At 37.6% G+C, this 131815-nt stretch overlaps 10 protein-coding genes across 12 annotated transcripts; 5 read left to right on the top strand and 5 right to left on the bottom strand.

Moving 5' to 3' along the window:
• Positions 1-2442: 2442 nt before the first annotated feature.
• LOC143892462 (proteasome subunit beta type-5-like) lies at positions 2443-11187 on the bottom strand. The gene is made up of 8 exons (XM_077397087.1): positions 11031-11187; positions 10350-10473; positions 9952-10081; positions 4563-4669; positions 3900-4034; positions 3713-3816; positions 3537-3637; positions 2443-2867 (listed from the first exon to the last, which is right to left on the bottom strand). Exons 2-8 carry the CDS (start codon positions 10461-10463, stop codon positions 2734-2736), a joined length of 825 nt encoding a protein of 274 aa, XP_077253202.1. The 5' UTR covers positions 10464-10473; positions 11031-11187; the 3' UTR covers positions 2443-2733.
• A 2429-nt stretch (positions 11188-13616) lies between these two features.
• Positions 13617-23614, bottom strand: LOC143892461 (senescence-associated family protein). 2 transcript variants are annotated; one of them, XM_077397085.1, is made up of 13 exons: positions 23430-23614; positions 22038-22358; positions 21633-21815; positions 21315-21388; positions 21083-21159; positions 20918-20989; positions 18009-18077; positions 17594-17640; positions 17360-17483; positions 17168-17236; positions 16960-17063; positions 14050-14125; positions 13617-13964 (listed from the first exon to the last, which is right to left on the bottom strand). In XM_077397085.1, exons 2-13 carry the CDS (start codon positions 22337-22339, stop codon positions 13785-13787), a joined length of 1377 nt encoding a protein of 458 aa, XP_077253200.1. In that variant the 5' UTR covers positions 22340-22358; positions 23430-23614; the 3' UTR covers positions 13617-13784. The 2 variants fall into 2 exon arrangements, with proteins under 2 accessions (XP_077253200.1, XP_077253201.1); XM_077397086.1 differs by having other exon boundaries at positions 22038-22354.
• Positions 23615-24926: 1312 nt separating this feature from the next.
• Positions 24927-39634, top strand: LOC143892458 (Vacuolar protein sorting-associated protein 26). The gene is made up of 11 exons (XM_077397081.1): positions 24927-25111; positions 25175-25267; positions 25351-25415; positions 27286-27340; positions 32949-33038; positions 33182-33266; positions 33360-33455; positions 36398-36582; positions 36662-36750; positions 39153-39252; positions 39329-39634. Exons 1-11 carry the CDS (start codon positions 25061-25063, stop codon positions 39371-39373), a joined length of 954 nt encoding a protein of 317 aa, XP_077253196.1. The 5' UTR covers positions 24927-25060; the 3' UTR covers positions 39374-39634.
• Positions 39635-40474: 840 nt separating this feature from the next.
• Positions 40475-43289, top strand: CRR3 (chlororespiratory reduction 3). The gene is made up of 3 exons (XM_077397084.1): positions 40475-40772; positions 40864-40997; positions 42714-43289. The coding sequence occupies exons 1-3, from the start codon at positions 40546-40548 to the stop codon at positions 42836-42838; spliced, it is 486 nt and encodes a 161-aa protein (XP_077253199.1). The 5' UTR covers positions 40475-40545; the 3' UTR covers positions 42839-43289.
• Positions 43290-43322: 33 nt separating this feature from the next.
• LOC143892459 (Peptidyl-tRNA hydrolase family protein) lies at positions 43323-55060 on the top strand. Of its 2 annotated transcripts, none has more exons than XM_077397083.1 (8): positions 43323-43451; positions 48516-48600; positions 52167-52234; positions 52325-52375; positions 52470-52543; positions 54436-54494; positions 54591-54667; positions 54792-55060. In XM_077397083.1, the coding sequence occupies exons 1-8, from the start codon at positions 43413-43415 to the stop codon at positions 54903-54905; spliced, it is 567 nt and encodes a 188-aa protein (XP_077253198.1). In that variant the 5' UTR covers positions 43323-43412; the 3' UTR covers positions 54906-55060. The 2 variants fall into 2 exon arrangements, with proteins under 2 accessions (XP_077253198.1, XP_077253197.1); XM_077397082.1 differs by lacking the exon at positions 43323-43451 and adding an exon at positions 45969-46238.
• Positions 55061-57864: 2804 nt separating this feature from the next.
• Positions 57865-62752, bottom strand: LOC143892457 (putative pectate lyase 5). The gene is made up of 4 exons (XM_077397080.1): positions 62410-62752; positions 61432-62332; positions 61127-61332; positions 57865-58102 (listed from the first exon to the last, which is right to left on the bottom strand). The coding sequence occupies exons 1-4, from the start codon at positions 62538-62540 to the stop codon at positions 57922-57924; spliced, it is 1419 nt and encodes a 472-aa protein (XP_077253195.1). The 5' UTR covers positions 62541-62752; the 3' UTR covers positions 57865-57921.
• Positions 62753-73024: 10272 nt separating this feature from the next.
• On the top strand, positions 73025-86956 carry LOC143846063 (actin protein 2/3 complex subunit-like protein). Its single transcript, XM_077354473.1, has 12 exons — positions 73025-73306; positions 73822-73996; positions 74102-74164; positions 74277-74382; positions 77992-78096; positions 78187-78263; positions 78440-78569; positions 82315-82387; positions 82617-82808; positions 83983-84103; positions 86182-86406; positions 86495-86956. The coding sequence occupies exons 1-12, from the start codon at positions 73218-73220 to the stop codon at positions 86549-86551; spliced, it is 1413 nt and encodes a 470-aa protein (XP_077210588.1). The 5' UTR covers positions 73025-73217; the 3' UTR covers positions 86552-86956.
• Positions 86957-92298: 5342 nt separating this feature from the next.
• On the top strand, positions 92299-96879 carry LOC143892456 (uncharacterized). The gene is made up of 10 exons (XM_077397079.1): positions 92299-92583; positions 93455-93639; positions 94006-94043; positions 94293-94401; positions 94496-94519; positions 95074-95142; positions 95235-95273; positions 95426-95558; positions 95675-95738; positions 96238-96879. Exons 1-10 carry the CDS (start codon positions 92541-92543, stop codon positions 96653-96655), a joined length of 1122 nt encoding a protein of 373 aa, XP_077253194.1. The 5' UTR covers positions 92299-92540; the 3' UTR covers positions 96656-96879.
• Positions 96880-101611: 4732 nt separating this feature from the next.
• Positions 101612-109818, bottom strand: LOC143892092 (monocopper oxidase-like protein SKU5). Its single transcript, XM_077396560.1, has 10 exons — positions 109672-109818; positions 108545-108654; positions 106423-106693; positions 105944-106061; positions 105011-105371; positions 103854-104222; positions 103605-103683; positions 102743-102920; positions 102555-102633; positions 101612-102078 (listed from the first exon to the last, which is right to left on the bottom strand). Exons 1-10 carry the CDS (start codon positions 109816-109818, stop codon positions 101943-101945), a joined length of 1848 nt encoding a protein of 615 aa, XP_077252675.1. The 3' UTR covers positions 101612-101942.
• A 1570-nt stretch (positions 109819-111388) lies between these two features.
• LOC143892455 (ras-related protein RABC2a-like) lies at positions 111389-130008 on the bottom strand. Its single transcript, XM_077397078.1, has 6 exons — positions 129675-130008; positions 126975-127043; positions 123320-123385; positions 120024-120145; positions 114248-114376; positions 111389-111776 (listed from the first exon to the last, which is right to left on the bottom strand). The coding sequence occupies exons 1-6, from the start codon at positions 129811-129813 to the stop codon at positions 111666-111668; spliced, it is 636 nt and encodes a 211-aa protein (XP_077253193.1). The 5' UTR covers positions 129814-130008; the 3' UTR covers positions 111389-111665.
• Between the last annotated feature and the right edge of the window lie 1807 nt (positions 130009-131815).

Raw genomic sequence — 131815 nt, 5'->3', positions numbered from 1 at the left:
TTGTAGTGTAAAATGTTTGCATTGAGAACAACACATGAACACTGTCCCAATCTCCAAATTCAGCGGACAAATACTTAGCCCGTTGCTATGACCCTGCCTTGATCGAATGATCTTAGCCCCTTGATCCATGATACCTCGTTTAAAGTTCCGCCGACAAAGCTAAACCATTGATTTTGTAGGGTTTTACCTTACGAATGGATATCTTCCTACCATGATGGGTCCAAGATCATGTGAGTAGCCCCTGATGATCTAGATTTTAAAGATTGGTAATACATGCATGAAGCCATGTGGGACCTAGTCCATGGCATAGGCTACCAAATTAATGGCCCAGAACAATGTACATGTCCGCCATGTATACGGTTGGATTGGCTGACACATAAGTATTGTTTATAGTTATTTCCTTCGGAACAAATATCAACTTGACAGTATAAATAGGGCAGTGATAAATCGACTCCCATGTGTCTATCTCTCCCCTCTTTCTCTCTCTAACCCAGAGGAGAGAGAAAGACAAATGGGAGTCGATTTATCACTCCCCTATAAATAAAAGTAAAGAGGTGCTACAATACAAGGATCAAGATGGGCATACGCCGTTTCCCTGGTTGGATGTGTAGTTCCTTCCAATCCAACCCATCTTCTCCAAGAAAATTTTGAGACTCCCGGGTGTTTGTGTCCCTACCTTAATCCCTAAACCCCTAATGCTCTGTATGGTTGCCGGGTTTTTTTGTTCCTGGGAGTTATGTGGGAGAAAAAAATACCCTGGGAGATAGGTGGGAAAAAAAAAGTCCTAGAAGTATCCTGGTAAAATAAAAATCCCATGTTTGGTTATGTGGGAGAAAAAAATACCCTGGGAGATATGGTGGGAAAAAAAAAACCTTTGTTTGGTTGCTTGAACTGTCGGGTAGAAAAAAATTCTTCTCAAGCTTATTTTTGGTTCCTGAGTTTATTTTTGTTCCTGGGGTTATCTTGGGATGGGATGAAAAGGCAATGATTACAAAAGTGGGATTAAAAAATTCACCCCACAAGTAATCATTACAAGAGTGGGATTAAAATAAACCTAGTGTTAAAAGGCAACCAAACATGGGATGGGACCAAAATTTAACTTACTCTCCCACAAAACTCCCAGGAACAAAAAAAACCCGGCAACCAAACAGAGCATAAGGGGCCATTTGGATACGTGGATTTTAGAATCCATGTTTTTAGTTTGAAAACAGTATAAAAGAGGATTCATGTACTGTCCTGACAGTGTTTCTTGGATTTTAAGTGAGAAATTCAGATTTTAAAAATCTCTCATGCATCCTAAGATTTTCAAAACTTAGAAATATGGAAAGATCTGCTACTCTCTTGCTGACGGGAAGAAGGGTAAAAAACGACGGTTGGTCTGCTTCTTCTCTTGTCTTTTAGCTACAATTTTGAAGAAATCCCGGATTCTAAAATCCACGTATCCAAACAGCCCCTAAATCTTTTCAATCCAAACATCATTTGATGCCCTCTACCTAAAAATCACATCTATGAAACGCATAGATGTGATTAGTCATAATAACCACCAGAAAAATTCTTGTGCCAGGGATTATATGGCAGATTTTTTCCAAATGAAGCAAAAGCGCAAAGGCTGCTTCTGCTTGTTCAATGATCCAAATCATCTGCCTACTGCTATGAATGGGGCATGCCCTAAATATCTCACCAGTCAAAAAATCCTAATCTACTGATGTCTGAAGATTCCTACTGAGTGACAACCATTGCCTTTTTTATAGCCCAGAAAGCCCAACAAGTAACAAATCAAAGGGCTAAGGTCACTGCCTTTCAATAAAAAAATGGCTACGGTCACCCAGTGGGGAAGATCCTGCAGCCTGGCCCACAGATAATAGGAATTGATTATTGTTCGCAACTTGTAAATATATGTTTTGGCCAACACACACTTCATAACAACTTATCTTCCGCAACCTCGGGTGTTCTTTAAATGATTTCCGTGAGTGTTTAAAAACGCACATGCGGCGCAAAACGCGGCCGAAGAAAGACGTGGTCAAGTGGTCGGTTGACACAACTGAGTACTCGGTTGGCGCCGTCATCATTCGGGAGAGTCGGGGGAGTTTTAATTGACTTTGTAGGGCAAAACACAGAATGCGGCAGAGGTAAAAGGGAGTCAACTCGAGGGAGTCCACAATGACACGGGGGAGTTTTAAAACTATGGTTTCAGTACCAATAGGATTTATTGACAGTACCTTTTTGGAGAAGGTTAATAAATTCCAAAAATCCATTTTCATCATCCAGCTGGGGGGAAAAAGCAAACCTAAATGACTGTAGATTGAATAGGCAACATTTCAACATACTACACAACCTGTAGATGCTGATAAAACCCATCATGTTATGCTTTTTGAAGGAAATATGTTAAGTTTAGCATATTTCTCATTTTCAAAAAAAAAAAAAAAGGGCAAAAATGTCATATAGGTAAAAAGAAATATAAAGCCTTGATAATAATGAGGTTCAGGGTGTGATGCCAATGAGAGAAGAACAAAAGGGTTCTCATGGCATCTACAAAATATGCAGTAAAAGCAAGGATTGCATGTGTAGTGTAGACCCACTGTAATAATTGCACTCGCATGTGTTCACCAGAAAGACATGTATTTTGGATATTCTTACATGCAGATGAGATTAGGAATAGTTGTCACTTGTTTGAAAATGTCCAATGGGAAAACATACTACTAGAATAGAACCAGGACTTGGTAAGACCAAACCTCATGCTGAATCTGATGACTCCTCAACCATCTCTTGTTCAACGACGCTGGGAGCAACTGGGTAGTATTTGTAGTGGAGTTCGCCCACATCATCGCCAGAAAGCTTTTTCCAGCCCTCGGGTCCAACATAATACACTGAAACACAAGGCCGTAATGGGTTTTAACTGCTGAATACAACATGCAGATTTCAATGCATATGGACATTTTCGTGCTTCCATGTTAGAACTCTGCAAGCATGTACCCTATAATAGCAGACTACCAGGCACATGGTTTGCTCAGAAGAGATAAAAGGCAGCATTAATAATGCAACGTGAAACGCAGATGGTATGGATGGAAAAGTAGCAAAATAAAAGCTAGAAGAGGACTAACAGCGAGGAAGTCATCGAAAATAAATAGGTGATATTGGCTACTTAATAGACTGCGATATTTTGGATTTAATAGGAGATTTTATATGGTGCTAGCCAGTAAAGTCGAGTAGTGGAACTGCATATTATCGAAACCACTATAGATTGGAGGGTTGGGATCATCCTATGAAAATTATTTTTGGGGCACCACCTATTTATGTTGTGAGCTGTGGCCCATAAAATGGATGATTTGGATCATAAAATGGATGGTTTGGATCATCCTGTGTTGTAAGCCGCACAGTACTTTTTGAAAAAGACTGGATTTTACAGGCTTACACCATATAAAATCTCATTTAATAGACTGGTATTTTAAGGAAAGAAGCACAGATCTTTATGCTTATGGAGTCAAATATCATATGAGAGAGAGAGAGAGAGTGAGAGAGAGAAAGAGAGAGCAGACCGCTAGCAACTCCGCCACTAGCTCCATCACGAAATGTAGCATGATAGATAGATCGGCGGGCCAGTTCTGCAGCTTCTTCAATCGACATGTCATACCGATACCTGATACAGACAGAAAGTTATCAGAAAATACTGTTCAACTTCTCAACATTAAAAATAGAAAAAGGCCTAACCTACCCATTATCCAGCACCCCATAAGCGTATGGAGAACCAGATCCAACTGAGAATCGTGTTCCCTTGAGCCTTCCTCCTTCACTGTCGACATAATACAAACCAGGCCCCTAAATTGCAAATGAAAGAATTATTAGTTTAAATGTCAAATTTATATGGAGTAAATTTATATAATAAATAAACAAGAATATACCGTTTCATCCCATCCTGCAATCATGGTTCCAACTGAAAGGCCCATTCCACGGTACGAGTACAGAATATTGGCCAGTAGCTTTGAAGCACCAGTGACCGAAATCCTACGTTTGTTTGCCAGCTCATGCAGACGACACTGAAAAACAGAAGCAGTGTAGGGATATATTAATTTTGTTTATTTTTTTGGGTTTATATCCGGAAAATAACGATAAAAATAAAATTATTTAAATATATATATATATATATATATATAATTTATGAAAAAATATAAAATAAAAATATCGTAAAAATATCGGTATAATATCATGATATTATCGTGATATTTCTGATAAAAATGAAAATATCGCTACATTTTTTAAAATCTCGGGATTTCGGGATTTTGTCGTTTTATCAAAATGTCGTGATAAAAACACGATATTTTGAAAATATCGGAGATATTTGTGACATGATATGAATAGTTTTAGATTCGCAACAAACTAGTGGTCAAAGAGCAATATCTTATATAAGGCTGTTGTATATTTTTTAATGTAAATTTTATTCACATAAACAACAACATCAGGGCTACTGTAATAGAAGAAACAATTGGGAACTCGAGAACTTAGATCCAAATCAAAATATTGAGATCGAAAAGAATAGGAAGAGAATAGAAAATTAGTTGAGTCACCTTGATTCCCAAATTTCTATGCCAAAATTGGCAATCGGCGGCCCCTCCGGCCATTGTCCCAAGCATGTAAGGATTGATTTCAATTATTTTCTTCACGGTCTGCGATGCTGCAAAACATACGATGAAAAAGATGTTCACCAAGCATTTATCTCACAACCATGTCAGGTGAGATTAAATGAAGCCCATATGAGGAAACATTTTAAGGGTACAGCTGAACTTCGTGGAATGCCAAAATGACCAAATTGGTTAGCATGTGTGTTAGGTCACAAAAGGACTCAAGTTCAAGGAGAGATATTACTCTCTTCATGATGAGATGAAATGTGAAGAGCATGCAAATCTACGCCAAAACCGTAAGAAATCAGGATCCAGAAGAAAGTAAAGATGATTTACAGTTTATATAACATTCTTTTGTCCGGGTTGAGCCTGTAGGTCAATTAAATGAGGACTTGTGCCTCAACCTTGAGGTTGCGGCAAGGTTCTAGGTGTCGAATTTGTTATGCGTTTCAGTAGTGATGAAAATAGAAATCATGTCAGTTTCAGATAGAAATTTAGAGTGGAAATGATGTAAAATCATGGAAACAAATGCAAATGATTGGCATGTAAGACGAAATTTCATGAAGTTCTATAATAAGCACAAATATATACTAAAACATTCATCACATATGCAAGAAAACCACCCACCTAGTGACATGAGCTGTCGCACATGTCTGATAACTCAGTACATACCAGATTTCACATGTAATTCATATAAATATTTGTAATACATGAACCACATTTGACATTCAATTCATATAAATATAATTATTATTTTTTGAAAAACACATAAATATAATTATGAAATGCATATTGGTACAGTAAACCACTAATGTTGGACGTTCAATCCCAGCTTACCTAACAAAAAAAAAAAATTCTTCTGTACAAATTTATCTTTTGCTTCATTGCACAGCAGTAAATTGGCTAAAGACCATATCTTTTTGTTGTTCTGCAATACTCTTAAGTATTCTAGAACTTAAAGCATTATAAGCCAAACATTCATCGGTAGCAACAAAAAAAATGACCAATTAATAGAATTGCTATACTGCTGCATTCACATTTATTGAGCAGCTCGAACTCATCACCATTGTTCAATGTTTGGCACATCTTAAAAAATAGGTAATTTCAGCATGCCTCATGCAACAGTGCAACCAAAATTTCTGGATCAAAACAAAGGAGTGACTTGAGAACCACTTGGTTTTCGATCCTTTGACTTCTCATTTGCTAGGTACAAAAAATCCAATTAAAAAGTGAAACTACGTAGCAATATTCACCATGCACATCCGCGACTCACGGTAGTAATTTAGACCCAAACATTTACATGTAGACCAAACACAAAAGAACTTGTGGGCCTACACCTGAGCTCTGCAATGCTGTCAGGAACCTCCATAGAGCCTAACAGATTATTTTGCAACGATAGTGGATAGGAACACTGCCTATTCCAATGGCATTGTCAGTGCCACGAGAAGTGTGAACAATATCCATTCATTAGTGATGAACGAGCTGAAAATTGAGGATAAGAATAGTAAGATCGAGGAGATCATCTCCTTTTATCAGAAGCTTTATTCTTCGGACCATGGACACCTTACATCTCTCCCTGAGATTGATTTTTTCCATTTGTATGTGGCGGCTTCTTGAGATATGGAGAGACCATTTAATAAGGAGGAACTTAGGGTGGCTCCCTTCTGACTCAAAGGCAAGGTTTTATTTCGATTTCGGTCATCAACGAAGCGAAAACATTTCAGTTTTGGTACAAAATTTCGGCCAAAATCTTGTAAAATCACGGAAACATTTATGTACGAAATCACGGTCAAAATCTAGGTAAGATTCTTGATCACTATTTTTTTTTTGTCATTTCTTAGAAATATCTTAAAGGAATCTCATTGTTCTTCTCTTTACTAGGAGTTGATTTTTGTCAGGGTTTCTGTTGAAATGTTTGACTGAAACTTTGCTTCTTCGTATGAAAAGTTGCATGTTTCACATATTTCGACTGAAACATTAACGAAATACCGAAATTTCGGGTGAAATCTTGTAATTTTCCAAATCCATGTGGATTTTTTGAGATGGCAGTCAAAATCGAAATATTTCGGTCATTTCGTTTCTTTTTGGCCGAAATTTAACCAAGTCCTGATGGCTTTTGTTTGACATTCTTCCATAGATCCTAGGAGTTGATTAAAGGTAATATTATGTCTTTTTCTTAAAAGAATTCTTTGAGGGCTTACAACTAGACAGGGGCACTGGGGCTACTTTCATTTCACTTATCCCCAATAAGCAATGTTTAAAAATGCTGATGTGGAGCACAATGCGGCCAAAGAAAATCCCAACCGACTTGGCAATACACAAATAAATCCCACGACACCATCCTACACAAGTGAATTTGTGACCTCGGTCACTTCTTTATAAATATAACAAAATGAAACTCTCTATTGCATCAAATCACATATTCCTACAACGATTAAGCTATCCTCCATGGGAATGGACCATCATATGTCCATTACTCCCCACGGGATCGCATTGAATAAGTTTACCTTCGACAACCGCGAATCAAGCAAATGGACTAAGAAAAAGTATAATAACTTCCAAAATAGCACACCCTGTAAAGAGCAGATCCATGACAAAATCAAGAGAATAAACTACGAAAAGAATCTCAACTTCTAAAAAAGAACACCCTTCAAAGAGTATATCCATGACCTTATTTTTATGTAGATATCTTCCAACTCTTGTAAAAAACATCACTTAGCAGAAACAATTTTAATTCTCATAACAACAATAACGCCGTGCAAACAAAAAAGTTTTTACTTCCTATAAACAGAAATTGGCTCACTAAAATGAAAAGCCGATGCATACAACTACATTTATGCGACGGAACACGCTGCAGACACAACCTATGCGTCAATAAAAGATCATTAACTGCATCAAATAGCTAACAATGGGAACCTCAATGCCTTGAGCATGGGGAAGTCAACACCAATCTATCATTGCTACACATTCTCCTCCATTCTGCGTATACTCTCAAATAGGCCATGGAAATAAAACAAAAGTGCAAAAGTACCAAAAATGGCATTCGGGAGGTTTAGGCGAGAGAGAGAGAGAGAGAGAGAGAGAGAGAGAGAGAGAGAGAGAGAGATTTTAAAAGATAAAACCCTTCCACAGGCATATTTTGCATGACTAAATGAGAAGCAATCTAAACATACAAGTCATCTTACACATAGTTTGGGTTTAAAACGTGTGCCTTCACTATCTGTATAAAAGCATGGGACTCCCAACAGTACAGTTTCCACTTTGAATTGGTCATTTGATTTAAAATCAAATCAAGGTGTTTGTCCATATATATATATATATATATATATGGGAAAGGTGTGCGTACTCGGTCGAGTAGATAAGCTTATCTACTCGGTCGGGTTAAAAACAGTGGGGGCCCACATTTTTGGGGTGATCCAAACCATTCATTTGAAAGGCCCTTACCTAGAAGGGTGTCCACAAAAAATCAGCCCCATAGGATCATCCTAACCCATGCAACAGTGGAGGGAAAAATGGGGAAAAATGGACAAACACAGCTTGTCCACAAATCTGCCCATTTTTCCCTCCACTGTTGGATGGGTTAGGATGATCCTATGGGGCTGATTTTTTGTGGACATTTTATCTAGGTAAGGGCCTTTCAAATGAATGGTTTGGATCACCCCAAAAATGTGGGCCCCCACTGTTTTTAACCCGACCGAGTAGATAAGCTTATCTACTCGACCGAGTACGCACACCTTTCCCTATATATATATATATATATATATATATATATATATATATATGTGTGTGTGTGTGTGTGTGTGTGTGTGTGTGTGTGTGTGTGTGTGTGTGCAAGACAGACAGATAGGGGGGAGAGACAGGCATTAGAAGAATCTTGAACTATGCATGATCATTTGTATTCATTCACTGAGAAGGGGCAGCACTTATTTGGTCTAATGCCTTTGGCTGGTTCAATGTTGCTTGGGTTCAGCCAGCCTTGGTTCAAAGCCATTAAGAGAGTTGACATTGTGGTCGCCTTGGACCCTAGGTAGATTGCTGTGGGCTGTGACACATTTTGTTGTTTTGTGGGGCATTTGGATTTTGGACAGAGAGACACTAATATGTCCAAACCATCGGAGCATCCAAAGGCCTACATTGGATATGTCCAAACCATCTTAAGCGGTGCTCTCTCATCTTCTCCTCAATTGGTGCCACCCCACCTTTTTACGAATGTCTTCATTTTAAATTCTATCTAATCTTGTGTGGCCGCACATCCATCTAAGACTAAGCATTCGCATCTCCGTTACACTCATCTTATGCACATGCTGGTTCTTGGTGGCCCAACATTCTGAGCCGTACAGAATGGTTGGCCTTACTGTCTTATAAAACTTTCCCTTCAACTTTGTAGGGATTTTACGGTCACACAGAACTCATGAGGCCTTATTGAGTTGAGTTGAGAACTGAGACACTAATATGACCGAGGATCATAGATTTAAATTTCGGTTTCGGTTACAGTTTCGGCCTTGGCTAAAACCGAAATTCAGAGGTCGAAATTTGGAGGAAAAAAAAATTCAATTTCATTTTTAATCCGAAATTTCGGGCTAAATTACTGAATTTTCGGTAATTTTGGATTAAAAGTAACATATAAAAAAATCATTTTTCAGAAAATTTCGGGTTTTGTGCATTCTGGTTTCCGTCCCAACGGAAATCTGAAATTTCGGCCAAAATTTCGGTATTTCGGCCAAAATTTAAAACCATGCCAAGGATAGATCTTCTTCGATGGTTTGGGTTTTTGGGCATATCAAGCTCTCCGTCATAAGTTGGAGGGTGCCTAAGGAGGAGTTTCGGGGCTACTCGTTGCATGTTTTCAGGGTTTTCTTTTTCCTCACAATGAATAACACTATCTTTCAAAAAAAATCCTCAGATGTTATCCTACAGAATTGGCATGACATCATGATGGAAAGAGTTCCCAAATCGAAGTCTACAGCAAGATGGGTGCAAATTTTTTAATTTAAATCGTTCGTAACATGTTTAGAACCACATGCAATTTCTGTCCCAGTCGGAAATTAGAAAGCATCAAGCACTGTCAGTTTTTCGAATTAATGTAATACATTTGAGAAGAAAGACTGCTATGACAATATAGTCAGTTTCAGTTCAACACCATCTTTTTTTAACAGGACAGCATGAAGATTTTCGACATGAAACTAACATTTAAACATGGATCATCAATCTTTGCTCAATTCACTGGTTTCAACGTCAAGTTAAATTGTTCAAACAAGTATACGGCATGATCAATTAAACATAATGCAACATAAACAAATGCACTGAGCAAAAGTGTTTAGAATGTAATGCATACAGATATATCCTCCCATGCTAGCTCGAGAGTCCGCAGCAACCATAACTCCCTCCTTAAAAATGAAAGCAAGTGTCGTCGTCCCTTTCGCTGGCTTTACCATCTGCACTGCTTTCTTCTGAAAACCATCAAACTGGAAAGAGAAACAAAAATCAGAATCTCCCACTCACACATTTAGGGAACGTTTGCCTACCATGAATTTTTTTTTCATGATAAACTAGTGATAAGTGGCTAAAAATCAGGAAACAAAAAACTCTACTTAAAATAGGATCGACTTTTTCCTGATTTTTAGCCACTTCTCACCCCTCATCTCTCACACTTGGAGACACTAAATTATGATGAAAAAAAATCCTCATGGCATTAACTAAATGCCCAAGAAAAACCAACATGTTAGGACTCACATCATCACTTGTAGGAAGCTCGAATGACGGGACAGATGCAAAACCTCCACAGAGATCATCACTTCCTTGACGGAAAGTCGCAAATGATTCAAGGCCACTTGTATCGAGCTTCATGATTATAGACCTAGAAATGATAAAAACTAGTTTAAACATTAATCAATAGATATTGTATGCCACTAAACGATCTTTTCTTTTTATTAAAACGAACGATCTTTTCTTTTTAAACATTAAAACTAGTTTAAACATTATTACACACCACTAAATGATCTTTTCTTTTTACTTCTTTCTATGATTATTGTGGCCTTACTGGTCGAGAAAAGGAATAAACAGGCAACTGATTTTAGGGATTTTCAAAAGGTAATAAAAACATATTAAGTTACAAGAATTCTTATTTAGGGATTTTCAAAGGTAATGAAAACATACAAAGAATCAAATGATAATAACAAAGGAGGAATATGATCTCTCTTCACACAAAACCCTAGAAATTTTACAAGCGTACAGATATGATACAGGGAATAAATGAATTGAAAAGAGAAATAAAAAATTGAAATTAGGGCATGAGTGGATTGTTTTTACTATACATTGAAGATTTGAAAAGGGTTGCTCGCAAATGAAAATCGAAATTGAGAAATCGGTGATCCAACTTTGTAAAGGAGCAGAAGGGAAAAGCAGTTAACGTACCTTGGAACGAGGAGAAAAAGAAAATAGAAGGATACTATGAATCTCGAGGCAAAACCAAAGCAACAAGCTTGCAAACCAAGAAAGAGGGGTACAAAGAAGGGGGTTTAGGAACTGCAGCCTTTATGCTGAAGAGTGGAGACTTATGTTTTCAGTAGGGCGCGGGCGCGGCTTCACTGTAATACGGTGTAGCGCGCCGCTATGATCAGAGTAGGTCCCACTCTTGACTGATCTGAACCGTCATAATTTTTTGGCCATAAGAGAACCAAAGCAAAGGCCTATCAAACGAACGGTTCAGATGAGACTGACTGTGATGTATAAGGCACACAGGCGATATTGGGCCTTAAGCAGTAGGTGTTCTCTTATTTTTGGAAAATGATTTCAGCACAACTACGTTTTTATACATGCACTCATGTATCTTGTCTTCTAGCATTTAAGTGTCACGTAAGTGCTTTTTGGGACCGTAAAAACCTTTTAACAGCTCTTTAAATATAAAAGACAAGAAACATGAGCGCAATGTATCAAAACATGTTTGTGTTGCCCTTTTTTTTGTGTGTTGGTTTTGGGTTTAAAGCAGGGTTGGCTTAGGGGTTTTGCTTGGCATTTGGGTGTCACTTCAGCAAAATTCCTTGTTTTCAAAATCCCTGGATGGCTTGATGTCATTTGACATGATTAAAATTTCTTGGTAATTCCCCTGTTAGACTTGGGTCCCTGACATTTCCTTTTCCCTAATCAGATCTTGCATCCAGCTTAAGGTGGTAGATGGGTTAACTCCGAATTATCAACATTCCTTTCCTGGTGAAAGAACTATTTCATATATTTCCATCGGGGCTTGCTTGGCAATTTCGCATAGAGTCATTTCACGGCTCCTTGTTGCAGATTTTGTCTTATTCATTTAATTCACCGTTGTTCTCTCCTGAAAAAGTAAGCCACAAAATGGCTTTCAGCAAATTTGCCTGGCAAATCCAATTGCCTAATAGCAGCATTGGCCCTCTATCAGCTGGTTCAGATGGGGTTGCTCGAGTTCTCCTTGGGAGATAAATAATGGCTGACATTAGTAGCAATAGGTAGATTATCATCCTCACTTTTTTACTAATTACTCTAGATGGAGCATTGGCATACTTTGCTTCCGTTGCAACCTTATCTTCTGTAAAGAAAAACCACCGGGCAAATCTATTCCGATCGTAGACAAATATGTTGGAGAATCGTTTGTGGAGAATGGTAGGTAACAGAGAAGAAAAAGATACTCCGAGGCGTGTTGTCACTTTCCTTAATACAATATTCGTGTGCAAGGGGTACTGAAGCCCAATGTCTGCACCAATTGTTCGTTAACGCTTTGCGCCAAGCGGGACAAACCCCGAATCACCTTTAGATGGACAAGTATGTGAGATCCCTAGTTATTGTTTATGGATTTTGAAATAAGGAACGTAAACAGTAAGTTGGAAAGGCTTTTCAAGAGAGTTCTTTTGCTTTGGAAATTGTCAAACTTAAGTCACACAAGTGGATTTTCGAATTCTAATTGAAATGGCACATTTCCATTCTATTTATAGAGATACTGACATCCTTTATGTTCAATTTGCACCCTTACAGAGCACCTATTCAGTGCGGGTTTGATTCTAGCCACTAGGTCACACCGATCCGCGATTCTACAGTCTAGATCGATCCTTGAGTGCAGATCGCACCCTTTGGGCTTTTGACCGATGGATAGACGGGACACAATCCAACAGTCCTCATCACACCTGATCACCCACTAGCCACCACACCACGATCCGACACTTGTGCACTTACTAAAACTCAGCAATGCTAACGTCAAAAGAGAAGTGCAAGGAAGAGCACTAATGTTTTGATAGTTGCAGTAGACTCATCTTGTCTCCTACCACTAAAGAGCTATCAAAGTTTATTACAATTTCCTAAAAAGATACTCAAGGGAGAACTGATGCAGTGGTATTGGTAAGGACTCAATGGAAGAAAACAAGTGTATTAGTTTCAAGTGACGAAGGGGCCTGTGGAAAGGGACAGTACTGAAAATGTCGCAATATTGAGAATCTTTGAATCCACTTGATGTTTTTATGATGCTATCCAAAGGCAAGCTTTGCTTTGGTGTTTAGATTTGAGCAAAAGGAACCAAAAGGAACCTCAGATGCTAAGGATCTAATAATAGTAGTGAATCATTCAACAACAAATGTATGTAGACAGACAATTAAGAATACAACTCACTTCAACTTGGAGACAGATTCAATAATGGCAGATTTTGAAATTAACAAACTCTTGTCAAAACCGAGTGCTACTATAGGAATTTGGCCCAAATTATATCAAAACTTTAGATCACCTACTCAAAAAACCGTTCAGTGATGCTAGGGTCCATTGCATCAAGAACCAATCAGTAAAGGAAAGACAAGCTGATTTAGTGTAATAACAGACGTACAAGGCCCAGTTTTTTTTTTTTTTTTGGATTCTGGGAACTGATTATTGGACTCTAAATTAACCATAATTTTGAGTCCAATAATCAGTTTTGGACTCACTATCAGTTCTCAAGCTCTAAAATAAACTGGGCCTAAATAATATTCTAAATAGAGTGACTCTGAAACATAATAAAATACTGAAGAAAAAAAAGACTTTCTTCACATGATGCATTTCTTTATACCATTTGTAATGGGGTGGTTCACTTGGAATAGAATGTTTATCATCAGAACAACCATTCTATTTCATGTATCATATAACTGGATGGACTAAAAAACATGGAGTCTTCTTGTTCCTCTATCTATTATCACCCTCATGGGCATCATTGATATCATCTTCTGTCTCTTCCATTGGCACCTGATTACTCACTGTAAATCTCCAACTGTCCCCCTCTTCTATTTCCCATTGCCTTTTCAACTCATCGATTGCTTTGGACGCTGCAGCCGCAACAGCCGGGTTGCTGTCTTCTGCTAATCTCTGTGAAAAGAACCAACAAATGAAGTTTCCCATGTTGAAAAGGAAGAAGAGCAATGATAATTTTTACCTTGTTTGAAGAAATTACCTGTAATGCCCCCATGCCAGCATTCCCAAGAGTCCACATAGATGGAGCTACTGCCAAGGCATTCGCTAGGGCTTGCCTACAAAGGGAATGCAGCAATGTCAGTCCTGAAAAGTTCAAAATCACTGACAACAACCACCATACTCAAAGTTGGTAACAATTGATCCATGACAATGAATAGTGAAATATTTTGATCTGAAATACCAAGGGAAAATCTCATACAATCTGTTACAATTGGACTTATTTCAGGTTTGGGCACCTCAAAGGATGCCTTAGGCTTTCCGTTTATGCTATCAAGTTGGTTCCAAATTAGATGAAATCAAATTCCTTTCCAAAATTGATAAACGGCGATACCCTTCTCGAGGTGTGCGCAGTATGTACAAGTTCAGTGATGAAGATATGTTAGGAGTCAACACTACTTGACTTTTGTATTTGGAACCTGTTAACTTACCAACTTCTCCAAATGCTTAAGCTGTTGGAGAAAGGCGTTATTTATCTTTCATACTTTAACACTCCCCCGCACATGTGGCCCACTTGGCAAAGACGTGGTACATGTGGTCCCACTTTGGGCCGACCATCGCATGTGGACTATTGCTATCCGGGAGGTTTGAACTCGAGACCTTTGGCTCTGATACCATGTTAACTTACCAACTTCTCCAATAGCTTAAGCTATTGGAGAAAGGCGTTATTTATCTTTTATACTTTAACAGAACCTAATAGGGTTCGATTAGGTAACCCACTACGTAGACTTCAGTTTTCCCCCTTTTGTAAAAACCACACCATCGTGGGTTCTTCCTTCAAAAGTGCTCATGTAACTTATGTGGGTGTTTTTTGTTGTTTGTGGGGTTTGCTCCTAAAGGACGTTGAATCTACTGCCATTATAAAAGATTAAGAGAGATTCCATGCCCCATGGAAGTAGGTCAGAGACCCAACCACATAAATGTACGCCACTTAATTTCATGCCCCGTGAATGGAGGTCAGAGACTGAACCACATAAATCTTTGCCACTTGAGTTGCCAGTTAATTTCTTTTATTTGTGTGTCTTTATTTGCATCATGTTTGTTGCTAACATCAGGTATCAAAGCTTTGAATATATAATCGATGAAGAGATGGTGTTTATTTTCTTTTGAATACTTCTCTATAGTGGCTGGGAAGGGAAGACTACGACCAAGTTTGAGATTCCAAAGTTTGACAGAAAATTTTCCATTGTAGAAATTGAAGAAGAATACAATGTTGGTGAATGATGGTTTTAGTGTTCCAATTGCGGGAAAAGAAAATAAGTCAGTAGAGATGAATGATGAAGAGTTCAAGAAGAAAAATCAATTGGAGATGGAAGATCCGCTTCGTTGGATGATTACGTACATTCAGTGTTTCTTTTGAGACAATTGTGAAAGGGTGGTAGGATAAATTTAAAAATATACGCAGAGAAATTGTTGATCGACAACTCTACAATGGGACATCTTTGCAAAAACACCAAAACGAGTTCAACACTCTAATCAGCAAGTAGATGGAAGTTTATGCTAAAATCAAAGGAAAGGAGAAAGCCATCAGTTTACTGTGATCAATGCTTGAGTAGTCGGACACTTTCTTCATGAAATTAATCCACAAAAAAATCTCTTGACATGGATCCATTCATCACTTTTTATTGAAGAAACTAGGAGTAAATCAACCAAGGCTCTTCAGGTGATTCAATATTTGTCAGAGGTAGATCCAGTGGGAGGGAACACAATGAGAGAGGCATGAGCAAATCAAATTCAAGAGAGCGGAGGAGTTGGGGCTGCGGTAAGTCAAGCCATATGAAGGATTGCAGATTGCAAAGGGCTGGTGTTCAAAAGCCTAATCCAGATTCTATTGATTCTCAAGGGAATTTGGAATAGGGTAAGAACATTAAGTCCTCTAAAAATTGATAAGTATCGTTTGTGTAGGGACACGACATCCAAAATATTTTTAAACAGAAGCAGGTAAAAGAACCGTACTGTGCTAAAAAAGTTCGAAAACTCCCAAGACACTTGGTCGCCTTGAAATATGAAAGGACAGTATATAGAACAGAATACAGCAGCTTGTTCTGCTTTAGGGTCTTGATTTCACTATGATTAACCTGATATAAAGGTTGATGTGAAGGCAGCATCTATTATTAGACAATTATCTTACATGGAAGATGACGCTTGCCATTCATTCCTTAGGTTTGATAGGAAGATACACACTGAAAAAAGCCATAACGTCGTTGAAGTAGCTACCTAAAACAAGGTTGCGCCCTATAAAAACTTGTGGTTCCTTTTTTGCCATTTTGTTAAATTTATGTTTGACACATATCATTATCTATGATACAAATATAGGAGTAACCATATGAACAGGGATATGATAACATTTTTTGGAATCCAAGACATAGATAGCGATATGGGTATCCCATACAAGGAGATAAGACAAAGCTGATGTAAATTAAAAAAGGGGGAAAAACTTAACTAGATTTAACATAGAAAAGAAATTAATATTCGATGATTATAAATCTGCAACTATAAGATTAGCAACATGCATCTGGGTGAATAGTAATTCGACGCAAATAACAAATTCTGGCATAAGTATAACGGGATTATGAATTAATTAAAAATTACTCTGTTCAACAAGACTACAAGACTAACTTAGAAGTTTACCTGCACTCATTAAAAAAATGACATACCATCAAAAGCAATTAGAATGAGGGGAAATTAAATAAGGTAAAATAAAATACTAATTATGGAAAAAAAGAGTCTTACTAGGTAACAATATTACTTATGGACAAAAGAAGCTTTGCAAGGTAATTAATATGATTATTGTAGCTTATGCAATGAGAGATCAAGAAGACTATCCATCTGGTTTTAATGACATGCTTGAAGGAGAAATGGTTTGGTAAACATGAAACGGAAAAGGCATTACCTAGTGCTAACATCGGGAGAGCTTGAACACTCAGCCAATAATGAGACGCTACTTTTACCATCCATTGCATCAAGATCTATAAGAGTTGCTACTAACAATTCAAGCTGCTCCCATGGAAACCCAAATGGAGAAGTGGTAAGAAAAAAGATTATGAAGAAAAAATATGTACCAATGTTCCAATCAGGAAATTATTTCACAGGATTCAAACCTCATCAGGGTCAGTGTAGTCAATGCCATCAGCTTCCGAGAGGGCAGACGCCATACCTAAGTATGCATCCTGTAAAATATTCAACCAAAGAAGCATATGCCTAAATGTGAGGAAGCGATACATAAAAAATTGGAAGATAATGTAAAAATTAGAACCGAGATTTTAATTTAGATATGACCATGAAAAAAGGACCTGTATAGCAGTAATACGATCAGTAGAGATTTCTCCGGGAAAGAAATCAAGTGCCTTCCCATTCTTTTCAAGTGTTATAAGGCCCATCATTTCATTCATTGATGACGACCCTTGTTTTCTAGGCCTACAAAATGGAGTGCATGTGTTTACTAATTTCAAAAAACATAATTTCAAAGTGTCGTGGAAATAAAACAAAGATAATTGAGTTATATGCCTCAGTCATAAGGAACGTACAGGTGGTACATCTTGCTCACCATCATGTCATGGATGTTCCTGACAAACTGTAAGACCACAACAAAGGGATTTTCTTTTTCATCAATGTAAATAAGAGAAAATTTTAAATAAAAAAAATTCTTAATTAGATATGAAATGATTCCACGCAGTCATAGCTGACAGAGTAAGCGGCCATTGTTTAGTAATAATCGGGCAGGGAGATCGTATGGACTTTGTAAATTTTAAATTCATTTAGCATAAATATTCCCAAAAGGTTGAAGAATAGAGCAAAAGTTTTCCCAAAAGCTCGCAAAAGATAGTTGTTGGAATCCATGATTAACTGTCTAATGAATAAGAGTGACTCCATCTAAGTGATAAACATCAATTATTCCAGTCTTACATACATTAAAACATCTCTCATGAATAATCACTTTACCTTCAAAGCCATGAAGGCATCCTCCATGGCACGCCGCCTAACCATAAAGTCTGCTCGCCGCAAGTCAGCCTGCACTAAATGTAAAGGCAGCTTCAAGGTACACAACCCATAAAAAAAAGCTTCAAGGTGCAGAATTCCATTGATACTTCAAGAGTGCAAAAATAGATAATTAATTATCAATAATTACAAAGACTAGGAGGCTCTATATATGGCCAGATTTTAAAATGAAATTGGGAATGAAGTTTTTTAAGTGTACAAGCTAAGGTAACATGTATCATCCAACTGAAGAGCATGGAAAGTTCAATTTGTAATGATGCAAGGAAACAAATTAGGTAACATGTATCATCCAACAGAAAAGCATGGAAAATTCAATTTGTACTGATGCAAGGAAACTAATTTATGACACAGTCGCAGGGCTCTGAGTGCCCGTACAGGCAATAGTTGGGCTCACTGCCATTAGGGGGTCCTTAAAATACACTAATCAAGAATAAATCAAGCAGCGGTAGAGGTTCCCATCCTGAATTTAGTTTCTTTTCCATATGTATCTATCTTTGCTATACACTATTTTCAAACAAATTAAGTTATTTCCATATAAATGAAATAATCTGAACTTGATTTAGTCCCTTCCCTAATTTAGAATAAAGAGGATGAAATTTCAATACATGAGAACATTGGATATTGTGTACGTAATGCATGGCATTAACGACTTAGCCAATTGATGATTTTTTGTTATCCTGTATGAAAAAAAGAATCAATTCTCGATCATATATTTTCCTGTCTGAAAAATACAATACCAAGGTAGGGAACATGCCCCCAAGACCTGTCCATGCAAAGAAAAGATACTCTTGACTGCAGTCTGCATGGCATACACTATACGGATGGCTACTAGTTTTGTATGCCTAGTCCAATAAGAAAACTCATGTTTTTTAAGAACACCATATGGGCAATAGTTATTATGCAATGAGTAACAGTGAGTAACTACACAGGCACATAGCACAAATGTATACTCAATTTTTTTTATTAAGAATAAATATTTTCATAGACATGATATTGCCAGTCTATTACTTGCGCCAAGACATCACAAAACTTTGCTGGAGAAGATGTTCAATTTGGTGTGGGTGGGTGGGTGCGTTGCACGGGGGGGGCGTAGTTTGACCATTGCCGACCGATGCTCCAACTATTGAAAACCTAAACAGACAAACTGATTAACGGGGAATTCTTAATCGGGCAAAGAGTTCGATGTCTAAGGACTCTCTTCCTTCTCAACTTAATTTATAATTATATATGTGGTGAGGCTAGACAGAGCAATACCACTAGTGTACCATGACCTCACATTATTGTTCTAGAAAGCTCATGATGTGATTCAGTCATCTTAGCAGTCGTTAAATTTATTTTTTCCTATTAGACTATTGGACGTGTGTTATTTTCTTTTATGAGCATTTTATTTGGATTGTTAGCATTTTTTAGCCTAGACGTGCAGGATGTTCTGATACAGACAGTAGGCCAATAAGTGGCATATTTTCATAGTACATCACCTATGGCCTACCATACCTTTTTTCTCATTCCCGCCTTCCTCACCTTTTCCTAAGGCCTACTATCACTCCACACACCACGCACTAAAAATACAGACTTAAGATTTGTAGCAAGTGCATACTTACTATTTTTAGTAAGTGTGGACTTATTACTTTTAGGAAATCCGCTAAAGACCCCTCAACCCTCCATATAAAATCTGTGAAGGAGGAAGCCCTATGAAGTCATAGAAATATTGGAAAAAATGTAAGAATAAGCACCTCTTGAGTCAAGGTGTGTCCCTCCACCCCCCTCCCTTCCCCCCCTCTTTCTTCCCTTCTTTTTTCTTATTTCTTCCCCTCTTCTACTATTTCATCCCATTCTCCTCCCTTCTTACATCATCTATTCATTGTCTTTCTCCGTTAGTACATCCTACATTCATCTCCCACCTTTTTCCCTATTCACCATTCCTGGTTGGGTTTATAAACCATTCCCTCTTTTCTCTCTTTTCACCATTCCCGGTTGGGTTTATAAACCGCTCCCCCATTTTCCCCATTTTCACCCTTCCCAGTTGGGTTTAAAAACCGATTCCCCTCATCTTTTCTTCCCTTCGATCTCCATTCCACTTTTCTTGAACTTGATCCTTCTTTAGGTGGTGGGTCTTTTTCGGTACCAAGGTTGACTTGCTTGAGCTCGTCCACGGTGGCCTGGCCCCCTTCTTCAAAGGTAGGCGGAGCATCTTCAAGCAATTCTGTCCGCTAAGATTCTTGCAAATGTGCTTGCTGCACTTCTTGAGAAAGAAGCCGTCTTGGTATTGGATCCGCTCTTCAATTAGCATGAATCCCTTCTTGTCTTTTCTTGGCTGAGATCAGACCCCTCCTCATGTCTGTAGCTATATCACTTTTTACTCTTGGAGGCTACCAACATCTAGACGACCAAGGCCAGGGCCCTGTACATTACCCAGGTTACAACTTACAACACATTTACACGGAATTTCATTCTTCTCCTCTTATTTTCTCTTTCTTCTATATGCAAGAACCTTGGAACAAACTGTATAAGGAGAAAACCTATAAACAGATGCAAGGTTTTCTGCTTCAAACAAATTTAAATGCATATAACAAAAGGTTAGTTTTCCATACTTATCAATTTATCATCCACTTAAACACAACTTACACAGGAAAAGATTTCGAGGTTGAAGGATAATAAGTATTGCATGCAGCAAGATTGTTAAATCAATCAAATAATACAACCAAAACTGGTACATCTAAGGCAATCAAACAATACAACCAAAACCAGTACCTCTAAGGCCTCATCAGAGCATTGGTGGGATGCTATAGTTTAGAACAAATTATTGCATGCATAAAGAGTTAAATCAAATAATAATGTAACGAAAAAGGTACCTCCAAGGCCCCATCACTCCAGTGCTTGTCTGCTACTCTTTTCAATTTTGACTCAGCTTTGTCTTTCAGGACCTGATATGAAACATAGGAATGTATTCATATGTTACTTAATGATAGTAACTTCGCAACCGACAACCAAGAACATGATATGCAAGAAAGACATACCATGGCTATGTGATGTAGCCGTTCAGCTTTTTTCTTCACACTGTGGTCAATCTTCTCAGTATCCTCTCTCGCACGAGCTTTAAGCATCATTTATATTAAAAATGAAGGTGAGGACAAAAAACAAAAATAATTTAAACCACGAGTCAGAGCATGAACTAAGACAATTAAATAGTAGATCTATAGTTTTTCCAAGTAGAATGTAAATACTTAAGAAACAAGTTATAGACTTTACCATCAAGCTTAAGAAACTCCAAACCAAGAATTGTGACATCTTGGCGGGCACGGTCATTCAGCCTCGTTATACCACTAAATCATGATTGGGAAACAAAGATAATTCAGGAGTACTCACATTTAAGGCAAAATGAACTACAGTGCTTGCAATTATAAGAAATGGATATCAGAAAGGAACCTCGGAAGTACTACAGAAATCATTGATACTGCTGAAAGCTAATCCATTTAAGAAGATGGGCATGCTGAGAATTAGAAAATAAAATATGTTCTTTGACTAAATCTATACATATCAAATGAGATATTGAGGAAGTAAAATTACCGTGAAAGCAATACAATGTCATTACGAGCCCTTTCATTCACATATTTTGCATCATTGTGCACATATTTACAAGCTTCACATAAGCCTTGAATAGAATAAGTAGAAGTGCTTTCAGGAGTAACTGGAAGGTCAGTCAAGACTGAATCATATAATTCTCCAATTTCCCCATCTCCAATTTGGCCTCTGTCATCGAAAATAGGGAGAGTCATGAATGATAAGTGATTATATCGTCAAACTAGAATTGTAACAATATACTATATCATAAACAAGGGTTCATTTCATTTCCGGCTTAACAATAGCGGAGAATAAACTTGATTATAGCTTAATATATATTGATCCAATTTATGAGGTAACAAAGAAACAGCATAGAGAAGAGTGATATTGATATATCATTACCATACATACCTAGAAATTTCTGAACAATCTTCAGAATGCCTAACACATTCTTTAGCCTCACTATTATGTGTTCCAGCAGCAAGGCATAAAACAGCACGTTCCCTCGAGACGACGTGACTGTAGGGCTTTCCATATATGCACCAAGACCCGTCAGTGGAGAACCTCATGTTTGCACCTAGGTGATGCACATTATTTTTCTTCCTAAACTCAACCCTTTGGATCATAGGATGTAATCCAATATGCTGTATGGATTTAGTGAAGGAATAAATAATTCCGCAAGGATCAATCAAGTTGACCGCATCAGTTGCCATTGGACCACCAGAAACCTTGCTGGTTGTGACCAGAATAAAGAAAAGAGTATCAAGCTAAGATGAAAATAAATAGAACTGGAAATTGATACTTTTGAGCATAAAAGAATTTAAAAGGCCAAGTTTCCAGATTTTTTCTCTCCGTATTTCATCCCTGAAATAAATAGAGAAAAAATTGCATCAGGTAGGCAAGTATCTAACTAAAATTTTAAGTATAAAACCATTGTATACAATTCAAATAGTCCCATCACCAAATATAGCATACTAAGTCAAGCTCATTAGAAATGAGTTGTTATACAAAGAAGGAGAAAAGTTTGAGACCTAGCTTGAACTCCTCATTTCCTCAAACAGTTCATGTGGTTTTCATACTTCTCTCATCTTCTCTCTTTCCCTTCTTCTCTAATCTCTTCAATTCATGTTTGACATAGTGTATGTGGTTTTAAGGACACTTTACAGGCACCCAACCAATAGCAAGTAAGGACTCTAATCATTCCTATAAATAGAGCCACGATCTCCAAGATATAGGACTTGAATCACTTTTGCATTCAGTCAATTCCAGAGTTCTCATCAGAGAGCTTATATTACTATTGCCGGTTTTGACTTAAGCATCGGAGAACCTCTCAAGAGTTTGGACTCCGGGTGGTTTTCTGACCGTTTGCTCATGAACCAGGTCATCTCGTAAAGAGTGCTGCCAACTGGGACCCACTCAAACTTAGGTCAGATTTCCACGGCAACACATAAAATTTCCAATTTTAAATGCAACAAATGGTTATGAATAGTTTTATAAATATCTTAATTAACACCTTCCAAATAAGATTAACTTAAAATAATCTTATTTGCAAATAATCCGATTTTGGTGGTATCCAAAGAGGCCCAACTGCTTGAACATGATGAATTTTCTATGAACTATGAATTTCTGATACTCCGAAGCAGAAAACACAAAGTAGGAAAAATAAGACGCCGGGAAAGACTCATAAGAACACAAAATATATACAAAAATCAACAAATTTAGGAATTGAATGATGAAAGAAATAAATGGAGAGAGAGAGAGAGAGAGAGAGAGAGAGAGAGAGAGAGAGAGAGAGAGACTAACTTGGAGAAGCTGCTGCTATTTCGTTCAACGTTGGAGATTGAGAAAGAGAGAAGAGAGACAAACAACACAATGGGGCTTTTATAATATGCGAACCTTAAAAATGCAAGAAAATACTAGGGCACTAGATAAAGTTTTTCGTGAGAGAGAGAGAGAGAGAGAGAAAGAGAGAGAGGGAGGGAGGAAATTAGAGCCAGAGAGAGAGAGAGAGATATGGCCCGGCGCTTGCCAACAAAACTCGCGGTAAATTGAGGTGCACTTTCTGTAATTTCCACTCTCGCTCGCACCATAGCCACTCGTACCACAGTTAGCACTATTCTATTTTAGGGCAATAATAAATTCGCACCAACTCTAGGATAATGCGCACCATGTGGCAGACTTTTATGCTTTTTGACGTCAATTATCCTGCCAGCGGAGCGAATTATCCTAAGGCGGTGCGAATTTATCATTGCCCGCTATTTTATCGTTTTTTTTGTTGTCAGGGTCTTTACTAACAGCTATTTTTTTCTGCCACATATGCCATGTGGATGTGATCGAGTCCGTTGATCTTACCGATTTCGAACCCCATTTCTGTCGACCCTAGTTTCATCCGATGATCTTATTTCCGTTTCAAATATCACTTTACTTCATTCTATAAAAATCTATATTAGCCTTGAATCTTATCATTGAGATGTCCGACTAAGGCCATTTGGACACAGATCACAAACGAACACCCCTCAGGCCATGTTCTTTCGAATTGTGACAATCGATGGTGAGGCCCCCGACCGATTATTGGGTTGAGACCCTCAGCCCCTCACCATCAGGTGTCACAACCTGAAACAAACAGGGCAAAAACAAGCAGGGCCTATGTATATGTAACTGATCATTGGGAAAGTTCCCATCTCCGATGGACGGTTGAAATGGAAAATGGCCAAAGGTTTGGTGTAGAAATGTATGTATGGCTACTATTGTTCGATGAGTTTGCTAGGGACCATCTAGCAAATCCCTTGCTCGGTTGTTCTGATCAATCTTTAATGCTTGATCTGGTAGGCAACCCACATGGTCCCTGTCCCATGCCAACCCACATCCTATTCATAAGATTAATGCCTACAAAAATCAACGGTGCACCTTTTCTTCATGGAACACTAATCTTATTTGATGGATCAAGATACTGAGATCATCTGATCAAGACAGGATTGACACAAATTGGCTACATCTGTATTTCCCAGCCAGATTAACAGACCCCGTCACATGCACCTGCCAAAGGTAAGCTTAGGCATTTTGGTCTTTTTACATAATAGTTGCTGCTGAGTGGAACCAAACATATCATAGGAGGGGTAGTTTTGTCATTTAAAAAACAAAATGAAATTTGCAGCGGTAAATAGAAGACTGGTTTTGCAAATGGGAGATGATGTTTTCACCCCACTGTAGGATTATACGCCCCACTGGGAACGTGATTTTGACGCGAAGAAGCGTTAAAGACGAGTCTGCCTGCTGTTCCGTTAACAAGGGGATGCATAATCCTACAGGGGGAGTAAAAAATCATCTCCCTTTGCAAATAAAGCGAAGTATAAGACTTCATTTGCAAAAAACCCTAATAATTTTCTGCAAGCAAAGTCTCTCTCTCTCTCTCTCTTTCTCACTCTCTCTTGGAAATGTCGATAGAGCTGAAACTATCCCGAGCAAGCCGTGTTTATCGCCCAAGTGTAAGCCTGATTATAACCCTATTTTTCTTTTTCTTTGGATTTTCCTCATTCTCCATATTTCAGGAGCCCCTCCAAGGCAAAATCATAGCAGACCTTGCTGCCCCCATTTCTCACCAAGCAATTCGCGTTACCGCCACCGGAACAGTCAATTTACAGGTAAATTTTCTATATATTTTTCTCACTTTTGTTCTTTTCTCAATTGTTTCCCGTCGTGAATTTTTACTGTTCTGTTCATGTAGGTTCGTGGAGGAATGACGGGAGTAATTGAATCCTTGTACAATGTGGCAAAACCTATCTCCATCATGTAACCCTCTTTGCTTACTGTATTTTAAATTGAATGATGCCATCATCTCTGTCCTTTTATGTATCATCTTCTTCCTCTCTCTTTATAAATGTTTTCTCTCCAATGTCTCCAAACAATAGCGATCCTGCTAGTGCTAGATATCATCATCAGGTTGAAAAGCTTATCTACCTCACCATCGCATTTTCATATATTTCCTTCCCTTTAAGTGTCGTGAGCTAGTTCATGCAAAGTCCTTTCTATCATTGGGAACTTGTTCAATGTATTTTAAGGTACTCGGAGGGAGTTCAAGGGAAAGGTCTTGTTTTCAGGAAAAACGATCATCTAAGATTGGATTTTTTTTCAAACTGATTAGGCAGGATCACCTTCACGACATGGGTTCAAGTATTGATTATTGCACCTTATTTGAAGAGAATCCAATTACTTGACACAACGAAAAAAATGTGGTTGCACGGTCCATTACAAAACAGAGTACTGTGTGATGGCTTACTCAACCGCTGAATTGATATAGTCTAAAACTCCGATGAATGAACTTGGATTCAAAGTTTCTCAAACTTATGAAGATGTATTATGACAAGCAAGCTGCTACTACATTGCTAACAATCTTGTGTTTAGAGGACTAAACACATTAAAGTGGATTGCCATTTTGTTTGTGTAATGGTCATCGGTAAAATGATGTCTACACTGCATGTTTGGCCAATTTTTCTGAGTTTTCCTTTACTCATATTCACCGTGAATGAAATTCCAGGGAAGATTTACTTTCTAACCGTGGGATGCTATTTATGGATGCCATCTTTGTAGTTTGTGCTCTTGTCATTGCCCTGATTTGGGACCCCAATGGTAATGATTCTGTCCGTTATTTAAATATATATTTTCGAAAAAAAATATCTACACTACATGTTAAATCCAAAGATCAGTTGAACATATTTACAAAAGCTCTTGCTTAGAGAGAATTTGACAGCATTTGTTCCGAGTTGGGCATAAATGACATCTATTCACTAGCTTGAGGGGCGGTGTTGAAGAACTTAAGTCAGATGGGGCCCACTATACAAATGACATGCATTCATTAGTAGTATTTTTGTGTTTATTTGATAGAACCCATCATTGGATGGTCCTAACGGCATACTGTGATGAATTCGTGCGGTGGGAGCTTAACCCATACAAATTTTTTTATCTCCATATTTTCCTTCTTTCTCTTATTCTCTTCTCTTGCTTCTCTTTCTGCCTGTGTATGTTCAATCAAGGATGATGATCTTCTAATGTTAACAAGAACTTTCACGAAGACCAATTCATGACCTCAGTAGATATTGATGAAACTCTGGATTATACAAATATAAAGAAGATTGAAATAATTGATTATGTAAATACTACTATTGATTATTGTAGATATTGGTTAACCTAGTCATTAGCCTTGATTAGTATAGACGAACGGACATAATATTTAAGGAATTTACAACATAGCCCTCACAATACATGATTGCAATAGGTTGTAATATAAACACTATGCTACAATGCATCTCCATGAACTTTTTTCACTTGTGACAAACTTGGAGATGAGTGCAAGACTATAGAACCTAAACCAATATTAATACATTGATAGTTGTTATTCTGCATGTATTTTATTATCACGTGAGTATTATGGATGTAATTATGTTTCTGTCACTACAAGTCTTAAATTTAAATATGCAGTGGAAAGCCTCTTCTAGATTGGGTATCCTCTGCCATCTATATGTGCTTGTTCCTGTCCTCGTTTTTGGATACCATAGTTTGATCAGTTAAAGTTATGTGACAAACTTCCTTTAAATTTGGTTCTTTTTTATGCTATGTTGTTGATTCTCTTCATATGATTTGTTTTTTCACCATTCAAAAACAGGAGTGAGAGCACTGAAATTATGTCTTCTGGAAGGTTAGGTGCAGGAAGAACAGAGGTATTTTATTTTAACAATGTTACTGTTAGTTCAACTTCAGATGACATTTAGTGATATTTATTCATATATGGGTATGGGAAAGCCTTTTTTGTGTGTTAAGAGACAGGTTAGTTATAGTTTTACATTGTTATTCATGCGTAATGATACAGGTTAGGATAGGCCCCATTATAAGTAATGACATACTTGTAATTTTTATTTGATTCATAATATACAAGGTTTGTGGGAGTCTTGGGGTTTGACTTTTACACATCATGAATTCTCTGTTTCATTTGCTTTCTTTCTTCTTCCCTCATTTTTTTGAATGGTGAAATACAAAGAGAGACCTCGATCGGGTGGTCAAGGAAGACAATTAAAAACAACAAAATGTATAAACCCTCAGGGAGGATGATGAATAAAAACCCTCAAAATTGCTTTGTTATCACTTGATGCAGAACAACCGAAGGAAGGACTAATACTTCGCTCTAATACCAAATTGATGTAGGATGATCGACCTCTTATACCAGATGTACGGTGGATCTAAAGAAGGAACTTTAGGGGTGAAAAGGATGGGTAAAGATTAGGGTTTTGGGTCCTATAATTTATGATCAAATTGGAAAAAAATCTTTCTACTAGGTTTCGGGTAGGTTTAGTAGGGTGTAGAGTATTCCGGGAAAGTGCAGGCATATGTCGGGAAAGATTAAGAGATACAGTGTTTAGGCTGAGTTGGGATAGGTAAAACAAGAAGAAGAAAAATAGGATTTTGATGTTTTAAGCAAAGCAAAGGAATATTTTTGGTTCCGAGCATATTCTTTGTGGGGAAGAAACCAAGAAAAGAAGAGAAAAATAAATTGCAAGTAAGGAAAACAAGATACTTATCTCAAGGCATCCCACCAAGAGTATTCCTTTGCATCTTACCATAGAAGATTTGGCATCTCACCCAAGACGGAGAAGCACACTAGCAATCATGTGGCTTCGCACCTTATGAAAGATCAAGGCATTGCATATTTGCAAAGAGTCAATCCACACAAGAGATATATTTTTTTTGGTAGATAAACTGGGGTCGAACCTGCTGCCTCAAGGTTGAGAAACAAAGCTTCAACCATTGAGCTACATGCCCAACCCCTATCACAAGAGAAATCTTTATTCCTTCATCATTTCATAGCATAGCATGGCATCATCCATCCATGGTTTTAAATTTCCTCGAAAATTTCCCGAAATGACTGGAATGTTTCTCGTTTTCATCCCCACCGAAATGGAATCTACATGAATTCCTTCCATGTCATTATTTCTGTCAAAATTCCCAAAATTTTGATTCAAATTTCTGAAATTCGATCAAAATGGTCGGAGCGACAAAAAAAATTGAAAGATGTTATGATTTTTATTTCATTAATGTAGAGAATGATATATGGTAGGCAACATTATTGAACTACACAGCAAAGTAACCGTATCTTATGTTTGGGATGTCAGATTGGCATGGAACCAATGATGTCACTAGGTGTTTAATGTGATTAAGCCATATAGGATGGCTTTCTTATGTGTTGTTTTTTTAAGTATGTATTTGTGCTTATTCAAACATTACCCAAAGTTTCATCTTAGTACTCCATCACTTGCACATTTTTTCCAAATGTTTCCATGATTTTACAAGATTTCCACCGAAACCAAAAATTTTCCATTTTTGTGCTGACAGAAATCGAAATTTAAAACCTTGCTTCCATCATCATTAATATTCCATCATAGCATAGCATAAAAGAAAAGTGCCCTAAGGTTTACAATCTATAAGAAAAAGAAAAGAGCACGAGAAAGTTCTAAAACTCTAAATAAAAACAAAACACTTTTGGAACAAAACATCCTCTTATGAGAGGCCATCTTTCGACCAAAAACCAGAATTTATATACAATATTTGCATAATTTGAGAGGCTAGACTCTTTTAATACAGTGGGTGTATGATCAAAGCTGGGTTTGGGAATAGGGAAAGCTCTGCCCTTATTGTAATTTTCTTAACAAGCTTTTTATTGCCAATAAAAAAAATCCGCTTCTTATCTCTTCCAATCAAATTCTAAAGAAATACTGAAACTAGGACCAAGAAATCAGCTTCTTATGTCTTCCCTATCATATTCTATGGAACTACTGAAACTAGGACTGCTGTTTATGTCCCTAGTCCAAAAAGTTCCAATTTGGAGCCATCTTGAAAACTTCTATTCAAAAGTCGATACAGCCAACATTTTATAATTGGGTTTGGAAATAAAAAAAACCCTTAGGCGGGAACCTTGTTGATTGAAGGGCATTTCAATAAGTTGATATCTTTGTGTGAGGAGCTGACATATTACACCCCTCATGCGTATTTGTTCTTGCATTTGTGGGTTTTGGAAGGCAAGTTTTGAGTAGTCCAATAAAAAAGCAAAAGTGAATCTTTCAACTTCTTTCTTGCCTGTGAAAAGTTGTTTGAGGTTCTAAAGGTTTAATTGATAGGTAATGAGAATATTAAATTTGCTAATCGTGTATGTCCTATCTTGTCAATGATGATTGGTCCTCTGCAATTTCTTAAACCCATTATTTATTCTTCTGATAGATTTGCACTTGTTCTCTAAACTGGGTGGGATTGGTGGTCAAGGTTGGGGTGTTGGTAGTTGCAGTGCCCTAAAATGTTTGCACCACAAGGTCCACAACTAGACTAGGCACCTCAGGAAGTCCTCTTGGAAGCTTCCTTATCAGATATAAGTTCTAAAGATCACTTCAACCATTTAATGAAGTGCAATGCTCTACATCCGAGTCTTCTACAAGACCATGCATTACAGCTAGCCTGTGTTTCATGCTACTTATCCTTATGGTGTCTGTCCTTCTATAATTGATATAGGTGATCATATGAAAAGTCATCATAATGTTTTCTCAGCTTTTATCCCATTAGTTACTTCTGTGGCTGTTCAAATCCTGCCCCTAGTTCGGTGATATGGAATGTTACTTTTCCCCTCAATTTTCCTTGTCTTCAATCCTTGTAGTCCCTACCATGGTTTTAAATCTCGGTTTCGGTTCCAGACTCAGCCGAAACCGAAATTTCGGTCGAAATACCGAAATTTGGTTAAAAGATATGAAATGTCAGTTTTTTGGGGAGAATTCAGTAAAAAAAAAGCATTTATTGAAATTTTGGCTGAAATTTCCGAAACTTATGATCTTTTGGCCGAAATTTCCAAACTTTGAACTGAAATTTGGTTCTGTTTCGGTACATTTTGGTTTCGGTCTTGACCTCAACTCAACTCGACTCAATAAAGCCTTTAGATAAAAAATTCATGAAGAAGGTGAAAGGAATCTACCCGGCTCTAATACTGGTTCTAGTTGGGTTCTTCTACGTGGACCATTTTCTTCCATTCTATCCTATCCAAGGTCATGCTCTCTGTTATGTTCCTAGCTATCAAGTTTTTCCTCACTGTTTCTACCCAAGTTGTTTTCGGTCTGCCCCTACCTCTTTTTACTCCCTCAATTTGGCACGAGTCACCTCTTCTCACCGGAGCATCCAAGGGCCTACGTTAGATATGTCCAAACCATCTTAAGTGGTGCCCTCTCATCTTCTCCTCAATTGGAGCCACCCCCACCTTTTTACGAATGTCTTCATTTTTAATTCTATCTAACCTTGTGTGGCCGCGCATCCATCTAAGCATTCGCATCTCCGTTACACTCATCTTATGCACACTCATCTTGGTGGCCCAACATTTTGAGCCGTACAGCATGGCTGGCCTCACAGCTGTCTTATAAAACTTTCCCTTCAACTTAGTAGGGATTTTACGGTCGCACAGAACTCCTGAGGCAAGCTTCCACTTCAACCAACCTGCTCTTATTCTATGGTTAACATCCTCTTCAATATCTCCTTCCTTATGTAGAATTGAACCAAGATAGCGAAAGATATCCCTTTTAGGTACCTCCTGTCCAGTCATATTTACTACATCCTCGTCCCGCCTCCTTACATTACTAAAGTTGCATTCCATGTATTCTGTCATAGTCCTACTCAGTCTAAAACCTTTAGATTCCAAAGTAGTTCTCCATAACTCTAATTTAGCGTTTACTCCTGCTTTGGTTTCGTCGATTAATACTATGTCATCTGCAAATAACATACACCACGGCACCTCATCCTGGATACCCTCCGTAAGCTCATCCATAACTAGTGTAAAAAGATAAGGGCTTAGAGCTGATCCTTGGTGCAGTCCTATTGTAATTGGAAACTCATTAGACGTGCCATCCGTGGTTCTGACACTAGGTACTGCTCCATCGTACATATCCTTAATCGCATCAACATATTTAGTAGGCATTTTTTTCATTTCAAGGATCCACCACATAACATTCTTGAGAACCTTATCATACGCTTTCTCCAAATCAATGAAAATCATATGAAGGTCCTTTTTATTTTCTCTAAATCTCTCCATTAACCGCTTAATTAAGAAGATAGCTTTCATAGTCGATCGTTCGGGCAGGAAGCCAAACTGATTCTCTGACACCTTAGTCTCTTTTCTTAGTCTATACTCAATTAATTACCCTCTCCCAAATCTTCATGGTGTGACTCATTAGCTTAATTCCCCGGTAATTGGTGCAACTCTGAATATCCTCTTTATTCTTATAAATAGGTACTAATGTACACTTCCTTCACTCATCAGTTATCTTCTTAGTCTTCAAAATATTGTTAAATAATCTAGTTAATCGAAATCCGAAATCCGAAATTTCGGTCCAAATTTAAAACCATGGTCCCTACTTCTCCTAATTTTTTACCTGCTTAGTAGTCTATCTAACAACTAACCTCAACTATAGGATGACTTTTTGGCCCCTTATTGTGTTCACGACTGGAGGACCAGGATGATGGTTGGTATGGATTGTAAGGCTTATGAGTTCTACCTCTTCTCTAATCTAACAATCTCAATGAGGTGTTTCTGATCATTGTTGAATACCCCTCTTTCTGTTCTCCATACTTTTTTCTTCCTCTTTTTTTTGGAATGGTTAGTTTTTGCTTCCTTTTGGTTTATGCTTTTGTTTGTTTGAAATAATTGAAGCCTTAATCATGTTAATTTTTTTGTAAATGCTAATTATCTTAGCATGTAACACGACTGATTGGCTATGTGTATCAGGCTACCCGTTAAATCTATAACTGTCTATTTTTGTTTACTTTTTACTTTTTACTCTATGGCCAGAAATATTTCAAGTTTTATGAATTTAAGATGTTATCATGCATTATGTTTCTATGATGTAACTTAAGATTGATTAGGATGTACAAAGTCGTAAAGTGCAACTGGACAAAGTTGCAAACAGAATAATAGAAGAGCAAGGGAGATGAAGGAAAAGATAAATAATGACTCAGCATTCATTTCAAAGTTCAAACTTCAAAGTAGGAATTATAAACTACTAACCATAATGCGCTAGAAAGTATAGCATACAAACTATAAAGTGAATGTAGAGTTCATTCCTGGAGGAAGTTTTATATACAAAATTGAGCAAGTTTTGCATAGGTAATACGAATTAGGTTTATCAGGGAGCATGAATTAGATAATGGTATACACGTTTAATGAAAGGTCTGTTTTCAAAATTTTAAAATTCACTATAGAAAATAGTTTTTCCGTTGAGACTGTTTTTAGGTGATTTATGTTCATGGCAGATACCATTTTCCATGATTATTGGAACACATGGACATGATGGTGGCAAACTATTTTATGAGACCTTCCATGGAGCAAATATCAGCATCCAGGTAGAACGTTTTTCTTTCATTTTTTCCATCATTTTTTATGTTTGGATCATTGGTTGCTATTTTTTTAGTTATCTTTTTCAAAACTTTTATGTAGTAGCTCAATGTTTTATCAGATGTTTGATGTCTAATTCTTTCTATAATAGTATCTAATAACTGCAGAGATAACGAGAGGATACCTTCATAAATCTCTATCCGCTACTATGGAGTTCATCGTAGAAAGTGCTAAGGGTAAGGGTGTACTGTCTTGTTTGTTTCTAATTCCTTCTATGCATCTTAATTATTTGATTTGTAAATGGCTCCTTTTTTTCTCCATGTTTACAGCCAATCTTATGGAGGCACCGGTTTCTCCTGAAATGGTTAACTTCCATATTACCCCGGATACCCAAAGACATCCATTACTTCCTGAACTGATATCAGGTTTGCTCCTGATTAGTTTCTTTCTAGATAGCATCATAACATAGTTAAGCTTAAGTATGGAAGGGAATTAGATTTGTTAGATTTCTGTTTTTCTTTGGAATTTCAATTGATTAATGGTTTAGCTGATAACTCAGTTGTTACTTATTCGTGATTAATATTGTTGTGAAGCAGAGGGTGTTTGGTACCAATCCCCGTGGGAATTGAACACGAGACCTTAGACAAGGTTCATGGCCCCTTACCACAAACGCAACAGTGCGGGATTGGTATTCGTGATTAATATTGTTATTGCTTAGTTGTGTGCTTGTAGCTAATAATATTGGATGATTGATTTTAAGTTCAGTACCCCTCATATCATTGATCGGCCATTTGTCAAGGTGTGTTCAATCTATCTGGAAAATTGAAAATATAAGATAGGAAACCAGAAAATTTCTAAATTTATTGGAAACTTGAAATCTTTATTTAAAAATTTGGAACGGAGAAAAGAAATCTACTGGATTGCCCGAGTCAAATATTGAATCTGCAGATTCAGAAGAACTTTTAATGAGCCCTAAAAATGTTGAATAAGTTAATAGAAGAGCAGCAGGTAACTCTAGTGGAATCATTCGTATGTTAGCTTGGAAAAAGCTTACGATAGAATTGAGTGGCCTTTGCTTATGTGGATGAACTAAAAATGGGTTTTCATTTAAAATGGAAAAAGTGAATTTATGGTGTATTTCAGAGGCTCACTTCTCAATTATTAGCAATGGTGTGTCTATTTTCACTTCCTCTTAAGGCCTTAGGTAAGGGCATACCATATCTCCTGCCCTCTTTACTCTTGCAGTGGAGGCCATTGGTGTTATCTCTTTGGAATGGAGTCTGAGTCCAGCTTCTTTCATGATATTAGCAGTGCTGAAGGTGGTCCCGTTCTATCTCATCTTTAATAGGTTCATGATACTATTGTCCTTGAGTCTTATGAAGTTCAAGCTATTCACTTTTTTTTGAATGATAGCCAATGTTATTTAAAGAGACTGAGATGGTCAAGGTACAGAAGGATAAAAAAAACATAGCAAAGGCAAAATACAGAGAAAACCAAATTAAAATCATGGTGCAAGAGAGTCAAATAAGGCTAAAGACTAAAGATCTCTGGGCACCCCTAATCTAGCCATGCTATCGGCCATCTTGTTTGCTGAACGCCGCACATGCCTAAAGGTAACTGACATGGATCTCGTGAATCTCATCAAAGAATCTATCAAATCTCCAAGGATGTTTTTGGGCCTCTTTCAGCCACTTAATGACATTTAAGGAATCCCATTCAACCACCACGCATGCCAAAATTTAATGCTTTGATGAGATGCTCGAACCTCAACTTCCGATGCTTGCCACCCCAATCGGACCCGCAAAGGCCCAAACTATTTCCCCTTGGTCTTTTCATAATACCCCGCCAATTCCTTGGCAAAATAGGTTCAGATCCATCTCCCACTCCCATCATTTCTTTTCCGTCAACAAAGATACTGAATTAGAATTCCCATAGGTAATAATTAGTTCCATCAAACTTAACAGAGATGGAATCTGATCTATTGCCTGTGGCAGCCATGATAGATTCTCAAACACCAATTAAAATAATTTCTTTGATGTCATGGAAACGGATAAATCTGACAGGCCAAACCGAATTTCTTGGAAATATAATGTCCAATACCTCAAAAAAAATTAGAAATTGCTCAATGGGTCATAAGCCGTATAAATTTCAGTCACATACATCAGTTTCAAATATGCATCTCAGAAGTCCAAAGGAACTGAACTACAAGCAGAAAGTTCAGATCTAAATCTGATGATAGACAACCTAAGGATGAGTTTTATCATCATCCAAATATCTCTTCAACTAGATTCCAAATTCCACATAGTCAATGTATTGTATGTTAGTCTCCTCAACAAAACGTCTCCAAGAGGTGGATGAACAGCCCACAAAGTGCAAACTGATTGCACATTTACTGTAATCAGGGTTTCCTCAACCCAAGATCACAAGAGATGGAGTAAATACCTTTTAGCTACACAAAGGGATGCATACGCCTACAAAAGGCAGATCTGGGCTCCAAATCCCAGATCACAGGCTCACATACGAGATCTGATAAGAGTCATCACTGTTTGGTGGTTGAATTCATTCTTTCTCACAAAAAATTTCTGAGATGCCTTTCTCCATTTCACGAACCTACTCTTCTTATCTTTCCTAGCTCTGATACCATGTCAAGATTGGTTCAAGATGAGAAAAGAAGAAGAGAATAAAAGAAGGGAGGAAACCAAACAAACAAACTGTTTGAAGGATGCAGGAGTTCAAGGCAAAACTCACGATTTCTCTCCTCTAATGTATATACTTAATATGCAAGTATATTACATCAGGTGACCTTGGACTGTACACAAAACTAGAGGGCAAAAAAGTAATCTAACCTAATGGCTTAGATATTCAGTCTATTATGATATTCCTCTCTTTGGAAAATATTCAGTCTTTGGAAAATATTCAGTCTCTAATGCTGTTTCAATTTTACCATTATCTAAAAAGCCAGCAAACACTTTGACAGTTATGCACTATTAGTTGGACTTGATGGCTGAATTTGTTATTTTTAATCAATTTTAGTCTTTTTCTTACAATTGGCATCGTTTTCCTCACTTTGTTACTTTATATTTTCTTATAATATCAGTTTTTTAAATTTAAAACTAATATTTTCAAGTCAAGTGATGCATAATTTTCTACTTTCTACCCATTTACATTCCATGAAAACTCAACTCAACTCCACTCAACTCAGCTAAGCCATTTACACTCCATGAAAAGTTTAAATATTTTTTGCTCTGACCATCATTCCTTCTTGGTGCTTTGCTGAAATATCCACAATTTTCAGTGCCTTCTTTTAACACAAGCAACCCATATTTTTATATTTTTGACTTATGTACCTTATATTGGATTTATACAGGTGGATTCCAAGTTACCGGAAACATTTGCACCCGGTGTTCTTTGTCTGATCCTGTTTGTGGTGATCTAACTGTAGAAGCATCTGCAATACCTATACACTCTATTGATCTTCAGTTACTTCGTGTAGAGTCCATTATTGTTGGAGAGAGAATTGTAACTGAAACCTCTGTGGTTCAGACTACACAGGCAAGCGGCATTTCATCTCTTTAAAAACTCTCCTGACATAACCACATTTGTATAACAAGCTATTTGTTCCATCTATTAGATTGCTGATGGAGATGTTTGTCGATCCATGACTCTACCAGTATATGTGATAATTCCCCGTCTTTTGACATGTCCTACTGTATTAGCTGGGTAAGTTTTCTATAATCTTATCATTCAAAAAAGAAAAGAAAAAAAGATGTCGATAATCTTTATGAATGCATCTTTTCTATTTTATTTTTCCAAGAGCGCTTCCATTATAATGTGTTATTTCAGTGCTAGAAAACCCATATTTTATTGTATAGTACTTTGTTTAGATGCCATTGAACTTGTTGATTTGCATGTATGATGCAAAAACACTGTTTTCCATGTGACAATTAAAAATGAATGGTGGCAAGCTGGTCTGTAAGGTAAAATCTAAAACCCTGGATCCAATGGCTCTGTAGGGTCTGCGAATTTTCTTTTGTAATTGAAGAAAGGAAAAAGTGAAGAAAGACTGTATAATGATTCATTTGGAAGAATAAGCAACTTTGTGTATTGAAAGGAGTGACATTCATAAACATAAACGAAAAGGATTTGAAACGGAAGGAAAACTTTTAGGTCAGGTTCAATCTAAGCTCAAATTCTACTCTGATACTATGTTAAAAATATGAAAGGAAAATATAGAAACGAAGCGAGAAAAGTACTTGTACTAATGAAAAAGTCAAAATTTCTTATCATAGAAAAGAGAAGTTGAATTACCTATTTAGAATCTATACATGTCATATGAAAAGGACTGAAATGCCACTCCATATACAAATATTTAGATTCTAAAATTAATAATATGGATAGATTCTTTGAATGCATATGGAGGTTAATGAAGAAAAGAAGGGCAAAGTTGGAATCAAACTATGTCGGCCAAAACTGACATGTATAGACTGACATTTGAAACCCTGGCTGATTGATCTTATTGAAACTACTCTACCGCTAGCTTAAAAGTCTATTCTATTCTACATGCCCTAAAATAATAAAATATTGGAGATACTGTCACATTTAGAGGGATTTTATTCTAACCGTGAAGCAATTTGCTACATCAATCAAACGGCACAAGTCATACAAGCTAAATCGTCTGCATACTGAATGTGTGATGTATCTTCTTCTTCTTGGTTTTTTTTTTGACCAAGTGATTAAATAACAAAAAAAGATACGATAAAGGCTCTTGGAATGCCCAACATGAGGAAAAAACAAAGGACAACACCTAACCTACAGACAAAATAAATTACTAGCATTTGTTGCACAATACGCCAAAATTACCTAATGAACTAGCCTGGCAAACCCATTCTCTATGAATGTGAGAAATAACTAGATCAGAAAAACCATCAAATAATATCCTCCATCCCTCTAAATATGTAGGAAAAGTGGCACGGAGGAAAGAACTTTTCCTATGCCAGTTGATGACCATCAACGAATTTATCCAGATCCTCTCATATCCAAACTTTGGTAATTAGCTTTAAACCCCTTCCAGTGCATGGTGTACCTTCAAGAGTCTCTTTTGACATTTGTAGCAAAGTTAAGAAGTCAAAATAAGGTGGCAGATGTGCTTGGCGAGCTTGCTTCCTCATTGGATAGGTGATAATTAAAGTGGTGCATTTTGTCTGAATTAAGGATCGTGTGCTTGGTATCTTTAGGAATTGTGCAGTAATCATTAAGGATCATGTGCTTGGTGTATCTTTATGCACAAAATGCTTGGAGATCCTCTGTATTGAAGGAGTTTATTGGATATTATTTCCTAGGTATCTTTAGGAATTGGAAAGTGATCATTAAGGGCACATTTGGCTACCATGAATTTTTTTCATGATACATCTGTGTTTCTAAGTGCTGAGAAAGGGGTAGGGCGGGTGAAGTGGCTGAAAATCGCAAAACAAAAATCAGGAAACTAGCGTCTCCAAGTGATGAGAAGTGGCTAAAAATCAGGAAGCAAAAAACTCTACTTAACTTTGATGCATCGTCATTGGGAAATCCGGGTCTGGGAGTGAGGGTGTTCTATGAAATAATTTGAGGGAGATTATGTTGTCATTTTTCGGACCGATGGGTGTGATGGATTCAAACTAGGAGGAGGTGTGGACTCTTATTACTGGGCTACACATCTTTCTTGAGGGTTGGGAGGTTCTTTCTAGGTGGAAGGGGATTCATCTAACATTATCTATTGGGCAAACAGGAAAAGCCTCGTCTCGTGGAGATTATTAGCACGGTCTATCTACAATTTTATTACCTTTGTAAGCAGTTTTTTTTTTTTTTTCTCATTCCTAGGAGTACTAACAATTTAGCGGACTAACTTGCAAGAATCCAAGTGGGGTCAATAAGAATGCATTATTTGCGATGCAACCTCTGCCCCGCTTGCAATTTCTGTTTTTCCTTACCATTTCAAAAGGAAAAAAAATTAAAATAAAAAGTTCTTATGGAGCTTCTTCATCTCATGCTTTTAATGTGGTTTGTATCATATGATTCTTGCTCATTTTTTACCATTACTAAAAATCTTTACATCATTATGATTCTCATCTAAATTCCTTGTCCAGACCCTTCTCAATTGAATTTCAGGTGTCCATAATCATTACCTTCCAGTCAGAGTTATCAAAACTGTATCCCAAATCTGATCTCAGAACACCAAGGCTATGGGTAAGCACTAAACATTGAGATGCATTTTTTAGGAAAAATGTGTTATTTGTAATATGGTTCTCTCTCCATCTTTCAGTTGGCAATGGAGACCCTACCGCTGAGATTATTCCGTACGAAATGAGGTAATTAATACCTCTAGCTAATCACAGCAGTACCAAAGTCTTGAGTCTAAAATCTAAATATTTTCTGTAATCAATGTTGGGGATGCATTGAATGTGTCATGTCAATGATGGATATACCCTTCTATTGTACACATTTTGGTAGCTGTTTCAGTTCCTCGGGCTTTGTAACTAACAGCCCATGTAAGAATATAAAAAGATGGATATGCACATATCAAAACAAGCTTTGGAAATAGAGACCTCAGCCACATCCAAATTCAGCATGAGCATTTGTTGACAGCTTCATGTGGTTAAAATCCGGGTGCATGATCATGCATAAATCTCGGATCTCTGATATTATGTTGGCCAATTCCATGGACCAGGGGCCCTGTTTGTAGCTCATGCTAATGCATTAGGTGAGACCCTTTAAATAATTAAGGCCCCGTATGGATCACACTATTTCAAACCCCAAAGAAGAGCTCTGGCATCCGCCTCATTAGAACTTTTATAGTCATTCGATGACAATGTCATTTTGAATCACATCCTATTGCTGCAAAAGGGGTTCGTCTCATCTCCATGGCTGCTTCCTTTGTCGACAGATCAAGGGTCTTGAAGATCTTAGAGTCCAGCTAGGAAGACCCTCTGTCTGGTGCAGTGATTAGGAAAGCTGAGAGAGACTGGTGGGCTATGTTTTTCCACCAGATGTTTTATTTTAATCTGGCCATGTTTAGATTGCAAGAAAAACATTTCTGATGGAAATTCTTTTTTTGGAAAATATTTTTTCTTTATGGGTTGCAAGAATTTTCTGGAAAAGTTTAGACAGGAAAAATATTTCTAAAAGCTCCTAAATTTTTTGCAATTGAACCAACCCTATTCAATTTTTACTTAAGAGGTTCCTTAAATTCATGATAATATCACTTTAAATTAATTATAATCATATAATTTTCCTCTAAATCGTGTCAAGAAAAAAAAATTCTGTCAGAAATGTTTTTCTTGCAAACCAAACATGGAAATATTTTTCTTACAATCCAAACAGGCCCTCGATGGAATTTATTTTCCATGGAATAATCCATTCCATATGTTTTTTCGAGCGGATAGGATGAAGTATAGAAATCAGAGGTCTATCCGAGAGAGAGAGAGAGAGAGAGAGAGAGAGAGAGAGAGAGAGAGAGAGTTGTAGAGAAATTAAGGAGGCATGGCGTGCACAGCTCGATTCTCAGCCACCATTACCATCCTCTCAAATCTTACCAGAAACAACATAAAAAACAATAACGGTTCATCTCTTCCTTCTTCTCCTAAAATAAAGCGTAGAAGCCGAAGTAGTGATGCTGGGTTACGTAGAAAACCCACGCAAAAGAAGCCCTCAGTAGCGCAGGTCGAAAGGGCAATAGGAGCCGGTATTTTCCGAGACCGTAATCCCAGGCCAGTATTTTCCCTTCCCTTTTCAGATAAATTATCTAAGCTGTTTTATAAAAGACATTCATTCGATTTGAATAGTAATGTATAAATGTAGTGGCGATGAAATCCCAACTGGGTTCGACTTTCTGGCATCCACACCCATCGGACAGCCCGAAGGATCCCCCGAGAAAAAGCTCCGTGAGGCTGGTGAATGGATCCTTAACCGCACTGAGGGTGGTTCTCGCTCTGGTATATCTCTTTATCTCTCTCACACACACTTCTATCTATCCTTGTTAAGTTTCCTTTGCCTAGAGGATGATGCCCTTGCTTATTTTGATTTATGTTACCATTTCTTCTTGCAATTACATGCTAAATAGACTTTCATATGTATTACTGATCAGTTTGGTCTGCAACCCAATTGCATCTTGGGTGCAATTTGTACCCAAAATGCACTTTTAGATTTTGCAACTTTACCCACAAATTGCACCCAAAACACTTCCAACCCAACCCGGGTTTGTTGAAATACCATCATTGTGGACTGTGTAGACAATATGATTAAACCTCATTTTGCCTGTGTGTGTGTTTAAAAGCAGAACGTTTGTGCTGGGATTGCCCCATCCTGGAGACAAATTCGTGTAGGGACCCTTTTTACAAACTTTGAGAAGTCTGCATAGGGGGGAAATATTGTCTTAAATATTGCAGCAGCTTGATCTGACTCAAATTGTCCACGTTGTCCCTCCATTTCTCTCCTACTCTTCTTTACCATTTTCATTTTTACCCCTCTTTTTATAGTAGGAAGATCAGAACACTGTCTCTCTGCTGTTTGTCATTTGAAGCTGCAATGATGAATTGACAGCTCAAAGAAACATGCTTTATTTACTTCATTTTTCTTGGCACTAGGGCAATTCCTTGCAGTTATTAGGCCCTACCTACACTTTACTCTTTATGTCGTTGCTTCTTCTGAAAAAGAAAACCTCTTTTTGTTTATGCTCTTATCACAACCCTTGTGTCCGTTGTAAGATCCTTTTCTATCCATTTGCATTCTGATTGATAATTCTTCTTTTCATGGACATCTTTTCCATGGTTTTCTTTATTCTATGAGCATCTTTTTTTCTTTAATGTTTGATATATGAGAGTCATTTCCATATCTTTCATCAGGCAATACATGATGATCTCTCACCCTTGCCTTTCTTTCCTTATTTCTTGCTAAGTTGCTCCTTTGTGGAAGAAAACTACATATACATCAAACTTAGCAGAGAAAAAAACAGCAACCACAAATAAAGTGGGTACTAACAAATAGAAGTTTTTTTCTATAAGGAATTGTGAGATTGTACTTATCAGCATGCTGCTATCATACAAGGAATGCTTCTTTTTGCTGAATTGAAGTTTTCTTTAGTTATTAAGGGGTTTTCAGTTCATTTGGTCCCCTCCCTCCTCTCCAATGTAGCAACTTAGGGCAATAAAGCTTTTATCAATTGTCTTATCGGTGCTTCGACTTGCGGTCCATGTTCTTTTAGTCCATTGAACTCTCTAACAACCTTTTCTTCCCCATGTTACTTCATCTCCATATGGTATCCTCCAATTGAAACCTAAAACCAGTTATCAAATTATTTTCACTGGATCCTGACACTTTGGCAATCATCTGGTCCTTCTAGGAGCTAAGGCAGATTGTTTGAAGTAGATATTCAATCCCTGTCTAAAGCCTCCACTGCACCCTAAGCACATTTAGTTCTTCACAATTTACATTGGAGGGAAAAGGAAAAAAAAATAACAGCTTACATTTGAAGTGATAAATCTTTACTCAACAACCATGACTAATCTCATTTTCAAAATTTGTAGCTTATTATCTATGTAGCACAATTTACCTTGTTCTTTTCTTCTTGTTATGGATGCAATTTGTGTGCTAGCACATCCTCTTTCCACTAACTAAAGCTATATTATATCGATCATGTTGTGACTCTGCAGGGCAGGAAATTCTTATGGTAGTATGTCTAAATATTCTACCATTGTGGCTGTTCTTCCTCTTGGTTGCATCTGGGATTATAAAGCTACCATTCTCTCTCCCTTATCTGGATGACCTCCTTATGTAAATATCCATCTCAAAGTTGAGTTCCACCTAGTAATGTGATAGTACTATAATTGGTTTGACCAACCCCATCACCATCCTAGCAGTTGGTATCACGTGACCTGAAAATAATCTCAATAGTTCAAAAGAAGCTAAACCACCAAGATCGACATGATACATTTGTTGTGTTCTCTGGCTCCACAATGACTGAGAATAAGCTTTTTATCACCCTGGATACTGGAGGAGCATGCCATGCAAAAGCAGACATCGAGAGATCTCCACCACCCATGTAGTTAATGAAGTAAATGTGGTAAAGTATATTAATTCCAGTTATTTTTCTTATGGATGTTGCGAGTTTTGGCAAATATTGGTTTTAGGCTTGTGTCGCTTGCTACACAACCAGCAGCAAAAGATTTGGAAATTGAAATGTTAAGGATTCCAATTGTATTCAATTGATCTGAACTATTTTCTGTCGATCTTATATTGCATGCAAGCAGGGATCTATGTATAAGCTTTCTACTTTTCATTCATTCCGAGTAACCACATTTGCTTGCTCTTGCTCAGACTGAATCAGTATAAAAAAAATTTATGAAGAGTAGATGCTGGCATCAATTTCCCTTGTTGTGCACCGTGGTCAAGTAAGATATCTGGATTGTTGGGGAAACAACTTCTTATTTTCTATGAAACCAAGTTGTTATTACATCTCCCGTGACCTTCATGCACCGGGGTGTTTTCTGACAAATTTCTCATACACCATAAAATTGTAAAGTGTCATCGTTTGAAACTTCAGGATAAATTTTTTTCTTATTTTTTGGATAGGTGAGATGTTAGAAGTGAATATATGATAGTGAATGCATATTATACTCTATGGCTTCTTAAAATTGAGGTGCATCATGAGCTGGCATGATTTATGAATAAGTGGTTGGACTGTTTTCATTTGCATAATAGTAACAATATGATCCAAAAGACTTTATCGCTTGCTTGTTTCACGTGTTCCATGTCGTCTATCTCTTAAGGGTTCTTTTATTGGTTGAAGATGATGCTGCATCAACTTCTATTTCTTTTTCAATTCTAAAGATAGTAACTTTAAAAAAAATTGCATCCTCAACTTTCAAAGTAACATGTAGATGAGGAGTTTCTAGATTTAGGAATTTGTAGGCCGTGAGTATTCAATGAAAGCACAATTGGTTCTCCGATGCCCTACTTCAGAATTATTGTTATCTGGTACCCTTATATGTCCTAGGAATAAGTGTTAGGTTATAATTCACACGAAATAATCTTAATTTTCTTGTGAGAAATTCAATTAAGAATACAACATTCCAAGAACAATGCCTCTCTCAAATCACTCTTAGATAATCGTAAACCAGTGGGAATGTAGTAAACCATCTCAACTAGTGTATATAAAGTAGAAGTTGAAAACTTTCTTGGTCATATGCTCCAAAACAAACAGCACCTTAGAGATAACGGTTCCAATGTGGAAGGTCTCGTCGACGATGATTCCACTCGTGATCTAGTTTCCCATTACTTGGAACTTCATAACCCAAGGTGCAATCAAGTTGCCATTCACAAACTTAAATTCATCTAATTGTGTAAACAGAAGTTGTTTCATTACTTCTATTTCAGTGTAGATGGTCTTTATAGGCGCCCCCCGCACCGCCCACACACACACACGACTACCCGTTTTGAATTTATGTCACATTTGCTTTCACAGCATCAACAATAGAATTATTGTTTGAAGTGAATGTCCCAATGCATTGTTGACAAGCCATGGTGAGTATACAACAGACCTTGAGTTGCTTGAGAAGATGCATCATCTTTTGTTTTCGTTTTTGAAAGCTTGTTATATAAAAGCTTTCAACCATTACTTGGCTTGGACTCGCAGGGATGCTGGAATTTATGAGTCCGTTGATTTTTTATCTTCGACTTGTTAGTTTATGTGTACAAGGAACGTGATAGGGGGTATCATCAGAGCAGGAAATTTCAAGCTAAAATTGTTGCCTCTGATATGGTTGGTTTCAGAAGAAATGCTAGAGCCAGTGTGCCGAGATGGGTACGTCTAATAGTTGTGTCAATGCCGGTTGGCAGCATTTGGTTGCCTCCACTCCTTAAGGCCCTGTTCGATTGTGACTCCAAAAACCAATTATTGGACTCAATTTTACATAAAATTTTGAGTCCAATGATTTGTTTTGGACTCACAATCGGTTGACATAATCTCAAACGAACAGGGCCTAAGGGATTGGCTTCCCATGACATGCTTCAACCCCATAGATTCAGAATGCTGTGGGCCGAAACCTTGGTGGTGGCTGAGGAGTTGTGCAAAACTTGCAGTGGGAAATCATTTAAGTGGTTTAAGAGTGGTGTGGTGATTTTTGAAAACCATGCAAAACAAAGGGATTTAAAAAAAAATACATTTCAGATTCTTTAATTTATAAGACTTCCAACAAGAAGGCAATATCATCATCTCCCCACTCTGGCCTTGAGATATAATAAGGAAACAGTCATTGTTATCTCTAACATCGTCCCTGTCATCGTGACTAGTGAGGCGTTAACTGGGGTGTTTCAGAAGATAAAAGTAGTTTTTATTGGTTTTGAACAGTATGAGACCAAAGGCTTTGTTTGGATTGTGCCCTTTAAATTCGAGTGGGGTTCTGATTGATGGGCTCCGAATGGATGCACCATGTTGTAGAAATCTCCACCGTTGGACGGACATATAATCCTTTGATGAATGGATGGTTAAGATACTCCACATCCAATGAGAACATCTCCACATATTGGAGGGCAAGGTTTGTCCAATGGGAAAGACCACAGGGGACGTGTCATGATTTGTACAAGATCAACGGTCTCGATTCCACACACACAAAATGTTTTGATTTTGATCCCCTCTGGGGCCCAAAATTGCCGTCCCCATTGATCTTGAAAGTGGCATTCTGCTGAGACCATTGTTTAGAATTTTTCATAAACATCACCCGAGGGGCTATGTTATGACACAAGTCTAGCCCATTATCGTTGACCCAATGTCCATTTGGCATGGGACCATGATCATGTGGATCCTGAGGGATGGTCCACAGATCAACGATGTGGATTACACATACCTGTCTCGTGTGGGACCCAACATTGATGAATCCTAGTGAAACACAGATTAAAAAGATTTTCTTCCCTCTTTCCAAGTCTCTTCTTCGTAGTAGAGACGAATTGCGGAATTGGGTTACCTTTCTCACCAAGCAATGTTCTCTTCTATTTCATCCCCACTTCGGATCCCCTGTTTTTCTTATTCCTCTTCAACCAAAACCAGAATAATGGTGGCTCGGTTATCATCTCCCAATCCCACTTTTTCTTCTACAACAGAGCTTCAATCAAAACCCAAACCATGGCTCCTTGTAGGGCTCGGAAACCCTGGCAAAAAGTACTGTGGAACTCGACACAACGTATGCATTTCTTTTTCTTCTCTTTTTCATCTCCATCTCTTAATTTATCACTTGAAACCTCATGCTCTCTTTCTTATTTATTTCAATTGGCTTGCCTTCATCTTATTCAATTCTGTCTTTCTCTCTCCCTTTTGTTATGCTTCTGACTCGAAATTTTGAAAATCTGACTCTATAGAAATTCGGAAGAACACATGGGTTTTTTTTAGATACCCTCCAAATTCAGAACAACACTTGGGTTTTTCGTTTTTTTATGTCCTTCTCATTAATACGAGTGTGGTTTATAATTACAGTGTAGTTTCGATTCACCACAATGGGTATAATTATGTGAAGCCCAATTTTATGTACGGAAATTAGTTAACAATTGTCCAGTTTTTTTTTTTAATGGTTAAGCTGGGGTTAGACCCCTATGGTATATTAAATAAAGAAAGATGATACAATAGGAATAAGACCACTGCCCAATTCTTAGAACAATGTCTAAGGAAGAGGACCCTTAAAGGCAAACTCAAAACAAGCAAGAGAAAAGAAAATACATGAGCAGGATTTGAGCTGTTGGTGAGGCTTGAGAGGCACGTGATCCCTAGAGCCGGTCCCCATACTCAGGTGAAGCCATGTTTACTGTGAATTGTCCTGAGTTATCTGACCATTAACTTTTAAAAAATTGCTTATTGTGGCATCCCTTCATTGGGCTTGGATCCTAGTGTCCTGTTTCTTTCTAATTATGCCCTAGTGATGTAGGAAAAATTATTATTGTTACATCCCTTCATTGGGCTTGGACCCTAGGGTCCTGTTTCTTACTAATTATGCCCTAGTGATATAGGAAAAATCCTACTATGGATGCATTGAGACCAACTGATGTAACTAGATCCAAAAGAAAAACCCTTAACAACCAAGAACCCTCCAAAATCAAGAAATGACAACAGCTGTATTTATTCTATAATCAAAACTAAATTTTCAGCAGAAACAGTATTCCAAAATGAATTTTTGGATTCTAACTGAATTACAAAAGATAAATTTTCCAGAATTTTAAGATTGGTAGATGATAGATCACTCCAATCTTCATTATTCACAGCTGAAGTAACTTTCTTGAAATAGCTTTCAAAAAGGAAAAAAAATCTTGAAATAGAATGTCCTAAGAACAAACTGTCTACAAGATGAAAACCACTAATCTTGTTGGAAAGAAAAAATCAATGAAAAATAATAAAGATTATGGCAAGAAGAAACAAGGGGTTGATTTATCGGTGCAGTCACATAATCTGGTCTAACTTCAGATAGCCTTGGACCCCACTTTGGAGCTTATGATTTGAAACTTGGTGTGGATGATCATCACCAAGTCAACTACCTATGGTTTAAATTTGGTGTAAAACAGTTCACGCTTGTTATGGTGGTTAGAAGAGGACTGGTTTATTAATTACTGAAATAAGGTCAGATTTAAGTAATGCGGGGCACCTAAGGAATTTTAGTTATAAATTTGGACGGCCAAGTCACTTTTCTTGGGATGCTATTGTTTGCTTGAAGCTAGAAAACTCACATTGAGAGGCATGAAACCTCGGGTTCATGTATGAGAAAAAAGAAAGAGAGATAACATGCGACTTTCGTTGCTATTGTCTTGTTTTGTTTTGTGACCTTTTAGGGTTTACCCTATTTATATTCCTCTTCAACTTGATCTTCTTCTTGGACCCATTGTTTTGCTGCGTTTTTTCTCCTTTTATACTATTTTGAATTAGAAGCAAGCAAACATGAAACATGTAAACTCCACTGAAATGTATGTTTTCTTTCTCTATATTGAAATATTTGGCACGATTTTCTCAACTTTATGTCCTTAGTAGGTCCAATACTTGTAATACTATTTACACAGTGAGGTTTAAAATCAATATTAATCAATATTGCCAATCATTGGCACTAGTCTGCATACTATCATTTCATGGAATGACATATTTTTCATATCAGCCGCTGAAGAAAACTCATATTCAGGATTTGCTGTCCAGTTAGGTGAAACAAACCTTGATGAATGAGAGTAATTGCTTTCTTTCCCTTTATAAAATGCATTCTACATAAGGTCGAAGAGATGGAAGTCGATTTAATTTGGCATCAAATATTACATTTCCACTTGCTATGTCAGTCCTTGCAGTTATGCCGATTCTCACTGCTTGATGCTGTATTTGATATAACTAAAGTCCAATTTGATGCATCAATGGCAACCAAATTGCATGGTATTTTGCTCTAAGTACATGTTTGCTTTTATTTTGATAAACTGTTGTTTTGTGAACTTCCTTTCAGGTGGGTTTTGAGATGATTGACACTATAGCTCAAGCAGAAGGGATATCAGTTAGCAGCATTCAGTTCAGATCTTTATTTGGAAAAGGTTAGCGCATGAAAAAGTTGCATCTTTTTTCTTGAAGCAACCACCCCGTGAGCGAGTGTATGGTTTTGGTGTTGCATTTGTTTTTTCTTTTGAAAAATAGTCATGTATGTTCCTGTCCGTATCAGCCAATTTCCCTCCGAATAACCTTTACTGTGGTTAAGGTTTCCATAATTACTTTCATTGGGACCATCTTAGTATAAGGCTAGGATGGCAGTCTGCTGCAAGTAACACTTTTCCAAGGTTGTTTGATATGGTTACTAACTAGAAAGTTCTCCATGCGTTCGGTATTGCTTCAATTTTCCATTTCAAGGTGTAGATTTAACAATTGATAATAGGAGCAAGAAAAACCATTCAAGCTTGCTCAAAGATCTGATATTTTTGCTAGCAGTTTTAAACATCCAGTCTAGATCCACTGATGTCCAAGATGAATTAAGAACTGCATGGTTGCTAAGTCTAGTAATGGGGGTGAAGACCAATTCAGTTGCCCTAATTCTAATTTTGCATTGGAAAACTAAATAAAAGCATGTGGAATCCCATAGTGGCACGATTTGAGTGTAAGCTTTCATCATGAAAGAGGGGGCTTTGTACGGAAACATAGCAATGACGGTAGGATTTTCTACCCAAACAGAAAATAGAGATTTTTTTTAGTCAAATCCATGTACTTATCTGACAGGGATCAATTCACAAAGGAAGAGATAACGTCTTCTTTGTTCGTCAAAACAACAAGAGTTATGCACTTCAACCTTTAGTGGACAAGGACCCCAAAGCTTCTCAAGTGGAGGGGCAATAATGTATGGCAGTAAAGGGATCATTTGTTAAATCCAAGAAGAAAGTGATGTGTGATGGTGTCAAAAAGAAGCAAAAGAAGCCCACACAAGAGTTATTCACTTCAACCTTTAGTGGACGAGAAGGACAAGGACACCAAAGCTTCTCAAGTGGAGGGGCAATCATGTATGGCAAAAAGGGATCATTTGTTAAATCCAAGAAAGTGATGTGTGATGGTGTCAAAAAGAAGCAAAAGAAGCCTGCTCCGCCTAAAGCTAAGGCCACATCCCCATGTAGTACACGTCTCTTGGATAGGATAAGTGATTTGAAAATTCCAAAAGCTAAACATCCCTAAATTTTAGCATGCTTTTATATTTTTTTATCAGTTTTGCTTCATTAAAAGAGTCCTGATATATTTTAGTAATTTACTTGTTAGGAGTTTGGTAGGATTAGGAGTTCGAATCCTAATTGGAAATAAGTAGCGAGATTTTTTTTCTATATAAAGCCTAACGTGCTGGGTTGTTGCACGATTTACGGTTGTTTTGAAAATTAAGAAAATTTCTTCTTCTTTAGAAAGTAGTGGTTTTGTTCTTGTTCTTTGTGGATTCAAAGAACGGGACATCGTGGATTCGACGGCACCCTTCGTGGATTCGAAGGCTTTATTCGAACGGAGGTCGAAGCGTTCAACCCCCGTCTTGTTCTCCGCACTTCCGGCTACGCCATTATCGCTCGTTTGGGGAAGAGGAAAGGGTAAAGATTCCCAATTTTGGTCCATACTAGTAGGAGTGCGCATTAATTGGTTATAACCGAATTAACCGCCCGAACCGAATTCGGTCGGTCAATTCGGTTCGGTTTCGGGGTGCTTCGGTTCGGTTTCGGTTATAAAAAATCCAAATTTCGGTTAGCGGTTAGCGGAGGAAAAAAATTCGGTTTAACCTAAAACCGAAATTAATGAGTTGCCTAACTTGATATCCACTACCCCCATTTTCACTTGGGACAGCCCCTGTTTATGATACAGTACATATCATTCAATGCAAGGAGGTTCTCCCTTGTAAAAATAACGATCCTAATTTTTAGTCTTTCAAAAATCAAAACCTAATTTCAATTTTCCCTTTTATCATGGTAGTGCAAAAGAGTTAAAAGACCAAACCCAAAAGCAACTAGGGTTTTTTCTCCTCTCTAACTCTCCTCTCTACCGCCGGACGGCCTCATCTTCGACTCCGGCGGACTGACGTCTCCACCAGTTCATCCATTTGACAGCCATCGGCAAGAAAAAGAAGAAGAAGAAGAGGAAAAAGAAGAAGTGTGGATCAACATCCCTCGACTCTCCCTCTCGCCTCTCTGTCTCTCTCTCATAGGTTCGTAGTGTTCATCTATTTTTCATCTGTTTAGGGTTTCATCTATTTGTGAAGCTATTTTTTCGTTTTATGGTTTATAGGTTTAGGGGTTTAGGGTTTAGGGGCATGCATCTCATCTATTTTGGTTTAGGCTTTCAATCTATTATGGATTTCATCTATTAGAGGTTAGGGCTTTCATATATTTTCTTTGAAACCTCTGGCAAATGTTAATAACCATGCTTTAGGGTTTTATGTTTTTTTTTCATCTAGTTTTTTGCTTTTAATCGGTTATTCGGTTAAAACCGAAAACCGATTTCGGTTTTCAGTTTCGGTTCGGTTCGGTTCTCACAAATTCGGTTTCGGTTTCGGTTCCAAAATCCGAGTAACCGAAATATGTTCGGTTCCACCTTCTCGGTTATTTCGGTTCGGTTTTAACCGAATAACCACCCCTACATACTAGCATCACCGAGAGTTCTGGAAGCAGGTCTAGACAGAATCGTCACCATTGACCACCTGATCAATAGAAATTGAGAGCTTCACAATACCAACAATATGTGTTTTAAGCATAGTTTCAAAACTCTCCCGCTTCATCATCGACTCGCATGAGTCGACTTCCTTTTACCTTGGCCGAGTTCTTTTCCAAGTTTGCATTTTCCCCTACAAAGTTAATCAAAACTCTTTTTGACTCTTTCGAGTTATGACTACGTCAACTGAATACTTGGTCACGTCAAATGAGTATGCATTCAATCCACGCCAAGTGGACTAGGATTTGCTTTGGTCTCATCTTGGCCCGCATTCGTGTTTTGAAACACTGTTTTTTAAGTCAGAAGAATCAGTTAGTCACCTTCTAATTCATTGCCCTATAGCCGCAGAAATATAAAACTTTATTTTCTCCATGTTAGACAATTGATCATTCAATATTGCATGGAAGGTGCTGACATGGTTAGCAAGAAGATTGCTGCGTGGTTTGGGTCTTTAAATAACTCTCTGGACAGAAAAGAATGAGAGGATATTCAGAATAAAAATACCAAGTACGGAATCATTGAAGAAGAAGGTGATGGGTAGATCGTTGGAGTGGGCATGCACAACCATTGATGATTAGGAGGAAATGTGTGTGTGTGTGTGTGTGTGTGTGTGTGTGTGTGTGTGTGCGTGCGTGCCAAGGTATAGAGACATTTTGTGTTTTGGTTGACAATTGGGTATACAACTAAACAATCTTATTTGTTTATTGTCTTTCTTGAGGGATAGTCCTCATACATGTAATTTTCTTTTGTATACATTAATTGAAATATTGTGTGTCAAATAAGAGAGGAAAAGTTGGTTTGTCGTGCTTGTTTTATGTATCACTGTTGATATGCTCTTAAAATCCACAGCATACTCTATAAGGAAAGCGCTCATTATTTTTTTAATTTGTTTTTTTCTACAATCTCTTGATCCTGATTACTTCTATCTGTTTGTATGTAGGCTCCATAGGAAATGTTCCGGTTATGCTTGCCAAACCACAAACTTTCATGAATGCAAGTGGTGAGTCTGTAAGTATGCTCATCTTAAATGACTCTATGTTGGTACAAATAGTCATTACTTTGTCTTATGATAGTATACATTTGAACTCATTTGTGTAGGTTGGATCCCTGGTTTCATATTTCAAGATACCACATAATCAAGTGCTCGTGGTAAAGTATTTATCATTTTCCAACATGTCAAACAATGACATTTCCTTTTCTTTCCTCCTTCCAATCCTTGAAAGTGTGATTCTTTTTTCTTCAGTTGTATGATGACTTAGATTTGCCTTTTGCGTCATTGCGGTTACTTCCAAAAGGTGGACACGGGGGGCACAATGGGTAATTTATTCATTTGCATTATTTCAGTTTAGTCAATTTATACAGTATGGTTCCTAATGCTTTTTCTCTATATCTGTAAGTTAGTGTATGTCTTACTCATAAAGAAATTAATCTGTTTCACTTGTCATAGTTTTCCAAACACCTCTGATTTGTTCTCTGTGTTGAAAGACACATAAAAATTTAGAGACTGCATAATTATTCAAAAAACAAAGTATAGGTTTCTTACCCATTTTGCTTTTGAAATCGATCAAGTGACACCAAACTAAAAATAGTAGGTGTGAATGACGATTGCAGAACATCTCAAACCACAACCATTTCCATATCTTCTGGGTTTATTTATTTGGCGAGGCAGCTTAAGTATTCTCTTACTTGGTCTCTTTTAGGCCAAACATCTCTTCTTGGAATGAAAATGCAAGATAAAAAGCATTCACACCAAATGAGATTTAAGTCAAGAAAAAAAGTCAGTCACAGGGTAAAATCACACGGATTGTAACTGAGTTGGGCTACACCTTGTTTCCCGCTCCAATCTTGTACTTATTGTTGGGATTAATGAAGTTACTGTTTCTCAAAAAAAAAAGGCCTCTTTGACACACATTTCTTCAATACTAGCCTGCAAATCTTTACTGTGGACTGGTAGGAAGATCGTAATCTGCTCATATTGCTTATGACATATATCTTTTCTTTTCAGGATGGCAAAGTTTCTTCACATCTAAGAATATAATTTGCAACTGTATCTTTTTAGACCTTTAGTTTATTTTCCATGTTTGTTTCCTTCACTCTGTATATCATACAGGATGATTAAGAACGTGCTCTGTTTGGATGCAGACAGTTATGAAGTAGATTAGTGGTATAAGTAGTCAATAGGGAGGAGACAAACTTTTGTAATGTTTGATCTACCAAGGATTTACCTCGTAGAATAGTGATAAGTAGTGTTTGGTTGCCAATCTCGGAAGTAATGGGAGAGGGTGTCATTACCAATATATATATATGAGGAAACTGTTGGTGAGCTTAAGCTCACCAAACTTATGGTGAGCTAGCTTGCCCAATCACTTGGGTCCCACATTTTGGGGAGTGATCCAAACCATTCATTTGCAAGGCCTTATCATAGATAGGGGGTGTACCAAAAATCAGCTCCGTAGGATCATCCGAACCCCTCCATTTGTGGAGGACAAAAATGGGGCAGATTTGCATCTATGTAAGGGACTTTCAAATGAATGGTTTGGATCATCCTAACAAAGTGGGCCCCCATGTGATTGGGCAAGCTAGCTCACCATAAGTTTGCAGTTTCCTCTATATATATATATATATATATATATATATATATATATATATATATATATATATATATATATATATAGAGAGAGAGAGAGAGAGAGAGAAAACGGTTCCTACACATATGTGTAGATAAGTTATCTACACACTAGCTTAAAATACGGTTCTCTATATATATATATATATATATATATATATATATATATATAGAGAGAGAGAGAGAGAGAGAGAGCAAAATTCTACTTGAAGAATTTTTCCATTTTGGAGCAATGAGGCATGGGGGGGGGGGGGGGGGGGGGGAGGAGAGCTCATTGGTGCCACATCACCAGACACAAGCAATAATTAGCTATGATTCTTGTCTGGTAGTCTCCATGGATTGTGATGCTAAATTGGCAAACAAACACCAAAAAGTGCATTATTTTTGCTTGGGGATTGCTTAAGGCTCCCTTGCAATTGGCATCCAAACAGAGCCTTAATTATTTTGCTTGGGTATTGCTGAAGGCTCCCTTGCAATTGGCATCCAACAGAGCCTTAAATGTTTGTTTGATATGTTGTAATTGGTGTACCTATGCATGAGGTTAAATCATTATTGATTGTTTGTGAATTTTGTTTCCTTGCAGGATGAGAAATATTATTGACCACTTGAAAGGAAGCCGTGAATTTCCACGACTAAGGATAGGTAAGGGCAGCTATCATAAGCCGCCTTGTTCTTGCTTATTCTCACCCTTCATCTCTAGTTACAAAGCTTTAATTTGGTTTATGAAATTTGTTTTAGGCATTGGACGGCCGCCTGGGAAAATGGATCCAGTCAACTTTGTTCTTCGACCATTTAATAAACAGGAACGCCAAGAGGTACGTCCCCCAACTTGTTACAGAAATTTTACGCAATTGTTGCTATTTTTGTTTATTTTTTTATATCAACTGTAAAAAGAGGCCAAATTATTCAATTCCAAATGTTCTTTGCTGTTTGTTTCAGCTCGACTTTACCTTTCAGAATGGATTGGAAGCAGTGAGGATTCTTCTTCTCGAAGGATTTGATAAGAGTGCAACCTTTGTTAACAGCTCGAAATCAATGAAATTGAACAATTAAGAGCTTCGGTGGCTTTGATTACTGTAACGATTCAATTCTTTAGGTTGATGCGAAAATTTCGCACACCAAAATTTTGTATTGGTGATCATGGCTGATAACCATGTAATAAGTAATTGATCACCATGAAATGGAAATATAATATGCTTTGTAGAAAATATTTTGCCAGGATTTTTTTTTTAAAATTTCTTGATTTAGAGAGAGGATAAATTTAAGGAATATTGAAATGATAAATTAAAGGTCCCAGTAAATAAAACTTGGAAGTGTGGTAATTCAAGTCACTTTTTTCATGTGTAAACAATGAAGATGCAGGAAATTCTGGAAAAAAAAAAAAAAAAATTCTTTTCCAAACTTTTGCAGATAATTCCTGCAGTCAAAACAAGGCCTAAGGCTGTGCGTTTTGGTTCGTGTGGCTGACAAACTTTTGGCAGTATCAGGTGAACCCAAGAAGACTTTTCCAAGATACAGGTCTCGTGTGAACACGATCATCCTATCAATGAACGATCAATGTACAGGATCATCTTATCAAGGAACACAATCACCATTAAACATGCCACGTGTAAATGTATAGGGTGGGCCATGATCGGCCAGGGGAACTAAGACAATTCTATTGTTTTTTAGTATTTTTTTTTCAACAAAATACCATCAACATGTCTGGTTGAGTATGAACAAGAAGAGGGGCATGGCCCCCTAATGACTAGTACATAATGGATTTTACGTAAGCGGCCTCCCCAAGTCCTATCAAGGCAAAGTGTAATTTAGTCCGGCCCCCCAGTGTAAATTCGTGGGTCCGCCTCTGTGAAGAGGGGAGATCAATTTGGTCCACATGACATGTTGAAACGAATCCAACAAGATAAAAAAAAGCTCTTGGAAAGGAGAAAGCGAGAGGTTTGAAAGGGGACAAGAGAACGAGGAGGAGCATATCCCTCCTTGGGAAGAATACAAAGAGTATTTGAGTATCTGAAGAATAGAGGACAAGCGTGACCCACGTGGGCACCGACAATGTGACCCGCCCCAATCTCCACTGTAAAACGAGGACCATATTCGTAAAATCAGACCGTTGATCTGTGTGGGCCATTGGGATAAAAAACCATGGTACCAAATTCAATTCGATAACATGAAATAAAGTAGGGAAATGATATATTTGCCCCCATCATTGTTTTTAGCAAAAGCACCACCCGACCCCACCCAAATTTCACCCCCTACTTGCTAGTCTCTCACTTTTTGTACGGAGACATATTACGCGTTTCATCTCTCCACAACCACGTGCTTTACCACTCAAAGTATCCTATGTAGAATTTGTTGGATCTCACAACCACATAATCATTCATTCACATGATGTCAAGAATTTGACTAATGCAGAGGGCGATGATTTTTTTTCACCCCCCTTTAGGATTATGCGCTCCCCTTTTAACGTGATTTGACGTCAAAAGCGTGCAACAATTCACGTGAAAAGGCGCATAATCCTTAAGGGGGGGTGAAAAAATCATCTCCCCGAAGCAATTGTAAACTATTTTGAAAATATAATTGTCTAATTACTTGATGTAATTATATGTGTACAAGATTCCATGCGTAAAAGCTCTGTTTGGGTTGCCTGCCTCTCCTCGATGGGAATGGAAGTGAAAAAAGACTGATCCCTCTCTCTTTCAATTTGTTTCCATAAAATTTATCGGGGAGTGATAAATTGACTCTCATATATCTTAAATCGACTCCCCATGTGTCTTTCTCTCTCCTCTGCGACACATGGGGGTCGATTTAAGATATTTGGGAGTCGATTTATCAATGCCTAATTTATTTTGTACAACGCTTTTTTATAGAAGTCTTTGTACATAAAACAACAAACGGTTCTCTTTTACTTTTCTTCCCATCCATAGGTGTGTTTAGATTGCCGGAATCAGAATCGGCCCAAATTAGAACCGAGGCGGAATTAGAGGGAGAAATGTGGCATTCCAAGGGAGGAGATGACCACACAGAAGGTCTGAGATAAGGGGAGACTACAGACTTCGACTGTTCCTGAGCTCCATCATTTTCTCAAAATTTAAGAGGATTGATATAATATTTTGAATGGGTACACCCACATGAGATCACCATGACGGGGAGCCTTCATCTAGTGGGCAAACATCAGTGGCCATCCGATGTAAACCGCTGCTCAACTTCATCATAACCGCCCATCTACATACCCACTTGCAAACTAGTTGGTTACGTTGATAATGTTCGGAGGGTGACTTTCGGACTTTAAGCACATGCAATTTATGTACAAGGGTAGCCCACGTAAGAAATAACAAGATTGTTTGACTATTTCAGATCAAGTCCGGGCCCACCACGTGTTTTCTTCATGTATGGTTGTCCAATAACGAGAGAGAGAGAGAGAGAGAGAGAGAGAGAGAGAGAGAGGTGGGTCACCCTTGCCTCTAGAATAAGGAAAATTCTATTTCTATTGTTGGAATTGATATTTTTCACATCATTTTCTTCCCTGGGCCACTTCCTCTAGGCCTCTATCTTATTTATGAATACTAAATATGGACGGCCATGCATGCACATGCAGTCCCAAAAACCAGGGGGACCCAGCTTTTTTGGGTGATCCCAACCGATCATTTGTTGGGCCCTTATGTAGATAGGTTGTGCCCGGAGCATCTTCTATGTAGGATGTTCCTAACCCTTCAATTTGTGGAGGTTTAAAATGGATGGCAGTGTCAAAATCTCCACAGAACGGAGGGTAATGATCATCCTGTAGAGAAGATTTTCCGGGTACACCTATCTGCATCAGGACCCAACCAATGAACGGTTTGGATCATCCAAAAAATGTAGGCCCCTTATTTTTTTCAGGCCGAACATGCATGCCCGGCCGGCCACCATATAATTTTCCATGTTTTTTTAGAGGGGTGGCCCGGGGAAGAAAAGGGGCGAATATATCATTCACCTCTATTATTTGTGAAAATGACTCTCTTCCTAATCGTTCTACTAATATTAATGGCATTTTTTTCTTTCAAATTTCTATTTCCAAGTTGTGGTAGTGATGTTACAAAGTGATTAGAGAAGACATAATAACAATAATGAGAAGAGACAAAAACAAGGGGGGTGACGGTGGTGCGCCGTTCCCGTATATCATTCCAAGGTATCCACCACCGTCGGTGACCCCAGAGCCGGCTCCGGTCCCACCATTGTTGAAACCCGGATTCGTTATGCTCATTCCGTTGTCCCTGTTCCACCAAACAAAAACATCCTAATCATCAATCATTCAATCACATGCAAACCAATTATTTATTATCACTATTGCTATTGATATTACAATTTGAAACTTTACGAGCAACATACTAGATAGTAATTTGTCGACTTCTATAGGAAAGTTAATAGCTAAAAATTTGAGAATTTACCAACATAAAATAATTTAAAAGTTGATAATTCGATGGCAATATATCACGATAAAGGTAAAAAAAACTTTGTATAGTGATAAATAGGTGATAGCAGATGCAAACTCTCATTGTCCTATATGCTTAACCAGCTGTTACAATAGACAAAGGCTGGTGATATTGGCACTGCCATGTTTTTATAATTGCACTAGCTCACCTTATCTTTTATTTTTGAACCGGCTTGGAAGAGCTTTTTGGGATTGAAATAGCCTTGGAGAGTTGGTTAAATATTAAAATACAAGTAGAATTAGTGTGAATATCAGTAACCTCGCAAAAAAGCTCATGCCACAAGGTGACTTTGTACTTATTTTCAAAAACATGGTGCTGCCTATATCATTTTCCTAAAAATTAGCCTTTTTATGGAATTACGGTCACATAAGGTATACTGCAGCATATTAAAATCATATGTATAGAATTTTGATTAATTTTTAGGAAACTGATATGAAGACCGAGAGCACCAAAGAGCATGAGACCTGAACTGAGAATATGCCATGTGTACAAAAACAAAATTACTTTTTGTTGATTTTCCCAAATCTAAGGGGTTGCTCAAGTCATTAAGGCAGGACAACCAAACCGAAAAAAGAATTGGTTCCCTACTCCCTAGCATTACTCTAATTTTTAATGTTATTATATACTTATGCTTCGTTTGGTTGCATAAAAGCTGGGCAGCTGTCTGAATTTGGTTTGGATTTGCCATCTCATTCCATGTTTGGTCGTCAAAATAGCATTGGGACTCCCTTGGATTTCACCCATGTAATAATTACTTGTGTGATGATGTCGATTCCTTGTCCCTCCTAAAAGCAAATCATTTAAAGACTAAAAAAATTTTGGTTGAATTTTCTAGGGAATGATGCTCTCTCTTTCTCTCTCTTGCCTCTGTTCCTATATTGGTAATGACACCCCTACTTTTTCTCCTCTTTCTTTCCGAGGATATGCCGTGCAACCAAACACTGGTTCATTATTCTCCAAGGTAATTCTAGACAAATTAAAATGCTTCTCTCATCCCGCTTGACTTCATATTCCACTACTTTCCGAGCCCATCCCTAGCAACCAAACGGAGTTAGGGTCACATTCTGAAAATGATACTCCCACCCCCTTTTTTTGGTTTCCTAAACAGGCAATTTTCAGAAAAAAACAGACAAGAGAGTGGAAATGTTGTCATTTAGGGATATGAGAAAACGGTGGAAAAGGGAGCGAAAACATCATTTCCCATTAACTGTATCGTGATTAATGGCAAACCTTGTGACTATGCTATTCAAAGACCCCACACCATATCCTCAGTACTAAGTCTCAAAAGTATAAAGCAACTGATGAGGGACTTGAGAGGATATCCAGTGTATTTAGATACTGAAAGATTTAGCTCCTGATTCTTCACCCTCATCTGTATTAAACTATTTTCGACAGCCAAATCGAGATATTTTTTCACCCCCCCCCCCCCTTTTAACGTCAATTGCGGGCGTATTTTAACGTTTTTGGACGTCAAATCACGTTAACAGTGGGGCGCATTATCCTACAGGGGATGAAAAAATCATCGCCCTTGTCTAAATTGTAAAGAACCAATTATTTAAAATAATCAAAAGAGGATATTAGAATTCTAAAACCATCTCAAAAGTCCCTTGAATCCATTATTAGGTGAAAGCACAATCCGAACCGTTCATTGGGTGGGCCCACAGTAAATTTTTAGAGTTCATGCAATGCATAGGTGGCGTTACTTACCAAAAGGATGGGGGCCAACTACAACATCACAGTCACATGCACACCAAAAACACATTCAATAACAAGCGTCATTCGTTCTCAGCTTTCGGCGATCTCTGTTTTTATTATACTCTTTACAAGGGGTGGCCCGGGCAAGAGAAGGGGGCGACTATATAATTTCAGGATAAATATAGTAAATGTGGGCCCTACGCCCCTACACCTTAGCTGGCAAGCATCGGTTAGGAATAAACGAGCATTGGGTGCGAATAAAGTGACGCACACTCCATACAAAATAGAGTCTCCAACCGAGGATTTTCTCAATTTGAAATAGAATAAAAAATAAATATATTTTATTAAATTAAATAAAAAGAGACCTGAACGTGGGCCCACATGGTTCTAAAAGAGCGCGAATAGGGGCACATGCATCGATGGAAACTTGGACCAAGTGAGAAAAGGCCATTTTGAGAGCGGGCTGAATCATAGCGGCCAATGAGGGAGAAGAAGTTTAAATTAATGGAGGAGTGGCAGTATCGGAATAGAGGGGGTGCGGTTATCATTGTTTTTAATAAAAATGTCCTTCGGAAGTGGGGTTTCCAAAAACAGGGCCGACGAACAGAGGTGAGACTACTCGTTTCAGAGACCGAGAACAGGGGGTGTCAGAAGAAGTGAATAAAGGGTGGCTGACAATAAAAAAATAGGGTATTTTAGTCCTTTCGCAGGGTTGGAAAAAAATATTTAATTTATCATGGCGGATAAAATAAAGTAAAAAGGACGCGCTTAGACAGTTAGACCTCATTATAGTACAAAAAAGTTGTCCGTTCTTACTAATGGGCCCCACCTTTATACCGATCCGGACCGTCTATCTGTAGAGGGCAAAGTACATTGTCAAATTGGCAAGATTTTTAACCAGTAGAGATCCAATGTAGGGTTAAACAGATGGATGGTCTAGATCAACGCGTTAGATCTTTTTATTAAGTGGGAGATTTTTTTTCATTTTGCGCAACACCCATCTACAAGTGGGTCCATAAATGAACGGTTCGGATGGTCAAGTTGTGGGTTCCACTACAGTTTTTTTAACACTAATCAATGGAAGAGGAGAAAGAAATAGGAATCAAATACCTGGGCCCACCCAATACACCTGCGTTCGTGGTTAGCTGATCAATGAGAGCCGCTGATTTGGGATCCACACTCGAAGCCTTTGCATATTTCGCACCCAAGCCTGCCCCGGAAGAAGTAAAAAAAGCTCCGTTCACCATTATATCCCCCTCCGTTCTCCAATTCCACCCCATCCATACATTCTCCTCTGTTTCAACTCTCTTCGTAACCTACACACCCCCAGCGCACATTAGCCCACACCCCCATACAAAAAACAGAGTAAAACAGAGCAAAACAGAGACTAAAAAAATGAAAAAAAAAATCAGTACCTCCTTGGCATTTTGATCAAACGGTGCCGTGTACCGATTCCCCTGACTATTGACGGTCGGATTAGCACTACCCCCAATAGCATACATCTCCCACTGCGTAAAATCATTATTCACAACATGAAAATAACCCCTTCTACACCTAGGCATTCTCTGAACCAAGGCCTCCCCAAAATGGTTAAAAGCAATCGTAACCTGCATGCCGGAATCCGGCAAGAAATCATCTCTAGCACCCAAAAGCATAACCTCATCGTGATGTGAAAAATAATTATTCGATATAGTAATCCCAGTCGACCCCATTATAGCATCAATAAGCCCATCTCTACAGTAAGACAAAGAACAATGATCCACCCAAAGATCCCTAGCCCCAAAAATCGATATCCCATCACCGTCCGATTCAGTCCTCCATCCATAATGGGTCGGACTGGATCTTACATTCGCCTTGCCGGACGGAACACAGTGATGAACATGAATGTTGTGAATGATTACATTGCTAATATATTGTAATGTAATGCAACCTCCACCGGTGATGTGTACATTCGCACCTCGGCCATCTATGGTTTTGTAGCTGTTCATGATCAGTTCTTGGTTTAATTTTATCATCATATCGGCTGCGAATATGATCCATAGGGGTTGCTCTTGGATAACGGCGTACCGGAGGGTCCCCGGTGTTGGGTTCACGGCATCCCGGTCTGATGAGTCTGTGACCACGTAGATCTGACCGTCCCTTCCTCCAATCGCGTCTTTACCGAACCCTATTCCGCAGTTTGCTAACCGCTGACGGTTTTGTTGCCAGTTTGGGTCACACCTCCAACAGTCATCTATTGGGTTTCCGGTCATACACTGAGACCCAACTTTGTTAGTCCCTAATAATGCCCTTCTGGAAACGGATTCGTTCAATCTCCTGCAAAACAGAACACAAAAATGAAACCCTAACCCTAACTCAACTACATTGGATTTTGAGTATCTTTAACCTCTTACCTTTGAACATCTTGGACTATGGATTCTGGATCTGGGTGTGGGAAAGAGAAGTTGAATGTGGCTAAGACTAAAATAGTGGGTGAGAGTGATTTCAGAAGCCAGATTAGGAGAATGCATGTGGTAGAGAGCATCTTTTCTCTGCAGCTTTCTTTCTTCTTCAATGAACTGGGTTTTTTTGTTCTTCAGTGAGCTTTGATTAAGTGGGGAAGGGATTGGATTTTTTTTGGGAAATGGGTTGTCTTATTTATAGCATTAGAAAAAAGGGATTGAAAACTTCTTTGTTAGGTTTTAGGAGAGACCTGGCTATCTGTCTGTCTCTCCCAATCCTACCTGGCTTGTTAACCAGACATTTCAATGTTAAGGTTTTAAGGTTAAAATAATAAATATTAATGAGTCCTTCCGAAAGGAGAGAAGTACGGAATGTGGGCTAATGTTTAGTGAAAATACGGATTGTGGGCACTTTCTAAAACAAAAACAAAAAATGGGCTAATCTTCAAAATCGGGTTGGAAAAAAAACCTCGATACCCTTCTGACATCAATAGAAACATCATTCAGCCTCTTTTTTCATTATTAGCGTTCTTTTGGTTCGTCTGGCATTTGAACTGACAGAAGTCACAGAACCTTGGGTTCGTTTCTATCTTGACCGTCGGAAATACCTAGAGACAGATGGATGCCTGACATGTGTTGAAAAACTTTTTGGAATGCTAGCGGCTATATATAGTCGGTTTAGTTTTGATTGAAATCTTTCTATGAACCCAGAGTCCTTGGGTTCCTTTAAATCTTGGTCGTCGCCAATATAAATAGACGGTCGGATCCACGACACGTGGACATCAATATGAAACGGTGGAGTCTTGTAATAATACCCCTCTCTGTAACCATACTCCTTTCTCTGTAACCATTATTTCCATCGGCGTACCCATTATTCATATTCCCCTCTGTAACCATTATTTCCATCGGCGTACCAATTATTTCAGCCGGCGTACCCATTACTCCCCTCTTAGTAACCATTATTTCCATCGACGTACCCATTATTTCCGCCGGCGTACCCATTACTCTCCTCTCTTTAACCATTATTTCCATCGGCGTACCCATTATTTCCGCCGGGACACCCATTATTCCCCTCTTTGTAACCATTATTTCCGCCGGCGTACCCATTATTGCCCTCTCTGTAACCATTATTTCCATTGGCGTACCCATTATTTTCCTCTCTGTAACCATTATTTCCATCGGCGTACCCATTATTTCCCTCTTTGTAACCATTATTTCCATCGACGTACACATTATTTCCGCTGGCGTACCCATTATTTTCCTCTCTGTAACCATTATTTCCATCGGCGTCCCATTATTTTCCTCCAGCGTACCTATTATTTCTATCTTGGCCGTCGAAAAATACCTAGAGACGGATGGATGAATGACACATGTTGAAAAGATAAGTGAGAAAAAATAACGTCTACCGTTCTAAGCCAAAAGATAACGTCAGTGTTCCAAAAAGTACAATAACGTTGGGGTTCTAAAAAGTTTTCCAACACGTGTCAAGATCCATCCGTCTCTAGTTATTTGCAACGGCCAAGATAGAAACGAACCCAAGGTTCTCTCGGTTCAAATACGCATTTAAATGAACTAAAAGAAGCCTCGTAAATCGGGCAAATTTAAGAGGTAGTAATAAAAAAGGAGGACTCTGTCGATGTCATAATGGTGTCATAAGGGTATCAGGGTCTTTTGACCACCCGATTTTGAAGTTTAGCCTAAGAAAAGTTTTGAAGTTTAGCCCTTTTTTTTCTTGTTTTCAAAGGTACCCTCAATCCGTATTTTCACTAAACATAGGCCCTCATCCGTACTTTTCTCTTCCGGAAGATTAAAAAAACAGAGTAAAGTGGGGAAACGATTTAAAGACCTTTCGAAGGTTATTACAGTTCCCAAAAAGGTCTGAGAAGAAAAGACAAGCTGTTTAGTGCAATTATTAAAATGCTGATATCATTTACCAGTCTAAAAGTAGACTTATTAAAACATGGTTGTACAAAAAGTGGACTGATCTGTACAAAAAGTGAACCGATCTCTCTCTCTCTCCATGGAGCCCACTTCACTTCAGGTTAGAATTACATAGTCCATTCCTCAAAGTAGTTTAACCTCCATGGAGAAAAGGAAATGATATTGGCAGTCCTTAGACGGGGCATTGCAGACCCGTTTGGTTGCCAGTAAACTTTTTGTCCTAGGAAGTTTTAGTAAAATTTTCATCTCAACCCATGTTTGGTTGCTTTTTAGCACTAGAATTTTTTTAATCCCACTCTTGCAATGATTGCTTGTGTGGTGAATTTTTTTAAGCTCACTCTTGTAATAATTGCCTTTTCATCCCATCCCAAAATAATCCGAGGAACCAAAAATAAGCTTGAGAAGATTTTTTTTTCTTCCCAACAGTTCAAGCAACCAAACAAAGTTTTTTTTTTTTTCCCACCATAGTCCGGTCAACCAAACATGTGGTTTTTCATTTACCAGGATACTTCTAGGACATTTTTTCCCCACCAATATCCTTGGATTTTTTTCTCCAACATAAATCCTAGGAACAAAAAAAATCCCGGCAACCAAACAGAAATAACAAATTCGTTCCCTTTTCTTCTTCCCCGCGCCACACCTTGTGGGCTTGTGGTGTAAAAAAAAAGTAGTACAATCACACTTTGGGGTGTGGGGATGAATATATCACTTTCCAAAATCAAATGACCGTTCACCCGCTGTGGTTACTTTCCTTTGTTGGTTACTTTCCTTCTCGGAGTTTGTTCCTTTAATTACGTTCGTGTGCATTACCGATCCCGGACGTTCAAATAGTGAGACCAAAATATGCTGATCAAGTGATATTATCATTCGATCAATGTGGCAACAAAAAAAAAGTGATATTATCATTCGATCAATGTGGCAATCAAATAAGAGATAAGCACCTGATCCGATGACCATAGACCCTTGATCCATCATGTTCCTTTTAGTGTTTTGCTAAGGAAAGCTGAAATGTTGATTTTCGTAGTTCTTTATCTCACACATGGAAAGGACCGTGACCATATGGATTGCCTCATGATGATCTACAAGATCATCTGTCTTGATTTTACTTGCATGCCTGCCCATTTTACAATTCAAAACTTACCCTTTCTCACCATTGCTAGGTAAATGTGACTGTTCGTTTTGACTTTTTCTTTTCATAAAAGGAGAAAGTCTAATTATAATTCAAATTATAATATTTACTCAATTTTGTCTTAATGTGTCTTTGATCTTTATGCTTGTGCACTCTATGCCTTTGTAGTCTTTTAGAAGCAAATTTGATTTTCCCCTCTTTCCCCTTGTGCTTTTGGGAGACATTTAGTCTCACATTGGAAAGTGGAGGAAAGGATCAGGACTATATATTGGTTTTCACTTCTCTTATCTTATATATGAGGAAAGGAAAAAGGGGCTTACACGCATGAGTGGCCAAGTGGACCTAGTGGGCTTTCGGTTATATTACGTGCGTGCGCCGTCCGACTCGGCCATCCGTGGGTGTGCTCGAAATTATTGGCGAATTTTCACTTGGAGAAAAAGTGATTGTTCGTTGCACTATTTCTCATTTTTATTTTTTATTTTGTTACTGGACATGTATATTCTCCCGTAACTTCAAAGTTATTGGCGAATAACTTTGCCGTTCTTGGTATTCAACTTCGAAGTTATCAGCGATGTTATTTTCTGCTTTGGTTTTGTAACTATGGATGGCACGTCTGGTGAGTTTCCGATTACAATAGGACTGCACCAAGGACCAGCTCTAAGCCCTTATCTTTTTACTCTAGTTATGAATGAACTTACATAGGATATCCAGGACGAGGTGTCGTGGTGTATATTATTTGCAGATGACATAGTATTAATTGATGTAATGAGGTGGGGCGGCGATATAGTAAATATGGCCGGACAGGAGGTACCGAAGAGTGATATCTTTCGCTATCTTGGTTCAATCCTACACAAGGAATGAGAGATTGAAAATGATGTTAATCACATAATAAGAGCAGGTTGGTTGAAGTGGAAGCATGCTTTAGGTGTTCTATGCTATCGTAGAATACATACCAAGTTGAAGGGAAAGTTTTATAAGATAGTTGTGAGGCCAGTCATGCTGTACGGCTCAGAATGTTGAGCCACCAAAAACCAGCATGCGCATAAGATGAGTGCAGCGGAGATGTGAATGCTTAGATGGATGTGTGGCCACACACAAGGTTAGATTGAATTAAAAATGAAAATATCCGTAAAAAGGTGGGGGTGGCACCGATTGAGAAGAAGATGAGAGAGCACCGCTTAAGATGGTTTAGGCATATCCAACATAGGCCTTTGGATGCTTCAGTGAGAAGAAGTAACTCGTGCCAAGTTGATGCAGTAAAAAGATGTATGGGCAGACCGAAAATAACTTGGGTAGAAACAGTGAGGAAAGACTTGTGGGCTAGGAACATAACAGAGAACATGACCTTGGACATGATAGAATGGAAGAAAATGATCCATGTAGATGAACCCAACTAGTGTCAGGAGTAGACTGAGTTGGGTTGAGTTGTTTTTTAACCACCCATTACGTGCTGCTTTTTAAGGAGACGTTTGGCGAGTGAGAAAAGACACGAATAGAAAGTTTTCTCTATGTATTTTTCTCTTTTTCTTCTACCTTTTGTTTTTTTACTCTGAAAAGTTTTGGGGCCATTTTCCTTCTTTAATAAATGCTGCATAAGTGTATTCTTTAGGTATCCGGGTAGCGTGAGTGCACCCCTATGTAACGAAGTTTTGCTAACTATGGTTGGGAATGATGATTTTGTATGCCTTAATGAGGTGGCCCACATGGTCTTGGTCCCATGCCTAATGGACATCCAGTGCTTAAAATGAAAGCACAAAATAAAAATCAACGGCTTAGCTTCTCTTGGAATAAATCTAGATAGTTTAATGGTTCTCTAATCAAGGCCGATGAACGGCAATGGGCTGGAGATCTGGGCACCAATCAAACCAACGGATCATATCGTATCTATGTGACCGGAATTGGGGACTAAAATTGACCGTTAGAAATGAGACCAACTGCCTCACGTGATCACTTTTCTTACTTTCTGTTGGTTTTCTTTAGCCTTGCCTTAAATACTAATTAATCAAGTGTTTTATAGTTTAATGAAGAAGGGAGTGTCATTACTAAAACAAGGACTGTCGATATCATTTCCACGACAACACAGCCGTATCTTAAATAGCGGGATATGTGCTTTCCGTGGATTGTAGAAAGAGGAGTCTCTCTCAACTTTACCGCATTTTGCAGTATGACCTCATTCTAAATCAACTGGACCCACTTGCATTGAATAGTTGGGCTTCATTTTTCATTTTTGTGAGCAATCCACTTTATGAGATATGCTTTCATACGGGATAGACTTTCGTAGTAAAAAAATACAATGTGGGCCACATTATTGGATGATCTAAACCATTCATTTGTTCGACTCGATGTAGATTTGCCCTGCTTGAATTTCTTTTCTGCAGCATCAGATTATGGAGAAGAATTTTGGGGCAGAGCCCTATCTACGGGGGATAACAAATGAAAGGTTTGCAATTCTCCTCCCAAAAAGTTGTACAATAATTCAATCATCCTAGTGTAGTTGCAACATCCAGACTAACATTCTAGGAATAGGGTTTTATTGCCCAAACTCCCTTTAGCCCCAACCTTTTATTACCAACTAAAATCCATGTTATTTTCATGAAATTTGACAATTTTCATGAAAATTGATCTCAAACTTTGATTTTGCTGCTAAGCTTGGTTTTAGAATGTTTTATACTCCAAATTTTGGTCTCACATTGTTTTGCAGACATTTTCCCAACTACCTTATTACTATATCAAGTGCAAAGACACACCACAATACTCTTGGAACAGCTTTGAGACATTAGAGTTCTCGATGAAGTAGTTCTCGAAGCGGAAAAAGAAACTGGGGAGCGTTGAAGATTTCATGACTTCAACAAATGCAAATCAGATTCAGAACCCCAAGAATGTGGCTCGACTAATTCTTTTTTGAAATGGTTGCTACGGGGAAGGAACCCGTGTTTTAACAGGCAAAAGTCCCCGGGAATTGGAAAGTGTTAGGCACCAAACTCATTTCATCAAAATTGGACTTTACTCATGTACATTATCATTTCTTAAATATGAAAAAATTACTGTGACATGAATTATGAAGTGCAGTAAGTAAAGGTTACAGAGACATATAACGCAAAAGGGAAAATTGGTCTTTCAATTTCATTCAACCCGAATTCCCAAAAATCAACTGGAGTTGCACCCTAAAATGATTCGAGATTCTGCCACAAAAATGTGGTAAAAAGCTAAAGTGAAAACCCACCAACCTCGCTCGGTAAATGAAATGAAAAGAAAATAATCACAGGGGGTAAGGTTGGGTCCTACATATCTCGAGAACATCTAAAGGGTAAGTATCTTTGGCGTGGCGGGACCCACAATAATGGTTTACTCGTAGGGAGAGGCAAGAATGTCAAAAGTTGTTCAAATGTAGAAGGACCAAATGCCGGACTTTTGCAGGAAATGCACTTCATTTTCAATGGATAATTGACGTGAGAAGAGGCTATTTGTCTTCTTGGGGTGTGCAAATTATGTGGAATAAACCGAATTTATGGTGGGCCCATCTCACATGTTTTTAACCTATGACCTTTGGGGCTGTGGGGAATTTTTTTAGAAACTTTTTACATTGAAAATGACGTTAACCCTTTCGCCTTATGGGTTATATCAATGTGACCTTTAGCCATAAAAATAAAAAATCATGAGTGCATCTGTAAAGATGTATATTTAATTCCAGATGTGGACGAGCATAATCGAACCATTGGATTGTATGCATGGCTAATCTCCGAGAAATCTAGTACATTCATTGCTCTAGATGCCATATCAGACTGTTTCTATGGATTATTAATTGGATGTAGGACACAACTAACGCATTGATTGTATGATCGAACATTTTTTACGGCTAACTCGACATGGTTTGCAGTTGTTTGGCATGCATCACTTTTATCCTCTTGGAAGTATGTATGTGGGCCTCGGATGACTCTGATTGCACCAAATTCTCTAATTCTATCGTGGTCTTTCCTGCTCTACTCTCAATTATATGCTACTTGATTCATTTTGTGTGATGATATATTTGCCCCTGTAGGATGATCCACACCCCTTATAACGTGATTTGACGTCAAAAAACGTTAAAAGTCTGCCGTAAATCACTTTATAAGCGGTGCGAATTTAACGTCTCCCTTCATTTTTTATGTTTTTACATGCCTCTCAAGTCTCAATGGGGTGGTGCTAATATTCTTGCGCGGGCCAATATAATTCTTCATTGTGTATGGGCTCTTCAATGGTCGCAGTCTTCCTCGCGGCGGAGCTTGCTCCTCTCAGGCCCTGTTTGTTTTGGATTTTGAGAACCGACTGTCATTCCATAACTGATTATTGGACTCAAAATTAAGCGAACTCGGATCTATTGCTTTCACCTCCTTAAAAGACAAAAATCAATTGCAGAGATAAAATAAGGGGGTCTACACTCTGTTCTTAGAAATATATGTCACTTTGGAATGCAATTCACTTTACCGAATTCAATTTCCAAAAGGGTCTGTTCCAGTTGGGGTGAATAGGGGTGACATATTTTCGGATTTCCTCGGCCAAATTGTAAATCAATAGATTTTTTTCGTTTTTCCATTCATCCTTATATTTTTGGATTTCCTCAATTTAAGGTGTTCCTCAACTTGATCGGCCAAATTGTAAATCATTTTTCAAATTCCCGCCACATAATTATTTGAGAAAATAAATATTTAATAATATATTAATTTTACAAAAATTACGTTGCTAATTTTCTTCAAATTTTTTTTTGATAAATTTTCGGTTTGTCTTGACCAATTGTCAAGTATAGTCAGGGTAATAAATATATTCAATTTTCATGTATCTGTTGAGGCCTTTAAATACACTCAAATTAAATATAACTTAATCAAGAATTCCACAGCTAATTCCTCAACTTTGATCGGCACATTGAAATGAGGCCCGACATGGGCATTCGTAACTGTCCTATGTAGTGCCCTATGTCCCATACCAAAGAGTTCACCACAAGGGTTTCTCTAGTTCAGTGTGCTGCATACACATTATCGTAATACAACGCACGTAATCATACGTATTCCGGAAAAAAAACGTACATTGGCCCCCAATTTCATCGAAAGACTTTCCGATCCCTCGCACATGTGATATATTTCCATGTATTGTGAAAGAGTACTTTCCAGTGTGAGACACACCAACACACAATCCAAGTGTTTCCTCAAACACATAGGGCCACTAGCCTTGAGGAGCCGATCCCTTCAAACAGACACTAAAGGAACATCTCAAGTACCATATTTCAGAGCTTAATTCCATTGGTAGGTCCCACAATCCCATCACCAATGCCTGATGGTTTCCGTGGTATTGTCCCGGTACCAATTTGGTCAGTTTACATTCTTGACACCCTGCTCATCGTGGAACTGCCGGTCCAAAGCGGCTAAGAGGAGTTTCCAAAATTCCATCAATCACATGATGTGCATTAGAGTGCAACAGGAGGAAATTAAATCAGTGGCAATGGAATGGTCTTGCAAGGCCACACAAAATACCATAAATCCCAACACATAAAACTTGAAATTGTACAATGCAAGTAAATATAACAAAGACGGCAACAAAAGAATTTTGGTATATGTGGCATTCAAAGTGTATACGACACACTACGGGTGCAACTTGGGTTGGATCGGGTTGAGCTTTTGCTAAAAAATGAATTGGGATCAACCCAAACACGACCCGATTTTGCCAAAGCTCAGCCCAAAGTCTGAAAAATCGACCTGAGTTGCACCCTTATATGACACTAAATCATTCAAATCTGAACTTTCTAAATCATTCAAATCTGAACTTTCAAAACTGCATATTTGTATAACTAGAGAATAAAATGCTATGGGTAAAAATAAATTTGCAGTAATGAAGACATCAACATTCCTACAGGCAGCAAACACTAACCAAAAATACCATTTTTTTTTTGAATGGGTCCTTAACTACCAATTAATCGTAGTAGTTCTGGAACCATTCAAAAAAAAAAAGAAGGTGTATCACTTTGTACAACTACTTGAGGAGGGAATGTAGCAGTTCACCCCATGAGTCAGAGGTAGTGACACTTCGTCATATTCTAGATTTTGATAAGTCATTGCAAACTCAAGCCGAGTAGCTTGATTAGCTATTTCAATGCAAGATGCAAGATAAAATGGCTATGGATATATGGGAAGACTTAGTGCGTCCTACAATTGATTCTTACCCAACCAACTCTCTCTTGTTTGAAGTGATTTTGTTCCTAATTTTTTTACCTTGTTAGTGAATTTTTATTTACAATTTAAATGAGTCTGTTCACATTTATATGTGTTTATCTACTTCTACAAAACTACTTGCTTGGGGTTTTTTGAATCATGATTTATCCACACTTGATCCCATTAATAAATAGATAGACCTCCCCATGTTAATCATAATTAACTGAATATTAGGTCCAAACTGGATGTCCAAAAGGTCAAAAAAAAAAAAAAATCTTTATCGAATGAAAATGTGAGAAAGTATTTAGACCATTTTAGTAGGGCCCATAACATTTTTATTTCTAGCCACACTTGAGGCACACAAACTTCTCAGTGTAAGAATGTAAAACTTTTTACAATTTTACAGTCCCGCATTTCCTCTCGTCTAACACAGGACTACTTCAAACTTGAAAGGCACAATCACTCTAGATTTCCTATTTGAAGAGTTCCTTACAGTCCTAGAATAATCCACGGTGTAATGAACTTTCCTAAAATGACCCATAGTCCTCGAAGCACACCATGATTTAAAATCCCGCACAACGAACCGTCCCCATTCCTTTCCACTTCAATTCCATCCCTATGCAACTTAACCGAAGGAGGGCAAAGTTCACGGGGATTTAAAATCCCGTAAAACTAACCCATCCTTGTCTCTCTCTCTGGTAGGGGTGCAACTTGGGTCGGGTCGAACCCGAATTTTGGGCGGGTTGGGTTGACAAAATTCGGGTTGGGTTTGGGTCCGGTTGGGGTTTGGCAACCCGGCCAAAATTCGGGTTGAGTTGGGTTGGGCATCAGGCAACCCGTAACTCGGCAAAGAATAAAGATTAACACATTACTTTTTGACAATTTTAGTTTTTCACGTGTTGTTTTTCTAGCTTCTAATTTTCTATCCTTAAAAATATAATAGTGTATGCTTTATATACTTATCAAAAAGTAAAGGCAAACCCTAACCTAGAAAGTAGAAGTCCTTATTCTCTATTTCTCTTTGAGAGAAGCCAACAGCCTCTAATCCTCCATCGGACCATCTCTCATTCTTCTTCTGTTCTTCCGCTAAAGGACCTACAAGGTTCTCTCTTTCTCTTTCTCCCATTAAGATTTAAAGAGGCATTTTTTTCATTAATATTTAAAGAGGCATTTGATGGGGTAATTGATTTAAAGAGGCATTGTTTTCATTAAGATTTCAGTAGAAATCCAACCCAACTTGGGAAATCGGGTTGGGTTGGGTTAGGGTTGGGGGTTGAAGTTTTTGGGTTGGGGTCAAACCGACCCGAGTTGCACCCCTAGAGTATCTCGGGGAGAACTTCAAGTTCTACCCCTATATAACTAACCCGAGCGTGAGAGGGTTTTTATCTGTTTCGAACTAGAAGGATTTGGCGCGTTTATGTCATTCAACTCGCGTATCTATCAAATCGCTTTGTTTCCTCTTTGGAACGTAGACTTACGAAAAAAATAAAAAAACGCAGCAAAAGCCCCAAATGATGGATATGGATATGGACGCCCCCCTGGATTTCGAGTCCGATGATCCCCTTCTCAGCCTTCCTCTTCCTGTCTCTACCAAGAAAAGGTATGCAAAACCCTAACCCACACCTCTCTCATTAGAAAGGTTTTTCGATTACTTATCTAACGAGCCTGAGATCACACGATTTGGATGTGATTTGAGGAGTAATTTAGGGATATGGTATATGCATATTGAGGGATTTTTATTTTAGGGTTATTTTAGTTAAGTTTTTTAGGTTTTATTTAAGATACATGGGTGAGATTAGTTGCTGAAGTCTTAAGTTAGCTTTTAGGTATTCTTTTCTTATAAATAGCTATTATATGAAAGCATTGTAATGGGGTTCTTAGAATTATTGAATGAAAATTGACCTTTTAGGCTTCTGTGTTATTTGAGAATTTTTGTATCATTTGCAATCGAATGTTAGTTGATATCATCCCTATTGGTGTTCAAAATGTAGTGTATCAGATTTCCATTTATTAACTAGCATTCAGACTCCTCCATGTGATTTGAATATCTCATGATATTCTTAGTCGGCCAGTTGTATTCAATTTTTCTAATCTGGCCCATTTTTTTGTTTTCAGGAGAAAGGTCATTGGTTTGGATGATCTTGTTTCTGATTTCTACAAGGAGAAAAGTAAAACTGGTGCAAGAAAGTCTAAATCAGGAAAAAATTACAACTCAGACGAGGATGATGATAGGACTCGAAATAAAAAAGAGGCATTACTATCCAAGTTTGTTGACGATTGCCAAAAGCAGGTAAAAATACTATATCAAGTGCTGCTTTTTGAACTAGTATATCAAGTGCTTCTTTTTGAACTAGTTTACCATCTCTTACAATGTTTAATGCTACTTCTTTTATAGGTTCATGACATAGTCACGGAAGCTGAGATCCCGTTGTGGGGTCAACGAATTTTTGGACCTCAGGTTTTTTAGAATAGTTTAAAACTTCCCAACTTTGAAATTACACAAAATTTTGATGATGTACCCTGCTGGATGTTCTGACAACAGATATAATCCAGATTTTTATGAATTGCAGAAAGCTCCACCATCGTTATCCTTCCCAGGACTAGGTAGTTGCAAACTTTTGCAATCTTTCACGAACAGTGAGCTCAATTTAATGCTGGAACTGAATTCCGAGAAAGGTATTTATTATTCCTTTGGTAGTAATTCTTCTTAGCTTCTGTCACTCTAATGGTTCGTCTTTCTTGAGTGCTTAGATTCTTTTGTCCTAGAAGCAATTTTTTCTTGTTACTTTGCATGTGTTGTTTGCTAAAAAGTACGAATATATCTAGATTTAGACCTGTTTATATGTCTGTTTATATTCAATATGTATGCTTGGAGCATGATGGCAAAAGTTGAAAAGTACTGGCATGGGATAGTGGTACTAGCACTGGTTTCATGTAAAAAACCGATCCAATGTACTTTTGGTGTCGGTTTGGACCGAGACCAAAATATTTCGGCCAAAATTTCTGATATTCGGCCGAAATTTAGAACTATGATCAATGTTTTGAAGGAGGAATTTGGGAATTGAGTTGGTAAAGTTGTAGTTATGGGGTGCCTGTTTTCAATTATGATGTTCAGTATTTTCTCCCACTCTTTCTAGTGCTACATCTTACAAGTTACAATGATTAAGGCTATCAATGCAACCGTGATGGCTCTACCTTTTTCTTTAATTTTTTTTAGTCTGAACTTGCTGATTGCTACGAGTCTATCATTGTCTATATCACGGCCTAATGATTTCATTTTTGTTCATGAGATGCATATTCATTTTTCTTTTGAACTTATCTGTAAATGAATACTTAATCTGCCTGAAGTGTAATTTTTTGCTACAGCTGCATGTTTTGCTCATCTTAATAATTATTTCCTGTGAATTGATTCTTCACATTGATGTTTGTTGATTTCCATTTCGGTGCTCCATTTTCCTATCATTTATGTGGCTATATGTTTTTTCTATGAGCCGCTATAGTATGGAGTGGCAGAATAATGCGCAGATTCTTGGTACAACCTTTCTCATTGAAAATAGAATGAAATCTGTGAAACAACCAGTTACTCCAAAAGCTGAAGCTGTTGGAGAAGGCATTATTTAATCTTTTATAGTTTCACAAAATCCAATGGATGGTCCGAGTCCGGCTTCAAATATATTCATGTTTATTCCTGAAGTTTGTCTCTTGTAGATGCGTAATATACCATATTCTTGCTATTACCCTTTCTATTGCTTGATTCTGACTGGTTTGACAGGAATCTCTCCACCGAATCTTTGTCAACCTCTGCTCTGTGTAGAATCTTCCTCCGTATTCACCCTTCAAATATCTCTCACGTCTACGCAAGGCACTTCATTATATGCGCTCGATTACTTCCACGTGAAATGTTGTTTCTTCCCCCATAAAATCTCTCGGAGTTTTTGTTTCTCATCAAAGTGGATCAATGTAGTTTTGTTCAAGCCCATTTTGAAACTTGCAAACTGTTCTAGGATCACTTTGCTTCGAATATCCATCTCTTTAGGTCACAACTTGGATATGGATATGTCTTCGATAAACACCAGCCATATTATACAAGCCCACCAGTATAGCAGTCACGAAGATTGTGTTTTCTTCTCCATCTTTTGTTATTGCTGCTTTCTTTTATTTTCCTTTTAGTTTGTCAAATTTGCTGGAATAGAGGAAGGTAGGGAAACCTATTGGACCTTACAGAAATCTCCTCTTTATCTCCTTGTATAGAGAACGCCTTATCTTCTCATTATAATTGGGCGTTTGTATCTGTTAGATTAAATAGTAACTAAATAACAAAAATCAATTATCCAAGGAAAGTATTTTCATTCTATTAGCTTGCTTGGATTTGGCCACCGACCAATTCATTGGTTATGCTATCAATTAGATTGAAACAACTTTTTGATTCCTAGAATTTTTGAGCCAACAAGAGATCATTTTCATCTTTTTTTATATAACTCGGAATTCATCTAGGAACCCGGGCCGGCATCTTAGATTTTATTAATATGATAAAAGAGTAAAAAGGGGGGGACATACCACCTTACCTCCAGATCCACATAGTACAGTAAAACTCTCTTGCTACGAATACTTGGAAAGTCTAAGGAGTCACAAAAGTACATGAGGTGGTCATACCACCTTATCGCAGAAAAAAACTAACAAATATCCAAAAACCTGCTACGAATTTTAGGGATTCCCAATAAATCACATTTCACAATGCCTTTAGCCAATGTAGGAAAATCTCTCCAAGAGATCATTTTCTCCATCTTGCCCTAAATTTTTTGTCTTCGTCTTCTTCTTCTGCAGCTTCAGAATTGAGATCTTGATTCACCATCCATTCTGCTGGGAGTTCGATTTTGACCATTGCTTCACTCAGATATCATTTTCCTTAGCAATTTGTGCATATCTTCTATATCTTTTAGCCCATTGAACGTTTGAGAAAAGCAGTGGAAAGGTTTTACCTGCAGGGTTGGACTATTCCCCTCATTTTCTCCGTTGTATTTTCATTTAAGTCTAACCCATGGTTTCATGTATTTTCATGTTCTGTTTTGGAATTACTATTGAATCAGCTTCTTTTCTTTTGGCGAGACAGGCGGGTAAGTTTTTTGTTGGGTTGGGTGGGGTGGGGTGGGTGCGGTCGCGCGTTGGTGTGGTGGTGGTGGTGGTGGTTGGGGGGGGGGGGTGTGAGAGTTTGAAAGTCTATCATTTGGAACTCATCAACAGCACAATGTTTTAATTGTTCCAGCTAATGATCTCTCTCTCTCTCTCTCTCTCTCTCTCTATATATATATATATATATATATATATATATATATATATATATATATATATATATATATATATATATATATATATACGGAAAAGTGAGCGTACTCGGTCGAGTAGATAAGCTTATCTACTCGGTCGGGTTAAAAACAGTGGGGGCCCACATTGTTTGGGTGATCCAAACTATTCATTTGAAAGGCCCTTACCTACATAGGTTGTCCACAAAATATCAGATCCATAGGATCATCCTAACCCATCCAAATGTGGAGGGAAAAATGGTGAAAAATGGACAGACACAGTTTGTCCACAAATCTGCTCATTTTTCCCTCCACTGTTGGATGGGTTAGGATGATCCTATGGAGCTGATTTTTTGTGGACATCCTATCTAGGTAAGGACCTTTCAAATGAATGGTTTGGATCACCCAAAAAATGTGGGCCCCCACTGTTTTTAGCCGACCGAGTAGATAAGCTTATCTACTTGACCGAGTACTCTCACTTTTCCCATATATATATATATATATATATATATATATATATATATATATATATTTATGATTAAGCAATTGCAACATATGCTTTAGTGCTAGTGCTAAAATTTTATACCAACATGTTCTTGCACATCTTCAATTTGATTGTGAACTTTATGTTACAAGTCATTCTTCTCTTTACCAAATATTAATATTTAATAATGATGACTGACTACTTGTGTGCTTTTATCTTTTTTTTTTAATGTTCTGCTTGTATTTCATTTTGATTGTGCTCCACAATCATGCTTAATGAGCTGTATTCAAGCATTCTCTATAATATCATTGGGTTGTATGGAAGCACTTGAATCTCTTGCGTTCAAAAAAATAAAATAAAATCATTGGGTTGTATGGAAGGTATTATCAATTTATTTCACTAATTTAAGCACGCGACATTCTTCATTTTCTTTTTCATCAAAATAAAGCAATATTTCATTTTCTTTGTCTATTTATTCTAATGCCCATGCTGTTCCACCAGGAGAAACCTTTATTGAAGGATTAATTATAAATGGGTGGCTTTCAAAATTGGTCTTGACATGTGGGCATGTAGAAGAATCGATCGCTTCTTATAGCTTTTATCTCAGTGAGTTTTCTTATCCTGTTCAAAGATTCCATCACATGATTGTCTAATGTCTCATCCTCTCCACGTTTTTTTTTTCCTTTGATTTTTCAGTGTTATACTCTTCAAATGAGGGATTGCAGGCATCTGCTTGTGAGTTTTGGTTGGCTATTCTTCCCTCCGTAAATAAGGTAATTCCGCTCAGTCACTTTTCTTAAAGATGGTTTTGATTGAGTTTTGAGTTGAGTCTTATACAAATATTTTGAGATAATTATCATGTATGACGTATATCCCAAGCTTGAACATCTTTTTTCTTCATCATTCAAAAAGAAAAAAAAATTATTATTTCTTATCATACTTAATGCAGGTTGATTTACCATCAGTTATATTTGATTGGTTTCCTAGCTATACTGAACTGAAACACGCCCTCGAGGTTTATGGATATCTATCGTGTTCGTCAACTAATATTTCTTCGCTTTCAGAAGTGGATAGTAAGGGTAAGCTCCTTCACATTTTCACTTTGTGGCTTATAAGTAGTTCATGCTATGTGAATGGCTTCTTGAATTGCGGTTTTAGAGAAGCCAAGTCAATCTTGTATCTTTCTATTTTTCATTCTGCTCCTATTGTTTCCAATACTCGTGAATAAATTGAAGTGTTGTGAATAAATTGAAGTGTTATGCCATTTTAAATAACCACTGGACATCTTACCGTGGTCAATTCCAAACTGTAGTAATTGATTACTGGAATGCTAACCGTATGGGATACAAAGGGATGAATGCATCATTGTAAAAATGCTTGGCATGCATCCTTTTTTTTTTCCTGGACATAAGGATCAAGCGTGGTTCATGTAGCATGTAATATTGGATTAATACAGTGTCGTATTTAGGCGAAGGACTCCCTTGTTCAAATTAGCTATCACTTTGTAGAATGGTTGGGAGCAAAATCCATACGTCAAATTATGAAGTGTTAAGAGTATGCAGAAAAGTAAATGTTGCATCTGGAATGTGGAACCCAAATGACTTTTTTATTGGTATAGAAAAACAGTCAGCCATAGAATGGAGATAAGGGATCTGAATATGCAACCTTTATAACTTGTAGTATTAAATCCATAGATGATAAGTCGGGTATTTCCCTTTGTTATCAGGCATCTTCTTTCAGTTATTTGGAAAAAAATGGTCCAAGAGACCCCTATAATTTCAATGACAAAAAAAACAAGAGCCTAGTAGCAATTTCAACCTTTTCCATTGTTGCTCTGCTACCGGGGTTAATATCTTTTATAGTTGTTAAAGTGAAAAGGAAAAAGAAACAAATCTTCAAGGAGCTCCGAATTCATGGGGACAAAGGGAAGAAGTGAGAAGAAAAAGGAGAAAGGAATTTGTGTCGGTCGAGAGCAAACTCCGCAATCGCTTTTGCATTATATTTATGAATCACTTAAACATAATTACATTCCATGTCATTAAGAGGGCATCCATGATAGGCCAATCCTACTATTGTAAATAAATCTTGAATGAAGGTAAAGAATTACACCGAAACTATAATTTAAATACTACTTAGCCACTGTAGCCTTAACAAAGGTGAAAAACCTTTGCCCTTTTATCTACATGGTAACAGTTTTAAGCATTCCCCTCTTCCCTATTAGTTTTGTGAATTGACTTTGCTCTGGGCACACCATTTGTGATATCATGGCTCTTGATCGAGGTGACTATCGAGTTGAGAATGTCATAGAATGAAAATTCCCATAATCTAAGCTAGCTATATCTTAGTTTTTAAAGGTCTGTGAACAAAAAAGGTGTTTGAAGTTGCTTCTTTAATGTTTTAGGTTTTATACTGCTACGTGTTTGTAACAGTGAAAAGTCAGGGCCTTGGGAAATCCCAATAAGATGCAGAGGCAATATAAGAGAGAGAGAGAAATTATTCGATTGGCAGATGGGACTTGTAGTAACTAGGAAAAGAGATTTATATTTGGAAGGGAATGCAATATTATGTGAGGGAAGATAAACTTTGTTTATCGTTACTTCCTTAAAGATGGGACACTTGAAATGTTTACATGGAACATTCTCCCAATCCAGACACGAATTCAAGTTTTCATCAACTGGATGAAGAGAGTTAAGTGGGGCTATGGATGGTGGTTGGCCCGACAGATAATGACTTACTCCTGTTCCAGTGCGCAACAATGGAGGATCATCGTTTTTCTTATTATATAAATACCCCTAGAGCATAGGGAAAAGATCTCTCTCACTATGGAAATGGGGAGAAGTTGATTTACAAAAGGCAGGCCTTGTATTGGACTATTGGAGTGGTTCAGTTGGACGGCTCACTCTGCACTGTCGGTCAAATTCTATATTCATTGATCTGGCCTCCAAATTAGGGACACCGGTTATATTGGATAACTACTGGGTTCGGCATGGATGTGGGTGTCTACCTTTGGAGTTTTGGTTGCTCACTGAGGGTGAACAAGAAATGTTAGCTTGGGAGCATGGTTATAAATTTCCACCAAAACCGACACGAAATGACAGAAATGTTTCCATTTCCATCCCCACCGAAACGGAAACCGAAATGACCGAATTGCATAAACCAAAATCGTAAGTGTAATAGTCGTATACTATATTAGTATGTATTATATAATTATATTTATACGAAATGAATGCAAAATGTGGTGCATGCATTATTTATAAATATCTATATGAATTACAAGTGAAATTTGGCAAGTACTAAATTGTTTGGCATGTGCGACTGTGCATGCCGTTAGGCGTTTGATGTTTTAAACCATTATGGATGGTTATCTTACTTATATAATGATTTTTAGTGCATATTTGTGCATATGTTTTCATATGTTTCCTTCATCCTACAGGATTTCCACCGAAACTGAAACGTTTCCGTTTCTGTGACGCGACTGAAATTGAAATTGAAATTTAAAACCTTGCTTGGGAGTGGTCAGATCAAATCCTTGACCATCATTGAGGAAATGTTCCAGACAAGGTTTCAAGTGCCTTACATTATAGGGGGTAGTTAGAGAGCCCATTGATTGAGTTTCAGTGACGGATCGCAGTTTCATCCTACTGGGAAAAGCTTGAACTATGTATGCTGACCTAGGCTGCCAAGCACTAACTGGAACAACACCACTGATTGTTGAGGAAAAGTCTTGTTTTGCTCGAGATATGGCTTTAACGTAGCTGTTTGGGAGCTGAAGCCAGGCTTTAATAATATGTTATTGATCAATATGATGGGGATACAAAGCTAACACCTTGTATAGATGTAGATCTTCACTCAGGCCATGGGAAGCAGTCGGCCTCTGTGGCAGGGATGGAAGTAATCCCAAGACTTCTGATCTTAACAAGGCTCTATGGAGATCTAGGGAGAACCCTATAAAAAAAATCCAACGATGCTAGTAACTAGATAAGGTTCAGGGGATTGTTCTTTTACTGCTTCATTGCTCTTTGTGAACTTACCATGGAAGTCGGGTCCGAGTGCATCTGTTATGTAGATTGTTCTTTCCTCTCTAATGCAAAGATGAATTGGTGGAATCCTTCTTCCATGGGACTGCGGCCATCAATCCGCTACGCCAGACTCCTTTGTTCTCGATGATGACGGGATGGCGGTGTACAAAGATTCAAATGACCAGATCTCCGCCATTGAAATGGTGACTTTCCGAGGCCCTACTATCACACCATTTGGTCTCTTCTAGGCTCTAGCTGGCTTTGTCTGGTATTGGAATTATGTTACGGAGATGAGTTCTGCTAGTACTAAAGAGGGAGGACCTTATAAAGGTAAAAAATAAGAAAGTGTTCTGCCTCTTGAAAATGAAATCCACTAATCTGGATAAGTTCAAAGCGTTAACTGACAGGCTTAGTGATGATCCATCAGAGATGAATCTAGAGAGCCTAGTAGTAGGAGCTTACTTTTTATGCCCTACTCTTAACTCTATGGGCCCATCAACTCAGACGGCTTTTTAATGCGCATTTATTTCTTTAATACATCCACGAATGCAAGATGGTAGTCCTTTTCTTTCACTGGCCCAAAATTGGATCTGCTTTACCTCTAATTTTGAAGGTTCATTGTGGAGCTATTCCCATGAGCCTTCTCCAGCCGTAGCAATAGAAGCTTCCAAACTAGCCGTAGGCCCTGTTTGTTTATAAGCTACTTCTCTTTCATCCGTCTTTTGTTCTTTTAATATAGCTCGTAAATTCGGCAGACTACCTACACCTTTGGTGGTTTTAATAATCTTCTGTAATTTGTGTTCAGATTCTTGTTCTGAAGGGCCACCGCGAAATATTAGATCATGGATCAAATTTCTAGGTGCTTGCTGTCAAATAAGGTATGTTATGTAAACTAAATATGATATTAGAGGCACATCCTTTCTCTTTTAGTAGCATTGTGGCTCATTATGTGTTCGATTCGTCAAATGATATTGCATCAAATGCTTTTCTTTTCTCTACTTGCATAAGGCAACATATATTTAAAATATATTGAAATCTACGACACATTTTGGTTTAAGTTTCAGTTAATGTGTTTTGCTATTAAGCTAGTTATTCATTTTCTTGCAGAAGTATCCAGCCTATATTCTCAACTTCAGAAGTGGAAGAATTCCTTGGTGTGATTATTTATCTCTTCTTAGACCGTCGGCTTCAAGGCTTGTCACTCCTTTTACATGAATGCATGCTGTCAGTTATTAGTTTCTTCACGGACAGTGAATGGATTTCCAGCTGTGAGAAAGTAGCAAATTCGCTGGCTTACAGGTTTTCACTGGCTACTTTATCAATACTACAATTTTTTTATTGATCCACATCTATATATGATAGATGTGGATTAAGGGATTAAGGTCCACCGGATCGTGTTTTCTAACATATTTGCCTGTCAATTAAATTTTGGCTGGTTATTTTTCTTTATCCTTGATGACTTCAATAAGAAGATATAATTACGAGTAATAACTGATTAATAACGAGAATACTTGCTTAATTTGGGACGTAAATGCTGTTTTAAAGAGCATAAGTTCTTTCTAGAACCTTTGCCTCCATTGTATGATTTCTTGTCTTCCTTTAAACCAATCTGTCACTTCTTAGCCCTCCATTATCTTTTATTCATTTATTATAGTCTTAAGAGCATTTTTGAATTGATTATTTTCATTCTTAATGAAATATATGCAGGTAAGATGTCAGGGGGCTCATCAGTCCCACTTTCACATGTTCTCTATTTCTCACCTTCTTGCTTTCTTGCTTTTTTCCTCTTTAACTATAATAAGAGAGGAGAGTCAAATTCTTAGAAAGAGAAACATATAACTACATCACCACTCTAGAAATCTTGAGAGCATTCCCACCTCATAATTTGATTTTATTGATAATTGTTAATTTACGAATGCCCTTAATTAGCCACATGTGTTTTTGAGCTATAGCTCAGATAAGCTCAGGAACTCTTTCCTCATTTATGAATGCCCTTAATTAGTCCATATGAAGGGCACATGGGAAGGAAAATATTTACATAAATGACAATTATAACTGTTAATAACTTTGTCTCTTAACAACCATGTATTAAGATGCTATGGTGTGTTCTATTTCAAAAAAAAAGAAAAAAAAAGAAAAGAAAACAACCATGTATTAAGTTACATGGCTCCCAAAGTTTCGAACTAAACTAGTAAGGGTGAAGCATTAAACTTTATGACTAACCATTCCATGTGAGATGTTTGGTTGCGAGACTCGAGAGAGACATTTCTATTGACAAATGTTGCCACTTTTAAAGTTCTAAATTTCCTAAGCATTGCAAGTTTGCAACTCAACTATATATATAGCCTACCTTTAGGGCTTGGTATTGCCAGAGATATCATGCCTTGATTTCCAGTATGCAACATTTCTACACTTCCCATCCAGTTTTAACAAAGTCCTTAGCGAGTTTTTGATTTTAGTCATGAAAATGCAGACTACCCAAGGACATGAATTGCTTGAAAATTGTGGAGTGCATTCCTGGGTCTACCACTCGTAGCAAGCACCTCAGAAGCAAAGTTGCCTTTCAAATCCTCATAAATTGCTTTGATACAAAGGTTCGTCATCACTAGTTTCTAGATTTCAACTATTATATGTTCTGAAAATATAAATCCTATTTTACTTCAAATTCTCTATCTTTTGGCATAATTAACTTTCTAGATGTCAACATTATAGTAATGGCTTGGCAAACAAAGTGCAATTTTAATAATTCATTGTATGCATTCATGTTATTCTTGCATGGATCTCTCAGTTGTTGTAACATCTTCCCATCGTAGCACATTCTTCTGGTTGAGTTTATTTAGGTCCTCTTACTCCCCATATCTATAATCATTAGTACTTGGAAAAATGAATAAAAAGTAGAACTCAAGAAACAAAGATGCATGGATTGGGAAGTTGGAGTCGCCTTTATTCGTATAATTGTAAGATGTTTAAACTTTAAATAGATAAATTACTATTTTTTCGTAGCACTTGGGTTTGCTCACTTTCGATGAAAAGTTCACAATAGAAACTTGGGGTTCAAATCAATTATTGCATGTATCTGAGTGGTTCCATTTAAATCATTTGTGGGGTTTTTACATGAATTAAGGGGATGGGTATTTGGATGAATACCTTAGTTATGTTTAGTTCATGATATATTTTTTAATGATTTACATCATTAATGAACATACAGTTTAGTACTTGATCAAGATTTTAGGGTGGCATTAATCATGATGTTATGCTGTAGATTGCCTGTTGTGGAAAAGACATAGATACCCCCAAAGACAATCTAATTCCCATACAAAAAATAACCCTTATTTCCTACACTTGCAATTGACATTAAACAATAGTGGGTGGAAATGCAAAATAATTTCTAATCAACTCAACCTTTTATATTAAGCCTTAAATACTCGTTGAATAATCCATTCAAAAAAGACAAAAATACTCGTTGAAGGAGAAAGTACAACAATAGTACCCTCCAACTAATATTTGTACAGGGATGAATATCAAATGCTATCTCAACTCAACTCAACTCAACTCAACAAAGCCTTTGTCCCAAAATTTATATAGCATTCGAATATCGAATGCTACATATGTTTTTATTTTATTCTTTATTGTTTTCCTTTTTATTTTTATAAAAGAAAAAAGAAGATAATAAACAACTCCTTCCTCCTTCCCCTTCCCTTCTATTTCCTTCATGAGAAACTGGGCATCGTCGGTCGTTTTCGAGATCTTCAAGCTCCTCTTCGGCTCTCTCATTGATCCAGGCCGTGTAAAAGACTTTGAATCTTTGTTTTGCGGAAAGGCAAGGGTTTGAAAAGGGGCGTGCTTCCAATGTCCTTGTTATTCCCTTCTCTTTTAGATCCCTTGACGTCTTTGTATAGGAAATGATAATCCGTCATTTATGATAATATCAAATCTTCAGAAAGCTATAGAAGAAAATGATTCTTTTTTTTTAGGTCTCCCGTTTTACCTTCTCTTAGCAATAAAGATTCACCATTCAAAAAAAAAAATAAATCTCCCAAATAATACGAAAAAGGAATTGTATTACAATTTCCAGCTTTGTATATTTGTTTTTTTATCACTCTATAGCTGGCTTAGGTAGCTTTGTTTTCTTACTTCTGATATCGAGTCATTTCTCACTGATATTTCTCTTAATGATAGTTTAAAGCTGTAACAAATATAATATTATTTTAATGTAACCATAAATATTTGACAGATAATTAAGATGCTTGATTTCAAGCATAAAATAATCAATCAATCCTATTACTATAATTTCAAATAATTTAATTTTTCATGTTGATGGCCTGGGATATTAATCTACCTTGATTTTATTTATGGGCAGAAAGCCCACCAATTCCTACCACTAACCCATCATAAATGAGGTAGACCTGATGGAATGTGTGAAGGTCCCCTCTATTTAAATGAATTGTTGGCTGCTAAGCCTAAAACTATATTGTAGTAAACTCACTTGTAAGAACCAGTGCTGGATGCATTTTTAATGCTTTTTCATTGACAACTCAATGCAATCCTATGAGATTTGTGGTTCTATTTACGTATTTCTGTTTTGTATTTTTATTTATTTATTTTGTTTTATTTTTTCAATGTGCTAAATTGCTCTAGTATTGCCTTCTGTATGGTTTATTCTTCTCTATAGGTAACTGGTGCAGAAGATGTACTGGCATTGCTTCTATCAATCAATTTGAAGGACAAAAAATGCGATTTTTTCAAGATATACATTTACCTAGTTCTTGCTGAGAATTGGCTTTTCTCTAGTTCTCTATTAGACCAGAGACCAGTAATTCTTGAAATGTGGGGAGTTTATCTACGGAACTGTTCTAGCCAAATTACAAGCACGGATTGGAGGTCTTTTGCATCTAAGGTATGCAACTGAACTTCTGTGCATTGACTTCTGTGGACTTTGCAAGTCCCCATCTTAAATACAATTGTTTATTTGTTTTATCCTGCAGGTTCGTAATAAAGCATCATATCTTCTACAAACCACAACGCAAAAGAAGGAATTTTGAAGAATGTATGTACTGTAAGTTCTCCTGGTAGATATGATGGCTCTTTATCTAATTATATACCTTTTCAATGAACAATGCACTCCCTTATTTTGATAGTCACAGTTGTTTCTTGCAATTCCCAATCAGAAAAAAGTGTAAAACATAGGGAGGAGTGCCATCATAAAAAACTCAAAATATGGGAGTGCATATATCATCTCCTATCTCTGTCTTCCCCCCTCTATCTTTCCCTTCCCTTGTTTTAACTTTTAACAATGACACTCTCTTTATCAAACAGTTCTGTAACTAGATGTTGATAGCTTTTTGGGAAGTAACATAGTTTAACAGCTAGTATTTCAGGGGAATGTAAATAAATAGTGGAGTGCCATTGTTGATGTAAGGAAGTGCAAATATCATTTTCCTATATAATTTTGAGCCATGTGTATTGTAGTGGATTCGAGCCTTGTGAGACCCAAGGCAATAGTATCTCAACCCTGATGGATGCACATAGTTTTTCTTACAAGTGGAGGTGAGTTCTATGAACCAAACGATTTACCTCCTATGCAACAAGATTGTTGCCTTGCCGTGTGTGAAACAACCAATTACTCCAAAAGCTTAAGCACTTGGAGATGGCGTAATTTAATCTTTTATATTTTAACACTCCCCCTCACGTGTGGCCCCTCTTTTTAGGGTTGGACTACACGTGGCACATGACCATTACATATGGATGTAATGGTCAATGTCGGGGGTCCTATTTCAACCCCAACACCTTGTAAATCAAGGTGATGTGATCAATAGAACAAGTTGAGAATCAATGATAATGAGAAAAAAACTAATTAAATATGGTTTAATTTTGCAACCATCATCTGTATCTAATTTGAATGCATACTACATGTGACTTATGTTTTACAAGAAAAAAGATCCTCCTCCCCTTCTACACCCTTCTACAGACTACAGGCATTCATACACTTGTTTTTAATTTGTTGATATTTTTCATATTTTAAGATGAGTTTCTCTTAAGTCTTAACCTCATTGAGTTTTTGCTATCCATGTTGAGTTTTTGGGCATTGTCGAGGTTCCCTATTTTCGATTAACTAAAGAAGAACCTTCATAACTTTCCTAGAAACAAAATAAAATAGAAGAATAGGGCAATGTGGTTATCGCGGTTGGATAAATTATAACAATCAATACTGATCCCACACGAAGACATTTGCTTATGATCAGCACCTTTGATCTGATAGACCATCATGAGACCTTAGACATAGTCTATGTTCTATGCAGAATGGATATCCAATCCATAAGATTACTGCCGAGAAAACATAACTATTTATCTTCTCTTGCCGTTGCCCCAAACAAGGCCGACTAAATCAAGGAAGTGTGATCATTTGATCAAGGCCGGGCTTCTGTTCGATTGATCGAATCAATGGATGCGATTGCATCATGCAAGGCCCAACAATTTGTCTTGTAGAAGAATCTACACAATACACAGTTCTCTTTGGAGGTGCAATCGCATTGTAATACAATGAGGCACGCCAACTAAGGCAGGATAGGTCCCACATTTCTTTGATCAGAACCATCCACTTGATAGGCCTTGCCATGGATTCCATATGGCTCCAAAATTATGCCAATCATCCTATTATGACCGTGGTTTGAAATTTGGCTTTCGGCATAAATTTCGGACCTAGCCGAAACCGAAATTTCAGCCGAAATCCCAAAATTTTGGCCGAAATTCGGTAAAGACACTTGAAATGTTGATTTTTTGGATAGTAATTTCGGCCGAAATTACTGAAATTTCGCTGAAATCGACGAAATTTGGTACGTTTTGCCAATTTCGGTTTCGGAACGTTTCGGTTTCGGTCTTGACAGAAATCTGAAATTGCGGTCCGAAATTTTGAATTTCAGACAAAATTTAAAACCATGATTATGACAACCAATAATGTGTGCTTTTTTTGTTAAGTTAAATGATATGCATTATTGGATGTTGGGATGCTACGATTTACATGATTTTTTAGGCTGTAAGAGCAAGCCTATCAAAGGTGGGACCCACTATGCCTTAGTTACGTAGTGAAGCAATCGTCCGCAACAATAACGAGGAGGTTGATCCGTTACTATCCGGGGAAGGAGAGTTGAGAGGAACCGTATCTTATGCATGGGATGTCCGATCAGCATGGGACCGATCATACCTCATAACTTTATGTGGTATTGACAGGTGCTTAGAGAGGAGGCTAGTCATTGTAATATCTTGTGCTTCTTTACATTGTATTTCTTTATTGACTTTACTATTCTAGATATCCGCGATAACGCATGTCACTAGGTGTTCGATGTGATTAAGCCATTATGGATGGTTTTGTTGCTTATGTGATAGTTTCTAGGTATGCATTTGTGCTTATTCTTGCATTTCTCAAAGTTTCATCTTAAAATTTCATCATTTGCTTATGTTTTTAAAAGATCGAAAATTTTCATTATTTGCAATTTTTTCTATAAGTTTCCGTGATTTTACAAGATTCCCACCAAAATTTCTACCAAAACCGAAATGTTTCCATTTCCGTGATAACCGAACCTTAGATTCATCACCTCAGTCGGCTTGACTCGATTCCTGATATTGTTGATGATGAAAAATTCTATCTGAAGATGAGTAAATTGTTTAAGCAGGACATTTTTATCAATTTATTAGAACACCTTTGAGAGGCTTAAAAAACAAACGGAACATCCATCAAAATTTAGGCAGTTTCTATGATGTGAGTTTTTTCTATTTGATGTGGTTTTTATTCTCATTCTTGTGGAACTGTAACAAACATGGGTATCATGCCTATTTTACAGATTTTTAGTGCACAATTAAACGCAATTGCCTGGCACGGGCTTGTTTATATGATGTTGCTTGTGCTCAAGTATGTACAGTCTCTAACTTGATGAGTATTTAAAACAGTGCAGGGGTGTTTAGTCGAGCCAGGGGAGGATAGAGGGATTGATCAGAATTTACATTGGAAATAATGATTTCTAGATTGCTTTATTCCTCTCTATGGGAGGAACTCTAGAGCAGTACATGTGATTAACAGGTTCATGAACAACAGGAGCACAGAAAGAACATTAGGTGAACTTTTCAGGTCTTAGCTGTTTTGTTTCTTGTATGCTGAGAATCTTGATATGTCATTGGGAAATTAGTCTTCAGAGTTTGCCAGGGTTGAAGATTGAATCAGTCCATTTCGTTTGCAGTCCAGGTTCAGAATAGATAGTACATATAAATTTTAGATTGGATGGCTCATGTATAGCCATGATAATATGTATTGGTCATGTAATTACAAGGTTTTAAAAGATTTATCAATCCATTTTGCTTGCAAGCTGCAATCTGCAGGCTCTCTGCCCCTTCTTACCCTGCCTTGGGAGGATTTATTCAATCACTTAGTTTGGGATCCTAGAATGTGGTGCCCTAGACAGTTTCTCATAGTAGATTTTAGGGTAAAAAATGGAGGGTTAGAATCATCCAATGGAGGTTAAGTTTTGATGCGCAACCCATCTGTAACAAGGCCTAACAAATAAATGGTCTGTATCATAAGAACAAATTGCCCTCGTTAGTGTACGTTTGGTTGCATGAAAATTGAGAACAGCAAAGAAAGTAGAGTGAAAATTGAGTTTCTCTCTTTTTTCGTCTCTTTATTCAGAGGCATCAGATGCTAGTTTTGTACGGGACCAAGACCACTTGGGTCTCCTCATGATGCTCTACTATTTTCTAAGGGTAGATTGTATGTAGATGGCTCATGTCGAACCACAAAACACATCGTAATCTGCTTCAATCACAATACTTGAAGGATTCAAAAGTGCCCAGTAAAAATAATGATAATGATACTCATTTCAACATCTAATTTTGAAAATAGCACCAGAAAATAATAAATGGCAACCAAACGCGTTTTCCCCCTTGAATTTTCTATTTTTTTTTACGAGAAATTATATAAACGGCCGTGCAAGCACATGCAGCCCAAAAATACAGAGGGGCCCACATTATTTGGGTTATATCCAAACCTTTCATTTGTTGGGCCCTGATGAAGATAAGGTGTGCCCAGAAAATCTTCTCCATAGGATAATCCTAACCCTATGATCCATGGAGGTTTTTTATATAAATTATCTTCATTTATATTCATTTTACATTCTTTTTTGTTTTGATAGGTAAGCTAGGATTGAACCTCCGGGTTGAGGGGAAAAACCTTGAACATTGAGCTAGAGGCAACCAAAGGGACCCTTAATCAATATAAGGGTCCCATGGTTTTATGACTTGGATCTCGATCAAGCTGGTTAATCTTGTTAGACCATGGATGTAGGTCCAATTATGATCCATCATGTTGAATTCCATGCCAATGTCCTAACTTGGGTCCAATCCGCTGGATCCGTTGGTGAAGCCTGGCCCATCACGATCCTAAAAATTATATATATATATATATATATATATATAGGAACCGTTTTCTCATATATTCATTTTTAAGGCCCTCACATAGATAGGGTGTCCACAAAAAATCAGATCCATAGGATCATCCTAACCATTCGAACTGTGGAGGCAAAAAATGGGCTAATTTGTGAAGGTTTAAAGACATCCATTTTACCTCCACAGATCGTAGGGTTGGGATGATCCTATGGATCTGATTTTTTGTAGACACTCTGTCTATGTGAGGCCTTTAAAATGGATGGCTTCGATCACCCAAACAATGTGGGCCCCCACTGTATTTTAAGCTAGTGTGTAGAGAACTCTCTACACATATGTGTAGGAACAGTTTTCTCATATATATATATATATATATATATATATATATGTGTGTGTGTGTGTGTGTGTGTGTGTGTGTGCCCTCGACCGCACCAAGCTTAGGTGCGGTAGGTGCGGTCGAGGGCCAAAAACTCATGTGGGCTCACATTGTTAGGATGGCCCAAAGCATTCATTTGCAAGACCCCATCATAGATAGGGTGTGTACAAAAAATCAGCTCCATAGGATCATCCTAACCCATCCAAAAGTGGAGGGTAAAATGGACAGACACTGTTTGCCACAAATCTGCCCATTTTTGCCGTCCACTTTTGGAGGTTTTAGGATGATCCAATAGAGCTGATTTTTTGTACACACCCTATCTATGATAGGGCCTTGCAAATGAATGGTTTTGATTACTACAAAAAGTGTGGGACCCATGTGTTTAGGTCCTCGACCGCACACTCTTATTTTATATATATATATATATATATATATAGGAAAATGATTGTACGCTCTAGCGTATCAAGCTTATTGTACGCTCGAGCGTACCAAGCTTATGGTACGCTCGAGTGCCCAATCACATGAGTCCCACATTTTTTGTGGTGATCAAAAGCAATCATTTGCAAGGCCCTATCATAGATAGAGTGTGTACCAAAAATCAGATCCATTGAATCATCCTAACCCCTCCAAAAGTGGAGGGAAAAAATGGGTAGATTTGTGGACAAACAATGTCTGTCCATTTTGACCTCCACATCCTATGGAGCTGATTTTTTGTACACACCCCATCTATGTAAGGGCCTTTTAAATGAATGCTTTGGATCATCCTAACAAAGTGGACCCACATGTGATTGGGCACTCGAGCGTACCATAAGCTTGGTACACTCGAGCGTACAATCTTTTTCGGAGAGATTTTGGGAATATATATTCCCTATCTTTTTTACTTGGGACAGCCCCCCTGCATCCACGTTTGACATCATGGGTTCGGATAGATTTTGGGATTTTTTGAATAGGTTCGGAGTTTGCTTCGGGAAGCCGTTGTAGCTTTCTTTCTCTTTCATTTATCGCCCGTTTTCTAGTCAGTTGCTACTTTCCTTCTCTTTTAATTTTTTTTTCTTTTTGCTTGTTAGAGTGCGCGCTTGTGCTTCTGATTCTCCTTGTCGTTGATTGAGAAAGAGGGTGAGAAGAAAAAGAAGAATAAGAATAAGAAGAAGGGTTTTTTTGAAAGAGAGATTGAGCAAAAAAAAGGGTATTTCTGAGAGAGAGAAGGAAAGGGTTTTCTTGTTTCGATGGAAGGCGTTGTTGATACTGAAAATGGCGTTGATAGAGGAGGTATTTATTTATCTCTCTCTCTCTCTCTGATTTCTCTCTTTGAAAAATTGAAAGAAAACAGGCTTTTAGGTTTTTAACCCTTAATATTTTATTAATGATCTTCTTTATTTTTGTCTCATTTCTTGTTAGGGTTAAGATTGGGGTTTGGTTTTGTTGAATAAGCTGGTTCGAATCATCCCATTTAGGGCTTTGGTGCTTAATCCGTATTTTTTTCATTTCTGCTGTTCTTTCCTATAGTGTCATTTCTTCTTAGGGTTAAGATTAGGGTTTGGTTTTGTTGAATAAGCTGATTCGAATCATCCCATCTAGGGCTTTGGTGCTTAATCCTTAATTTTTTATTTCTGTTGTTCTTTCCTTTAGAGTCATTTCTTCTTAGGGTTAGGATGCTTAGGCTTTGGTTTTGTTGAGTCCGAATCATCCCATCTAGAGGGCTTTGGTGCTCAATCCTTAATTTTTCGTTTCTGTTGTTCTTTCCTTTAGAGTCATTTCTTCTTAGGTTTAAGATTAGGGTTAGGGTTTGGTTTTGTTGAATAAGCTGGTCCGAATCATGTCAGGTATGATGGGGACGACGAAAGGAGAGACAATTTAATTTTCCATTTCTGTTGTTCTTTACTATAGTTCCATTTCTTCTTGGGATTAAGGCTAGGGTTTTTTGGGTTTGGTTTTGTTGAATAACCTGGTCCGAATCATGTCAGGTACGACGGTGATGACGAAAGGAGAGACAATTTAATTTTTTAATTCTGTTGTTCTTCTTTTTCTCTCATTTCTTCTTAGGGTTAAGTTTAAGGTTAGAGTTTTTACGTTTAGGATTTTTAGGGTTAGGGTTTCTATGGTTTGGTTTGGTTGAATTAGCTGGTCCAAATCATGACAGGTATGATGGGGGCGGCGGCGAAAGAAGAGACAATTTCATTCAAGACCTCTACTTTTGGCGGCCTCATGAGGAAACGACTCTCTGACATAACAAACACGCACCAGCAGAGATCATCTGATTCCAAAATTGAAAATCAAAGATGCACTTCTTTCACATCCAAGGATTACATAGATCAGCTCCACAAGGTATTCAACCTTCTTCCACTTTCTATCAATTTATCCTTTTGCGGTTTAGTTGTGAAACAACCAATTACTCCGAAAGATTAAGCTGTTGGAGTTGGTGTTATTTAATCATTTATACTTCAACTCCCCCTCGTGTGTGGCCCCTCTTTTTTTGGGTTGATCGTCCACGTGGGATTTTTAATATCAAGGAGTTGTTGAGTTTTGAACCTAGGACCTGGCATGAGGCAATAGCTTTGATACCATGTGAAACAACCAATTATTCCAAAAGCTTAAGCTGGTTAGAGTTGGTGCTATTTAATCATTTATTTAACATTTTGCGGTTAATTTCCTGGGTCTACAACTGATTTTCTTCCGGTAATGTGATTCCAGGAAAAAACTGCACTTCTGAGTCTTCTTGCGGAGAGAAAGTATCCTTTCACTATCTTGATTTCTCATCTTTCAGCATTTTATTTGTATTGTGAGGAGGGAAATAGTTGTTGTTTTTGTTTTCCAGTTAACCAATGGATCTGAAATTCCTCCTGTTTTTAGCTTATTTATATTATGTTGGAATATTTTCTTAATGTTTGGTTAACCAATGGATCTGAAATTCCTCCTGTTTTTAGCTTATTTATATTATTATCTTTTTGTTGGAATATTTTCTTAACGTTTGTTTCTAGTAAATATATTGAGCTGAGCAGCCTCGAGTTGCATAAACTGCGGTTCAACTTACAGAAAACACAACAACAGAATTGGCAGCTTGCTAAAGTCAACAGTCAGATGTTAGCAGTTCGTATTTTAACATTTAGGATGCCATTTTCCATATTATTCAGTCATTTTGGTAATTGTTGTTGACCTTGATTGAATCTCTTTCATTCTGCAGGAACTTAATTTGGGTAAAGACAAGGTAAGCTCTTCATTTTAGCCGGCAATATTAGACTACTGTCATTTCCCAATTGTGTTCCTTCTTTACTAATGAAAGCAAATTTCACAATTATGAGAATTTTGTTAAGGGATCCAGATTTTTCAATTCTGTTCAAATCCTCTTGAAGGAGTCTCGAGAATTATCACGACCAACCAATCACCAAAATACTCATCGCTGTACTATTGGATGATCGAGCACATTATTGGGTGCTACCATGGATGGGCGATGGTGCGAAATTGCTCTGTCAGACACAAGTTAATGTTCTATGAGCAAAAGTCTATTGACCCGGTTGTTAGGATTCTCATATTGGTGTTGATTTCCTGATTTTGTATTGTGACCCATCCGCGGTAGGGCCCCCAGATGGACAGGGCAGATCATCTAAACTATAATACCAACTTGTATGGTCATGATTCATCGCAATATACCAGCTACACACTCAATTCTCTTTTTTTTCCTTTTTATGGATGCTGCACCATGGTTTTGTTGAGGAGATGAGGGTTCTGTTAAATTTCTATTTTTTGTTTTATTCATTGTAGCTAAAAGCGCTACGTCATGAGTTTGGATGTACAGTAGCAGTGCTCAAAGCAAAGAATTTAGAACTGGAGGTGAGTGTGCTCCTCTATGCTCTGTGTTCAATCATCCTGGACTTAATAAACCGAACAAACAGTAAAAACTGAAACTTTCTTCCTATCGACAGGAGAAACTGAATAAACCATCTCAGAAAATTGGCTCCAAGGTGAGTCCTTAAGCGAATTTCCTTAGTGATTTTAGTGTGCAGGGTTATAATGGATTTCAGGTGCTTTGATCTTTATAGTTGATATCTTCTTCCACTGTTCAACCAAAGAAGGAACCTGTTATAATGGATTTCAGTTGCTTTGATCTTTATAGTTGATATCTTCTTCCACTGTTCAACCAAAGAAGGAACCTGCTAAGTGTGTGGAGGTAGAGGAGACATCCAAGAGAGCTAATACTAATAGTAAGCCTTGTAATCTCAACAGGAGGCGGCAATCCAGAAATCAATGTAATCTTTGATATCCTACCAGTTCATAGATATTGGGATTAATTGCTTGTTCTTTGATCTCTCTTTTTTATAACTGTGATTGTAATTTAAAAACTTGATTGATGAATGTCTAGCAGCATCGAGCGACCCTTCTACTATGACCGAGCAAGTAGCTGTAAAGGAAAATGTTGACAACAAAAGGTGTGTGTCTTAATCAGCCTGTAGTTTCCTTTGTTTTTAGGTAATTTATATGGTGTACAGCCGCCGTGCATGGACGTGTAGCCCAAAAAAACACAAGGGCCCACATTAGGTGATCTAAACCTTTCATTTGTCAACCTTGACGTAGTTAGGGACTTAGGGTGTGCCCAGAAAATCTTCACCACAGGGGTTTCTAAACCTTTGATCCGTGGAGTTTTCTATATTGTACCATCCATTTTAAACCCTCCACAAATCAGAGGGTTAGGATCATCCTAGGGAAAAGTTTTTTTAGGCACACCATAACTACATCATGGCCCAACAAATGAACGGTTTAGATCACTGAAATAATGTGGGCCCAACTGTTTCTTGGGGTTGCACATGCATACACGGCCATCCACCCTATAATTTCTCTGGTTTTTATGTGTGTAATCACTCTTATTATTATCAGTTTGTTTTTATAAATATTTTAAGAATAAAATGTCTTCTTTTTTTTGTTGAACAGAATTTGTTTGCGAAGGAGATCCAGTACTTATAAATCCAACGAACCTGAACCTACTGAAGACTTGTTTGAGATAGAAGATGCCAAGTTCCCCGACCACCCGCCGCTCAATGAAGCTATGCATGTAGATGTTCCCCCTTTGGTAGATTCTTCATCCACTTGTAGTTCAAATGGCACTGTCAAACCAACAAAAGAAGAGGAACAAGACCGTGTTGATGTTCCCCCTTTGGTAGATTCCTCATCCATTTGTAGTTCAAATGGCACTGTCAAACCAACAAAAGAAGAGGAACAAGACCCTTGTACCATGCTATGTCAAACTCCTCGATTACGAAGATCATTGATTGGAAGGCCATTACGCAGAGCAGCTGAGAAGGTTTGCTCATACAAAGAAAAGCCTCTCAATGTCAAAATGCGAAGGTAAGTGGGCATTTATTGTCATTGTAACTAACTCTCCAGTTCAGACGTGACACTGCGAGTGTTCTGCAACTATTGTTCCTCACATTTTGTTATATTGGTGTCATTTTATATTGTTTCATATGCTTGTACAAGTCTAGTTCCAATGTACTTCGAGATCATTTTTAGCATTTGAAAGGTGATAATCTTCTGTTGGCGATGAACTAGAAAAATGCTTGAAGTGATTGTGGATGACTAACCTCTGTTGTGGAAAATGCCTCTGTAATTATTACTCTTGTTAGTCTTTGTGTTTCAACATGAAAGTTCTTTTTTCTCTTCTTTCATGTTGTTCTCTTGTCAGTGCTTGCACCTGCAGGGAATTTTAATGGGTATTTCCTAAGTTGTTAAATAAGAAAAGAAGAACGTAGAATGAAATATGTTGAACTTCAAAGAGGGGGGTTCCTCTACAATTTTATTCTTATTAAAAAAATTCATACTTTAATCGATAAAAAAGGATGAAGAGATAAATGAATAAATGTGAAATATTGAGGAAAATTCTAAATCAAGCATGTAAAGAAGTACCACACAATTATGTTAGCTCTTCATAGTTAGCAGCTCATGAAAAAATCCCCCTTAGGTTACAGTTGGTGCTTTTGAGTACTGGATCTTGCCTGATGATTTTCTGTTCATGTTTAAAGGTGGATGGATGAATTCTTGTATTTACAGATTTTTAGTGCATTACAAATTGTATAGGACAACTTTATACTATGGTATCTATCTTCTCTTGTTTTTTGGTAGTTTAGCTGGAATTGAACCTATGGCCTCATGGTTGAAGAACAAAGTCTTTACCATTGAGCTAGAGGCTCAACCCCTATGGTATTTATCTTAAATGAAGTAATCTTGCAGTTTTGTGGCAATTGTAGGAAACCAAATTGTTTGAGAAGGAAAAGGCTGCGTTGATCATATATTATAGATGGAGTTTAGTGGAGAATTGAAGGAGTTCACTTGGGGGGTTTAGTAACTTTAGTTGCGCGGGATTCTTAAGACAATTCATGCTCCGATGACTCTTTGAGAACTTGAGTCTATGGAGACTTGCACTTTGTAGGCACGGACATTTGGGACTCACGTGGACTTCTCAAAATTGAATGGACTTTTTGGGACTCATGGGGAATTCATAGTACTCATATCTCATGAAAAAATGACAAAAATACTCATATTTAATTAAAGGGAAATGATTTCTGTGCTCCAATTTGATTTGATAAACATGCACTCCATTTTTTGTCGTGTAGTATTTAAAGGGGTGTCAGAGGAATATTATAGTTCTCAAAAAAGCTCTTAAAGCGACGACAAACATGTGGAGCGCATGTTATCAGAACATTGGAGCGCTGAAATCATTTCCCTAATTAAAATGACAAATAACCATATCACATATGAGAGGACAAATACCATAGTGAAAAATGAAAACTATCCATATCTTATGAAAATTAACAAAAATAAAATAAAAATCCATATTCAATGAAAATGACAAAAGTGCTCCTTTATCATCAAAATTGACTAAACTATCAGTATCTAATAAAAATAAAAATACCCATATCTCATAAAAATGATAGAAGTACCCATATCCCATTGAATATGAGAAAATGATAACATGCCTTCAAGTCCTTGCTTCACTTCTCATGTCATTTAGTCACATATGCTGAATTGCAAAACAAGTAAATTGGAGGTAACTTAGCGAGTTACTGAAAGATTCAATCAAAACTAGGCTATTGATATTGGCACTACCATCTTTTGATAGTTGTACTAACTCTGTCTTTTCTTTTTTAACTGGCTTCTTAGAGCTTGTTGGGAACTGCAATAAACCTTTGACAGCTGGAAGACATTTTGCTTTTCTCTTACTTCCCTAAATGAAGGAACACAAATATAGGTTCTAGACATTGTGGCCCCTCTCAGTAGGAGAGGGGCCGCTAAAAGATCTGATTGTCCCAATTTTCTGGCCCTTATAGTGGAGGGGGCGGCTAAAACAACAATTCTGATTCTCCATCTCTTGTTTCCCCCTTTACTAAAGCGCCCCCCTATGCTCCTCCTGGTCAAACACATGTACAACTTATGGCCTTTTTGGGGCAATGTATATGTATGTTTTTGAAAACCTATTTGACCGTCTTACGATGATGGAATTTCTTCCCCCCTTACGTTTGGGGCAAAATGACTACCTATGTTTGGATAAAGGATTAGCAATCCTTATATTGAACCTTCTTTCTTGAATGAGATCAGAAACACCATCATTGGGGCAAACGATGCAACAACTTCGGTTAGAGCAAAGCCCAAAATGGCATAACTAAATGATTGTTTAGCCAATATAGCGCGAAAGCGAACCAGCAAGGCCTGACCTAGCAATCAAACTAAAGGGCCTTAGCGCACCCCCTTTTAGAAAGACCTCTAGCTCATAGTTCAATTGGACATGTATGTTTCTCATGTGAAACCATAGAAGGGATTCGATCACTCTCTTGTCGGTATAGTCACTGCTGTGTCGTGCCTGAAGGCAACGAGCACTTCCAAGTAAAAGGTGCTCATTATTGAGACAAAGTGACCTCATCGTATTAGTATTCCAGAAGTAGAACATGACTTAAATGGCGCTAAAGCTCGTCTGTCTCGTTCGAGTCTTTATTCTCTCGCTCTAGTAGTAAGGGTAGTGCCCTATATATGAGTAATGGGGAGAAGGAACGAGTGATACGAGTACGATATGAGAGGAAATGGTTCCTAGATATGTGCCTGGCTAGAAGACATTGACTATCACTGACACATTCATGGCCAGTACTTCATCAATGCTCGACGCAGTATTGCCCCAGGTATAAGGAAATTTCATTTTAGTTGGATCCCCCTCTTCGCTTTCTCGCCACAAGGAGCTCTTTTATAAATCACAAATGGAGAGGCGGAAGCAATCAAAGTGATGCGTAAAGTCAGGACTTCAGGAAGGACTCATGTAATAGATAAGCTTCAATACTGTGTGTGTGGCATGCATCTTTGTATGAATTCATTAGAAATCATTTATTTCTATTTTAAACTACCATGTTTGTTGTAAAAGAAATGTGGGGTTATAGAGATTCAAAATTCTCCCATTTTCATCCATGAAATAATATTTCAATTGGAAAGTCTGTTTTTAAAAACCAACCATATCTCGTGAAACACATCAGACCTTGTTCCTGAGGAGAAACAAATGCCGAAAACAGTTCGATTGTTCCTGATCAATCAAATAGTTTACCCATATGTTTCGCGCACACACAAAAAATGTGTTTTTTTTCGATCCAGGGAAAGGAATGACAAAAGGCTCCTTGCTTTTGTTCAATTATAAACTAAACCCAACCTCCTCTTCAATCGACCACCCTTACATTTAGGGCTTTGCGGTCCCTTCGCGTCGACAAGGAAGCCGTGGACGACACCAGTGATAAGAGACGCAGGAGATTCATATAGTGATATAGATCCATGCTGGCCAATATCAGTAGCCTAAAAGTAAACCATCTGATCGTAGGAATTGTCCCTTCCAAGTTCGAACCTATAAAAGGACTCAGTAAAAATGGTGTGGGCAAGGGAGTGGCTAAAAATAAAAGGGCAAAGAAAAAAGAAGCTTCTTTCACTATATAGAAATCATGGGCATTGGAAACACAATTGCAACCTTGGAAAAGTATATTAGATTGTTTCATCATATAAACCAATCTGCTAGTTAGTCCTGCCAATTTCTAGAATATAGACTTAGGTGTCACCTTACACATTTGCAATATATTGCAGGGAAGTCAAGAGCATGGAAGGCTAAATAAAGGTTATAGATACCCGAAGACGAGGATTGATGCAAGAGTTGCTGTTGACTCCATAAGAACATTTCATTTAGTTTTGTTAGAAGGAAGAATTTTAAGTTTTAATGACCATATTTATGTGCCAGATATTTATAGAAATTTGATTTCTGTTTTTAGAATTATTTCTTCGACAGATTGAATTTTACTTGCTGATAGAGTTACGAATTGGTATAATAATAAATTTGTGGCTTCTAATACTTTAGGTAGTGGGCTTTATTTATTAAATCTAATGAATGGTACCATTAATTGCATTGAGTCCAGTACAACTATTTGTACAAGACCCCTTAAAAGAGAAAAGAGAGACTATGAATCCAAAACATAAGCGATGTATAAGATTGGGGCAAATTAATATGGATAAGATTATCAAAATGTTTGTCCGTAGGCCTTCGAGCTCGGTCCTAATGGAATTCTTCTGTTTCTGAACCTTGTTTGTAGGATAAAAAGGCACGATTTGTTGGTCCACTGATCAGTAGTTCTAGCCATTCAAAGTGGATAAAATCAAAGTTCTAGCATACTTATTGCCATGTTTTCTGATTTTCAGCGGTCACTCTGGTTAGGTCTTGGACTTCTTGTTCTTCTTAAACTTGGAACTTCACTCTTTCAGTCACCTCTAGGAAGATGGTGTCCTCCCGTTGTCTAGAAACACAAAGCCTTATGGAGTTGTTATGATCAAGTGCGGAGGCCAAGTGGGTTCTTAAAAAGTTGAAGAAAAAAAAAGAACATGTTTCTTTTCTCCCATATTCCTACAGAGGAGGAAAGGGAGCAGGTGATAATCCTAATAACTGATCCAGTCAGTACAATCATCGCATGTTAATGGACGCAACCCACATTGTAACCAACTGAGCTTAAGGTCTTTGCAAGGCCAACAAACAGAAGAAACTTTATATTCTCATACTTGACCTTCATAGGCCTCAAGACTTAATTCAATATGGTTATCATTCATTAATGTTGCAACAATGTCCAATAACCTTCACAAACATTTCATTTAATGAAGTTATTAATAATGAATCATCTATCTATCGAATCAGTTATTCAACCCAATGACCATCCCATGGTCAGAAAGCTAGCACCTTCACCAATATGAATAAAAGAAACGCAATGGTCCACATTATGTGCACAATAACAATATTGGAGGAGCAAAAAAATTATTATTATCAATAAATCATATTGAGACTATAATACAAGATGTCTGAACAGACTCATTATTCAACATAAGCATACTTATCCGTCAATCTCATGTGCGTAGCATACTCCTTAAAAACCTTATTTGGTAAGCCTTTGGTCATAGAGTCTGCCAACATAAGTGTGGTGCTTATTTGCTCTACTAGATAGTGTCACATATTGAACCCTTTTCCTCACATCAAGCGCCTTAATGCCTGTAAGTGTGGGCCTCCAAATTTATTGTTTATGGAAAAGAAAATTGCAACAGAAATTTCATAATAAATTCTGAGCAATTTCTTGATAGTATCAATAACCCAAATCTCTGAGACAAAATTTTGCAATCACAATGCATGACATAAAGACTTGAAGCATGCAGTGAATTTCGCTTCCATGGTGGAAGTAGCCTCCAGAGTTTCTTTGACACTCTTCCTTGGTACAGGGCCTGCAAATATGAAACCATGTCCGGCTCAAAACCTTTTTGATCACTAACGGTCTATGAGCCGACCTAGATTACTCTTTACTTCAATCAAACATCCTCTGCAATTTGGTTTTTATAAAAGCCAAAGCACATGCTGTACATGCACAAGTCCATTAAAATTCTTCCAACGATTCCATATTTCTATGAATGCCAAGAAAAAACAACTTTATCATCCATCATAAATTTCTTTTGCATATATTCAAATTAATTCATCATTCATTTCTTTGGAATATTTATCATTCATCATTCAAAAAAAAATAAAAATTCCTCATTCATTATATATTCAACTTAATTTGAGAGAGAGAGAGAGAGAACATATACTAATTCCAAATTAAAGTTGGGTGGAAATAATGGTGGAGAAAGAAATAAACGAATTCCAAATATGGGGAAAGAGGGTCGTTGTTTGTTTCTTTCAAGCAATTCCAACTGACCCATATCACCTTGAAGGTTGTGGTGATGGCACGGAGGCTCCAGATGAAGGTTGTGGTAATGGCGTGGGGGCTCCAGATTCAAACATCCCTGTAAAATACAATCAAACACCTATTAGTAAGTTAAATGGAAAGAAATGAAATGTTAAACTGACATCAATTTCAAGAGTACTTGGTAGTAGTAATGGTGAGAGACAAACCGCAAAGGAGTAGGTTTTGAGGAGGAGGGCGCTCTTTGGCAGGGTTGGGATCAGGGTCGAAAACTCTGACATAAATTTCTTGACCCAAATACCAATTGGCTAGGTGTTGAGATCGCAAGTTCCACATCCCAGGATTGTCAAGGAATGCATAAACTGCACTCCATCCCCCTGGATACACCTGCTCAAATACGTCCATTTTATTTATCACATTCATTCTAGTTTGGGACAAAAGCTTAGTTGAGTTGAGTATTCATGTTTTTATGTCCCTATCTATCTATCTACCTAGATACTTAAATTGGAGATGATTACAAGGTAAGAGTAAAGCAAAAAGAAGTGAGAGCTGCCATTGAACACCAAAGCACACTTGCGTACACATATTATATGTATAGCCAATTTCGTAGAAAGCCATTTCGCGGCCTCTTTTTCAAGATAGAAGTGCCACCTCGTATGAATTAAATGTGTGTGCATTGTATTATCATGCTTCCTAGGTATGCCATGCACATTGAGCTCACATTAATTGATATGAACTCATCATAGTTTAGTTTCACCTTAGATTAACCAAAGCCCAAAAATTAACTAAATCACCTGATAGTTATTTAGTTTCACCTTAGTTTAGTTTTGGCCACTAAATCTGAATTGCTGCATATTTATATTTTGTAATTTTTCACATTTCTTGATCAGATAGTTAGATCACCTGATAAAAAAAATTTGGGCATTGAACTATCTAAATTAGTGAGGTGAATCACATTTACATGAATGACTTTTGATCAATCATGATCTAGAAGGCACGATAATAAAATGCATGGGAGATGTGTGTGATCATAGGGGAGAGAGAGAGAGAGAGACAGAGACAGAGAGAGACCTGAACAGTGGAGCGCACCACTGGATCAAAAAGGTTGTAGCTTTCTCGAGAGGCCGAGCTCCACTCTCCATCACCAAAACTAAAGACCAAACACCATCAAACATCTCTATCATTTTCTGCATTCAACTTTAATCTTGAAATTTGATCATTCAAACAACAATATACTAAAGGGGTTTAATAATATTCAAAAAATAAGCATCAAATTCACATTAAAATAAATAAATAGATGATGATGATGATGCTGCTTACCCAACCACATAGAAGCCGAACCCATCCAAATGCCAAGAATCCATGACATCAAGATCATTCTTAAAAACTATCTCAATCCAACCCTTGTGGATTCCAGTAACAACCGAAGTCTCAACCGCAGATACAGCTTTGATAGAGTCCACGGGGAATGCGTCTAGTTGGTAAACTCCGGAGCCATTGACATAGTAATCTGCTAGCTTCAATGGGGTTGGGGGTGTCATGTAGGAAACATTGTTTACAGTGTAGAGGTAGCGAAAGTCTGCTGCTACCTTCGAACCATGGAGGACGAAGGTCTGCGTTAGCGTGACATTTGTTACATTGAAAGTTCCTTGTGGGTTAGGCCGAGCAGCCCCAGCTGTCATGTTCCACCTGCACATCCCGCCGCTACAATTGATTAATCTTGATCAACATGATAATCATCTAGATCATCTTTCTTTCTTTTTTGTTGAAGATTAAATGATTAAATAACACCAACTCTAGTAGCATAAGCTTTTGGAGTAATTGGTTGTTTCACATGGTAACCAGAGCTAAACATCTCTTTTGGAACAACCCCAAGCTGTCTCCCGACCAATTCAAGACAGCATAGTTTAAGACAGCCAAATCAACTGAGTAGAAAAACAAGAGTCACGTCCCTAAATGTAAGGCGTAAGCCATGGGTTCCAATCGGAACAAATAGCAGTATAGTACAAGAACAAGCACGGCAGGTCTTGGGTTCAAAATCCAACAACTCCTTCATATTAAAAATCCACGTGGATGGCCAACCTAAAGAAATAGGTTGTTTCATAGAACAAAACTATACTCTTGAGCAGACTTGAACCCATAACCGATACTTTAGTTTTTATATTGTGTAAACCGGTATAGTGCTGTATTTTTCAAAAAGATACTCTACCTTATACCATAGGATGATCCAAACCATCCATTCGATGGGCCACAACTTAAAATACATTGTGCCCCAAAAATCATCTCCATACGATGATCCCAACCCTCCAATCTATAGAGGTTTTCATAATATATGCAGTTCCTCTATAGATCTATAGATCATAGTGCCAGGATGATGATACGGAAATGATTTTTAGGTACAACATGGCCCGTCAAATGGATGGTTTGGATCATCCTATGGTATAAGCTGTACAGTATTTTTTTGGAAAAAAAATTACCTGATGGATTTGGCTTGATTGACAGAGAAATCTCTATCCAATTGATTGGGTCCAACGGGCAGCGGGCCGTTTGGCGGGGTGGTGGATCCAGCATAGTGAAGCACTCCTACACCAAGTGTGCGTGGAGAAGAGGAGGAGTTTACTTGTGTCGGGGATGCTACCATGTAATAATCTCCAACGCTCTGGTTCGCCGTGACAAGAACTGAATACGACTGGCCAACATGAACATCCAAGGAATCCAGTGTTATCTGGTTGGGGTAAGATCCCTCTGTTTCCACCAACACCATTTGATGGTTTTGAATCCTGAAATTAAGGCTCAATGCGCTTCCAACATTCGATATCCTAAGACGATACGTCTTCCCTGCAAATCAAACAATCAAGGCCAAAGTGGATGAAATTAAGCCTAAGCTCAAGTTCAGTTTTGTTATTATTAAATTGAGCAATGCTAGGGAAACCTAGAGTAGGACCAAACAAATTGATTCACGCCACAACATCACAAGTGATGTGAGCCAGCCCTCATGATTTGGGAAATCATATTCTCATTGAAGGTCCCCTAGGTCATACTCCCGGTCTCATTATCGTTTTCCTATTAAATTTCGAACTTGTAAAATATTACATTCAGTCATGTTAGACATTGGACCTGATATTTTACATGCAGTCAGTGTGGTTAGCAGGTATATGGCTAACTCAAGGAGTGTACATTGTCAATTTTACAGAAGTATAGTACACGATAAAAGCCAATAAGTCACATATAAACTCTTTCGTGTGCTTTCCAAGTGGATGAAGGAGAATGGTTTAATTTTCAAGGCATACTTTTTATGAAAAAAATTTAGCATATGCAACATGATGTGGGAATTTTTAGTAATTTTTATACTAGAGGAAGTGTAGAGAAGGTTATTGTCTAATAAAAGTGACGAATTCAAGTTCAAGTACCTTGAGCGACATCGAAGGACTCAGAGGGTAAGCCCATTGTGTAAGGGGCTTTTCCATTCATTAGAATGGCAGTAGGTAAACCTAGCCCAAATCGGTCCCCCACAATCTCACGACCGGCCTGTTACAAATAAGAGAGATAAAAAGGGAGGTTAACTTATCTCTGTCCTCTTTCTCTCTCTAACCCAGAGGAGATAGAAAGACACATGGGAGTCGATTTAAGATATATGGGAGTCTATTTATCACTCCCCTAAGTTAATCCTACTTATAATAATAATAACAAAAATGATATTTCCACCCCCTTTTGTTTATCTTTTACTGAAAATGAAGAAAAATACAAACAAAAGGATGTGGAAATGCAGATATTTTAAAGAAGAGAGAAAGAAAATGGTGTGGAAATGATTGAAGAGGGAGTGGAAATATTATTTCCCTAATAATAATAATAAGTTTGTTAATTAAAGGAGAGGACTAAGGATTATTACCTTGTAGGGTATGGAATACCAATCCCCAATGAGAAGGTCATACTCAGCTTCGGGTTTGGCGAAGGGGATGAGGATGAGATTACGATTGTTGATCCTAATGGGCCCGTATCCTCCGGCGGCCTTCTGGAAGCGAGTTGAGGGGAAGTAGAAGAAGCTGCCGATCTGATCCTTCATTTGGAAATTGTATGTCCAGCTAGTACCAGATTGGATCGGGCAATTCGTTCCGGACACTCCGTCTTGCCACGAGTTTAGCCTCTGTTGTATTCCATTCCTAAATCATTAACTTCTCTAATTAGCATTTGATAATATTAATAGTTTGATAACTATAGGAATGGAGAGTTTATTTTATAATTACACTCTCTCCCTTTATATTCATTCCCACTTTCACTATGTATGTAAAATATCTTAATTAGCATTGGTTGTAAGAGGTCCTTGGGAATTGTAAATTTGTGCAAATGCCAGTGAAAGTAGAAGCTTATAACGAAGAAAGGGGTTTCATTGTTTCAAATAATCATGTTCAAAGCATAGTTATAAAGTTGGATTTGGGAATAATCCATCCATGGAAATGTTCAAAAATTTTGGCTAATACAGCAAGAATTCATTAAAGAATTGGAATAAATGCCTGCGTTTATCTATTTACAGGATGTAAATCTACGATATATATATATATATATATATGAGAAAACAGTTCCTACACATATGTGTAGATAAGTTATCTACACACTAGCTTAAAATACAGTGGGGGGCACATTATTTGGGTGATCCAAACCATTCATTTTTAAGGCCCTCACATAGATATGGTGTCCACAAAAAATCAGATCCATAGGATCATCCTAACCATTCGAACTGTGGAGGCAAAAAATTGACTAATTTGTGAAGGTTTAAAAACATCCATTTTACCTCCACAAATCGTAGGGTTGGGATGATCCTATGGATCTGATTTTTTGTAGACACCCTATCTATGTGAGGGCCTTTAAAATGGATGGCTTGGATCACCCAAACAATGCGGGCCCCCGCTGTAATTTAAGCTAGTGTGTAGAGAACTCTCTACACATATGTGTAGGAACCGTTCTCTCTCTATATATATATATATATATATATATATATATATATATATATATATATACTTTTTTTTTTAAAGAGATTCTAGGCAATTTCGTGGAAAGCCATTTCGCAGTTGACTTTTGCATGAGAGAACAGCCACCTCAAATGAATTTACTGAATAAGACAAAATCTGCCGAAAAAGTTAGTACACAACAAAAGACAGCGTTAGTTAAGTGCATGCATTTGCTAGATTAGTTGTTTTTTCACTAATTTTGAGTTTTGCACGAGATTTTTAAATTATATAGGGGCCCGTTTGGATGCCGAGAAGATTTTGATTTGGATTTCTCACATTTGCAGCCCATTTTGCATTGTGCTCTGGATCCAGATCAAATCCTTGGATTTACACATCTGCGACCGACTGAAAAAATCAGATTTCCAAATATGCTGTGGAAATAAGTAATTGGAAATCCACAGATCTTTTCCTCCATCCTCTTTGCTCCTCAACCTCTCCCCTTCCGTAGGAAGTAGCCTCTGTCTCTCTCAACATGAGCTGGCGGATCTATTCATTTTGTATTCAAAACTCAATTCCAAATCCAAATACAAAATATGAGGTATCCAAACGGGCCCTAAGAGAAATTTAAGCTTATTCATGGAATTAATTTGATTTTAGTTAGAAAATTTTGTACTTAATTAAAAGAGAGGAATGATAGAATGAAAGGCGCCTTTGCAAAAACCAACTTCAAGGGCGCCTCCATTGGTCAGTTTCAGCAAAAGTCAAAGCCGTTTTCATTTTTCCCTGCAGCATCCACATTTTTCGGCGCCATCTTAAATGCACTTTGATGAAACTAACGAATGGGGCGCCCTTGAAAGTGGCTTTTGAAATGGTGCCCTTCATTCTATCATTCCTCAATAAAAAATCCTCAATAAAAAATACAGAATTTTTTAATTATTCAAATTTTTGGAGTTTAAAATGGGCATCAAAAGTTTGGGATTTCTAAGAATATTTCAATTACTCGGAGAATTTTGTAACTATGGTTTGAAGAAATATTTTTTTGTAGATTTTCCGAGCTATACACACCATGTCATGAGTAATGGCTCGTCCATATTGTTAAAGATGTTGATTTGAACATTGTCGTTGGTCGTCGTATTGAGGAGGGGTCCCGGGAACATTCCGTTTACTGTGATCACCTGCTCACCCTATAAAAAATGCTAATTAACAAAATGATATCCGCACTCCATATTTTGATAATGGCAGTTCTAACTTTAAAACATATTCTGATTGAATGTTGATAGCATTTTTAGAATTGTTACAACTGTTAAAATGCTAGTTAGAAAAGGGAAATGATATGTTCACACCCTTTTCTTCCCTGGGCCATCCCTTCAAGTGTAAAAAAGTATTCATAAATAGTAATACACTAAAGGGGTGGCCCAGGGAAGAAAAGGGAGTAATAGAAAGGTGTAAATTGAAGAAAAGAGTGCAATTTTCAAATATGGGAGTCAGAATATCATTTCTTTTGCAGGAATATTTTAGAAATAGTATGGAAAAGAATAACTTCCCAAGAAATTCTTGTTTTTTCATTGTTTGATCACACCTCATAGAAAGAAACTTGAACCACATTGGTTCAAATTTTATTTGGAGAGGCCTTCATTTATAATGATATCTATCTAAGTAAGCCATAAAGATATTATTTCCCTCTAAATTATTGAAACAAAATCTTATTTTCCTAAGGCTCTATTTCTTTAGATGTAAAATGGGTGCGAAATAAATTTTACGCCCATTTTTAATTGAAAAAATGTGCTTAAAATTTGTTTTAGGCCCATTTTACGTCGAATAAAATGGAGCCCGCGGCGTTGTTTGGATTGCGGGAATTTTTCGGAAAAGTTTAGAAAGGATAACTACTTGTAAATTTTCTTATTTTTTAACACATGAAAAAAGATAACTTGAACCAAACCTTTTTAAGTTTTACTTAAAAGGGACCCTCAATTTATTACAATATTACTTTAAATTAGCCATAATCATATCATTTCCCTCTAAATCCATCAAAGAAAATCTTTTCCAAAGAAAAATTTCTTTCTTGCAATCCAAACAGGGCCTAAGAAAAAAAAAATCCACGAGAAATGTGTTTCCTGCAATCCAAATAGGGACTAAATACTAGCAAGTTTATATATGACAAGATCCGACACGAGTGGTTACAGTTTTGATACCGGTATAGAGACATTAACAGGATGAATGGTTGAATCTAAGGAGACACTCCATTCGAGATAGATATCGGCGGCTCCGATGTTTCTGATGAGGAGCACGAGTGTGGCTGCCCACAAGATCAACGGCCCACGTCGGCCGGTGGAGTCCATGAGGGAAGGATGACAAAGTATGTGCTGTTTCAGATTAGCCTCAACTCTCAAAGCAGGGAAGAGATGTGAATGGGTAGTATTTGTAGTGTGTAAGGTGGAGTTTCCCAAGAGGAATAAGAAATGAAAAGATAAAATGGAGATAGGAATGGTTCCTTGTTTCCAAATGCCTCTAAACAAAAGAAAGGATGATGAAGAAAATATGTTCTCTTGTTTTTTTCGTTTCTCTTGTGGACTCCGGCATTTTCCAGCTTTGTTTTGGCAATCTCTCTATGGTATTTTTTCCTCCCTTGTTGAAAGATTAATGCATCGATCATTCATCACTTCTAACTGCCGGCCTATATTCAACTATTGTTTGAATAACGATTTGATATTTCCACACCCTCTTCCACCATCTACAACCATTTTAGTTTGTCTTTTATAAAAGCTGGCTGAACTCTCCACCCCTTTTCCTCTTTTGTTTTGATCATTCCTGAAAATAGTCATCTTCAGAACAAGCAGCAGGGGTGGGAGTTGAAGTGCTGGAAAAGGGTGTGGAAATATCATTTCAGGTTGAAATATTGCAAGTATGGAGTCGTATGCTTTTTTAGGTACTCAACAAAATACACCCCTGGGAGTGGATTTCCTCATCCACAGTAAGATCATACCATTTGGAACTACCTTTCTTTATTTATTTATTTTTTCATATCCACTCCCACCACAATATGTCTAACAGAAATGGGATGAGTTACTATAGCAATCCTATATTATGCTCCCTGGGAATGACATTCTGTTCCAATGTAAAACCCCAAAAAATTTACGGTGATCTCTAGGATTTTAAAGTACCAAAGTTTGAACTGGTTTGGGCCAAACTGGCAACTCCCAACAGTTCAATAATCAGCTCCTTTCAAAACACCTCGGACTATGAACAGGCTCAAATAAAAAATAATTCAGATTTTTTTACAATAAAATTTTACCCATCATTATTTTCTGTAAAAAGAAGAAAAAAAATGTGCCAAATAACAATTAAGTGGGTCAGATGGGTCCACTGACCACACCTTTGAATGATCTAAACCGTCCATTTGGGAAGTCTTGCTTTGGATATCCAATGACCAAAAAATCATGCCAATTGCAGATTCTAACATCCAAAAACATGTACTTTTCCTTTTGAACATGGACAGTGAAAAACTACATCTATGCAACAGTTCACATTCAACAACAAAATTATATTACCAGAAGTTAGGATCGCATGGTTGGCGAGATTTTCTGGGCTATAGGAAATCTAAAGCAAGGCCTATCAAATGGACAGTTCAGATCATTCCAAAGGTAGAACTAACTATGGTAGGGCAGGTGTGCCTGAGTGCCTCCATTTTGATTAAAAAGGACAATCCTGAGATTTTAAAAATGTCGCAATATTTTCAATTTTATCATTTACTGTGAAAATTTTAAAAATATGGCAATAATTTATTTTATATTTTTATTAAATTATACATTTTTGTAACAAAAAATAATTATTATCCCAAGTCCCCAGAGATGTACACTACCCAAAAAATTTCCCCAGGCCCTACAGAAGTACTCCTTGTGCCAAGAAGTATAGCCCATAAAACTTTGGGAACCTGTTGAGAGAAAACATTCATATACAATCCTGCTTACAGAAGCATTCACCACCAATTCTGATACTGACACCAACATCATCAAAAAGAAAAAAGAAGATTTCACCAATGAAAAAGAAATTTACACAACCCCAATTCCCAGATTGAAATTAACATGAACAAGGAACGTTTTCACAAATACAATCATGTTTAAAGATATGACCATCAGTTGCCGCTTTGATTAGTTGTTGGGTCTCTACGGGGGCCACAACATGTTATCTATGAGCAACAACTGCCTCCAGGAGTTACATTTTGTTCTTGGTTTTGTTTCAAAATGTTCCTCTTCACAATTGTAGATCCTTCCTCCAATAGGCTAGGAACACCCATTATCTGTGTAAATCAGCATCAATTGTAATTCCATCATAAATATATACTGTGATTAATGAAATTAAGAAAGTTTTTTTTGGAACAGATTAATAAAAAATCTGAAGTTTTGGCCTTCTGATAGATCATCCAAAATATGAAAAGTGAAATAGCATTTGGAAAAATCCAGTCACATTTACTGATGTTAGTAGCATCTATGCAACTGAATAAATGAAGGTGAATAAAGACCCTGAATTTTGCTGGGAACATCTATTAAGATAATTTGAGAAACGAAAGCAGTACCATGCATGAGCCCTTAATTAGATTTAGGGTTGGGAGGGGAAGGGCACACGTTTCTTTGGTAGACCTCTGGATAGGGGAGTCTTTGTCGTGTCATGCATTCCCAGACCTTTCTGTCATGCAACTGATAGAGGGGTGAGAGTCTTGGACTATTTGGGGGTAGAGATGGGGGTGGTGTGGCATCTAAGACTTAGGAGAGACTAAAAAATAGTGAAATTGAGAATCTATCCCATATCCTTTCATTATTAGGATCCCAGTATTGCTCAGCTTATGCTCATGACGAAAGAGTTTGGACCCCTAACATCGACGGTTCTTTTTCTGTTCATTCTTTTTTTATAGGTTGGAAAGCTTGAAGGAAAATCTCAAGAATTTGGTGAGTACCGACCCCCTCGAATCATGGTGGCAACTAAAAGGATTGATACTTGTGAGCGGTTGAAGAGGAAAAAGATTGCACTTGCCAACAGATGCATCTTTTGCAAGGAAGACGAAGAAACATTGGATCACGTGTTATTACATTGTAATTTCTCCTTCAGGGTGTGGAGGGCGATCATTAGAAGCTTTGGAATGGTAAGGTTGTTCCACAAATTGATAAGTATCATTTGATCTTATATGGAACATTTGGAGGGAAAGAAACAACCACATTTTTTAAGAAAAGGAGAAGAGATTGGAGAGGATAATAACGGACGTCAAAATCAATCTTATAGTGTGTGTGCGCGCGCGCGCGTTGGGGGGGAGAGGGAGTAATTCCATGTTAGAGGCATATTCCATGGAGGAAATCTAAAGAAACTAGAAGGCAATCATTTGGGAAAGAGAGATAAAGGAAACACTGAATCAGAGCCCACCATTGATGGGTTGAATTAAATTTAATTTTGATGGCAGCATCAAAGGGAACCCGGGCCGTGCCGGTATCTCTGTCATGTTCCGCAATAACACCGGACACACTATCTATTCATTCTTCGGACTAGTCGGGATTTGTGGCTTTAATGATGCTTCAGCAAGAGCCCTCCTTTGGGGGATAAAATGATTTGTCAAAGGTAGGCATCATCTTCCCTTGATTATCAAAGTTGATTCTACAAACGTCATACCATGGGCTAGTTGCAAGGTGCTAGGAATATGGAACCCAGCAAATATTATCACTAAAATCCGGGACCCCTGCCAAATCCAAAACCCAAAGTTCTCACATATGAGATGGTCAGAAAATGAATCCGCTCATCGGTTTGCAAAGGAAGAAGTGGAGCGAAAGACCATGGAGGGTCATGACCATTATAAAGACTGTTTTGCTTGGGGTATTTAAGGAGAAGTTGGCTGCTGCTATTACTTTATTGCTTGCTGTAGCAGCGATTCAGCATGACAATTCCATACAAAGTTGGTAGGGTAATCAGGTATGCTGCCACATGGTAGTGGTCAACGTTTTTTTCTTCTTTGGACCACTAGATATAGTGAAATAAATATGTGGGACACCTTGTCCCCACTGTTTGTATATGGAGTTAGAATCCCCCCTTAGTTACCCGATGCACGTGGTTAACAAGTGATTACGTGCATCCGTAGGGATTAGTCCCGCCCTAAAAAAGCGGTAGGGGATACCCTATGTCATCAAAAAAAATATATTCACAGCCCTGTGTAAACATACAGTGAGGCCTCTTGATGCAGGAGCATATGAGCACATCATCCATGCCCACATGGCATGGATAGACCATCCCAATAGGGCCCACCAGAATTCACACCTTCACATTCCCCTTCTCATATTTAGCAGTCCTTTTTCACATAGTTAGCGGGTTTATTTTATTAGACAGCTAATATTAGATTAGTATGCTTTTCTTATAAAATTTCCTTTCTTTAGTTTCATGATTTAGAAAGTTCCTTTAATCCATCAAGTTTCTTTAGGAAATTTCCCACTGTCATCAAATTTTAGGTAGGAAGTTTATTTATTTGCTTTCTTATTTCTAAGAGAAGCACATGACAATATGGATAACATTCAGGAAGCTTATGTTGTTCTTAATTGCTGTTTTGGTTTCTTTTATCCATTGTAAGAGAAGAAGAATCCCTTATATACACGATTGTAATAAGAGAAAAGGAGTTTTGGAATTTAATGCAAAAAGTGTCTTTCGTGAAGAGATTTACTCTCACGCGTAGCCATTGGATATACTGCTAAAATAATTTTATGAAGTTTAGTAGACCGTGGAGTCAAGAGGTTGTACCTTTAAGGCAAGTTCTTCAAAGCATTCTTCTACGTTTTCTCTGGTCTTTGCACTGCATTCAAGAAATAAACATCCATATTCTTGTGCAAGAGCAGTACCCTCCTCTCTTGTCACAACCCTTTCACTTACCTGAAACATATGGACCCAAATGATTAGTGTTGCATTAGAATGAGTTGAGCACCCAACTTCCAAAAATTTCCAAAAAAAATGAATAAAAATAGTAATGACACAAAGCTCATGAATAATGTGTCCCTCACCTGGATGAAAGCATGGATTCCATAAAAATGGAGAGAACATTTCTTTTATTAGAAATAAGAAAATAATATAAATGAAGCTAAAGGATATAGGAAAAGCTCCATTAAAAAAAAGGGTATAGGAAAAGCACAAAATATCACACAACCAATAAGGAGAAAGGGATTCTGTAGATATTCAAAGAATTTAGGAGATTAAAAGACAGGAATGAAACTTTCAAAGGATAAGTTAGAAAATTGAAGAAACTTAAAAGGGTGCCCATCAATCCGGAAAAAGATGGACATTTCTGTATGCAAATACTAAAAGCCTCAAAGAAATTTTAGAAGGGCATGTTAGACAATTGAAGGAACTTAAAAGGGAGCCCATCAATCCAGATAAAGACGGAAATTTCTATATGCAGACACTAAAAGCCTCAAAGAAATACATGGCCTCCCTCGAACTCGTTGGCGGGGCATGAAACATACTTCCACAACAGGCTTCCATGACCATGAATGCTCAATGGAAACAAAACAATATGATATCCCCTTCTACTGCCATCAGAATTTATCTCCCCTTCTACTACTATCAAAATTTATCTTCATTGCACTAGGAAGGATTTTCTACAAATCCAATTCCCTCTAGAGAGCTACATTCTAATCCAGTTCGCATGCAAATGCTAGTTAGCACGGCACACACATGTATCATGTGATTCGAGTACTTTTTAGGAATTTTTAAAGCTCTTTTGCAGAGTTTCTAGTGAGGTGTCTCCAAAAATTCTAGTAAATCCAGTTTTGGGTCTAGGGCTTCGCAAGTTTCTCCGAGAAGATCTTTGACGAAGCGATTTACAGTTTTCAACAAAGAACCTTTCTCCAAAATTTATGTTTTTTATCTTGTGTGATTCCGAGATCTGTTGAAGGAGTTTCGACGATTTATCCTCCCTAAAATTTTGTCCATTTCTCCTATAGAAAAGGAATTATTCGTTTTTGCCCTGGTTGCAAGTGATTGCTAGGAAGCATATTTCAGACTGCTACAAGGGCTATTTGAAGATATTCTAAGGTCTCAAAGATGGAAAATATTGATTGTCACTTCCAAGGTGTCTGAGACTCTAGGAAATGCTCCTGCGGCTAGAAATTATGGTGATCCTATGCATATTTATGTTACTACGATGAAGCTTAATGGTTGAAACTATCTTGAATGGCCCAACCAGCCAAGATGTACATTAGTGATAGAGGGAAGCTCAGTACCTAACTTGTTTGGCGAATCAATCGAAGGAAGATGACTCAATTTAAGATAGGTGGGGATGCAAGAACTTGATGGTGATGGTGTGGTTGACCAGTTCTATGCAGCCACATATCAATAGAGGGTATCGATTCTTGAACATTGTGGAGGAGATTTGGGACAAGGCATCACAAACTTATTCTCAGAAGAATATTGCACGTGTATCAATTGACATAAAAGATTATAACTCTGCAACAAGGTGAGAAAAGTTAATCCACATGGTACTCCATGCTTCAATGTTTTGGAGAAGTTAGATCAATATCAGACATTGGAATGGAATAGTAGAAAAAATGGAGAAGTGTCGAACAAGTGGAGAAGAACCTTATCATAAAGTTTTTGGCAGGGCTGAATTCAAAAGATGACATTACTTGAATGCAAATTTTGGGGAGAGATACTCTTCCATTTCGATGATATTCACGACTTGGTCTTGAGTGAGGAATGTCGAAAGAAAAGTATGCTGTCAACTATGCAACCATCCCTCTCTAATGATCACTCGGCACTCGTTTCATAATTCACAACTACAGATACATAAAGAAAAATTATTATGTGATCAACTTTGGGAAGACTCGACATATTAGGAAGACCTTTGGAGGTTCCATGGAAGGATTTAAGGCTCAATAGTAACAATCAAAAGAGAAGATCAATTCAGTCGACAGCCAATACACTAGCCTCTGAGTCAACATCACCACCGTCATCTCATCTTGTCACTACGCTCAGCTTATATGATCCATCACCTCCATCAGATAGTTTCTCTACATCACACTTAGAGCAACTTTGTCGCCTCCATAATCAATTAGAAGAATCTATAGCCCCTTTTGCCTTTGTTCAGTCAGGTATTCATTCTGCTAATCGTGCGTCTGACGGACCCATAGTTTTAAATTTCATCCGAAATCTGAAATTTTGGATTTTGGTTGGGACCGAAACCGAAATTTCGGATTTCCCAACTTCATGTCGAAATTTCTAGAAATTCAATCAATTTTTTTTTAAAAAAAAAATTGATATTATTACGAAATTTCAGCCAAAATTACCAAAATGAATAATTAATTCTTTTCTTTTACCAGATTACGGCCAAAATTTCGGTTTCAAGCCAAAACCGAAATTTAAATCCATGGTCTGAGTAGAGATCCAGATTCATGTTGATGTTCACTAATGCAATTGAAGAGATCCATGACTGAGTAGAGAGGCATCATGTGAAGTTCCAACTAATGTGCCGCTTTGCCAACAGTGAGGCTGATTGGTTGGCTCGGATTTTTTCTTTCCTTTTTGGACTGGTTTGTTCCTGACCACTTTGGTCCCCTGGAGTTGCCTTTATTATTAATAAATCGTTGTCATTCAAAATAATCTAAGAAAACAAAAACAATAAATATGGTACAGAGAGAGTTAAATACATTATATTTTAAATTTTGGGATCATAGATAGCCATGGTCCTCTAGACTACATATACATTCAAGACTTTTAGTTTATCCTAAAAATTTTAGTGCCACAATTTTTTATTCTTCCCTTAGTATGTTATTATCAGCAATTTGACCTAAAACAAGAAATCCATGTCATATTTCTTATTGAAAGAGCTAAAAGCTAGAACAATATATAACTATATATATAGTGGAACTTCAGTACACAGCACACGTTTGCTGTGGTACTTGGTTATTTATTATGAAGTATGTGGAGATGCAAAGAATTGTGGAAGATTGTATGTGGAGATGCAAAGAATTGTGGAAGATTGCCCTCTTTATCAATTATTTACATAACTGAATGATGCATATAAGCTGTGGAGTTAGATATGTATCTAAGAATTATGTACACATGAAGTGTAAGTCACTTAGGGTTAGTTTTCTTGTGTTAATCTTTGGATTATATTATAGGGAAGTTATTGTAATTGTATTTTCAAAAGCAATATTAAGAAGAGACAAGTGATGAGGTGGGACTTGAACTTCTTCCTCCATCAATTACTGAACTTGGGTTTGTTTTTTGTGGTTTCTCCTCTTCTCCTCTCTCTTTTGCATTCTTGAATCAAATGTAATTTTGAATGGTGTTAGTAAGGGAGGATCTATGTTGCGACTTTGTCATGTGATCTGAGCTCCAGAATCAATAATCCTGGAAGGACTAGGCCCCTAGTTAATCCACCGAATTACGTTGAGAGAATCACCTTCCACAATCAGAACGTCTAAATCACCTCTCTCAACCAAACACTGTCTAATCTAACGGGCCAGAGAAGGCCCGCTTAATAGTATCGTCTGCCTTACAAATAAGACTCCCCAAGCTTTGCCAACACTGGGTTCCCAGGGCTAGACCCGTCAAAATTCAGCTTCATAAATCCTGATGTGGGAGGCACCCACTTGGGGGATGGTGTGGCTAGATTGGGAATCTGTTGCTAAATGGCATAGCTACTCTCAGATGCACCATAAAAAACCCAGTTGTTTCTTTCTTTACATATAGCCCAAACCAAGGCCAGATGAGAAAATTTTCACAACATTTGACCGCACTTGGCCCAAAAGGACAACTTCTATCCCCCGAAGAAATCCGCAATATGCTCTAGGAAGACCCATTGGGCATCAAACATATTAAACATGAAGAACCAAATCTCTCTGGCCACCTGTAGTGTATAAAGATATGGTCAACAAATTCACCTGCCTTAAGATGCAAAGCATCAGTCAATGATAAACATCATCCAGCTGTGCAAGTGATCAGCTATTAGGATTTTGTTGTGGCAGGCCGTAGAAGGGAATATGTAATGCCGTGTGTGGGTGGGTGGGTGGGGGGATTACTCTTAATCTTGTTAGCATGCAAGGAAGACGTAGTTGGCATCAGGCGTTGATAGAAAGAATAGAATACTCTCCCTCATGATCTTGTGATCCCAAATCCAAACTCTCCTATCCTCGGCATTCTTCTTGGTAAATATTGATTCTAAAGTCGCCAAGAGAAAGGTCACCCTCGCTATCTCTCTTTCGAAGAAGTTCCTGCAAAATGGGATTCTCTAGTTCACTCTATCGTTCACTCTAACACTTGAATCTTTGGCGGTCCTCTCTCGCTCCGTTGCCACAAAAAAATAGGCCTTGGAACCTCTCTTTCAGAGCCATCTCGTTGCACCACGGATCGGTCCAAAACTTAATCATATTCCATTTGCATGCTCTATTTTGAATCCCTTTTAGGAATAACAACATGCCCTTCATGATATTTATTTAGAAAATAACCAATGTATTCATATAGCAGTCGAGCGGGTTCCAACCACCAAATCGGGCACCGTAGTTCTCCTTGACCACTAGCCTCCACTTGTAGGATCTGTCCGCCCTAAATATCTACAGCTATTTACCAGGAAGAGCTCTATTCATAGCCTTAATATTCATTATGCCCAAACTCCCTAAATCTCTACAGGTATTTGCCCAAACTCCCTAAGACCTACAAACCTTCCATTAAACCAAGTGAAATATCTCTATGTTCTCAGAGTCATCGCACAGAAAGTTACTCTGCAATTGCACTAATAATGAACCTCAATATGGACAAGCAATAGATAGGAATATTAGCTAATACCACTATCATCAAAGTGATACCACCATCCAAAGAAATGATTTTTCTTCCATAAGGAGAGCAGCTTCCCTACCTTCTCAATAATTGGATCCCAAATAGCATTATGGGATATGTCGCCAAAAATTGTGAGACCCAGTTAGATGTTAGGAAGGCTGCCCGCTCTACATCCAAGAAAGCTGGTGAATTGATCCCTAACCTCCCTCACTAAGGTGAATTCCCATCAAAAAAGAATTACTGAAAGTTGATCTCCGCCTTGTAGTAGCATAGTACAACCTTCAAATTCTTGATCTTCAGTTCCTCCACTCTACTGAAAAACAAATTGTCATCCACATATTGAAGAAGCGTAATTTCCACCCATGGGGCACCCAATCTAAACCTCTCAAACAGACTGCACCTCTTGGCCTTATCAATCATTCTACTAAAAGCCTCTGCTACAATTATATTAATTCAGAGAATCCTAGAAAATACAGTCCACAAATTCATAGAAGAGCAAAGCCACCATCATTGTGTTGAAATTAACATAAGAAATCTACTATTTGTAGTAATATATAGCCAAAAATCGTAGTTCAGATCCAGTGAAAATTCTAAATGGAAGAAAGATTGGAATGTTTCCATGAGATATTCTATCAGAATTTCCTAAACCATCTCAAGTAGCATAAAACTGATATCCAGCAACATAAAGACATGTCGATATCTACCTCAACATGGGAAGGATAAAAGTTCTAACAAATTACAAAGTTACCCTATCAACTTTATTCCCAACGAGAATCTTGATGCAGTCCTGATTAGTAGAGTAGAGTTCTACTTCCTTTGCCCATACATCTGACAAATTTGTAAAGGTTTCCCGCCTTGTCACATCATAAACTAAAATGAGAATAAAATCCAGAATTAGTTAAACTTTCAATTCACTTTAAATCCAAAACTAAGAGCAAGTAAACCAGGAAGATAAAAAAAAGTAAGTTGAACAAAATTCCTGCTACTATGGATACAAAAAATACGAAAATGAGAAAGCAGTCTCCAAATGAACTAAAGAAATAAAGCCCAGAACTCCAGATTAATATTAACAAAAAAACAGCATATTTAACAGGAAGCACACTTTACACCCTTTTATTAGATTCTCACTTGCAGCTAAAACTGAATTTTCATAAGTATCAATGAAAATATAGCTTCTACGGAACTAGTTTTTCAATAATAAAGGGGCAATATTGATGATGTGCTCATGTTCATCTATTTGTTTCTATTTATGGTCTGTTCATTGTACTTACCAAGGTTCACCATTTCCCTTGGACTATATATCTCTTTGATAAAGATCAGTAAATAACAATCCTGAGTGTAGGAATATCATTGTACATAACACGGGTAATGCGGTATTTTTATTTTATTTTGAAATAGTGATTTGTATTGATTTGTATTAAATGACAAGGGAGCACCCGAGAAGGGGCAACCCAAAGAACAAAAAGAAGAAAGAAGAAACAGAGAAGAAGAAGAAAAGATACAACAAAAATAACAAAATTATATTACGGGGGAAGATGATCAAACCAGAGAATACTCTCCCTCCCAACTCCCTGCTTGGCTAACACATCCGCCTTTTCGTTTGCCGACCTCCAAACTTGATTAAAGACAATAGCCGAACCCGCAACAAAATCCTCAATTTCATCAAATAACGCCAAAAATCTCCAAGGAGGAGCTACACCACCCTTCAACCACCGAATGACATTCAATGAATCCCCTTCAACAATAATAGACTTCCCTACTCAACTTCTTGATCCCAAAATAGGCCGCTTTGACTTCCGCCTTAGAAGAATCACACACACCAATAGGACCAGAAAAAGCTCAAAGTATCTCACCAAACTCATCACGACAAAAAACCCCCACCCCCGCTGGACCCGGGTTTCCAAAACAAGCACCATCAAAGTTGATTTTCAACATTCCTAGCATCGGAGGCTCCCATCTTTGGACTATGTTAATTTTCCTCTCAGTACTAGAACACACTTCCCTCCAATGTTCCCAAAGATCAAAGGCCGATACAACAAGAAAGGATGGAAGACATCTAACCCATGATATGACCAATGCTATAATCCGCATGTACAAATAATAAGGTGATTTGGCCAAACCCTCAAACACCCTAGAGTTTCTTTCCTTCCAAACCACCCACCACGTAGCTAGCAAACACACATTCCACAATAATTTCCCTCTCTTTTTCCATGGCACAAACCCCCAAATACTCAAAAGATTCAGAATAGTCCTAGGGAAGACCCAAGTGATTCCAAACCTCAGAAAGATACATCTCCATATGATCCTGGTGAAAGAACAGTGCATGAACAAATGATCCATAGATTCCCCATCATTAAGACAAAGAGGGCAGTGATCAATTAGCAACATCCCACGGTTTCTCAAGAAGTTTGTATCATTTGACGACAAACGGCCCAACCGAAGATACTAACCCGAGGTGGGCAATGAAAATTCCATATTTTTGCTGAAAATGCGGGAACAGAAGGAGGCATCAAACCATTATAAAAAGATTTGACAGAGAAAATGCCGGATGATTCCACTGTCCATATTCTTTTGTCTTCACCCCCACGTTTTACATAGCACTTATTAAGGAGCCGCCGCAACCGAAATTCATCTTCACTTTCCCACTCAAAAAGGACTCTTCTAAAGGCAGGACACCATATCAACTTACCACCACTACGATCAAAACATTCACAAACTAACGCTTCTTTGTTAACAGCCACCCGATACAGCCTAGGGAACAAGATCCTTAACTGCTCCTCTTCACACCACACATCACTCCAAAACTTAATTCTATCACCACCATAGACCCTGAACCTCACCTTTAGATTAAAGGAGCAAGCTAATTTCAAGATATCTCTCCACGCAGTCAACCCCTTTTTCTTATATTCGTCCTTTGATTCCCACCCACCCGGAATACAGCCATACTTACTACAAATCACCTTAGCCCATAAATTAGACTGCTCTTCCCCAAATCTCCACGACCATTTCCCCAATAAGGCATGGTTAAAATCCCTAAACCTCCTAATGCCCAAACCTCCAAACTTTATAGGTACACATACATCCCTCCAGTTTACCAAAGAGATGCCTTTCTTCTCCTCATTCCCACCCCACAAAAATCTACACTGGTATTTTTATTTTCCTTTTTTTACTCTTTGCCCCTCTTAAGGTCTGTCATGTTCCATAAATCCAATCGAGGACATGTGGTTGCCAGTAGAGATTATCCAAGCATGAAATGGATATTAGCGGGCACTTGGTCGAAATATTTATTTTATTTCCTTGCTTATTTGAGTAATTTTTCCTTGATTTTTGGCTCTAAACAGTTTAGTTGATTACAGATTATATGATATGTCACCATCCGTGGGTTGTTTCTTTTTTGAAGAACTAAACTAGAAATTGTTTAAGAAATATGGCATGTTATTACTATTTTGAAAAATGAACGAAAACCCATTTTGGGAGCTTCTTTGAAACAGAAGTGCGCTTCTTTGAGAAACAGAAGTGCCCTTCCACTTAATAAATTTCTAGCAGTGACTTGTAATAGAGTCAGTGAAGATATTTTGAATACTAACTCAACCCACTTCTGTCTGTGGAGGGAAGGTTGCCTATCATATTTACTCTATTTAATTTGAGACTGAATACCGTTTCTTACTTAATAAACATCGTTTATGAACCTAGCAATAAGAATGAAAGGGAAAAGCATACTTGATAACACAACAGTCAAACATGTGTTTCCCATAATTTCAATTTGCAGGTGCATAAAATAGCTTCATATAAGACATCACAATAAATGAATTAATAAATAATGACTATCATGGTGTTTGTCAATTATCCTTTTAATAGTTCATTTAAAAGAAGACATTTTTGAATTTGCTAGCTCTTGAAACAACATCAACATGCAAATATCTGAAACAGACCTACACAATGAATACATGTAAAAGTTGAGCACTATTAATACATTCTCAATAAACAAATTAGAAGAAAATGTGTATTTCCATAGAAGAATATCGAGAAAATGAAATATCGTACCAAGAATGATCCCTTGTGCACCTCTATAGTAAGAACTAGTTAATGTTCTGAACCTCTCCTGTCCAGCTGCAAGATCAACATGATAATTTTATGTCCACCAAAAACTTAACTGGCATTTCAGGTTTATAAAACACCTATTTTAGTTTCCAGTTTCCACTAAGTTATTCATACAAATGGTGGACAAACTATTTATCCCTATCACATATTTCAATAGGTAACAAATTCAGAACATGGAAAAATAAAAACATTATAAGAAATGAAAGAGAATACAAAAAGAAACTTAAAAGCCTATATTTGATTTTAAAAAACCAATATCATAAGGCTAGACACAAATCGATAAAAGTTTCAACCATATAAGCAAGAGATGTTAATTGCCGTTAAGTAGATATTGTAAATAAGAGAAAACTAAGGAAAAAGAATATGCACAGCAGTCGAAGTTCCGTTTACTTGGCACATCAAAAACTTTTATTGATGGTAACATAAGCACAGAAACTAAGAGAAAGTTGACCACTTAAGAATTCTAAAGATATTGGCAAAAGAAAAAAGACTTTAATGGGCTTGCATATGTTTAATTGATTCTAAAGTAATCCACAACAGTCATGATTTACCTCTTTGATTCTTCTAATCCCCAAGCCCCCAACTTTAATGGGCTTGCAGACGTTTTCCCACTTCACCAGAGGAAAACCTTTTTTCTCATCTGAACCCCTTTTACGTGCCTAATTGGCCGTAACGGAAATAAACAAAGAGAAAATAGAAAGAGAAGGGAAGGGAGGTTGATTCGAGGCAACCGGACCTCCTAGTGGTTCAAATCGAGAGGAACCATAACTCTCCTACAAAGTTTCCTTTGCTGTAGAATTCTTTTCTTCTTCATTCCATTGAAATACAAACTTAAATACAAGCATAAAGGCAGTCTTACATCACTATCCCACTAACCCACTAACCCAGTTACATAACACATAGGAAATAACTAACATCCACAACCTTAAACCCATAACCACATAATTATTAACCAAAATCTAACTAACCCCACTAACATACACATATCATTCCTCCCCCCTTAGAAACGACCTTGCCCTCAAGATCGAATTATTGAATTAAACACTTTAATCCACCAGGGTCCCATATCTTAATGGTCGCGATCTCTTGAACTCTACATTCAAAATTTGTTGGGATCAAAATTGAAACCCGAATTGAAACGATGAAACGACCAAATAGGTCAGCAAAGATGGTCCTTGACAATGCGTTCAACTGAATCACCTTCATCACCATCAATTCTCGTATTTTTCTTCACTAAAAGATCAACATTGTCACGATTAAACTTTTCATCTTCATGGATTTCTTTGATCGCCTTGTTAATTTTCTCCAAGCCCTCCAAAAATCGCCGATGATCTTCCATCATTTTCAAAACCAATGCCTTGATCTCCTACAGATCTTCATGTATGGACTCCCAGAACTCTGAAGAAGCATCCATGGCGCAAGATCGATGGCTCTGATACCAATTTGTTACGTGCCTAATTGGCCGTAACGGAAATAAACAAAGAGAAAATAGAAAGAGAAAGGAAGGGAGGTTGATTCGAGGCAACCTGACCTCCTAGTGGTTCAAATCGAGAGGAACCATGACTCTCCTACAAAGTTTCCTTTGCTGTAGAATTCTTTTCTTCTTCATTCCATTGAAATACAAACTTAAATACAAGCATAAATGTAGTTTTACATCACTACCCCACTAACCCACTTACATAACACATAGGAAATAACTAACATCCACAACCTTAACCCATAACCACATAATTAATAACCACAATCTAACTAACCCCACTAACATGCACATATCAACCCCTCATAGAAATCTTCTCTGGATCTGCTCAATCCAGTTAACAACGCTCATGGGACAATTGAATAAAGACAGAAAGTAGATGAGGACCGCCTTAACAAGAGTAACTCTTCCATCTCCCCACACCAGATTCCTTTCCCATGTATCTAATCTTTTCTCAATCCTCACTACTATAGCGTCCCAAAAAGGTTTCTTGGATCTACGCCCTAGAGGATTTGAAAATCCTGAAATTCTCAGGATTATTTCAGGATTTTGTCGTTTTATCAAAAAATTGCTATATTCTGAAAATATCAGAGATATTTGTTACAGACTCCCACATGAGGAAATTGAATGTTTTTAGTGCTCTCCATTCGCAAAGGATCTGTTTAGATGTATGAATTTCCCATGGGTATTAACTCCGGCATGGCAATAAACGGCATGGAAACAAACATTAACAATTCCTCCATTTTATGGTAGTTTATGCTTCTGATTCTATTGTGCTTAGATTGGGTTTAATGATGGTTATTACAAGGGTTCTATGCCGGCACCATGAGTTTAAGATGTATATAATTGTCAACTGTCAATTGAGAACAAGAGCAGCCACTGCTAAAGTAATATGAATCAAGATAGCACCTCAACAACACTCTTGCACAAGCTAGTGCATAGATACCAATCATGCTGAGATTGCATTTCATCACTTTACAAAGGTCTACACTCTACACAATGAAAGCTTGGAATGACCGTTAAGTTCATGTGTTTATTAAAATAGGATGAGGGTACCACTCAAAAAAATTAAAATAAGATGAGGGTTCATTCTAACGACAACACTTTTTATCTACCAAAAATAAGAAAAGCTTGCAAATGTTTTCTATTGTTTCTCTTGGTAAGTAGGCATCCATAGGCAATGAAAACTTGTAAAGTGGTATGTCTTACATGTCTTTCTATTTCTTTCTATGTAACATGAGATGCAGCCTAAATATCTTTCCCATTTCTTTGTAGTTCAATCTATTTCTTTCTAAGCAACATGAGATAGGGCCCACATATCTGTCCCATTTATTTGCATATAGCATGAGGTATGGGCCACTACTCGCATATCTTTCCCATTTCTTTTTATAAAATACGATATTAGCCAACATATTTATTTCGATAAGATGAGGCATGCACAAATTTGCTTTCCGTAGTTTTTTTTAGAAATGGTAAGCATCCATTTTGGGCTCATAAATTTTTATAATAAAAATGATTTTTTGATCTATGATCTCTGTTTCTACAAGTTTGACTAGAATATGCCATTTTGGAAACCCAAAATTGTGTCCAAACTTGGAAAAAACGTATAAATGGAAGGGATTGCTCTTTTTCTCCCCCTCGTGCCATTTGCTTCTAGACCAATAAGATAGGGGTTAAGCCAAAGCTTTCCATTTTTGGCCAATGAAAGAGAACAAGCTTGTTTTTAGACCTACTTAAAGAGTGCTTTCCTCAATTTATTCACTGAAAATCTTATTATGTTAAATTGAATGACAAGTGCATTATGAAACTCACGTTTATCCATGCTCCAATTTATGGCAAGATCATATTTCCCTGAGTATCATAAAATGCCTTCTTTTACTTGACTATCCTTTCAAGATTTATCATTTTAAAATCATTTTACAATCAAATAATAATAGTCTCGCAACAGGATCTTGTGTAACCAAATTTGACCCCAGAATTTCCATAAAGATGTGACAATTGAAAAAAAAAAATTGAATGGTAGGACAACTGATAAAATATGAATAATGGAAAAAATTTATAAGAAAGAGAACCTCATAACAGAATATACCAGACAGGTATAAACACTTAATAGAAAATTACCAGTGTCCCAAATGGTAAGCTTCAGTCTTTTCCCACCAATATTGAGCAGCTTGATCTTAAAATCCACACCTAAAGGTAGTCGATATAAAACCATAAACCAGTTAGAAAAGCAAAACCAATGGAGAGGTTATCAACTAGATACATTTTTCTCAGTAGCAAATACGATCACAATAAGATGGTACATTTGTGGATGCACATTTGAAGGTCCAACAGTTACGAAGGATTTTCCAAGCCTACGTAAAGGGGAGAAGTTGTTGGAATCATGGGCACAGAGCCGAAAAAGAGAGGGAGGGGGAATATTGGTAACATCAGCAGTGAGGTCTGACAACCTCAAAAATTTGTGAAAATGACCCAACTTATTTGCTTACAGGGGAATTTTCCTGAACCATATGGGAGAAGATATGGTTATAAGTTTAGAAGGCTTGTGTTTGAGTTGACAAGAGTTTTAAGTAGATTTTGTCCATAAAAAAAGTAGGTTTAAATTTCTATCGAAATCGACATGAACCGATCAAAATGTTTCTATTTCCATCCCTACCGAAACACATATCAAAACTGAAATGCATATCAAAACAAAAACCATAATTATATTAGTGGTATACTATGCCAATATATATTAGATAATTATATCAATGTTTCAAAATGTGGATGTAGGTCAGAACGCGACCAACCAATGGTCTGACTACTCAGTTTATGCGGCTATGTACTCAATTGAAGCAGTCATAACTCAAGAGAGTAAAAGGAATTTTAATTGACTTTGTAGGGAAAAACTTGGACGTAGACAAGAACACAGCCAGGGTAAAAGTGAGTCGACTTGGGGGAGTCCACGACAAGTTGACGCGGGGGAGTTTTGAAATTGGGAATTATATCAGTATGAATTTAGTGTAGAATGTAGTGTATGTATTATGCATAAATATTTATATATATTTCATGTGAAATCTAGTATGTACAGAATTATCAAACATGCGCGACAATGCATGTCACTAGGTGTTTGATGTTGTCAACCCATTATGAGTGATTTTTTTGCTTATGAGATAGTTTTTTCAGTGTGTTTTGTGCTTATTCTAGCACTTCCTAGTTTCATCTTAATTGTCCATCATTTTCATATGTTTGTAGACATTTTTCATTATTTTACGAGATTTCCATCAAAACTTCCATCCGAAAGCAACATGTTTTCGTTTCCTTCACAACTGGAATGCATACCGAAGCCAAAACCTGAAACCTTGGCAGGATATTGCTGGGATGCGTATGCATGGCTTTAAAGTTCCCCCAAAAATCGGCATGAATCGACCGAAATGTTTCTATTTCAATCCCGAAACACATATCGAAACTAAAAATCATATCACATAAGTAGAGAACATAGGAGAAAAAGAGGAAGAATATGAACAATGAATGACTAGGCCAAGCATGATAGAAGTGGCTATGGACCAGATGAAGGCCTAACAATTTCGGGAAAAGGAACTGTTGGGACCCAGGTAGAACTCACCCTTAACAGCTAGCCTTTAAGGGGAGGGTGCCCAAGGCCTTATAAGCCCGTCCAAATCTTCTTACTTTGCCGATGTAGGATCTTTGCTTTTGTGTGGAACCCCCATCAAGAACAACTTTCTCTCTCCTTAAAAAGTAATTAGCGATGAGGCTAGGTTACACTCAAAATATTTTGAATAAATCAAGAAGAAAGCTTTGGAACCTCATTACTAATGTACGCTAGTAAAAAGATTGCAGTGCAAGAGATGATTGATAAGCCCAAGCTCGAAGACAAGAAGCGTGCAAAGGTGTGCAAAAAATTCAATGATCCAAGAAACACAGTGAATTAATGTGAGCTGTTTGAGAGTAAAACAGTAATTTGATTTTTTTTTTCCCATTTCGGCGGCACATTTCAGCTTGGTTAAAACATGTGAAACAGGACAGATTTTAGTACTGTTTTGGTTGGTTGTTGCATCCCGTTTTCCTTACCGAGGCAAGACATTCTACATGTTCCTACTAGACTAAAATCGCACTGTTGGGGATATAGCAAAGTAATTGACCTTGCAACTCAAAACACCAACAACAAAGCAGGTGATTGTAGTCCTAACAAGAAGCAAACATGCAATGATTTAAGGGGAAAATAGCTCAATGACTCCCAATGAAAGAGCCCAAAAAACAACCACCTAATTAGCTGTTAATTGAAACATCCCCAACTCTTTTATAGCCCTCAAATATCAGATACTCGACCAATTCCGCTTCCCTCGATAAGTGCCAGTTTGTTTTAGATTATGGAAACCGATTGTGGAGTGCCCAACCGATTATTGGACTCAAATTTACTGGAATTTTCGGTCCAATAATCGGTTGGGAACTCCACCATCGGTTGTCATAATCTAAAACAAACAGGGCCTTAGTGATAACCCAAACCTCCCATTATTACAACAAATGCAGCTTACATGTTTACAGACAAAAACACAGTGTTCAGGATTGTTCATGAACCAGAATCTCAAATCAACCTAATTTCTATGTCCAAATCAAAAAAAAAATAAAAAAATAAAAAAAAATTGCATTAAATCAAGCCATGAAATGAATTACTTGCCAAAATAGCTAGTTGGTTTGGCCTCAAGTCTAAACTACCAAATCAAGCACTTAAGATTATTACAAATCAGCCAAACAAAATTATAAAAGAAAAAAAAGGCTATGTTCCAAAAAGAAAGAAAAAAAAAAGAGCTGCATATATACCAATGGTAGGTGAGAGATCATCCAAGGCATTAGAGATGAAGCTAACAAGTATACTGCTCTTCCCAACACCCGAATCACCGATCAACAAGATCTTAAAAGATAAATCATAGCCACCCCCATGCCCAGAAGACGAACCCATTTTGATAATGACAACCCCTTTTCCTTCTCTTCTTCTTTCTCTCTAACCAGGGTTGGTGGTCGAGGGTGGTGTTTGTCAAGGTAGTCGGAAAAGAAAAGAAAATAAAATAAAAGGTGGTTTTGGCATCTGGTTCGAAAGAAAAGGAAAAGGCAAAGGAGGACAAATGGATGCTTTTCTTAGACACATCGGCTACTGTTTCCCCTTAATCGCACGCCTTCTGTCTAAAGCAGCTAGTAATAAAACCTTTGGCTTTTCTTCTATGTCGCTTTCGAAAGAATATTTTTGAAACCGAAAGGAATGGGTGTACTTATCAAATACGTTATTGGAGAATATTTATTGTATAGCTTAGTTAAATTAGAATTTAAGGAAGTGGGAGACAAACGGGCGAGGAATCGCTTTCACCACCGAATCGGGGTTTCTCTTAATCTGCATTTATTGCAATTAGTCGTTATCAGTTTTTAAATCAGGGGCAAATTGTTGTTTGTTCGACGGTTAGGATTCTCCGAGTTATGGGAAATTTGATCCGTGGTCCATTGTTTCTAGATCACTGGGACACGTGGCTTCATGTATAGTGAATGTAATATTTTTTTAGGGTCCGTCTTATTTCAGACAAGAATTGATCCATTAGGATCTCTTTAGTTGATGTATTTGCCATAGAATTTATTTGACGTCTTCTCACCGTCTTTAATTGGCGTTTTCACCGTCTTCAGTTCAGCATGGTTTTAAATTTCGGTTTTGGTCAAATTTTGGTCCGGCATAAACCGAAATTTTGGCCTAAATCCCGAAATTCAGTTGGAAGTTGCCAAATTTCGTGAATTTTTCGAGAATTTCGGCCGAAATTGTGTAAAGAAATTAAAAAGGGAATTTTTTTGGTAAAGTTCAGGAATTTCGGTTTCGGTACATTTCGGTTTTGGACTTATTAGACCAAAATCTGGAATTTCGGATTTCTCCTGAAATTTAAAATCATGGGTGATGAGAGAGGAGTAGGGTATTTTGATTTGAACCATAAAATCGCAAATGGACGTGATCTAACAGCCAGAAATTAAGCCGATATGGAAATGTGCTCTAAAGGGGTGTATTTCAAATAGAAGAGTCGCCAAGGACTCTATAAAAATAGTAGAAAATGCTCGTTCAATAGATAATTCGAATTTCACTTCGGCAAACCCAAATCTTCTGATTCCATAAGCATTCTCACTCTCTTGAATCCCCTGCCAGCTACATTATTTTCTACTGTCTAGAAACTTCGTAAGTGTTCTGTTTTTCTGCATAAACAGATACTTGGGAGTCAAATACTTGATAAATCTGAAAGTGATTTTGGTTTGGTGCAGTTTAGCATAGATGTTATTAAGCGATTGATTTGGAATCGGGCTTCATTGTATCTTGGAGGCGAGTTCGTGGTCCCCTTTGCACACCACTGGTGGGGGTGAATATCGTCTTAAGGAAAGTGTTTACGCACCTTGAAGCATCTTCTTTCTTCTTATGGCTTTTGTTCTACATCCCTGGTTCAATTTCTCCATGAGTCCTTTCAGGGACCAGAAAAAGGGTTTTTGCGCCATTTTTTAATTTGGGCAGAAATGCACCATGTTAACATTTTAACTTGTTTTATGTGATTTTTCTTTTGAAGGGAAAACAAAGGATTTTAGGTGGTTTCAAGCGTAAAAGACTAGCTTCTTTTTGGGAGATGATATCAGCACAACCATTTTTTTATAATTGCACAAACATAGGTTTTCTTTTCCTTTTTAATTGCTTGTTATAGCTTTCTGGGAACTGCAGTAACCTTTGAGAGATCTTTAACTAATAAAAGACAACAAGAGTTAGTGCAATTATTAAAACATGGCTGTGCTGATGTCATTTCCCTTTCTTTCTTTCTTTTTGGTTTCTCTATGCAAAAGAGATTGGCTGGACCCCACATAAATCACGACATGGGATGTATGTTCAGATGTGGGACCCTTGGATCTTCCTCAAGATCAATGGTCTTGATCTCACAAAGATGCCGCCACAG

Source organism: Tasmannia lanceolata, unplaced genomic scaffold, assembly GCF_043159265.1.
Source record: "Tasmannia lanceolata isolate RefF3 unplaced genomic scaffold, GAP_Taslan_0.1 ptg000015l, whole genome shotgun sequence".
Taxonomy (NCBI): Eukaryota; Viridiplantae; Streptophyta; class Magnoliopsida; order Canellales; family Winteraceae; genus Tasmannia; species Tasmannia lanceolata.
This window is presented reverse-complemented; position numbering and strand designations above follow the sequence as displayed.

What these genes read in the sequence shown, in the direction of transcription:
- CRR3 (XM_077397084.1), top strand. Translation starts at nt 40,546, where the DNA reads ATGGCGTGCACAGCTCGATTCTCAGCCACCATTACCATCCTCTCAAAT. An exon ending in TTCCGAGACCGTAATCCCAG is followed by an intron (nt 40,773 to 40,863) that starts GCCAGTATTTTC and finishes GTATAAATGTAG; the next exon opens with TGGCGATGAAATCCCAACTG. An exon ending in TGAGGGTGGTTCTCGCTCTG is followed by an intron (nt 40,998 to 42,713) that starts GTATATCTCTTT and finishes GTGACTCTGCAG; the next exon opens with GGCAGGAAATTCTTATGGTA.
- LOC143892462 (XM_077397087.1), bottom strand. Translation starts at nt 10,463, where the DNA reads ATGAAGCTCGATACAAGTGGCCTTGAATCATTTGCGACTTTCCGTCAA. An exon ending in TTGCAGGATGGGATGAAACG is followed by an intron (nt 3,817 to 3,899) that starts GTATATTCTTGT and finishes TTTGCAATTTAG; the next exon opens with GGGCCTGGTTTGTATTATGT. An exon ending in TAGTGGCGGAGTTGCTAGCG is followed by an intron (nt 2,868 to 3,536) that starts GTCTGCTCTCTC and finishes CTTGTGTTTCAG; the next exon opens with TGTATTATGTTGGACCCGAG.
- LOC143892461 (XM_077397085.1), bottom strand. Translation starts at nt 22,339, where the DNA reads ATGGCAACTGATGCGGTCAACTTGATTGATCCTTGCGGAATTATTTAT. An exon ending in ACTACACTGACCCTGATGAG is followed by an intron (nt 17,064 to 17,167) that starts GTTTGAATCCTG and finishes CCATGGGAGCAG; the next exon opens with CTTGAATTGTTAGTAGCAAC. An exon ending in TCTCCCGATGTTAGCACTAG is followed by an intron (nt 14,126 to 16,959) that starts GTAATGCCTTTT and finishes TTCCCTTTGTAG; the next exon opens with GCAAGCCCTAGCGAATGCCT.
- LOC143892092 (XM_077396560.1), bottom strand. Translation starts at nt 109,818, where the DNA reads ATGGACTCCACCGGCCGACGTGGGCCGTTGATCTTGTGGGCAGCCACA. An exon ending in GTCCTTCGATGTCGCTCAAG is followed by an intron (nt 105,372 to 105,943) that starts GTACTTGAACTT and finishes TTTGATTTGCAG; the next exon opens with GGAAGACGTATCGTCTTAGG. An exon ending in TTCGGCTTCTATGTGGTTGG is followed by an intron (nt 103,684 to 103,853) that starts GTAAGCAGCATC and finishes TTTGGTCTTTAG; the next exon opens with TTTTGGTGATGGAGAGTGGA.
- LOC143892459 (XM_077397082.1), top strand. Translation starts at nt 46,038, where the DNA reads ATGTTCTCTTCTATTTCATCCCCACTTCGGATCCCCTGTTTTTCTTAT. An exon ending in ACTGTGGAACTCGACACAAC is followed by an intron (nt 46,239 to 48,515) that starts GTATGCATTTCT and finishes ACTTCCTTTCAG; the next exon opens with GTGGGTTTTGAGATGATTGA. An exon ending in ATTTCCACGACTAAGGATAG is followed by an intron (nt 54,495 to 54,590) that starts GTAAGGGCAGCT and finishes AATTTGTTTTAG; the next exon opens with GCATTGGACGGCCGCCTGGG.
- LOC143892457 (XM_077397080.1), bottom strand. Translation starts at nt 62,540, where the DNA reads ATGCTCTCTACCACATGCATTCTCCTAATCTGGCTTCTGAAATCACTC. An exon ending in TTGATCAAAATGCCAAGGAG is followed by an intron (nt 61,333 to 61,431) that starts GTACTGATTTTT and finishes GGGGGTGTGTAG; the next exon opens with GTTACGAAGAGAGTTGAAAC. An exon ending in GGTGTATTGGGTGGGCCCAG is followed by an intron (nt 58,103 to 61,126) that starts GTATTTGATTCC and finishes TTGGTGGAACAG; the next exon opens with GGACAACGGAATGAGCATAA.
- LOC143846063 (XM_077354473.1), top strand. Translation starts at nt 73,218, where the DNA reads ATGATGGATATGGATATGGACGCCCCCCTGGATTTCGAGTCCGATGAT. An exon ending in TTCTTCCCTCCGTAAATAAG is followed by an intron (nt 78,264 to 78,439) that starts GTAATTCCGCTC and finishes TACTTAATGCAG; the next exon opens with GTTGATTTACCATCAGTTAT. An exon ending in GGTGCTTGCTGTCAAATAAG is followed by an intron (nt 82,388 to 82,616) that starts GTATGTTATGTA and finishes ATTTTCTTGCAG; the next exon opens with AAGTATCCAGCCTATATTCT.
- LOC143892456 (XM_077397079.1), top strand. Translation starts at nt 92,541, where the DNA reads ATGGAAGGCGTTGTTGATACTGAAAATGGCGTTGATAGAGGAG. An exon ending in TCAACAGTCAGATGTTAGCA is followed by an intron (nt 94,402 to 94,495) that starts GTTCGTATTTTA and finishes TTCATTCTGCAG; the next exon opens with GAACTTAATTTGGGTAAAGA. An exon ending in GAAAATGTTGACAACAAAAG is followed by an intron (nt 95,739 to 96,237) that starts GTGTGTGTCTTA and finishes TTTGTTGAACAG; the next exon opens with AATTTGTTTGCGAAGGAGAT.
- LOC143892455 (XM_077397078.1), bottom strand. Translation starts at nt 129,813, where the DNA reads ATGGGTTCGTCTTCTGGGCATGGGGGTGGCTATGATTTATCTTTTAAG. An exon ending in TGATCTCTCACCTACCATTG is followed by an intron (nt 127,044 to 129,674) that starts GTATATATGCAG and finishes GACTACCTTTAG; the next exon opens with GTGTGGATTTTAAGATCAAG. An exon ending in GCTTACCATTTGGGACACTG is followed by an intron (nt 123,386 to 126,974) that starts GTAATTTTCTAT and finishes TTGATCTTGCAG; the next exon opens with CTGGACAGGAGAGGTTCAGA.
- LOC143892458 (XM_077397081.1), top strand. Translation starts at nt 25,061, where the DNA reads ATGTCGATAGAGCTGAAACTATCCCGAGCAAGCCGTGTTTATCGCCCA. An exon ending in GCCGTGTTTATCGCCCAAGT is followed by an intron (nt 25,112 to 25,174) that starts GTAAGCCTGATT and finishes TCCATATTTCAG; the next exon opens with GAGCCCCTCCAAGGCAAAAT. An exon ending in TGTCCTACTGTATTAGCTGG is followed by an intron (nt 36,751 to 39,152) that starts GTAAGTTTTCTA and finishes TTCCTTGTCCAG; the next exon opens with ACCCTTCTCAATTGAATTTC.